The sequence below is a fragment of the Salminus brasiliensis genome, chromosome 1 (assembly GCF_030463535.1).
Source record: "Salminus brasiliensis chromosome 1, fSalBra1.hap2, whole genome shotgun sequence".
NCBI classification, from domain to species: Eukaryota; Metazoa; Chordata; class Actinopteri; order Characiformes; family Bryconidae; genus Salminus; species Salminus brasiliensis.
Window position 1 is genome coordinate 80,555,102 of NC_132878.1, and position 144,179 is coordinate 80,699,280.

The window sequence follows — 144,179 nt, forward strand, 5'->3', positions numbered from 1 at the left end:
TCTTAAGGACTGTAGATGCTTCACTGAGAAACATGTAGGCCATTTTCACATTATCTTTCAAGCACATTCTCTTGGGACTGCAACCACAAGGCCAGTCACCAAACACACTACAGGGACTCTTTCATTATAGGTACTCTTACAACATGTAGACTTAGTGGTTGAAACAAAGCAGAGAGCACCATAAGGGCTCTGATTTTTACATCTAAACAAAGAACAGCATTATAGGAAAACTGTTAAATCATGGGACTTGTAGTTCTGGTTTCAGTATCAACGTATTACACATTCTGTCAAATGTTTTCATTTTTTCAAAAGTATGTGGTAAAGTCCACAGTTAAAAGATTCATACGTAAACAAGGTAATTCGGGGTGGTTTGGTGTGAAATGGTCCGTTCTAAAGAAATGTACCTAAATGTTCACAGCGGTGTCGAATGGAAGCCAGATGTCTGAAGAGATTGATGCCTTCATCACAAAAAGTTAATACATTAAGTGGTTATAAATGCACTGCTTGATGCCTGAGAGTGTTAGTATATACCATATGTAAAGTGATTTTTGCATGATCACCACCTATGATGGACAAAAGCAGAGTGCCATGACTTTTGACAGGCTGTGTTGTGTGTATTTGGCAAAACCGGAGAACTGGAGTTCCGCTACTCCACAGTTCAATGCTGGAGATTGCTCCAGCCCACACCCGGCATTAGGTTCATGTTTATCTGCTCCAGAGAGTCCTATCCTATTGACAATACTTCTCTACAGGGACAAGACAAACTGTTTGTGTGTGTGCAATTGCACATGTGTCAGCAATGGGTGTAGGTGTAACATTAAGTAGCTGAAAGCATTCATTGCATCTAGCTTAGTATAGCATAGTATTGGACTTCACAGAATAGAGATTTTGCATTGAAATGAAATCAGTCCTATTTGCTTAATCCCCATCTGGGAAACCAAACCTAAGTGTATATATTTTTAAACCTATTTATGGTGAAGAGGTACACACAGGGTGTTATAGGCTAAGGCAAATTAACAAATTATTCTTATAGATTTACCACCTTTTTCCATAATCTTATTAAAATTTGAAAGGTTAACTGGTTTAAAATAAGTATGTATGGGTTGTTTTAGACAGGTGTAGAATGGTGGTTTTAGACAGGCGTAGAAAGGTGGTTTTAGACAGGTGTAGAAAGGTGGTGTTGGATAGTAAATAAACTGACTAAACTTTCTTAAAGTGATTGTTACTTTGGAACAAAGTATTTCACAACAAACAACTCTGAATGACATTTCAACCACTGAATTATGCAGTAAACGTGAATACTCGGACATATTCTTCTGAAAAAAGAAACGTTTAATTGGCCTAGAACTGTAAAAGGTTCTCACACTCTCACATCTCATTTACAAAAAAGGGTTCCTCAAAGAAGTGTTCACTGAAATGTTCTTTTGGAAACCAAAAATATTTCCTCTCTGACATTGCTTCAAAGAACTCTTTCTGGAATCTTTATGTTTTAAGAGTGTGTAGAGGAAAGGTCTAAAGACATACCATGTGTTTTAAGGGCTGCTGTACCTCTGGCTGATGGAACGACTAGCTCAGTTCTCATAAACCTGCATAAAACCTCCTACTACCTCCAGCACTTTTACTGCTTACTGCAGTTTTCCCTCCATGGTTTGCCAGCAGTGTTGTGAATTATCATTCCAAATATTAAGACCCAGTCCAAAAAACCAAGCACAGAGGAGGATAAAGACTTCTTGGAAACTGTCATGAGAGTCAGTTAAACGTAATTAGGCTATGGCAACCCATCCAGCTGTATTTTCCTTTCTTAAGTGCTCTTATTATGCCAAGGGGCCTCTGCTTGGCAAGACACATCTCCCTTTCCTCACCATATTAACACATCTGTATTCACACACAGCACAAGAGCACTGCTCTTTTTTACACTGCTCTTTTTTATGATATAGAACATGAATGATTCTAAAACACTGATCCTGTGCAACCCCACAGCTTTCAAAAGACTCAGTAGAAAGCTGAGATGCTGCATAATATTTCAGTATTGATGCACAGAGCAGTGAAGGTTTCTGAAATGAATCCATACCCTAATCTTTACCCTGAACTTACCCAAAACCTAAACTTACTCTAACTTATACCCTGACCTTAACCAACACCTAAATGTACTCCAACCCTTACCCCTAACCTTTACCTAAACTTACTCTAACTTATACCCTGACCTTCACCTAAACCTAAACTTACTCTAACTCTTACTCCTAACCTTTACCTAAACCTAAACTTAATCTAATCTACACCCTGACCTTCACCTAAACCTAAACTTATTCTAACCCTTACCCTGACCTTTATCTAAACCTAAACTTACTCTAACCCTTACCCTGAGCTTTACCAAAACCTAAACTTAGTCTAACCCTTACCCTGACCTTTATCTAAACCTAAACTTAATCTAATCTACACCCTAACCTTCACCTAAACCTAAACCTAAACTTATTCTAACCCTTACCCTGACTTTCACCTAAACCTAAACTTACTCTAACCCTTACCCTGACTTTCACCTAAACCTAAACTTACTCTAACTTATACCCTGACCTTCACCTAAACCTAAACTTACTCTAACTCTTACTCCTAACCTTTACCTAAACCTAAACTTAATCTAATCTACACCCTGACCTTCACCTAAACCTAAACTTATTCTAACCCTTACCCTGACCTTTATCTAAACCTAAACTTACTCTAACCCTTACCCTGAGCTTTACCAAAACCTAAACTTAGTCTAACCCTTACCCTGACCTTTATCTAAACCTAAACTTAATCTAATCTACACCCTAACCTTCACCTAAACCTAAACCTAAACTTATTCTAACCCTTACCCTGACTTTCACCTAAACCTAAACTTACTCTAACCCTTACCCTGACTTTCACCTAAACCTAAACTTACTCTAACTTATACCCTGACCTTCACCTAAACCTAAACCTAGTATAATCCTTACCCTGAGTTTTACCAAAACCTAAACTTACTCTAACCCTTACCCTGACTTTCACCTAAACCTAAACTTACTCTAACCCTTACTCCTAACCTTTACCTAAACCTAAACTTACTCTAACCCTTACCCTGAGCTTTACCTAAACCTAAACTTACTCTAACCCTTACTCCTAACCTTTACCTAAACCTAAACTTACTCTAACCCTTACCCTGAGCTTTACCTAAACCTAAACTTACTCTAACCCTTACCCTGACCTTTATCTAAACCTAAACTTAATCTAATCTACACCCTAACCTTCACCTAAACCTAAACTTACTCTAACCCTTACCCTGACTTTCACCCGAACCTAAACTTATTCTAACCCTTACCTCTAACCTTTACCAAATCTGAGACATACTCTAACCCATACCCTTATCCTTACCCTGATCTTTACTAAAACCTAAACTAACCCTTCCCCTTCCCCCTAACCTTTACCTAAACCTAAACGTACTCTAACCCTAACTATAATAGAATGTAAAATCCTTGCTGTTTCTGCAGGGGGTTCCATATGAGCAGCTTTTGTAGAAGCTCAATAACAGAGCTTCCTGGGGCTCTGACATGCTTGGTTGTGTGTATTTGGCAAAACAGAGCTGCTAGAGGATGGGAGCTCCTTGTGAATCGTAAAATATGTACAAATATGTTGGGGTGTACTTTACTAGTGTAAGTACTACATCTCTTAGCTGATATTACAGTATAAGTGCTTTCCAGTGATGTTGTGTTATCAGCAGTTTTAAAATATGCAGCAGTGCTTTACATGTGAGAGCAAGTATGTGTTCCCAGCATTGGTGGCATCAAGTAAATGGGGGAGTTCTACCTAGTTCTATCTAGTGTGTGTGAACTGGAAATAACTCAATTGAAGGGAAATGGAGTTAAAAAGGTTGTTGACATGACAGTGATGTATACGTTTGACTGAACTGAGGAGAAAAGGGTACAAATATGTGACATGCAACATGGTAGAAGTTATTATTTTATAATAAATAACAAAAAAGATTCATATGACAAGACATCCAAAGTAAGCAGTAATGTATGGCAGCACGTCCTACATGTTCATTGGAGCGGGATTCGGCCTACGGCAACTCTTTTCACTCGCCTTATTATACCCGAACTATGAGCACCAAGCAGTGGGGAGGCTTTGGCTTGAAGGTTGCCAAGTATTTGTCAGCCTTGTTATGGCTGTCGGAGGCTGGCTGCCTCCTTAATGAGGGCAGCGCTCTGGAGCAGCTCGCTTTTGCCCTGCCGCTGCATTCATCATGGCATGCATGCAGATGCCATGTCCTCACAGTGCTGATTAATAAACTGAGGCAATGGCAATGGTAGGTTGCCAAGCAGTGCAGTAAGATAGGTGACATGTGAGCAGGCTTGGAGCAGTGGCTTCAGCAGTCAGGTAGCCAGGCCTGCTGGAGCATACAGTGGAATGAGGGTTAAGCAAGTCATTTAAAAATGCAAAAGGCACCAGAAGCATGCGCAGAGAGACCAGAGAAGAACTCACTGACACCCAATGTACATTTAATAAGAACGTAACACACACACACACGCACAAACACGATCACACACACACACACACACACACACACACACACACACTCACAGAGACAGGCTGCAAGCATTTCCTTCATGGCTGTGTTTAAGTCAAGCGCACGCTCTTTATCCAGCATGGAAATGCAGCTTTTTATGGTTCATTAACTCTTATTGAAATCACCCGCACTTCCACAGAGTGGGCTGGCGTGCCCCCTCACCCTCGCCTTCTGTCCTGTCTGTTACTGAGAGAGAGTGCAAGAGAGAGGGGGTGAATGAAACAGAGAAAACGAGAGAGAGAGAGAGAGAGAGAGAGAGAGAGAGAGAGAGAGAAAGAGAGAGAGAGAGAGGGAGTGAAAGACACTCGAACAAAGTGAATGATAGCATGAACAAGAGTGAGCGCGAGAGTGAGAAAGAGAATAAGAGTGAATGTGATTAAGGGACGAAAGAAAAGAGAGCAGAAAGGAGCCTTCTACAAAGTTCTTGATAGTGGTGAAGGGACTAAAACATATGGCATTATTACACCTATGTCCATACACATTAAATGTGGTATAAAGATTGGCAACAATTGGACCTTAGATTAGAATTGAATAGTAGATGCATCCACTTCATGGCATAATTTCAGCCAACATAAATGCTCACTCATCAGCAGAGAAAGCAGTAGCTGAGGGTATACTGCTATACCCAGAATGTATGTTAACACATTGGATATGGTAGTCATGGGGGAACGATTACATGCGGATGGTGAATGAAGGGTGAAGACATGCCCAGTATGCAAATAGATGGTGTCATGAGCCAATAGGAAAAATGTAAAAGTTTTACTCATTCAAGGTTGCACTGCCCACACATAAGACACATGCTAAAGATCATCATATTTAATAGAAACAAATCAGTTCACATCAGTAAATAAAAATCAATTGAATGAATTGAGCTCAAAATACATACAAAAATCTTACACAGATTAACTGAGTGTGTAACTTTTCATTTGTGAGGGGCTTTCCCTTCATTCTCTTTAAACATATTATTATTATTATTATTATTATTATTAGATTAAAAATGACTTCTTATTAATCTCTCATCTCATGTTCCTAATGTCCATTTTTGTTTACTTTAGACAGACAGATAGACAGACAGACAGAGAGAAGGAGAGAAAGAGAGAGGGGGGGGGGGTGTTAGAGAAAAACAATGCATTCATTTTTCAGCTATTCAGTGTTGCTCAAGCTATCATAAACATCCTCCTCCCCACTCACACACACACACACACTTACACACCCCTGGGCAGTGCGTCTGATAGTCTGTCAGGCATTGTTGGAGTGTTGGAGGGGATTATACAGTAGAGACATCTCATTCCAACACCCCTCCACTGCGCTCTGACACGTGATGTGATTTTTCCGGGTAGTTTTATTCAGTGACAGGGGCTTATAAGGGCCCCCGCGTGGGAGGGATTGGATTGGAGGGGCAGCAGAAACAAATAGTGTTTTTTTTTCTGAATCAGGAGCAGTAGGGTATTGATTCGACCTTCATCTTGAAATACCAGAGGACAGGGTCGGGGTAATGGGCGCTCGTTGTGTTCATTTGGGCTGTCTCCTCGCGCCTGAGAGATGACTTCCTACTCATGGCACGGCGATGGCCACGGCATGAGCAGTGAAAGTGACTTGAACCTGAAAGTGCTGTCTGAGGGTGTATCTGAATATGTGCGACACATGCGCTACACTGTGCACTGCTATGGGTGTCCAGGGATGTGTTTCAAATGTTTGACTCGAGATTCTTGTCTCTCACCATTGCAAACACTATGTTACAACCAACAGGACAGCATGTCCATTTTTTAGAGGGTCCTATGCTTACCCACTTGTCAATGTCTTAACCAAACCCCTAAGAGCTGCATACTACACAAGATACGATGACATACACCTCATTCAGATGCTCCCTTATGCTCTGGGATTCAGGAATTTGGATATAGAAACATTTGATAAAACATGATCAATATGATTCTGGCTACAGTACCTGCCCTACAGCCTGTACATTGCATGAATTCCCAAAGCAAGTTTAAACCTAACACCTTTGAAAACTTGGCCAAATACCACAGGGCTTACAGTGCCCCAGTTAGCAGACCAAGTATAGCCCAGTTAAGGCACTTGCGGGTCAGTTTTGGCAATGGCAAGTGTATTGTGGGCCAATCTTGTGAAATGTTTGTACAGCATTTCTATTCTGGGCCAAAACTGGCCCAACTATGTTTAAGGTCCCAGATCTGGTATTGGCATCATTTCATGGCTGAAAAGTGAGCTGGAGGAAAGTTGTAACGGTGGGCCAGAACTGATCCATGACTTGTTTGCTATCTTGGTGCCATTCAAAACTGACTATCCTGCATGGTGTTCACTGTCAATGCCTGATCTGAAACCACTGTTTCAGAGAGACGAGTGAACCCAAATGACATGAGTGTATTAAATCATTTTCTTTGGCAATGTAAGGAACAGTGGTCAGGGGACCACTTTCAACCCACCGCAAGTTAACTGTGCATAAGAAATCGCTCTTGACAACAGGTGACGTAATGCTTAACCATTGGTGGTGCGGAAACACTGTGCATTATTTATACAAGCAAATTGAATGGAGAGGCAGAAGGTTCAGCGATCCTACACTGTAAAAAAAAAGGATACCTCAAAGGGTTCATCAAGAGATGCCAAGGAACCATTTTTGCTGGAGAGCTGTGTGAGTGTGAAAAAACCTGTAAATGGGCAAAGAACCTTTACATTGTACCTTTACATTCATTAAACCTTTAAAAGGTTCTTCACAAACATACAGTATGTCTTTCACAAACATCCTTCAATATGGAACAATTAGGGAAATGTGGTGTTTGGATCACTGTTGACATGAATATGACATAGACTGGATGAAGGTCACTTTCTAGCAACTTTCCTAGACAGTGACATTCAATAAGAAGATGTATCTTCTGTATGTCATATGATGCCCCAATCCAAGCATAGTGTAAGTAATAATTAATGATAATCATAATAAATAGCATTCAATGTTTTACCACATAAAAGAAGACTAATTACACAACTACAAATATCTAAGCTGTTGGAGCACAGACTTTCGGGCAACATTAATAAAATGATGTTGTTGTTGTTGTGGTCTATGAGTTACTCAGTAAAAAAACTGGGTCTTTTTCCATGTTTGAGTTATGTGTACTTGTACTTTGTTATACTAATTTTAGTATATACTAATATTAGTGCATACTCAGTCAATATTGTGTCAGTGCAATACCCATATTTAAGAGTATATTTACTGAGAATTTAATATCTTCTAGTGTGCTGTGCTTTTGCATGTTTGAAATGGGACTGCCTGAAATTACATAAATGTGAGTTAGAAATAATAATTCTTCTGTAAACCTAAATAGTATATTTCATCAATCTGAGGAAGTGTTTTAGCAGTCAAAATGAGTTGTTCAGGTGTAGATTTGGCCTATCTCACATTGATGTTTAGCAAAAATGACTTGAACTGCCAGCAAAACAATGAGATATGCCACAATGCTCATCAAGTGATGGAGTGGGTTTGAGGAGTGAGGACTTTCAGGTGATGAACAACACAATCACCAGACATAAACAATATTGCAATATAACTTGTGGAACTGTATTAGGAAAGCTGTGGAGAGGAAAGAATACAGAAGGCGTGTAAAAAGCAATGAAAACACACAGCTGATTTAGATCAGTTAAAGAAAACGTTGACAGAGCAGTTTTAGACAGTCTTCAAGGAGGTTCAAAATACTTTTAGACACTCGTAGAGATCATGTTTGATCATTACATTTTAGATGACGGACAAAAAAGTATATTTTAAATGTGATTAAATCTGATAATAATAAGATCAGCAATTTTTATTTATTTATTTACATTATTTTTTATTATTTTTTTCTTTTCCTCTGCGCACCTCTGCTAATAAATGAGACCTTTTTTTTTCCTTTTACACACGCAAGCGCGCGCACGCGGCCTCGCTCTGATTGACAGCGCGCGTTCTCGTTGGATCCTCCTTCCATCCCTTCCTGCGCGCTCCCGCTCGCTCAGAAGCCAAGTTTTATGCACAGGGATGCGGGCGCGGAGCAGCCTGGAAAAATGGCTCTCTGTTGGATTTACTCGCCGCTCCGGCTCTATCTCCTTCTTCTTCACACTCTGATATTTTGTAAAGCCTTGAGAAATTACCCGGATAATGAAGGTAAGATTTATAACCGCGGTGTTTTTTTTTTTCGGGCGGTTTATCTGTTCTGTGAGCTGAGGGAAACCTCGCTGATTTCACTTCACTTTTGAAGGAGTCTCTCTCTCTCTCTCTCTCTCTCTCTCTCTCTCTCTCTCTCTGTCGCGCACCCTCTCTCCTCAGGATGCGGTGTTCAGTCAGATATAGCCTGTGGTTATTCAGCATGGGATCTGTGTTAACATGTTAACATGTTGAAGCGGTTAAACCCGGGAGAGACGCGCTGTAGGAGAGCAGTGTCAGTCAGTCAGAGAGACTGAATCTCCTGTACTGTTAAACAAGCGAGGAGGACCACCGCCGTTCAGTACGGTGCTCCAAATCAGTCGCCTCACACTAGCTACTATAACAGCGTTAAATGATAAAAACAGACCCATGTGCGCACTATTACAAGCTAAAAGCTCAGCAACTTGTTAAATGTAGCATTTTTGGTCAGGATCTGAACCTCTACACGGAACACGTCCTGATTATTAGGCTTTTTCCAAGACTGATTTCCCCTACTTTCCCCATTTCTTCACACAGCCGTTCATTCTTGGAGACTCTGTGCGTTTTAAACGCTTTTACAATATAAACGAAGTGGCAGCCTTTTTTAACTGACTGTGTTTCTGAACCGTGAACGTCGAAACTAGCTAGGGTCAGGGTTAGGGTTTGAGTCCGTAGCCCGTTGGAAAGAGAGGAGCGCACGATTATCTCCATCTTTATGGAGATAAACCATCAGTTTCTCTTAAAAGTTTCTTCCTCGCCTGTGCTTGTAGCTGCTGGTTGTGTTCAAATATATGGGGACACTGGCACAGAGTCCCCACATATTTATTTCACCTATAAATCTCTTTTATTAGTATTTTATCAGTGTTCTCATTTTTCTCCACTGTTTAAAGCATCTGATGTTTCACTGTAAAGCAGCACGTGGCTTTTATTCGACAGCAGTCGTGATGTGTGCTGTGTTTTTAAGCGTGTTTCTGTCTTTCTCGCTCTCCACATGCTGTTTGCAGAAGGCGTTACGCATCCATTCATACATATTCATCAGCCTTGACTGTGATTGGCTAACAGAGTTCGGGGCGGTGCGCGGAAGCCACGCCTCTCTCGCGTAGACTCAGGTGGCCAGTTTGGGCTGATTCTACAGGGGAAATTAGCTCGTCTTTCTGACATTTAAGGTACAAAACAGGTTAGAGACGAACCCGAAAGGATTTATTTGAGAACCCTGAAATGGAGTTCTCAAATAAACAGCTGTTAGGCGTGTTTTGATGGATTGGAGAGAGCTTGGAAATAAAGGAAATAAGTAAATGACAGATAAATAGCAAAGCTGAAGATACAAGAATGTGATCTCTCTGTACAAATTCTGCATCAGATGAATAAGATCATTATAAATGAGGTTTCATCAACCACTTGACAGTTTATTGGACAAATCATATATACTGTAGACTAGCCCAAATAATAATAAACCCTGCTTATGCACACCTAGAGACATTAAAAAAGTAAACACTGGCTTTGGTTTCTTTGTTTGCTGCTTTGTCTAACAGCCCTTTCTAATAGTTGTCTCTGTTATTGTGGCAGTATGTGATGCTGATCATGCTGGTTCTGTTAAAGTGTGCTCATTGTAAAATCAGCATCGGTTGAGGAGCTTGCAATCCTTGTAACAAACAGCAGGTGGTACCCCTGAGGCCTAGTGTCTGTGTGCATGTGTACGTGTGTATGTTTATAGCAGATAGTAGCAGATAAAGCCATAAGCCAGTTCCTCTGGGGTGTTCTTATGTGTCAATGTTTTTTTTTTTTTTTTGCATGAATGGAGGTTAGTGGACATCAGAAAACATATGTCTAGTTTTTTCTCCACTTAAGGCGTCACATATCATAGGCTGATGAAATCAGCACAAATGCAAATGCAAAGCCTCATATCTCTTCAGTATGCCAAACCCTCAAGGAACCGCTGAGGTTTGTAAAGAGACGACAGCATCACAGGTGTGACACCGACACCCATCTGGATGTGCACGTTTCTACAAAGAGGAGAAAGAACGTGTGATCTCTCCTTTCTCTCCGCGAGAGAGCATTAGCTCCATTTGTATTCCATATAGCCTATATATGTATGCATGAAAGGCCTGGATGGTAACAAAAGATTCATTTCATTATGCTGGATACTATCAATAAAATGAATGCAAGCCTTATCTGTATTAAATTATACATTCACAGGAAACGTGCACAGGTACCCTGTTTAAACGACACCTTCATTCATCCTTGCAGGCATTGTCCGTCCATCTCCTCGTCTTGGCGAGATCCTTCAGGTGGCCCCTTATTCTGCTGCCCGCGAGCCGCTCGCTCTCATTAGCTCTCTTTTTGTGAGCATTCCTACTGTGTTTGGAGAGGCTTTCTTTGCCGCCTTTGTTTTCCATACTTGGCGCAGTGGCAGAGAAATTAGCATGATAAAAAGCCCTCTTTCATGCCGTGTTCAGCCGGGCTTGGAGGCCACGGTGAAGGCCTGAGTCTCTCTCTCACTCTCTCGCCTTCTCTTTCTCTCTGTCTCCTGCTCTGGTTCTGTTTTCATCTATGGGCCGTGAGGACCATGAACCAGTCGCTTTTGTTTTGAGAGTGGTAATGAAGTCCCTTGATTGGCCTAATCTGTAGCCTCGGTCTTGCTCTCTCGCACAACCATTTACTCGGCCCAACAGATTGAGAAAATAGGGCCCGGATACGAACACTTTGAGTGGCTGTTGGTCTGTTATTCTTCTTGTGCCTCCTTTTTAGCATTGTGATGGATTTGGCAAACATCCTGCACCACTGTAGCACTGTTGTTGAGAATGACTGCGCTCACTGACAGGCTTCACTGGACTTGTTTAACTTGTACGTCATAAATGTTATGATTAAATATTTTTGCATAAACTAACGTCATAAATGTTGTACTGAGAGCATTTGGCCAAATTACATTACTGACCAAGTTATTTCCCATTGTGGTTTTACAAGGTGTAGTAAGCTCGGCTTGTAGGACATGTCATACTTTGACATGAATTTGAGCTTGCGTCCGTCTTATGGCCCTTACTCAGTCTAGAAAAATATGCAGTAAAGCAGTTTTCCTGGTGAAAAGCAGAATTGAACCCTTTAGAACCTAAAAACCTAAACCTAAAAGTGTCTGACTGGGTATATCTTCATAGTATATCTTTATACCTCTGTCATTGATCTTGCTCTTTCCCTTTTTCAATTTTTGACATAATATAAATCTGGTAGTTGTTGTGTATTGTCAAAATTGGACCAATAGAATATCAACTATTTTACATTGCTGTCTATTGAAAGTTAGGGAGAGTTTATTCTTCTCCAAAGTTTCCCTTTTGGCAAGTTTTTGTGGGACAGTGACAGGATTGTATTATGTGGTCTGCATTGTCTGATTAAGCACAAACTCAAACCTTTCAGTCAAACAAGTTTTTAATCCAAATTGTCAGATTTTAAGAATGTAAACCAGATTTCTCTGGTTTCTCAGTCTAAAAAGTCACTGGATGTCAGTTTGTGCAGATCTGTCGCCAGTGTTCTCAGTGGCCAGCATGGTCAGTATCTGACTGGTGTTGTGTATTGCTGTCTATTAGCTTATGTATTTTTCCACATCCCACTCCTCACACTGCTTAGCTGTGTCTGGCCTCATGCTGAATTCATTTGATAAGTATTTGTCATATTTCAGCACATATATTTTAAAAAATCTTATAAATAAAATATTTTAAAATGTGACATTTGGCATTTAGCAGACGTGAAACAAGACCACAGTGCTGTTGTAGGGTCTTGAAAGCTTAATCCCTGCTGTGATTGCATCCACTCTGAATAGCTCGAAATGGCTAACAAAAAGCAATAGTCTTGGGATTTGACAGGTTGACGGAGTGTATACGTCACACATGCGCACACATACGGCACAGTGTTGGAAAGCTTTGACTCTTTGGCTCGCCTGCATCTGCCACATTGTAGTTTTGATTACCCTGGATAATAATTTAGACATGCTTTCTTCATTACTGCAAACAAACGGAAAACCATTGGACATTAGCTGGATTGCATTTTCTATCATGAGTGACCCCAATCAAAATGATTGTCTTGTAGAACCCAGACATGTCCTGCAGATGCAGCATTGAGAGCTTAGTTTGAAATGCTGGAATATTCCTTTAAAAAGATAATGAAGAAAGTACACTGAACAACCTGCCCTCCATGTGAACCAGACGCTCAAGAGCAGAGATCTTTAAACAGCTTCGATTCCTGCTCCTGGAGGAGGCTCAAAATCACTGACTAACCTTGCATTCGAGAGCTGTATTTGCGTGAGAGGATTAATGGGATGTGTGGAGAGAGGCTGATTTGATTCAGCTGCGCATCCGTCCACGCTCTCCCGTGACTCTCCAAGCTGATTTTTATCAAAAGCCAGGGCCCTCAGCAAGAGCATGAGCTCCTGTAGCCTCCACAGCCCTCGAACTCCTCTCCAAACACTGTACTTTAAGCCTTATCACTCTCAGCCTTATCCAAACGCTCCCCGATCAAACGGCTCTTTCAGCAGGGCAGGACGTGGCGGCCTGTGGTGCTTCAAAGAGGAGCAAGAGTGCTGAGTTCCAGGGCAGTGGAGCTGCTTGAAATCTCTTGAGGTTATGAACCTTGACGGCATATCAAATGAAAAGCGATGACGTCTAGTTACACTGAAAGCTGAGCAGCGAGTTTATGCTGATCAGCCGTAATATTAAAATCATTGATGTGAAATTAAGTAAATTACATTGATTAGCTCTTTACAGTGGCACCTCTCAAAGAGATGGGGTATATTAGACAGCTAGTGAACAGTAAGTTCTTGAAGTAGATAAAAATGAGTAAGCGTAAAGAACTAAACAACTTTGTTAAGAGCCAGATTATGATGGCTACATGACTAGGTTAGAACATATCCAAAACATTAGATCTTCTGGGGTGTTCCCAATTTGCAGTGGTCAGTACCTACCAAAGTGATCCAAGGAAGGACAACTAGTGAATCTCTGACAAGGTCATGGGTGCACAAGGCTCACTGATTTGCCTGGGGACTGAAGGCCAGCCTATCTGGTCTGATCCCACAGAACAACTACTGTTGCACAAATGGAAAAGATGGAAAAGTAAGGCATGCTCATAACTGGACTCTTCAAATCACAGAAACACTTGTGGACACCAAGTTTACCTTGATGAATACATTCATAATCAGGTGATAACCTTCGCCATTCAGTGTTATTCAATCTGCACACCACTAAACCTCCCACTTGGTCATTTGTTACATCCAGATAAGAGACAAGCAGCCCAGCTAAGCCATACATATGTAACATATAATATTTTTGAGCACATCTTATTGGCTAATCTTATACACATATTTTACTAAGGGTGGTTCTGTGTGGTTTGGGATGCAGCATTAGTGACCAAGAAGGAAATCTCGGCCTTTCAGCTTTCAGTAGTAATCACTACAGCAGTTAACCAAATCATATACATAATTGCAGTAAAATCAAATGTGTTTATTGAGACACTTTAAACACTTGTTTAAACCTGAGATTCCTGCAGTGTGTGAGTTTTGAAAAGTGTGCTTCGAGGTGCGACATGTGGCCCCAGTGAGCAATTCTCAATGTCTCATTTTAGGGGTCTACAGTGTGTGCAAAAATGTGAGGCACAGAATTATTTGCCAGTGAGAGTGGCCAATAATTAGAGAGATAGGGCCTCAAAGATTAATAGTATATAGTCTCAGGTCTTGGTCTCCAAAGTGCCCTATCCCATAGATATTACATGGTTGTGTACACACACACATTTTAACACTTGGCACCCTTAAAGTGATTAAATTAATAATTAAAGTGGCATCTGGGTGCTTTTAGACATATAGTGAGTTTTGCTGTTCTTAGGACAAAGGGAAGACTTTAGTCATGGGGCTTGAAATGAAAGGGAAATGAAGGTTTGTCATTGATAAGGGAAGGAAAATGCTCTGTCTTTTTGCATTGGAACAGGGAGGGAAATAAGCACTGCTATCTCCGTCAGAATCCTGAAATGATTTCTCTTGTGCAGCCCCAGGCACTGTAATACACACGCGCAATCTCCTTCCCACATTTGTTTCCACCCTGATATTACACCCAGACTACCCTTGCCCTTGACAGACAGACATTATGAAGTCATTTTAACTCCCCTGATAGATAATGGCGCTGCATATTGGCAGAAACAGGTTTTACCTCAGGCAGAGTAATCATACGTGATTAAAACAGATCCGTGCTGTTTTGTACATAAGACCTTTCAGCTCGCGGCAGCTTTGATCCCTCTTTCCAGCCTGGTCTTTTAGCTTCATTAGGACGCGCCGACAGGGGCCGGTCTAATGTGCTACGGAAATGCTTTCTAATGACAGAAGCGGTGAGGACAGCACTGTGGACTATTCATTAAGTGCAGTACTTTTATCACTGATTGTCGGCGCTCCTGCTAGGTTCGAGACAAGAATGGTAGTGGATGTCTTATTTAATTGGAGCACTTGAGCATTGTTTCTGAAGAAGCAAAGCTCCAAAGAGAAACTGTCAGTGTTCGATTGTGGTTGCTTTTTTACTATCTTAGTGCAGAGCCATGTGACAAATGCTTTTCTTGTTTGTGTAAGGACTTGACTTTTCGATATTCCACCCACAAATTCATGCGTTTGTAGCAGCTGTTGTGAGGATGGTGAGGTTTCACAACCTTCAGAGAATTTAATGACGTTAAAATGAAGTGTACACCACAGACTATGCTGGACTGGTGCTGGGCTGTATTGTTAATCAAATTACTCAGGTTGGTGATGGTGGTTTGTGGCCTTCACAGAATTGAAGATGTACTGATGTTCTGATCTAAGACTTAAGACACAAAGTAAAATGTTATCCCTAAGCTAACACTCTAGCCACAATCTATAATGCTAGCCGCAGTCCAATACAATACAACACGCCACAGAACAGCGCAATACAATTCAACACAATATAATACGGTACGTATTAGAACTGGGCATTGTGACAATATTTTATTGTGTCATGATCAATTTTGCTATCATGGTACACAATATGATTTTTTAAGCCTATCTAGGATACTGTTAGTGTTTAATAAACACTGATCAGCTGCATGTTTCATTACAAACAGTGTAAACCAGAGTGGTTTATTTAGATGAAGGAGGGTACAGGAGAGTATCTGAATAGATAGATTTGAATAATCTGTCGCTACTGATGTATTTAGTCTGTGATTACATGTATCGTGATGATTATCGTGTATCATCAAAAATGTCTTTACATTTTGTGTATATAACAATTTTTAACCTTTTCGTCCAGCCGTAGTACGCATTGCAAGTTAAGGTACTGATATTTAGTGTCCGACTCTTAATTCTTTTACCATCAAATTAGGCAGTGGCTGACTTTTGTGGAGTTTTTCAACCTCACCTAAAGCTCACACTGTGTGGGCTAAATAAATGCATGAAACACATAAGCAAGTTTTGAATACTTTCTTTAAGTGACTGCTAAATAAAAAAGATAATTTGCTCAAATGGGCAAACTATTTAAATAGCATGAAATCAATTTAAGGGCTCTATTGAATGTAACAGCTTCCAAAATCGGAATAATAAATGGATCGATTGATAAACTTGGAAATATAATTTTTTGTAAATCCCTAATCGTTGATTAGAGTGGGCAAATTTATGATATTTTATTGTTATAATGATCAATTCTGTCACAAAATGCTTGTCTAGGTGAAGTAGGGACACACCGATCTGATACTAGGATCGGATATCGGTCCCGATACTAACAAAATGAGCTGGATCGAGTATTGGATAATTAGTCTGATCCAAAGCTGATCTATTCACGGAACACGATTCTCGGACTGCCAGTATTCTAGGCTTCATAACCCAGGATCGGCTTAATGCATGTCTAGGTGCGTTGTGGATGTCATCGGCACTGACCAACTGCATGTTTCATTGCAAACACAGTATAATTAGTGAAAATGTTTTGTGAAAATGTCTGCAAGCATTGTGATATTATATTTTTACTATTTTCCCTCACCCCCAATTACTACATTATTGTAATTTGCATATTTGACAAAAAGCAATAGTAAGGATATTTATTCACCACTTTTTAAAACTTGTCCAAACTGTATCTATGAAAACCCACATTCCTGACTGTAGTGTGGATAGGTCAGTTGCCTGTAGAGCATTATTTAAATGCTTTATTTAAAAGGTGAAAAGCAGGCGAATAAACAACTGCTAAAAACCCAAGAGGCTGAGCGTCTGAGAGGCCTCCTGAGAGCTGTAATGTCTTTTAAAAGCTGCATTGTTTATAATGGCTCGATATGAGTTCAGATACGGATGGCAATGATGATGTCATCGTGAGTGTGTGGCCCCAGTCTGAGCTTTTTAATTTGGCCTCAGGTTGGTTTGCAGTTTCAACCTGTCTGGCATGTCTCTGGGGTGGGGGGTTGGTTGGTCTGATAGGAATTGGCTACCCAGGGCATGTCTCGTAGTAGTGAAAACCCACCCCAACACACACACACACACACAAATGCGGCAGGTGTAGGGCAAGCCATGTGTGCTGTTCTAATGAGACGTCCCAAGAGTGTGCTGTGTCTAACTAACCCACACAGACCACCATCTCACGCTACATCTAACACAGGCTTATTTGTACCACTCATGCTGCTACATGCTGCTTGCTGGAGCCTGTCAGTGTTGTGTGACACACATTATACACATTATTAACTTGGGAAATGGTCCCCGCTGTTGCTTCTGCTGCTGCTGCTGCTTATACGTCCCTGAATCACTAGCTTAAGTGCTTCCTGTTTAAAGAAAGTCTGGCTGCTGAAAGAAACATGTTTCACGTTGAACTTTGACTAACTCTGGTTTTCTCTTTGCCAGGCTTGGACAAGCTGACCTTCCTATGAGCCTCTATTTACATTATGTGTACTCGTTATGTGACCAGCCTTGTCCCGTTAACACTGGCTTGTACCACTTGGATATTTTAAGTGAAGCTACATCCATCAGCTTCTGCCGATGAGCGCTTCCTGTGTTTGTTCCAACCTTTCTTCATGGTTCTCGGTTGGACGGCTGAAGCACGTTTTATCAGAGCGAATGTCTGGTCGCTGTTTATCTCTTACCATGGAGGCCTGGTGGTCTTTCTCAAAGATAGTGTTGATATGCTGTTGCCTTCTATCTCTGCTGATATGTCCGTATCTTTGGGGCAGGACTGCTCGGTATCTGGAGCCCAGCATGGGTTTCTGTGGTTTAGCACTGCAGATGCTCCTTTGCTATGATAGACTACTGTGGATCATGACTTCCTGTAAACAAGCAGTTTAATATTGGACAAATTTTGGCTTCTAATGTGTAATGATTTTAATTGGTTTTGCCACCAGCTGACAGTAGTTGTTAGTATCCTGGCAACGTCATGACATATGGCTTCCTTTGAAGTAGGGATGCACCAGTCTGATACTAGGATCAGATATCATCCCGATACTAACAAAATGAGCTGGATCGGGTATTGAATAATTAGTCTGATCCAAAGGGCTGATCTATTCACGGAACACGATTCTCGCACTGCCAGTATTCTAGGCTTCATAACCCAGGATCGGCTTAACATACAGACATCATATACATATCATAGCAAACAGCAAGACTCTACCTAACCAGCATGCCCTCATGCCCTCGACCTGCCATCAACTTTCAGAGAGTAAGCCAGCTTGTCTTCCATATAATGAAAACCAAAAAGGGAGGAGCTGCTAGCTCCTCTTTAGTCTCACAGAGTTCAAATGTCAAAATAAAAGTCCTGTGCCAGGCAGCACTGTGCAGAGGTTTAGTTAGTAATTTTAGTGACCAGTAAACAGAAATTTGATACATTTATGCCTGTGTTTATTTGTTATAGTTTTACAAAGTTAGTAAAGATGATACCCATATGGTCAGGTATCTGGTTTGTTACTTCAACAATGGTATCGGATCGATATCGGGGTATCAACCGATACGCAAAGTTCATGCATCGGTATCTGTATCGGAATAGAAAATGGCAGATCGGTGCATCCTTACTTTGAAGTGCCTCTCAAACAATGACTTACGAGACAGCATGGCATTGAGGCAGCTGCCTCCATTTAACATTTTCCATTGGATCCTCTAAATTTTGAGATCGTTGATGAGTGAAAATGTGAAATACATGCAAGCATAACTCTAAAGACTGACAACCTCAAAAAAAGCCAAACAACCAAATAAAACACTAAAATGTGTCAAAAGACTTTCTGTTAAGTTTGTTTGACAGTAGTTCAGTTTATGTAGCTAGCCTTGTTCTACGACCATGTTAAAGATTATGTATGTGACTTTTGTGTGGCCTCATTTCATTGTTTGTTAGGCTGCTTTTAGCATGGGTACAGCAATATTCATATTTGACTCGTTAGCAAACACGTGAAATAATTAGCAAATAAACTGAAGTTCAGAGTTGTAAAGTGAATAAAATTAGCAGGTGAATCTTGCATGGGGATGAGTTTAACTGTGGTGAACCACATTAATTTGCATATTTAACCAGAAGTAATGTGCTTTTGCCATGTTGACCTCAGAAGGGCCATGGCAGAATGGCAGGGCAGAATAGTTTGCAGACAGTTTTTATAGCAACTGCTTGTTTTAGTAGTGATGGTTGCTGAAAGAACTAGCTTGATAACTAAGCACACCAGTTGTCTTGTTCTTTTTTGATACAACTCTGTGTTTAGCACTTTCATCTCAGGTGTATTTTATAATTATCTGATATACTTTTGTTCAGTTTTACTTTTCTTTGTATTGTTATTGTTTATGGTTGCTTATGGTATAATTTTCTGGTCCAGCTTTGATTATACCTATTTTACAAAGCATTGCAAACCTCCACAGCAAGAAGTGAAGTGATTCTGTCTTTGTAAATGATAGAATACGTGTGTTTAGGGAATATGTTCTTTTTTTGGGAGCAGGTTTTCTTTGAATTTATCTTCTGCACAGATAATATCACTGCTGTCATTCCAGAAGTGCTTTTCTTTTCCTGCCCCTTCATAGTAGACTTTTTTTATCGATAGTAAAAGTAAAGAGCTCGGCTGACAGCCTGACCGTAGCCGGCTGACGGGTGTTTGGGGACTCCAACAGCTTTGGCTGACCAGACTAGCACAGGCTGGACATCCCTGGTGGATCTCATCAGACAGTTCAGTCAGGATGGACACTCTCTTTAGCCCCACTGTGAGCTCTGCTCTCCCTATAGACTGCAGCACTCAGTCCGCAGCAGCTGACTGACAGGAGCTGCTGACTTCCTCTTACTCTAATGTATATCACATTTCTGCCCGGAGATAGAGAGATAGCAAAATGTCACTTTATATGTATAAAAGAATCACCATAGCCGTTCGGGTCTGGTTTCACAGGGTATTATATCTGTTGCGAATCTGTAGGAGTATCTGGGGTTTTCTACAGTGTTAAATAAATAATACTTAAACTAATACAATTGTCAAATAGGGGTGGACAATATGGCAAATCTGCATCACAATAGTTATTAGGAATGCACCACTTTTTTCTTTCCTATACCGATACCCATACCATATTTTCGAGTATCTGCCGATACCGAGTACCAATACTCAATATATGGCTAGAAATCCTGATACTACCTAAAAAGAACAGCATGTACTGATTGAGTAACTGCACATTTGAAAAGCTTCAGAGCGTTGAAACAATTTCATTATAAGTACACATCTCTATGTAAAAAGATACTAAACTTCAGTGTGTGGCCTTAAAACAAGCTGCTTAAACGCAACTTTTGGTTTTAGAACCAAAAACACCATCTGGAAAGAAAAAGTCCCAAAAGTTCCATTAAATGTCTGTTGAATGGTAATAACTATTTATGACTGCTGTTTACTGGTTGTTTGGGTTTATAAAGTATGCAAACTAAAATGTCCTATATAATACATGTTCTAAAAAAAAAAGATAAGCTTCATGGTATTTAAGGTGATCTCTATTGCTGATACCGATACTGTGTGTAAGTGCCAGTATCGGCGCCGATACAGTATCGGTATCGGTGCAACACTTATACATAATATGTGTCATGTTTTTTTGACACACAAACAAGCTATGGCAGATTAAAAAAACTCCTACAGTAGTACAGTGATTTAATTCAAAATGTGCTGCATTATATCAAATAAACCACTTCAAATGCTATGTTACACTATAAGATCTATTTTTCCATAACAACAATGACTAAAATGCAAATAAGCTGATTTATTCTTAGGTTATAGAAGTGCTTAATAAACATTTGGATCAACTGGTGGCTTCTGGGATTGTCAGTGTGTTAAACAGGACTAACTATGCTCTTTATAATGACACATACAGTTTGTCAGTGTTCTTTAAGCACTGATTCAGAAAAGCATATCGTTCATCATCACAATAACACAATTTGTAAAGACCATAAAATATCATAATGTCCACATAAATTGTCAAAACTCAACCACTGTGCTCATATATAAACTATATACTTAGGCTACGTTCAGACAGCAGGTAAAGGTGTCACAGATATGTTAGTTGTGTGGCAGATCAGAATTCATGCAACTTTTGCTAAATTAGAAGGCAAACATCGCGACCACAAGTAGAGCCGTGCAATATGGCGATATTTTGTTGTATTGTGATAGATATTGTTATAGTGATAGACAATATTGCTTTTCTAAGCATATCGAGGATATTGTTAGTTTTTAGTAAACACCGAACAGCCACAAGTTTCATTACAGACAATGTAATTAGACTGGTTTAATTAGATAAATCTGTTGCTGCTGATGTATTTAGTCTGTGATTACATGTATTGTGATACATATTGTGCATTGTCTTTAAATATTGTGATTTTTATCATATCACTCAGCCCTTTTATCATCCTTTTCAAAGGACAATAAAAAGAGTAAAGTTTAAAGAAAACAAGGGTGCAAACCAAAGGCCAGATAAGCATGAACATATTCTCAGTGATAACCCCAGTTGTCCTGTGTCCAGCTCCTGTGACTTCACATGAAGCATTGCTTTTTTTTGTGCATGTGCCTCCATTTAGGAGTGTGAACTGTTCAGACAAATGTCACTTAGAGGTGAAATTAAAAAAGAACAGCCTAAAAAAAAACGATTTGGTGAAAAAAATGTCTACATTCACCTTAGGCTGCGTTCACACAGCAGGTAAAAGTGGCATATGTTGCGTGTGAGTTACCACACCATGTGGGAGACTGGGGTTCGATTCCCGGTCTGGGTGACTGTGCTGCGCTACACTAATAAGAGTCCTTAGGCAAGACTCCTAACACTACATTGGCCCACATCTGTAATACAAGTTACCTTGTAAGTCGCTCTGGATAAGAGCATCAGCTAAATGTAAATGTGTTATCTGTTTGGCAGTGTGAACGGCAAAAACCACATTTCGGTATAGCCTTAAAAAAAAAGCAGATTTGGGCCTCTTTATCTGCTCTGTGGATGTAGCCTTAATGGCCACAGAGATGGTGTTTGCATTCCATTTAGACGGATTTTAGTGGCATCTGATGTCTCAACTCACAAGTCCTTCTCATTTTCCACTGACAGTCCACCTCTCCTGTTTTTTCCCTTTCACTTTTTACCGGCTCTGTGGTTACTGTTTGTGCTGAAAGTGCTTGCTGATGGCTGCAGTTTGCTGGCGCAAATGGTTAAATCTGATCCCCAGCCCCGAGGTGATCTTTCTACCCCTCGGGGGGGATTCTAGCCCAGCACACGAGTGCAGCAGTTTAATGATGAAGAAGAGGTTCTGTCTTCCACACTCCACCTCCTCTTTTAAAATAATGGCATCCTGAAAATAATGGCACTCAGTTAGTTTTTTTCTTTTTTCATGGCTATGTAATCTTATTGTGATCTTATTTGAAGTAAGTAAGCATGTAACAAAACAATAAACAGTGTGTTGTCCTGTATTGTTGTATTGCAACTAGCGTGTTGGCTCGTAGATAGAGTGTTAGATTGGGACACTACAAAGCGCACGGCCAGTGTCCAGTTTGTATTTTACCCTGAAAATAGAGCCTATATTGTATAAGAGCATCATACATACTATGTGGCCAAAAGTTTGTGGACACCTGCTCAGCCAATATTTTTTTCTAAATTCAAGAGAAACAATTAACAAACAATTTGTTCACCTGTTGCTGCAGTAACTCTACTTTCCACTAGATCCAATTGCTGTGATGATTGTTTGCATTTAGCCACAAGAGAATTGTTAAGGTCAGTTACTGATGTTGGATAATACGTTCTGGCACTTCAACTCATCCCAGAGGTAGGACTGGGTGATATAGGTAAAAAAAATCTTTAATCTCAAAATATTTAAAGACATTTTCACGACACACTATATTCATAGTGTAAAAACTACCATCCAAACGCTCTCCCATATTAAGTAAAGTGATTTTTATTCAAAATTTGCTGCACTAATTACATTGTTTGTAATGAAACATGCAGTAGGTCAGTGTTCTTTAAGCACTGACCATATCCTCAATATGCTAGGAAAGCAAATTGTGTACCACAATAAAAAATTATTGTCATGTTTTCCACCTCTACCCAGCAGTGTTGGATGAAAGAAAATGCACAGGCTAATGTTGGGGGGCTTTAAACCCCTCTAACCGACATTTGGCATTGGGTAGTGTCCTATTCTATTGATTAGTGCTTTATTATGAAGATTACACAAGCTGTATGTGTAGAACTGTCCATGGTGTCATCATTTAGTTCACCTTAAACCAGCTGAATTCACTTACAAGAAGGGCTGTCCACAAACATCTGGACATATAGTAGAGCTGTGAGACTGTTGAGGACTCTGTCCTCCTCTCTCTCTCTTTCGCTCTTGCTCTGTCCCCTTTTCCTCCTAGTCTTGTTTCCTCTGCTCCTAAATGTTTTGTTGCGGGTTTGTGGCCTTTTGGCAGGTAGATTAAAGACCTGCTTTGTCCCTGGGAAGGATGGGGGATTAGGACCAGAGAATTGCAGGATTCTCTGCTTATTCTCTCGGAGAATAGAGGCCAATGAAAGAGAGGCTCCCTCCTCTTTGCCCCTGTTGAGCCTCTTGTGTGTGTGTGTGTGTGTAGGTGTGTGTGTGTGAGAGAGAGTGCGAGAGTGTTTTTTTGGTGTCAGGTCCCTAGGGGTTGGATCAGGAAAGGAGAAGCTTTCTGCTGCTGTTAAGGCCAGCACTTAAAGGGTATGTCTCAGGCAGAGGAAATGGCATTTCACCGCAAGTTAAATATTTTCTATGAAACAGAGGGGTAAATGAATAGGTTTGTTGATGTTTGTTTGTTAAATTATTCTTAGATATTGGACTGCCTGATGGTATATTTCGTAGCCTTCGTCTGGCTCTTGAAATTAAAAAGCACTAAACCACATCTGTCTTACTGGGCTGGAATCAGGTGCAATAAAAAGTGAGTAAGTGGCTCAGTGGTCTAATGCGCTTCTGCTATGGCCCAGGCTTCACCAGTTCAAATCCCAAGCCATGCTCCTTTGCCATCAGTGACCGGAGTCCGAGAGAGCACAATTGGCAATGCTCTCTCCGGGTGGGTAGATGGTGTTCTCTGTCCTCATCCTCTGACAGTGTTGGCTCAGTGTTGGTCAGTTTGAAAAGAGGTGGTGGCTGTCTTCGTGTGTATCGGAGGAGACGTGTTAAGATCTTTCCCTACTAGTGTTAAAAGCATTGCTAGTGCTAGGGGGAGCTACAGGGAGGAAAGGTAATTGGCAGTACCACATTGGAAAAAAAGGGGGAAAATGTTTAAACATTCTTGCCTACATGCTCCTTGCTCTATTTTGTAAAAACACAAAAAAAGGGATTTGTCCAGCAATGACAAGTTTTTGGTATATAACAGTGTTTTGACTGTGCCAACCCTGGCTAATGCACCCACAGGTGGTTGGAAATTCAGTTTTTCTGTAACTCTGCCTCTTTTTGCAGAATTCCAGCTTAGCCGACCAGAGTCACAAACCTACCACCCTATGATCAGTGTCCCAGCTCTCTAACCATTGAGCCACCACTGCCCCTCTCAGCTTTTTGTAAATATGCTTATTATTGGTGAATCAGAATTTTCATGGTAGGATTTTGAACAAAAAAAAGGACACTAACCCTAATCCAAACCCAACCATGGTCCAATAAACAAGTAAAGGGTGAACCTTTATATCCCTCTTAGTAGCACATACACCAGTCCCTCATGATGTCGAAATTTGTACTCAGTAAAGACAAATGTGTCCAACGCTGACTGCAGATGAAGACTGCCTGGTCCAAATACTGATGTGTTTCAGTAGTATTAAGCAGATGTTAAGTATGTCTATTTTGCTCCTCTCTAATAGTGTGTCCCTTCTCTCAGAATACGGCCAGTAATGATGGATATCCATTTGAACCATTAAATGTTTGTGTGTCATCCAGCGTACCCACTCTGAACATTTGGTTTTAATTAGGCTTTGGATACAGTTGTGCTTTTTTGTGTTTCTCTCATTTTGTTTTTTTTAATTTAACTCCAAAGGGTATGTGTTAGCAACAGGAGAGGGAGAAGTTGATATGCAGCGTGAAAAGGGAGGAACATCTGAGGTTTGAATGTGATTAAAAATTAATCACCCCGCTTGCCAGGGCTGTAATTGGTTTGGGATGGAGCTCAAAGTGGGAAGTTCATGGCTGAGGCTACAGGGAAACGGCCTGACCGATATAAATAACAGAGGAGCTGCTATTTTAACCTCTGAAAATGTTGTTTCAAGAATGGATTTCACGAGGCAGTATAATGAGGTCCTGCATGTTTTTCTTAGTGGGGTTTTATTGGTTTTCAAACATGCTGGCTCTACTGTTTGGTGCTGTAACTACTAATGGACATTAGCGCTAACAGCGATAATAAAAAGAAATGCTGGCGTGATGACGTTTAGCTTCCCATTTACATCTTGTGACTGAAAGAGGGAAAGTAGAATTAAAAGAGAATGCAGTGCATAGCTGTGCCTGAGCCATATAGTCCATATATATGTGGCTTTAACATCACTTCAGAAGATTTGCTATAAGAAAACGAGTGCGGTTTGGTAACATGACTGTCTGGTGTGAGCTTCCGGAGCAGAAAAATGATGAAACCTCAGCAGGCTGAGTAACAGCTAAACCTGCTGCAGCTTTACAAACTGTAGTAAAGCAGTAAAATTTGCACATCAATATCATATGTGGTTGTTTAAGAAATACAATAATCCCTGTTGGCTGAAGGGATGAGTTGCATTTTGGTCTAAACTGCGCAACTAAAGTCTGCTTACTGGCTGCTAATGCTGACAGGTTTGCTTGCCCAAGCGGATATGGATATAGATGTAGATACTTACTGAAAATGATTTTTCCACAAATTTCCGACCTCACAAAACATTTAACAGAGCAGCTCTCGAGAGTGGAGACATTTAAAATCTCTGTGGACGAGTATTTTTGAAAAAGCTGCTGCTTAAGGACTCGTGTCGGACGTGGATAATTACAGACTGTTTCTGTGTTTAATAAGGTCAGCTTTCATTATGTGACCACACAACTGCTTAATTCATCTGTGTCATCATTGGAGGTGAAATACTTTAAATAAAAAAGTAGAGAACTTCATCAGTCGACCTCCAGAAGAGTACTTAATCCTGCACTTTTCACATTGGGTAAAGCAGCATTTTCTTTAGCAGTGCAAACATGTGACTATGCCCTTGACTGAGGTCTCATGTTTGGCTGCTCTGTTTGAAAGAGCATAATGTAAAAGAACTATAACTGCTATGTTCATGTTCTATATTTCTCCTGTGCTTCCCCTACAGTCGCAAAGTGTAATTTATGCTTAGAGCCATAACGGAAGGACATGTTCTTCTAGACGAGCTGAGAGAGGCAAACTCACTTTTTGGCAGTAAAGTAATATTACCAGATTTATCCAAATATAACTTAAGCGCACATTTTGCCCCCTTCTCCAAAGTTACATACTGCAGTTAGCAGTGTGCTGAGCCTTAAGTAGCAACAACATGATTCTATTCTCCCTGTTTCAGGTCAGTGGAGCATTACAATGATTTAAAAGCTGTTATTTTAATCATATTGTAATCAATCCATTTTTCAGTTATGGATTATGTTATGAATAGTCATTTGTGGCAGCCCTAGTACTGTGTATCACAATAAGTGTTTTTATCAGAATTTCTGCTTGACTATGCAAGGTTGTCTTTTCTCTTTATGCCTTGAGGTGGAAGATGACCATCTGTGTTGTGTCTAGAGGTCTGTCACAGTCATATGGACAAATTAAACAAACATAGACTTTGATGAGAATCAGTTTGGTCTCAGAAGTTGGGTCAAAACTCTGTCAAAACTCTGACATGTGAGAAACCAGAAGCAGCTGCATTACCAGTACTCTTTTTTTTGCTCTCTTTCTTACAGTTACCCTGCTGGATTCCATGTCGGCACCAGGAGATCTAGGCTGGGAGGCCTACCCAGCAGAAGGAGTGAGTAGAGTCTTCTGAACTTGACTCATGCATCTCAGCTAAACTGCTCACATAGTTTTTTAATGTAGTGAAGCTTAAAGGAGTTACTGTTCAATAAGAGAACAAATGAGGGAAACACAACCTGCATCATCCATGGGGAGTTCCTGCTCATCCACCCCATCTAACACCCCCAGAGCCCCTCATGGACAGCCAGGTGGTGTTGCAATCACCCTTCTGACTTTAAGGGTGGGCTCTCACCCGTCCATGACACTGACCTCTCCATGGCTCCCTCAGCTGGTGTCCTGTCCAGACCGCCTGCTGGGCACTGGAGCAGAGGAGCTCACTTTCAGCTCACCTGCAGAGCGAAGATCCTCCTGCCATCACAGCAGGGAATCATCCATCATCACTAGCTTTTGCTGCACGCAAGCAAATACCCCTGTTCTAATGATGGATCGCCGTTGCCTCAGGATAAAAAAACCCACATGCAGATTCACAGCACGTTTAGGAACATTTGCCCCCTGGGATTACAGCCCTGGTCAGGGATTGCTGTAATTCAAAGGGCTGGGTTTTTAGAAATGGTCTGAGATGAACCTGTGTTTGTGCGCCACTACACAGTTTAGCTTTTCTATATGCCACGTTCCTCCAGGTGTGTGTTTAAAGGTGAATAGAATTTAGAAAGAAAGGTTTTAATTGACAGTTTGGATAGCCCTTCTCCATTTCAGCTGTCACATTTTTCAATCAACATAAAGGCATAAATGCATATTTTATGTGCAACCGTTTTTTTCACCTCTGTTGAATAAAACATAATGCAGCAATGCCAAGGGAAGTCCTCAAGGTTGTCTGTCTGTAAAAATGCAGAGGTTGATTGACAGGTGGATCACTTTTGAAAGAGAAGATGTAAAGTGTTCTACTTTAACTGATTGCTTTTGTTATGGATGGCAGTGACAGTTCAGTCCTCATAATGCACTCATCATGCTTCTGTCAAAACCTGCAAATTTTGTCAAGGTGCTCAGCGCACCGCTTTGTAGATTAATCAGGAATACGAGCAATCAAGTGAAGATGATTGATCGGGCCTCTTTATTCTTCTCAGTAGTGGTCCACCTGTCACTAACCCAGGGCAGGTTGTTCGTTATAAAGAAGCTGTGTTTTATATAGCGTACAACAACAGTCAAATTTGGACATACTTATCTGAAGGCATGTTTTTCTGATCTTAGAAGCATTTTGATAAGTTTGTTAGAGTTTCAGACTAGTCTGAGAATATTAATTGTTACCATGGCTGGTGAATGGCTTAACACTCTCACGCAGTCAACACTCTCAGAGGAAAGTGCCGGGTCCACAGCTCCACCAGTTAACTAATGCCAACATTGCTTAAAAGTAATGAGAGCACCCAAAAAGCACTCAAAAATCATTCAATTCAAACTCTTGCCCACTTGGCCATAGACTGCTCGGACACATTAGACTGCTAAGCCACTCAAAGCCCTCGAAGTTTTATGATGGCTCTAAATTCATATCATTTCTATTTCAATGTTATGTCCACTGTTATTTATAAAATGTAGTTTTGAAAAAAGCAGCTCCTAACTTCTTTATTTTGACAATGTATCTCACTCTGTATGTGCAGTGGGAGGAGATCAGCGTTATGGACGAGAGGAACACGCCCATGCGGACGTACCAGGTGTGCAATGTGATGGAGGCCAACCAGAACAACTGGCTGCGGACAGGCCTGATCCAGCGCGAGGGCGCCCAGCGTGTCTATGTGGAGATCAAGTTTACACTGCGGGACTGTAACAGCCTGCCAGGAGTGCCTGGAACCTGCAAGGAGACGTTTAACGTCTACTACCACGAATCCAACAGTGCCACACCCCCGCCCCTAAGACACATCCGCGAGAGCCAATACGTCAAGATTGATACAATAGCGGCTGACGAGAGCTTCACACAGACGGACGTTGGTGACCGTGTCATGAAGCTCAACACAGAGGTGCGGGACATCAGTGGCCTAAACAAGCGGGGCATCTACCTGGCCTTTCAGGACCTCGGTGCCTGTATTGCTCTGGTGTCCGTGCGGGTCTTCTACAAGCGCTGCCCATTGGCTGTGCTCAACCTAGCCCGTTTCAGCGACACAGTAACTGGTGGAGACTCAGCACTGGTGGAGGTGCGAGGGTCCTGTGTAGAAGATGCAGAGGAGCTGGAGGCTCCCCGCATGTTCTGCAGTGCCGATGGAGGCTGGCTGGTGCCTATCGGACGCTGCGTGTGCAAGCCGGGCTTTGAGGAGGTGGACGGCCGCTGCCAGCGTGAGTAGCTCATTGTTTAGATTTTTAAGCAGAAATGAGTGTTAGAAGATTTGTTTTGATGTGGACACATTCGAGTGCATTTCCTCTAGGTTTGTGATTCCCAACTTAGGTCCTGGGGTGCTCTTGCACTGCATATTTTAGTGTTTACCCTGCTTTTACAAACCCACGACAACTCAGAGAAGCCTTAGTAATTAGCCCATTAGTATGATCAGATGTGATAAAATACTTAAGGATAATGTCTGGAAGCCACTGCTTCTAATTGCAGAGATAAATTGCAAAATGTAACATATTTTTAATGATTTATTTAATGCTAAATTGTAGTTATAATGCTGTACAAAATATGTAATAATAATAATAATAATAATGATATTTATTAATCCTGCTCCTGGCAACCAACAGCATTGCACAATTTCATTATACCCTTGCCCAAGACACCTGAGCATAGTAGAAGTGTTACAATACTGTGTTTCTTATCCTCTTCTTATAACAAAAAGACCCTGCTATATCATATCAAATCAAATTCTGAATTTAGAAGTCATTACATGCCCTGATAATAAGTTAACAAGCTGAATTATGTGTGTTGAGTCATGAAATACCTGAAACTACACCGGGGGTGGCCAGTCTGATCCGCAAAAGGCTGTCAAGGCTTCATGTTTTCATGCCAGACAAGCTGAAACGCACCTGATTCCGCTTGTTTAATCAGTCCCAGTCTTCAAACAACTGGTGACCACATGTTCTCCTGCTTGGTCGGAATGAAAATCTGCAGCCACTCTGGCCCTTTGCGGATTGGATTGTACACCCCTGAATTATGCAGTGCTTTGGGATGCCTCGAGCAAAATAAATACACCTGCCATTAACATGTGTTTTGCACCCGGATAGTATCGGGATCTACTTTGACTGCATTCTGTTTACACTTGTCATTAAAATATGTCCCCAGTGTGACCAGATAAGATCCGATTTTACTGTCCTGTGTGAAAAGCTCACGAATGTGTACATAATTTTTGTTGTAGTTCCTCTAAACAACGGTTTCTCATTAGAACTGTCCTGCCTTGGAAGACGGTGGGGCTTCTGCAACGGTGTGAAACAGTAGATGGTTCTCGCAATCCTGTAACGTCTAATTTGATGGGAATGAGTGATATTGTTGTGAACTGAATTGTGTTGTGTGGTTTCAGGACATCTATGTTGAAATAACCACAGTGAATCTTCTGGTTGTCTAGTTTCAGAAGGTTCCGTGTCACAGTTTTTGCATGCCAACTAAACCTGGAGAACTAACTACAGTTTGTCATCAGATATTTAATGTTTAATCAGATCACCAAATTGTGCTCATCAGAACCGGAACTGAACACCCCATTCCTATGAAGAGTAATGACATGCAGCAACATTGTGGAACAGTGTTTCTTTGCCTTTCTCTGAGTACTTTGCCCTCTAAATAACAATGTCTTGGACTCCTTGGCTATTTTAAAAGAATCAGATCTTTTATGTCTCTTATCTGTAAATTAACATTGCAGACTGTAGCTCTCTCCTTTTTTTTTTACACTTCCCTTGCCCTGCTATGTTACCATACCCTCCTCCCAAACAAAACAGGCTAATCTCTTTCCTCGATCCATACTGCAAACTCATTTTAGCCCTTCCTCGCATCTCTTTTTAGTGAAATCCGGCAATCGTTGACCATCAGGGCAAAAGGCGATGCTGTTAGCAAGCTAAGCCATCTGGCTATCTCACAAGATAGAAAGGATGCATTTGCTGCATAGCCAGCTGCATTAGTTCTCAGTCATGGAAGAATGGTGAGATTGCTGGGGGTGGCAGTGGGGTTATCTGGAATAGTTTAAAAAAAATACAGCCGTTGTCCCGCTACTCTGCCTAGTTTACGATTAAGGTCAGATTAATTTGTTTTGAAATGGCCTAAATAATCAACGCGTCACCTGAAGAGGGTGAACATTGTAATTGTTTAGATCTTCTACATGTGCTTCTGCTTCATCAACATGTCTGTTTTCCACTATGATTAAATACATCATGCACAACAGTTGTGCTGGAAATTGATTTAGCGCTGTGTTCCACCGTTCCATGCAAAGTCTCTGTGGCTCAGGAGCTTGTGATGATTCAGTCCTCAGCAGAATAACAGTCATTGTGTGTGGCGGAGTGGAGTGATGTTTGGAAGACTGAGCTGGAGGTAGGAGATTATTGAGATGTGACAGGGTATGGCAGACTTTCTCTCCGCTTTGTAATCCTCTGTCTGTAACAGAATAAGAAATAATAAAGCCAGCCATCTCTTGGCTGCCTACTGGAGTGTTGTAGGGGAAGAGGGGCGTGCAAGCATTATCTTTCATACAGAGAGATCTTGTTAACGATAGTTAACAGCTGTTGTCTGCTGTCAGGTTTTTTGATATGTAGACATGATTAGGTCTGTTTATTGAGTTTTGGATGGCGCTGTGTAATCACTGAATGCAGTAACTTGTTTCATTTCAGGATTTGCACTGCTGTTCAGATGATTTATCAGATTTATTTTTCTATGGGTTGTAAATGAACTCTTTACAGTGTTCATTTGTGTCAAGCTGGACTTGACTGAATGGTAAAGACAATACTCTAGGTGTTTATTCAGTCCTGTAGGTGTTAATTTAGCACTGTGGGATTTGCTCATGCTGACATTTTAAATGAGTGGATTGAAGGCTGCATTCTGGATAAAGTGATTAGATAGGGATTATCATCCTGCAACTTAACTAGGATCAGCTTTCAGTTAAAATAATCAAATATTGAATATCTGAAAATCTGACTGACTGAAAGCCCACTTATAAACATTTAGACGAGAATGACTCTAATCGAGCGGCTACCATTGTATGGACTGAAAGCTGAATTTAAATTTCTTCGCATGGTTTTGGATCTGTAGTCCCTTTGATAAGATACAGCTACAGATCCACCAAGTATCAGACAGCTCAGTGCAGCTGTTGTTTACTAACTGTTGAGCCACCAACATAAGTAGCTCCGCATCAAATCTTGATAAAAAAAAAAAAAAAGAATTAAATCCTCACAAAGTCAAGCGAACGATAAAACAGGTTCTGCTATGTTTGGACTGGTAACCAGCTATTATCTAACCAGCGTTATCTAGACTTACATAAGTTAGCAAGTAGGCTAAACACCACAGCGCAGAGCTTGTTCCAGCTAACTGAGGCTCAGATCACACACGTTTAGAGGATAAAGCCTCATACCCGAGAGCAAAAAGTTACTTGATAAAGTGTCTTAGAAGTGTTTTTCACTGTTTTCTGGTACATTTAGTCGACTGGTTCATCCAGGTTTGCATGCTCTCCTTTTTAACCGAACTCACGCATGCCGCTATAACACGCAAGTACAGTGGGCTTCTGGAATACTGACACATGCTAACTTTCATATTGTCCAGAAACGGCCATATTGGCCAAGAAATCAGCAAACAAATAAAATAAAAGCTGCATGCTTGCATTTCACCTGTCCATATCTAGAGGTAAATATGCTTCTTCAGACTTCTTCAGCTGAAACACTGAACTAAATAGCTCTACACTGCAGACTCCTGAGCTAATTGCTTACTTTCTGGAATACACCTGAAATACACCTCATTGCTTTTAGAATTTGATTAATGTGGGTTAATAGTGCCTCTACTACAGGGCCACAGGGGAAAAAACAAGCCGACAGCCGATACTCATTACTTTAAAATATGCTTGGATCAGCCCTGATCCCTATCTACTACATCAGATCTGAACATGCCTGGTGGAAAGAGCTGAGAATTGGAACGAGGTGTCACATTGATGCAAACTCGCATCAAAATAATAAATAACTTGTGGTCATATTTAAAATTGGGCACATTTAATTATCACAGAAACTGACTTAACTAGAGGAAGAATGTGATCAACATGTTATCGGCCTTATTGTTTGTTTGATAATCCCTTGAATAGAGTTGACATTCTTCCACCTCCCGTCAGCAGTGAGCCTCCTAATCACTTCTTTTTTTTAAAATGGGGGAGACTAAGGGATCTTTTTTCAGAACTGCAGTTCCCAGAAAGAGAGAGAGAGTGAGAGAGAGAGAGAGAGAGAGAGACAAAACCAGGCCTTTAAAAAAGGAGCTGACAAAAGCAGGCATTGCAGCCTTTGGGAAAAAGGTAAACAGCTCATCCAGTGCCTTCTGGGTAGTCTTGCATATGGTGATGGGCTTAAACGCTGGTCTTTTTGCTCTCCTGTCTGCCTCACACAGCGAGTTGCTAATGGATTCATTAATGGCTTCTGCTTTTGGCCTGAGACCAGAGCCGTTCTGTAATTACATCGTCATTATTGTTGCTTTCTTTGCTCGTGTCTGTGATTTTTCTTACCTCTAGCCTGCCTTCTCCCTGTCCAGTGTGAGATGGACTCTGCCCTGTGAGCCTGCCACCCTGAGACCTATGTGCTGAGGATGCTTGCGCTTTTTAAATATTCATACACCCTTCCTGGACTGCTGCCTCGTGGGTGGATGAGAGTGTGGAGAGAAGGCAGGGAGTGGGAAGGGGAGAGGGACGACTAGAAATGAGGTCTGTGAGGGTCTGTGAGGTTGATTTTAGCAACAGAACCGGTGCAGAAATTGATGATGTGAGTTTAAGTGGGGGAAAAAGACAGGGAGAAAGAAAGACGCTGGCATTATAATTAGTTAGCACCTCATTTGCTGCCTTGTCACTACTCTTCATTTTGCTTCAAGCCTGGTAGAGGAAATCTGGATTCGTTAACAGGCTGTTAAAGATAACCTCACCACTGACTACAGTGTGCTATTGTGGGTGTGCAAGTGTGTGTGTGATTTGTGGATCTCCTGAATGTAAATTTACCTTGAATTGCCAGTTCATTAGGCACACCTTCCTTAATGCATTGGCTATTAATTAAGTGCACCTCGTTGGTTTATGAGTACTGTCTGTAGTCCCTTTGCGACAGTTACCTCGCTATCTATTTGATAATGGAAAGAGAACATCATAGGAGTATGGCTGGCATGGTATTACTTGGGTGGTGGACTGCTTATCAGCAGTGACACTGATATAAATACACGTGTATCAACTTTAGTCATGTAATTAGTAACAAGTGTATCTCAAAATCTATAACAGCACACTCTCTAATGTGGTTATAAATGTGTAATAAGATTAGAACAATTGTAGTTGATATGAACTGCCGCTTTTCATTTTACTGTACACTATATGTAATTGCATGAGTCAAAACTGAAGTTAATACACGTGTAATTAGATTAGCTGTACTTGCGGATTAATCATTTGTAACAACAAGTATGTCACCAGTACTTACGCTGTTATTGCATGATTATGGATGTTCGACTACACAGTCATTAAAGACATCTACTATACAGCGGGTTTCATTGAATGTTTATTTAGAAGGCTTTCCAAATCGGTCATGGCTATTTGACAGAATAACCCCCCCCAATAATTCACACCCCTTACTGTTTAATTAACAGTAAATTACCAGGTAAACATGAATGGGGGACTGGAACATGAGAGTCTGAATAAAATAGCTACTTGGTCATGGCACGCATAATCTCAAGCCTCTGGCGTAATCAAGAATGGACATCTCCGGAGCCTCAATAAGTGATTGCACTATTCAAACCACATGTCACCAGTAGAGCGAGCTTACACTGCAGATCAAAGACAACCTCCCACTGAAGGATTTACATGTGTTGGGCTAATTCACAAGAGTGCATTTCTGCCCGGCCAGCTGAAGAAAACAATCATTTGCGTCTGGTTCCAGCATGCCCTTTAGAAGCACGGTGTTGCCATGACAAATGAGTCCAAAATATAAGGTGCCATGGCTTGTGTGCTGTTCTTGCCCCTGTGTTTTTGCAGCGAGTTCTGGAAGCTCTGGAAGGGTGCTGCAGCCTTTCTCCCTGGCTGTGCTGAAATCCGATGTATTCACTGAAGAATAACATGATTAGGAGTGTCAGCGGAATTATGTAAGCAGTTAAATTTAGGCCAGTCTTAAACGCCCCCCACCCCCCCACCTCCTCCTGACACTGCCTGTCTCCTGTGTCATGCCCTTCTCCTTGTCTGACTGTTCTTCCCCGGGTTTTGTTTCTCTGAGAAAGCTCGATATTCCTTCAATATTCCGCTTCTCTGTTTCTGTCAATCTCTTCACCTCCCTCATCCCCTCCATTCTTTTCTTTTTTTTCTCTATCTCTCTCTCTCTCTCTCTTCTCTCTGTCTCACTCTCTTCGTCTGAGAGGTCAGACCCCACAGGGCTGCAGTGTTTCATGCAGGCTGTCGTTCTCTGTCACTCTCCATTACTGATAGTACAGCAAAGGGAGGGGGGTGGAGATAGAGGCAAATGCTGCATAGATGCCCATCTACTCGCCCTATCTGAGTTCAATGACCTCTCTTTTTCTGTCTCTGTCTCTCTTTCTCTTGCCCACTCAGTGTTGAAACGATTCACAATACTTGTGGTATAGTACAGTATGGAAGTGTCTCATCTTCTGTTTTTTCTCATCTTCACCTCTTTTCAAACTATTACCAACACAATGCCACTGGACAGCTGAACACGTTTGCAGAAGAACAGTGATACTAGCACTGTTACCTGTTACGTCAGTTAACAAATGCTTACGTTGGCTAGCATTACCCTGAATGATGGAGTGAGAGGAAGGGCCATCCTACTTACCCGGATACAGCTAAACCAATTATGCTCTTTTAGGCTACTGGCAGTGGATAACGGCAGCAGTGCTAGAGATTGGACACATCTTCTGACAATAGCGTAAATGCTTATGCCAATGCAGTTGCGCTACTTGGAAGCCTCAACATATGGTTTTAATACAAAAAATAAGAAGTACTTTAGTTCACTAATTTTCAAGTTTTCAGTATGGGTTTTGAAATTGACATTGTCGATTATTATGTATATTCTTTTTTTTGTAGTACTTTGTAGTCTAGTACCTGCTATGTGTATTTATGTTATGTCCCCTTAAACAACATAATAATGATCGTCATATGACTATGTCCTATCCAGCCTGCAACATGGAGAACTCAAACACTGAGACAAGTGAGCAGCTCGAGTAGTTTATCTAATTGTTCATTAGTCATAATTAAGGCAAAATGTTCAGTTAGTCGTGATGTTTATATGAGGTCATATTGCCCAGAAGTGTCCATACCATTGTTTAAACCCACCCCCAAAAAAACAAAATAAGCAAAATAAACATTTTCTGCTGATATTGTCCCAATGTGATACCTGGTATATGAACAATGGTGCCCTGTTCAACATTATACTACTGTATACTATACACTATACTACTGCTGAGTATTGTTTTTGAAGCTTGGCATGGACTTGAGTTGAACTGTTTCCTCGCTCTTTCTGTTTCCCTTTGTCTCTCACTTTTTGTCTTGTCTTAGCTGTGGCATTAGCTTCCCCTCATTTCCCATCTCACCTTTCTTCACCCCATTTGCTCTCTCCCAGTCGCCTTTTTTCTCTCTGCTACCCCTGCACTGAATGTTTGTGAAATGCTCTTTTCAATACGAAGCCACTTGTGTGAAGACCTCTCTCGAAGGGTCTGCACGTTCTCACCCTCATTCCTCCCTTCAGAGAGCTCAGATGAATCGCAGTGCTTTTGTGGGTTGGGAACGCCACTCGAGAGCCCTGCCTAAGTGTAGCGTACATTCAGCCACAGGCTGGCATCAGACATGACCCAATGGCCTCCCGCAGTGACACAAGCATCTGCTGATGGGCTCATCGTTCTAAAAGAGCTTAAAGGGATAGTTCAGCAAAAAGACAGTTTCCTCTTTACTCCAAATGAAGCCTACCATCTAAGACAAGTGTGCTTCTTTCGTTTTGCACTGGAACTACAAGGCTAATGTGGCTGACAAGGAATGAGGAGCTTATACATAAATTCCCAGTTAACATTGTGAAAAGTCTGCAGATCTAAATCATCACACGCCTTAAATAAAGCTGGGCAGTATGATGGTATATATTGTTATTGTGATAAATAATAGTTTGTATATTTAGTATATTTCTGCATATTTAGTGTATTGATAACCTGAGCCTCATCACAAGCATTTATATGCATGAATGTCCTGACATGTTGTGCAAATGGTAAAGAAAGTATCCTGGTAAATGGAAGAAGTATCCTGACATAGTACTTTATCATCCACCTCAACCCTTAAACCAAATGTCGGTATGTATCTCAAATAGACTTGTTCATGTAGTTTTTAATACTGTATAGTCTTTAAGTCTAGACCTGGAATCCAGTTCCCAGTCCTGGAGTTTGTAATCAGTGGTAGGTATGGCACTAAGGTGACTAATGAGTTTAGCTTTCAGTTAACCAATTGTAATTTCAACACCCAGGACTGAAAACTGGTTTCTGGAGTTTTTGTAATAATAAATGTCTATAATAAATTACAGACTTCAGGGTGGCAGTTGCTACTGTTTTTTTTTTACAATGTAACATGTTTTTGTCCACTGTGATTGATAACAGCATGTCCCACAGTGTCAGAAACCTCTTACTCTACTTGAAGTACATAAGCTTTCATTACTCATTAGCTGCTTGAGGTGTTTCAGTGTAAAACTAAAGAAGCAAACTTCACCAAACATCGCCAAACATATCTTGGCTCATCAACTCCATTTGGGTTTTTTCCCGTCAAACTACTGCTTTGAACATGCAACTGAGGCTCAACCGTGGGCTGGAGGCTGGAGCGGCCGAGTCGAGCTCTTTGTGACAGTAATCTCACCGCAAGGAGCATCTTTCTCTCCCAGCGCTGAAACTGGGTCATGGGATTGTGAGCGCCCCTGACAGAGCGCCACAGCAGGAGGCTCCGAGCAGCAGAAGCTGGGCTGAATTCTTACATTAACCAGGGCTGCGCAGTGTGGACTACATGTCATACAATCCTGTTAGCTGAATGTCGTGCCAAATAAAAACCCAAATTTGGTTAAAGACAAAAGGGTGAAAAGTTGAGTTACTGATGTTATTCATTATTTCTATTGTTATTTATGTTGGATTTATGTTAATTGGTCGATATGCTCACAGCACAGTGAACAATTTTGAGATTGGTTGAAGGGTTCATTGGCATGTTCCAGGCATATTGCACAGGTCCTTTTTGCGATAGCAATTAACAAACAACACACTATATTACACAGCCCTAAAGCTAACCAAGCCGACTGGTCCTCAGAGTGCGTTTTTGCTTTGTGGAGCAGATTTACAAAATCCGACACAAAGGAAAGCTCATAATGTTGTAGTGCATGTGTGTGCTGATATGCTGTTACAGAGAGAGAGAGTGAGGGGGAGGGGTGTGTGTACAAATGTGTGTGTGTGTGTGTTGCATGTTTGTCCGTGTGTCTCCGGTTTCCGAATGTTAGTTGGTAAGGGTCAGAAGGGGTTAACCCATCTGGTAGTCATCAGCTTTATGCACACTAGTGCTGTTGTCCATGGAATCGAGGCTCCTGTAATCGCCTCCTTTAGACTGGCTCGGTTCAAATGGGCCTTAAGTTTTGTTTCCACATCTGTAATCCTCAGCATGCCATGGCACCATGCTGGGGGCCAGCAGGATTCTGCCACTGGAGCAGCTGATATTTTTGCCAGAGATTTGGGTAAAAAATAATTCCACAGACACTAAATCGCCACTCTCCAGCCTGCTGCCAGAGAAATGTATTATTTATTTATTTGTGGTTGGATTATGTGTGTTTTTTAGGAAATTGGAAATGTAGCTTTATTATTGGAATGGACACTATTGTTCTGTGTTGTTGCACAGAACATTGTATGAGAATGTTGTGGCTGATAACAACTTTAAGGGTCTGAAAATGATGGTAACCAATGACATTGGCCGATATCATTATTTTTAACTCAAACTTAGACTTTATACTCCAGTAGTTGTCAACAATGTTTAACAGGCCGATGAGATTGTCAGCTTTTGTATATGAATTGTTAAATATGACGTATAGATTGTTACCATTTTTAACTTCAATTTAACAGCACAACCACCTCATTCTTAACAAAGATATTGATTGACTTTTTTCTCATTTTCAGTTGTCTTTATAGAAAACATATTGTTTGTGTTATTGTCATGCTATAGAGGGGTTAGCCGCCACATTCTGGGCTTCCAATACATGCGACTATTAGTCCAATCTAAAATGTTGCTAATTTTTGCTGTGTTGGTCACTATGTCTGCTCCAAAACTAATAACATCTTGGATTATCAATAATGGCTGATATTGTCAGTCAACCAATAAACTGGTTGAGCACTAGTGAGATTTGCATTTTCTGTGTGGGGCCATAGCACTTCAGTGTTTTGAATGTTTTGTAGTTTTGACATATGGCTAGATGTTCTTTTTGCATGACTCAAAGTGTTCTTCACCTTCACTTGAGGTCCACTTGAGGTCCACCTACCTTGGACTACATAGATGTACAGAGTAGCTCAAATATTGTTGATCAAATAGTACTTGGGTGATGTAGCATTCTTAGCAGAGCAGTACCCTAGTAGAGCCACTTTTGCTTTATGTGGGTATGAAGAACCTTGTGAAGGTATGAAGTGAAGAATCTTTAAATTCTTAAGAGGTCTCTTCACACATCTGTTATATAAATATGTTCTTTATGGAACCAAAAGTGATTCTTCTATGCCATTGCTCACAGAACCCTTTGTAGCAATTGTATTTTGCACTGGAATGAGTGTAACTGGAATAGTGATGTTATCACACTGGTTCAGCGTGGTCTGCCATCCACAAATATCCAACCAGGGGCCAGTCTGTGGTTAGAGAACTGACCATTAATGAGATCTGTAAGGTGGAGCAGCAATATAGTGGCCAGTTAGTGCATATAATGGAAATATATGGTGAATCCGACACACTAGGACCTTTCTCCAATCTAAAAAAAAGTTAGTCTAAAAAATGCATTTCAGGTTTCAGCATTTCAAGTCCAACTGCGACCTCGTCAGCATTATATGACTTTCTAACGACTGTCATTTCTCCCAGAGCCAGACGCTTTCAATTATCCACAGCATTGGGTGTCGTCCAGTGGACTGAGATTGAGGCTTCCTAAGCCATATTATTGTTCGAGTCCTTATATGAAAGGCGTAATGCCATCTGTGCCGCTGTCGCCGTGAATGCTGAATCACTTAAGCTCTGCCGGTACCTGTTGAAATGTTTCAGAGCTTGGGGAGAGTGTGTTCAGCCCTCAGCCTCTCAGTAAATGGCTCAGAGTTTTAGTCTAATGCGTTATGGATCCCCTCAGTCTTTTATCAGTGAGCTGCTTTCTCTGCCAATTTGAAAGCACAGAGTTCTGTGTGAGCGTGAGGGCTGCTTTCAGCTAGGCCGCTTTTTATTGGCCGCAGCGGGGAATTCTAAAGCGCAAGACATCTGCAATGCCCATTTGTGCCTTTTTTTCATTTACCCTTGATAGTCATGTCGTTTTTTCTGGAATAGGTTTGACTGTGGAAAAAAGATACTTACTTCACATGTTGTCACGATTATTCCAGAGCAAGAGGTATGGCTTGAGGGTTTCAGGTCAAAGCAGACCCGGCATTAAATTCACGTTCATTCTGAATGTCCTTTTTTCTTGTTTTGTTTCAGTGTTTTGGATTGGTGTTTTGTTTTTGTTTATTTAATGCAATAACAGAGTTAATCATAGACATTCTCAGGCAGACCATTTACCCCATGTTGTCAGTCCATTTGCAGGGGTTTAGCTGTTGTTCAGATCAATAGCAATTCAGTTCCCAGTGTGAGTAGCAAATAACATGAAATTACATGCCAGTAGATGTCAAAATGCCAGTTTACAGTTTGCACGTATTGTTCAGCCAACAAAGCGGCGAGGACATTCCTTTCTTATTTACACTGAAAGAAACGAAACAGCGCCCATGAATGAAATGGTCCTTAAACATCTCCTTGAAGATTAGTCTGCTTATTCAGCTTCAGTCTCAAGAGGCTAACGCACGTCATTGCTTTGGCAAATATGTCACAACAGGTCAATAAAATGCTGCTGCCTTGCTTGTGTTGGAAAGGGAAGCAAGCACCTCAGTGGAGACTTGTGCCCTTGCTTTTTAGGCATCTTATGGATGCAGTCAAGATCCATTTGTGCTACTAAAACAACTAGGCATTGAAATGACTACAAACCACTCTGAGCAAATAGGGTTCTGTATAGAAGCTAAAAAGTTTCTTGACTCAGAACAATAGTGGAACACTTTTTGGCGCTGTATGAAAAAGGGTATTAAAAAAATATTCAAAAGATACTTTTTTGAAGGTTCTTTGGGTTGTCATGGTTCTCTGCTGAAATACTGCTTTTAAAGTGTGTCCATTGTAGCCCTCAGTGGGTGAACTGATATGCTGTATTAATACCAAATTTATTGTAACTGGCTCTTATTGTAACATGCTCTCATGGCTGCTGAGCTGCTCTGGTTATTGTTACTTTGTTTAATATCTGTCACAACCCGACACATACTTAAAATCACTTTTCAGTAGTGAGTGCTGTGTTGGCGTTGTGCTGTCCTGTCTGTTTACTGTGTCTAAGGCCTGTCATATTTATTGTATTGTATTTGTTGTAGCTCTAACATCGTCCCTGTGCTTGCTCCTTTGTCTGCTTTAGAGATAGCTTGCAGGTTTGCACAATTATGTTTGCGCTTTATGTATCAATACTGGATTGTTTCTGTTCCATGTTGCACTATGGTCCTGGAGGAACGGCATTTCGCTCCACTGTGTACTTGTACTCAGATGGAATGACAATAAAAGCCTCCTGACTTGACTTGGTTGAATGCGGGAGTGATGGGTAGATATCATGCCTGTAAATGGGAAAGCTGTCTAAATGATACTGTGCACATTTTAGCACATTCTTAGACCAGAGTGTCAGGTTTCAAACATTAAACTGCACACTTTATTGTCTCCAGAAGAACACAAGTAAAATCTATAAAATATTCAGGTCCAGTTTTAGATACATAACCCATTAAATCTATTGGATCGGATTGGGACATGCCTAGTAAAATCAAGTCTCGGATCTGGTGCATCGGGGAAAGATTAATTACTCAGGTCTTATGGTCAAATGGAAGATAACAGTATGCTACAACTTTAAATTAAGCTTGAGCTCAAACATCATCACTGTGCTTGCTCATGTGTCTGCTTGAGGTAGTACTAGTAATGGTAGTAGAAGTAATAGTAGTAGTAGTGTCTGTGTGTTGCAGCTGTTGCTCTGTAATTTATAGATGATCCCTACTCTGCCGAGGATGTTGGAATAAATGCAGCTTTATCATTGTCAAATACAAGGTAAAGCAAAGGTACAAATGCCCTCATCCTCCCGACTGAACCTGCTTTACTTGTTTACCACTGTTATTGTCCACACAGTTTTTAGAATAAGAGGTTACTGCATCAGGCCAACTGGATTCAAGCATGTGCATCTTTGTACATTTCCAAATGAATCGAATGAATAAACACAATGTCATCTTTCTGTTTACTTACTTTGGCAGCAATTGTGCTTATGTAATCCATTTCATTCATATGGAAATGATGTGCACATCTGAATGAAGCAAATTCAGTGCTTCCTCTCTTTCGCTGTACAACTCCTTTTATTGAATCTCTATTAATACGCTCACAAAGCTAAGTCGGGATGACTGTGGTGCTGTTTTGGGACACTGAACAAAGAGTAATGAAATGTAGACTAGCTGTAGACTCCACTGGACCCTCTGTGATGGCTTCCACATGTGTGCAGATGGCTGGGCAGCTTTGTTCCTGCCTTCCAGGTCTTTAGGGTCGACCTCCGTAAAGAAGAACAGTACAGATCAGTAACTGCTGCAGCAAAGGCAGCCAGAGCCATCCATTATAGAGTGAGCTGACAGCTAACATAACTTTCTAATTCCGATCTTGTGAGGTTAGCACATCGTTCGCTTCTTTTAGCGCTCCTCTCTTGTCCACGCTCTGAAAAGATGCTGTGTTTGCTCGTGCTCAGTGGATGCTGTGTTTCTCAGGCCATGAAACCACCTTTTTTTACAGCAAATTCTTTTTTTCACTAAGTGGGAAAAGAGTCGAGGAAATTATATACACCCCCCCCACACACACACTACGCCTGCCGTCTCTCACTCACCCTCCGTTCACTCTTTCCCTTTCTCTCAGGGTTTACAAGCCACGAGGGACACATTATCCCACAAAGCCCTGATTAAGCCAAAACCGAGCAGAAAAGATTAACCACGGGCTTTTATAGCGCTGTTATTATTACACTAATTATATAATATTTGAGAGTTTATTACAGGTGTGAGGTCTGGGTCAAAAGAACCACTGTGCGATGTATTTCATGTTTAATAACATTAGGATTCCTGTGTTTCTGGCACATTGTTAAATACCGGAGGACAGAAATCAAAATATAGGCTAGATGTTGAGACATCTCTGCTAAATATAGGCCTAAGTGTAAAATATTATAGACTATCATTTATATATTATACTTATATGAATAAAAATATATAAACAAATAAGTAAATAAATAAGTAAATAAAAAATATCCAATATTTTTCATGTACCTCCACCAAAGCTGATGGCAATTACAATCCATTTACATTTAATACAAATACATTTAGAAACTGGGACAGCATGTAGTATTAGCATAAGAGAAACAGACATAGACAAATAGTAGACAAACACAACTCCAGCTGTTCTGGAGTTTAAGAAATACATCATCAGGTATCATTTTGAAATATGTGTAGAGTCTAAGCATCTTTCTAGTGTCAATATTTATTTGATTAATTATCAGCAGACACCGATATAGGGCAGATATCATCGTGCATTCCTAGAGCTTGCAGTATATTTATAAATAATTTGTAGGTGTAATGTGTAGCAGTACAAGCAAAAATAAAAAAAAATTCTCTCAATTTTGTGCTGTCAATTAACCTACCTGCCCATAGCTCATCCTAGCACTAGCAATGCTCCAGACACTAGGAGGGTAAGGATTTAACACGTCTTCTCCAATACATGCAAAGCCAGCCACTGGGCAGCCACACTTGGAGGAAAGTGTTGGGTCTCCAACTCCGCCACACCAGCTAACAGATGCCTGTGTCAGTAAACATTGCTTAAGAGTGATGAGGGGAGAGAGGGCACCATCTACCCACCTAGCCAATTGTGCTCTCTTGGACTTCAGCCGCTAATGACAAAGTGGCATGGCTCAGGATTCAGACTTGTGACCCCCAGGTCATAGTGGTAGCGCATTAGACTACTGAGCATCTCTGACTCGCTCAGCCACTGATTAATTCTGATGCCATACCCACAACTATCCAACTTTGTCTAAACACGTTTTTGTCATATCTCAAAGCTAAAAAATCAAATACATTATGAAGGATCCTAACCATTCTTGGTACTGCAGAGCTTGGTGGTGAGAATCCATAGCTTGGTGCTAACACGGGCTTCAGTATGTGTGACTCTTATTGGCCTATTATCATTTGCATCCCTTCTATGACAAAAAAAACATTTTTAGCAGTTGTCTGCTAAGTGTATGTGTGTGTGTGTTCCAGAGAAAGTCGGCACGTGCTGGCTTCACCACGTGTGTTGCCCCGCCGTCGTCTTGCTTTTTATTTTCAGTTCCTTCTCAATAATTCATCCACTGGACTGCAGGATCTGCGCAGGCCTTGTGACCGGAGAAGGCAGCCCACTCGTGGGCAAGGGCTCTCTTCAGCATTCCCTTAAAGGCACAAACATCCGCCCTGTCCAGAGTGGACAGAAGGTGGGCAGTGCTGTCACTCTGGAGCACTTCTCTTCTTAGGCTGTTTCTACTGCACTTTATTCTCACTGTCAGTGACCTGTAGACGGTCCACACACTGGATTCACAGCAGATGTGAGTGACCGGTTCTTTTTGCGCATATCTATCTAGAAATAGAGGTCCAACCTTAACAGCAAAAGCACCACAGATTGATTGCAGTGAGAAGTAGGAGCCATATCCATGCTGAACTTGTTCATATACTGTCATTCTTTTCCTGTTGTGTTTGATAGACAATCATAAAATTCACACACACATACACACACACACACACACAAAAGATGAACAAACGAGCAGACCACTGAGAGAGTTGATTGAGTGTGAGGAGAGTTCATCTTATTGCTACTTTTCTCACACGCTGTGATAATCCCTTCTTAATAGAGCCTTGCATGCACCTCCACCCTGTAATTGTGGCCAAAGACTGCTCCCCACTCCCACCCATCCCTCAGCCCACTGAAATAACAACAGCAGCCGCCAAACACACCTGCTTCTTATTCCAGCTCTGTGCAGGAGCACTGAAATTCCCTGAGCGCTCTTCCTGTGCAGCCGACGCCACTCAAATGACAAACCCTGGTTTATTACGTGTATAAAGATCTTAACAAGTGCCATCTTTCTCAAGTGACGCAAGTGTTTGCACAACAGTGTAAATGTAGACAAATGAAAATCACATGAAGAGATCATAAAAATGAAGTTACGGAGTACGAAGTACAGAGTTACATAGCCTTACTCTATAGCTCACATTTTCTTTGACTGTAATACAGGAACTATGATTGCTGAGTACTATTACTGCTAATTACCAATGGTAGCTGTATTCTGCACAGCCAGCATGTAACACTGTTAAGATCCAGTGGTTCTTCAAGTTTGCTTGGTTGGAAACCAACACTTTGTCAAAGTAGCTCATTGGCATCCTTCTTCATGACAAGCTCATCCATTTTACTTTACTGGAGAGCAGATTTCATGTTCTTTGCGTATCGGTCGATATCTAATAGTGATCTGATACCATTGCTGAATAATTCATTAATAATTTAGTAATTTGCAAAACAACCTAAAACAAAGAACACAGATAGAATAGAATCAAATTGTTGTTTATTTGTCATGGCAATTAATCATTTTATTCTGAAATTCAATGTTTATGAGACCAAAAAGGAGCTAGCTCCTACCTTCTCAGCTCTATGGAAGACCAGCCACGGCTGTAATGTCATGTCTGAACAGTTCAGCTCTAGTCTTTCCATTTCACTGAAAACACCACAAACAACAACACTGTCTCTTTTCAAAACGGCGATGGGGGATTTAAATCTGATATATAATGTGTCTGCCTGTGTGTGTGAGAGATCCCTTGCTCGTCCTCCTGCCTACCCTGCTCTTGAGTAAACAGAGCAGGCTGCTGAGGCTGATGTGTGTGGATTTTAGTTGGTTTTTCAGAGCTGGATTACACTGCTTAGGCAAGTCTTGCTGTTTGCTGTGTATCATGTCGGTATGTTATTCTGACCCTGAGTCCGATACCTGATACAGATCATTTTGTCAGTCCCTAATAAAAATAATAACACACATGTACATTAATGGGCAAAAAGGTACCAAACATAACCTAAACAAAAGAATAATTTGTAAAGAAGATTACAATAGATGAAGAAAGGCAATTTCACAATCTGGGTGCATTCCAGTGAGTATGTTTAATTGTGCAAAAAGGGTAAAAAGAGTAGTTTCTCGCAGAAAATAAGTAGACATTATTAACTTATATTCCTTACACATATAAAATATATACAACAACATAGAAGTAAACAAGCCACATTTTTGTATCCGACTTAAATCTATTTTTTCATTCATCTTGCTGAATTGCGTTAGTTATTAGACTATCATCCTGTCTACACTGCAAAGTGAAATGCATTCTAGTGTTTTCTATCACTGTGTGAAAGAAGCCCCATGCTGCCTTTATTGCTGGAAGCACTGAGATAGTTTAAGGAATGCCAAGGACTTATTATGACTCTGTCTCATCAGGGTACCAATCATAGGCAACTGAAGTGTTTGCTATCATGTCTGATTGTTCAGAATGGTACTTTGTTTCCAGCTTTGTTAGATCAGAATAAATACGACAGTGGGTAAAGTTGCATTGTTATAGAAGAACACAGCACTAATGGCCTTTGCAAAAAAAAGTTGGACTGCCATGATTTTAATTGCCATTATTACCGATAAACCATCAGACCATCGGGCCACTGGACATGCAGCCTCAGGTCCTTGTAAACAGAAAAGTGAACAGCATTGTATTCAGTCAGTTATTCAGTTCAGCACATTATTTGGTGGGCCTTCTTCACTCTGCATTCTTGCTGTACTTAAGGTCATTTTTACCAAGAAATTTATGCCATTTTTGTTATATATGAACAGGCAGGCATGTACTGCACCTCATCTCCTACGGACGGGAGGCATTTCTGTTGACCTTTACTAATGCAGTCATTGTGTGGGTGTCTGCCTGTGTGTGGGGGATAAAGAGTTCATCTGTGTGTTGATGTTCATGCATGCATTCTGGGATTGTGAGACATTGTCGATGACCTTTGACGAACTGTCGGACTGCGTATTTCGTCCTCTTGCTGCTCAGAGCATATGAACGATAGTGGCCTATTTCCCAATACTGACAGAAGAGCCTCAGATTTTTAATGCATGTGTACCTTGAAAGACAAATTTGAGGTAGTTGTTAAGGCAGTGCTGTTTATGTGTAGTGTTCAAAAACAGGCCACTCACATTTATGAAAGCAGTTGTAGTGTGATCCTGATACGCTACAGAAATTGTGGGCATGTCCAGAGTGATCGGCAGGACTGGAGATGATTGTGAAAAGTGTCAGAAGGCTTTACAGCATAGAGAATTAAATTATAATAAAACAAATCTAAAGAATGTATGCTATTTTAAAAGGAGCTCGGCTTGACCTGCCATCCTTTAAGATCCACGGAAGACATCCAGACTTTTTTCTGTCCTGGCACTGAAGTGGTGGAACAAACTTCCCTTAGGTGTCTGAATACCAGAATTTCTGGCTGTCTTCAAACGCAGACTCAAGACCCTCCTCTTCCAAGAGTTCTTAGGGAAAGTGTAGTGCATGTGGAGTACTGTAGGATCCATACTGACTTACTGACTGTATTTAGTAGTATCTAAGCTTACAGGTATATTTTGATCCTAGTCTAGACAAACTAGCCAAGGATATGAACAGTGATAGAAACAGAACAATGTAAATGTAAATGTAATTGTGTGCTGGAATACTACAATATTAAACAAGCCCCGTAATGTTAATGTGAACACTTTAAAATCTTCAAACACTCCAAACATCATTTTGTTTTGAACACCATTTCTTTCACAAGCTCCCACTACACTGTGATTGTCTGAGTAAAAATCTCTAATCTGTAAACTTCAACATACAGAGTAAAATGCACTTAAATGTCTGTTGCAAGCTTTCACAAGTAGGCTAACAAAGTAAAGAGTAGCTTTTTAACATTTTGTTTAATGACCGCATTAATGTACATACTGTAAATGTATAACCACATTAACATTTTCACAATTTACAGTATATGCATCACCATATTTTGAATTACAGACAAAAAGCAGTAGTAGGGCCAGATTTGAAACATTGCTGTCAAAAACTAGTAGATTGATGTTTACATGATTTTGCTGCACTACATCTAATGTACAGGACTAATTATGCTCTTTGCAGTGAAATATGTTTTTGGTCAGTACTCTTTAAACACTAACCATATCCACAATATACTCATAAACATTAGATTAAATAGATTGTTTACAGAAATAACAGAATTTATCTAGGTAACAATATAATATTGTCCACTTCTAATTCAGAATATTAGCTTTAAACAAGCAGTATTGTGAAAATAGGGCTGGAAAATGAATGGAATATTAATAGAAACCGACATTCAGAGCAGAAGGTAATTATCACCATGTTCATTATTTGTTTTTTAATTGTTTTTCTGTGTGTGTTCTTTTACTGTCCCCTTAAAAACATACTACCATTTTTTAATCATGTGACTCTGTCCTGTCCAGTCTGGACTAATCGAGTTAATCGAGGTCACATCGCCCCCAGAACTATTGTGAACTGTAATAAATGGTTAAACAAAGTCAAAATTGTGATATCGGCAAACCCAGATATAGACAAATTGACAAGAAAGTGTTGTTTTGAACATGTGAACTGTGTTGTATTTTATTCATGTGAAAGTGCAGTAAGTTTCATGGTCCGTAAGTTTCATTTAAAAAAAAAAAGAGAAAGCTCCAGAAGTGAAAGCTCCGTGGGGAAGAATAGAAAGTCAGCGATAAACGCTTCATCACAGGAGCTGCGATTGAGCTGTCTGCTTAGTTTCCGGTAACGTGTGCTGATGTCCAGGTGGACATTTTGTGTCCAGCGCGAGGAGACGTCCATTATGGCTGTGAGTGGGTTTATGGAGCAGCCCAGTGAGGCGCGTAGCGGAGCCGGTGAGATTGGCGCTGTCACCCTGTGCGTGATGGATGGTGAGTGGCGAGGGAATGGCACTCCAGGGAAACTCAGAGCAGATTGAGACTGAGCACAGAAATCCCACCCAAGCTACAGGTTTAAACCCTCCAGCCCAGTTCTTCTCCTTCCTGCAGCCACCGTAATTGGACAGGCTCTTTGGAGGTGTCAAGCTGCAAGAGGTGTTGTGTGTATGTGTGCATGTGTGTGTATGTGTGTGTGCGAATGCTTGGGCGTTTCTGTATGTGTGTTGTGAAGATGTATCCATAGCCTTGGGAGAATGAGACGGATTTGACCTCGGGTTTAGAGGCTTACAAGATTTGTCGTCCCCACAAAGACCCCAAAAATTGCTTTCGTGATTAACTGGAAGGATAGTGCGCCCTTGGTATAAGTGGGCTTAGAGGAGAGATAGTGGATATGAAGTTTTCAAGGATAGAGGTAGATATAGAAAACTTACGAGTAAAAAGACACAATGCTATTGTGTGCCTGAGCTGGAATCTTGGAGCTGTGAGTGGGCATGTGAGTGAGCAAGTGTGTTCGGGTCTTCAGGGAAAAAAAAAAAAAAGTTTCCTGACTTGATAGACCCGCCCAACCTACAGTGACTAATTTGGTAAAGTGCTTTTTCTCTTTTCAGTGTTTTTTCTCTGAGAGATTTCAGTGCCATTTCAGTGTTTTTTCACTGAAATGGCAAATGGCTCTAATGGAGGCCATACATAGTGTATCAACCACTTTCAGTAGTGTGCGTACATTGGATAATGAAACAAGATGTAATCTGCTGTTAATAGTAATAATAATAATAATTTGATGTGCCAGAATCACTGAGAAAGTGTGTAACACTATGCGGTACAAGGGGAGGAACCATTAAAAAGCTGCAGTTTGAATTTTCACGTCGTCTTTGTCCTTAATTAGCTGTATTAGTGTGCAGTGTCATTTATGTGTGGCTTTACGTTTGGCTTTTGGAATCCTAACATAAGCATTTGAAAATAATTGTAACTGGCAAAACTTAACTAACTGCTAACCCAAGCGTGACTCGGTAATGGCATCACTGTCTATTTAGCTAATGCTTGTATTGTATAGTATTGGGAACAGATCTTTTAAGCATTAAATGAAATGATGTTTTTCATTCGGTCCCATTGCCACAGGTTTATTCAATCAAACACCCAACCTTACAGACTGCCTTTACAAACATTAGTGAAAGAATGGGTCGTTTTAAAGAGCTCACTGAATTTCAGCATCAGCATTGCAACAAGTTGTTCAGTTGGTTAAGTTTCATCCCTCCTAGATATTCCACCATCAACTGTGAGTGGTACTATTAAACACTGGAAGTATTTAGGAACCACAGCAACTCAGACCACATAAAGTTACGGAGCATACAGTAGAAGGAAAAAAAACATACATTTCAATTGAAGTCAATGGACGTGTTTGTAGGACAGTGACAATATAAATAATGCAGTTGTAATTACAGTTGTACAGTTACATATAAACAGTGCAATTAATATGCAAGGTAGTCTTATTACATACTGTATGTGCAGTAGCATATAAACAGTGTAATCAATATGCAAGGTAGTATTATTACATACTGAATGTGCAGTAGCATATAAACAGTGTAATCAATATGCAAGGTAGTATTATTACTTACTGAATGTGCAGTAGCATATAAACAGTGTAATCAATATGCAAGGTAGTATTATTACATACTGAATGTGCAGTAGCATATAAACAATGTAATCAATATGCAAGGTAGTATTATTACATACTGAATGTGCAGTAGCATATAAACAGTGTAATCAATATGCAAGGTAGTATTATTACATACTGAATGTGCAGTAGCATATAAACAATGTAATCAATATGCAAGGTAGTATTATTACTTACTGAATGTGCAGTAGCATATAAACAGTGTAATCAATATGCAAGGTAGTATTATTACATACTGAATGTGCAGTAGCATATAAACAGTGTAATCAATATGCAAGGTAGTATTATTACATACTGAATGTGCAGTAGCATATAAACAATGTAATCAATATGGGACCCCATATGTGTATGACCCCATGTTCTGACATTTTATAAGTGTATTTAAGTGTTGTGTGCACATGTTTGTGTGTCTGTATGTGGATGCCCCTCTAGCCACACTCCCTTAGTGCTTTCCCAAAAGAAAAAAGCTAGCTCTGTTGCCTCCCAGCCTATTCTCTTAGTGGCTTGCCTGCGTACAATGTTTATTTTCTTCCTTAAAAATCAATGCCTCGCTGCCTAATGGCTGGGTGTCCTCTGAACAGCTGAATGCTAGATCAATGTAGTGCTGTAATCACCAGAATACCTCCAGCCCTGCAGGTGAGATAAAGTTTCCCTAATGCGCCGCTCCACACTTATTCGTATGTGCAGGTCAGAGAGCTTAGCAGGCCGCTATTTACACATGAGCCAGCAGAATAGAAAACGTGTGTTCGCGGGCGTATGTGGTACCACACCCATCGGACTGTTTGTTAGGCTGGATGATATAGATTTGTAGACCAAGGCAGTATGCCCAGGCTAAATTTCAGTCTGAGTAAATATCAAGCCTATGCTAAAGATGGATTTCAGTACGGTTTCACCAGAGGCTGGTTGAGGAGCGTAAAGTCATACTCAGGTAAAAGTTTGGTTACTTTAGTAATACCTTGAGACGGCCTGAAGCAAAACAAACAACAGGAGTGGATCTGAAAAAGTGAAGTGTTCCTTATAGGACTGTAGAAGACACATCCAGACATTGTGAAACCTCTATACATTCACAAAGTTGTTACCTGTGTTCTGTGAGCATCCTGAGTGTTCACAGTTCCAGGTGTGTTTCTGTGGGTGAATCAAGGTATTGATGTAAACCAAACAAAAGTAAATAATCTTGGTCAAAGTAATGCAGGTCAGTCTGTAAACACTTCATGTTATTAGGTGACAAGGCCAATCCCTGTTGCACTATGAAGCAAAGATTGCTGGAATTGTCCATGTCAGGCAGCCCTACTGCAAGAGTTGACCTTAGTTTCATTACTATTCTCCACAGACAGAATAATGGTGAAACTTTAGACTGTTGTTCCACTGAAGAACTAATGAGAAACAAGAAGTAATTAACAGAGACCAAAATGGCAACTGTACCTTCCACTAGTTATTGCATTTAAGGCTGTGAGTCTCTGTTGTTTTAATGGAACAATTGAAAACAAGACATTAATTGGAAATGGAAAAAACTTTACTTTTTCAGTAAAGACGGTGTTTACTTGAAATTTATAATAATAATAATAATGTTTAGCCTCTTAAAAACAGTATTGAGGGCTCCTGAGTGAAGCATTGTCTCTTGCTTCCTCTAGTTGGGTGGAATTTCACTCCAACTCCCATCACTCAACGCAGTGCTAGCCAGTGCGGGGTAGTGCCCTTTTCCAAACGTGTTCAGTAGTAGCAGCAGTTTGAGAAGATGCAGTGCTGGGCTTAATGTGACTCAGTTGAAGTTTGTGCACTGGTAGCATCATGTAATGGGGATAGAATTGAGATAAAATAAAACATAATTGATATGAGCTACAACATTTTTCAATAAGTCAATCCCTGATCTGAATGCATTGATTATCTAACAATGATTAGCATTTCTTTGGCGTCAGCCTTCACTCGTAGCAAATTCGTACATAGAAACTTGACTAGTGTGAGGTTTCTGTGCATTGATTAGCAGATTTCTGCTGCCAGAAGCGTCTTAAATTCAGCGAATTAAACCTCAAAAAGAATTTATATGTGAGCATTTCCATTTCTGGAAAGCGCAATCTTGGAGCGTTTGAAGTGGTCGCAACTCTTGAAACAGAGTTCAGTAGGCACAAAAGGAGCAAAAGGAAAGGGAAGGAAGAGAGAGAGTTTGGCAAAAGAGCTTGAGTTGAAAGGACTGATGTAGAGATGAATGGAGCCGAGATGGAACAGTGCCAGATCGATCAAACTTAGGCAGGAGAAATGAAAAGGAAAAAAAAATGAACATGGCATTTGTAGATGCAAATTTACTGTGCAGTTGTTGCCATTGATGAATTTGGGATTCTGTTTTCACTGTTTACTAGTTTAATTATAAATTCACTTTCTTCACATTAAAAAAAATAACATTCTTAAAAATAAAGGTGCCAGATGCAAACAAAAACAGGTTCTTTGCAACAATGCTATAGTATAAGCCTTTTTGGGACATGAAGAACGTTTTAGCAGGCAGTAAATAACCATTTTAATAAATAAGTGTGTAATGTTTAGCAAACCTTTACATTATGAAAAGTTTTCTGACAAGCTTTATCAATGCTAATTCCCACCGCTAGGTAGGACTTCTAGGCCTAGCTAGGACACGAGGCTGCCAGTCCAACATGTCATTGGACAGCTGATCATGCTGTTTAGCTAACTGCCAAGTCTTCCACATCAGCTAATAGATGAGAGTGGGTCCAAATTTACTCTCTAGGACTCTCGTTCATGGATTGCTGTGACATCTTTTTGTGTGGTGTGGTTTTTGTGACTGTGTGGTTAAGGCACAATATGCCACCTTTATTTGAGTAAGAGTATGCACATCTGTCTTGGCTGGAAACTATGTTTATGCATTTTCTGATCAACAATTACGTAACTGAGCGACATAAATGAGTTGCGTATGTAGTTTACATACCGTATATTGTGTGTAGCCCTGTACACAGCTCTATGGACCCTATGAGGCCGCCGTGATTTTACTTCGAATTCCCTAAAGAATGCGCCCAGATTCGCATCCAACAAAGAGGGTGCATTTTGGAATTATGTTGCCATGGACACAATTACATAAGCCTCTTTCAGGGGGGAAGGAGAGCAGCCTGCTTTGGTGGGGCCAGAGCCCGCCATTCCAAACCCGCTGCCCTCTCCACCTTAGCCCTCTCCAGTCCATTTTGAATTAGCTTGTGATGTTGTAAAATTGAAGCGCGTGAATCACTAAAAGCACAGCCGTCGCTGCTCTCTCGCTCTCCCCCCTCTCCCTCTGGAGAGGACACTGTCTTTCTCATGTGGTGAGAATGCCCCTTTATCCTCTCTGCAGCAAAAGAGCACACATAATAAGGGACTGCACATTACCTGTCTAGGCGGCCTTTTTAATTCCCATTGTATATGGAGGTCTTATTTTCTTCCATTGCACTGAAGGAAAGACCTGATCAATATGAATATTTTATTAAGAATATTGATTTTAAGGATACTCAATTCAGATAACTGATAATATCAGCTGATACTTCAATAGTTTCATGTAAATAGAGCTTTACTGGATGATAGGATACAGATTCTCAGTTGTCATTGACACTGTCTAACTTAACATTTCTTAAACGGTAGTTATACTTACTGTGGCATCAACAAGCCTGTGAGATGTGTGAATACGCATAGAGGAGTCAGTATTCAGCACCATACCTATTACCTAGAAGGGCTCTCCATACATTCAGCTACACAGTGAGGTTTTGCTCATTTTTATAGTTCACAGTAAGTCATACAGTGCCCTAAACCACATTAACGAGTCGGCAATACCGTAATGAAGACCCAGATTTGGTTTAATTGGGTTGAGAGAAGAGTGTAAGCATTTATTTACAAAAACAATTTGATTGACTCTTGACTTCTAGAGTTGGTTAGCAGTAATAGAATTTTTGTATTGATTTCTGTTGATTAGCACATTCTTTTCAACCTCTTTTGTATTGTAAATTGTATTCCATACGCTTCAAGTTAGGCCAGTATCACATCGGTTGGGCATCAGGGCGTATGGTCAATTTGTAGCTTTATGACGGGGAATCCTCTCTGCTGACTAGCAGTCAAGGTGGCAGGTTGATGTCTATTGATCTGCCTCATTCATTATGGACTAGAGGCCGCGGACTGAATGAGAATTACACCCGCAGCCATTCATCCCAACGGAGCAGGCATTAAACTCACTCACTCGCTTCAGTGTCTTTCTTCATTACCCACAAATACAAACTCTCTCTCTTTCCATTCCCAAGCCAGGTTTGCAATCTCCTCCACCTCAGATATCATACGTTAAAAATCTATTGATTACATCGATCAAAGAGGCACCAACCACAGGCATCTAAATATTTGATAAGTAAGCCATCTCACATCTAGTCAAGACGTGTTCCTTTTATTGTTCCCTCATTGGCCTGATTGAAACTTGGCTCTCAGGTCGATGCAGCACTCTCGAGGATAGGAGGTCAGAAAAGGATGATGTTGTCTATTGCTGTCTATTGATTTCTATGCTATATTCTGAAAAAGCTATATGCTATGTTCTAAAAGCTCTTAAATGGTTCTTTGGTTCTATGAAAAATGCTTAATTGGTAAAGAACCATTATATTATATGAAAGGTCTTTAAACTTACCAACAATCCATTCAGAGGCTCATTCACAGTGTAGCTGGAATTGGTAAGCTTAGAATTATTTGATTAATCAGAGTAATGATAATGCATTAATGATTTGTGACATATTCCTATTAATATATATTCTTGTTCAGAATGATAATTTAAGATTCAAACTAAATAAAAATCTAAAAAACTGTGAAGTCACTTTGTTTTGCATCTGCCTTAAGGTTAAGAATCCACTGGTTATAACAATTGATTGCAGATCCAAAAGTGATTCATCTGTGTTATCACTCCAAAGAGTCCTTTCTAGCAGTCTTATTTTTAACAGAATAGGTGTATTCCCATCATAATTAGCACTGACTTTTTGCCACTTGGCAAGATGAATGTGGCACCCACAACCCTGCATTCTTGCTTTGTGCGATGAGGACCTCAACTCGTCCAAACTCAACAAGGTGCTCTTGGAATAGCTGAAAAAAAAGGGCTTAAATCCTCTCTAGGAAAATGTGAAGCAGCCCCCTGTCATAGCCTCTCTTTTTAGACCATTTCTGTTTTTGTAGACCTTCCGTGATTGCCACACTTAGAAAATGCTGCCTAAGTATGAAGGCATTTCTTTACACTCAGCTCAGGGTCAGGCCGATTCTCCAGGACCCTTTTTTCATGCCGCTGTTTTCTTTTCTTCCCTTGTTCTATAGTTAGCAGCTAACGGGAGCGTATAGAGCTGGCCTTGTTGCCGAGGCGCCGGCTTTGGCACGTCAGACTGGTGGGGTTCCACGAGAGGCCAAGCTTTCTAAAGTCTGTCAGATTTGGCAGCGAGAAGCGAGGAGTTGGAAAACCGCAACACGCACATACACACACACACACACACACACACACACACTCACACTTGTTTTTATACAGTGTCAGGACACACACACACACACACACTCACACACACACACACACACACACACATATATATATATATATATATATATATATATATATATATATATATATATATATATATATGTATATATATATATATAAGTGCATGCCCAATAGAATTATAGGCTATATATCAAGAAGATATAAGAAATAAGATATATGCAAAGTCAGCCCATGTAGCTCCTGATATTATTGGTTGGCCTTGGTTTGGCTTTGCTACAAAGTTAGAAGATTTTTGTCCTGTTAAAAGACTAAAACATCTAAACAGACCCACACAGCTCCTACGATTTGGCTCCAGCTCGACACTAACACTTGTGTCATCCTTCATCACACACTTTGACCACCATGGTTCACTGGTACAGATGCCATAATGAACTACACTAGCTAATGTAGCATTGATTGCTAACCAAGGCCTGTGAGCTAGTGTTTTAATCCTTGCTTTCTTTATGTTACCGCTGGGAGAACTACGACTTAGCATAACTTTACATTGCTGCCTGGAGAGCTAGGTACTGGCTTGAAACTATTTAGGTCAGCAAGCATTCACGTTCTCATATTGCGGATTTATGTTACAGTAAGACTGTTAGCAGAAAGTTTTTGCAAAAGCATCAGTATAGGCACGAGGGATAAAAATGTGTGTGTGTGTGAGTGTGTGTGTGTGTGTGTGTGTAAATGTGCTAAGTAGGAGAAAGATAACTATGTCTTGTACAGAAAAAGTGTGTTTACAATTACAAAAAAAATATTCATTGAAAGAGACAGGAGATTTAGCTGGTAAATGTAGCTGACAATTCCACCACTTTGAATGGTTTTTACTACCCAAATTACTGGAGAATACTCAGGGCTGGAAAAAATCCAGTCAGTGCTGAGCACATGTTTTGCATTGCTGAGTGATGAACTGTGTAATATCACAGTACCAGACAATAAAACAGAGCCGTTTGCTCAGTAAATGTGGTGTCATTTGTAGTGGTCTTTGCTACCTCAGACCAGATTACAGCATAAAAAATGAATAGTTTTTAATCTTTAATAAAGTCCTCATGCTAAAGTACTATGAAATATGTTTGTTTTCTTAATAGTGCATAGATAGCTAGAGACAAGGCTAAGACTGGCCTTATGGAGTCACCAACTCAAGACCAAAATCTTGTAGTTCAGACTGTCACGCAGCATTGAGGTCACACACATAACCACATATCTAAAATCATTCGCTACCTTGTCGAATTATGTTCTCTATAATAGTGCTCTGTGGTTGTGAATAGGGCACAGTTTAAACGCAGCTCAAGACCTGTAGTATTTGAGTGTAGTAGTATTTGAGTTACGAGCAAGACCAAAACTTTGTAGTATTGTAATTAAAAACAAGACCAAAACGCTGTTGCATTTGAGTTAAAAGAAAGACCAAGACTTTGTAGTATTTAAGTTAAAAGTAAGACCAAGACTTTGTAGTATTTGAGTTAAAAGAAAGATCAAGACTTTGTAGTATTTGAGTTAAAAAAAGACCAAGACTGTAATTTTTGAGTTAAAAGTAAGACCAAGACTTTGTAATATCTGAGTTAAAAGTAAGACCAAGACTTTGTATTATTTAAGTTAAAAGTAAGACCAAGACTTTGTATTATTTCAGTTAAAAGTAAGACCAAGACTTTGTATTATTTAAGTTAAAAGTAAGACCAAGACTTTGTATTATTTCAGTTAAAAGTAAGGCCAATACTTTGTAGTATTTGAGTTAAAAGAAAGACCAAGACTTTGTAGAATCTAAGTTTGAATCAAGACCAAGACTTTGTAATATTTAAGTCTGAATCAGGACCAAGACTTTATAGTATTTGAGTGAAGACCAAGATAAGGTAGTATTTGAGTTTGAGTCAATATGTGCACTGTAGTATTTGAGTCTGAATCAAGACCAAGACTTTGTAGTATTTGATGGCTGTTTGTTTATAGCTAAGACCAGGCCTAAGTAAGCATAGTCATAACACATGTGTTTCAGTGCTGTCACCATAAACCTTAAAGTAGTTCAGGCTTGCTGTTCATGCTTGTTTATCCTGCTTTTAGGCCTGGGATCATCACATAGTGACTGGGATCATCAAGCATCTCTGGCCCAAGCCCATTCTCCAGACCTTTTTTCAGTTCAATTAAAATGATGTGGATCTATTTTATCTCTAGAAATGCAATCTTATCGTATTGTGATTAATTTTGTTATTGTGAAAACAATATGCATATTGAGGATATTGTTAGTTCTTAATAAATACTGATCTGCTGCAGGTTTCATTACGAACAGTGTGATTAGAAGTTCAGCAGACTGTTAGAAGTTCAGCAGATGTTGAATAAAAATCACTGTATTTAGTACAGGAGAGTCTCTGAATAGTAGTTTAAAAGAATCGGCTTTACTGATGTTTTACATGTACCATGATAAATATTGTGTATTATGAAAAATGTCTTTAAATGTTGTGATATTTATAGTATTTTTACCATTTCGCCCAGCCCTACTTAGGACCCTCCCTAAATTGTATTTGCTCTGTGAGAATTTGGACAAATCTATTTGATGACCCCTTTATATTTTGGCAGCCTATCGAGGTTAAGTAGTGCCAAAGGAAAAATTCTTTGTGTCTTGCTGTTGCCGTGGCTACACATCACTCTGTTCACTGAAGGAAAGATTGTCTGGATAAATGGACAGATTAATATAACTTATGGATGTGGTAGGAGAAACACAGGACAATAAATGAGGGCCAGGACATCAATGAAGGCACTTTAACACATTTCAGAAGTTGAAGAACATTAAGAGCTTGTCATGGTAAAGCAATCCAAGCTAAAGGTCAGCAAAGGCAAGAACAGACTCGAATCATTCTGGACACACAACTGTAAATAAGAGAATCAATTCAATCTGTCTTTCCAACCTTATTAAGGTCAAACATGTATTTCTGAGTTCAGGCCATGACTTCAACATGTAGCTGTAGAAAGATGAGAACTATGAGAACTTTTGCTTTGAGCTAGAAGGCCAGACCCCCACTTGATGGGCAATGGTAGGAAGAGATTGCCCCTACTCAAATATCCTTGTAGTATGTAGTATATCCTCAAGTATGCTTGACCTTTCTCGAATTTTTCCGATAATCATTGACTAATGTAATAGTAATACAGGGATCCGGCTAAGCCCATTAACCCCTTCAGATCATTAAGATCATAAAGATAGCGTTATCATTACCTTGTATCATTCCGAATTTCATATTGCATATCTGGTGTCTACTGAGAGCCAGCAGCAAGGCTGCTTAGGCCGTAGTAAGACCTTGGTAAGTTTACTTATGATAAAGGTTTTGTATGTGTGGTTGTTAGTGTGGTGACATTTCACCTTAACCACAGCACAAGCTTGAGGACAGTGTTGTGTATATGAGGTTAAGAAACGTGGAGAATCTCGCCAGTGGGCCAAGGTGACCCAACCGAGCTGTGGAGTGAAGGGAGCGCCGAATGCGTCACCACTCGCCTGTCCATTAGAGGTGCCGGCAGAACAGTGCCTGGCCCCTGGAAAAAGGGAGGCAGCTACAGTGGAAGCAGCATGCTGTGCTTGATGAGAAGTGACATGTTTGAGACGTGTTTGCAAAAATAAAGGGTTTGCTTTTAGTTTTGCGGGCAATATGGGAGTCTGGCGTGCCGTCCCGGAGGTGCTGCGCTCTAATGCACAGACACACACACACACACACAATCTCATGCTACACACTCTCTCACTCACTCACACACACACACACACATAGGCCAATCAGTGAGGACACACTTAACCCAAGCCCACCTCACATAAACACGGGCACTCTATCGGCACGTGCCTGCCTCCATCTCGTCCCGTAGCCGACCGTTAGCTATGCCTCGCTGCACAACTAGATGAGAACTGAGCGGAGAGCCTCCCTCACATTAGATCTGAGCAACGTTTGGGTCTCTGCAGTCCCTATTTAGGCCTGGCTAGCTTTCTTTCTTTACAGTTCATTGCAGTTCATCCCGATCCGAAGCACTCTGCATCATCAGTCAGTATGTGTTTGTGTGGACTTTGTTGTGTGTGTGTGTGTGTGTGTGTGTGTGTGTTTTTTCCTGCAGTTAAAATTGTGTAAGTGCCCACATTGCTGACGGACAACTCTTTGTTTTCCGTTTCCTCGCAGCCTGTCGTTCTGGCTTCTACAAGGCCTCCGCCATGGATGCCTACTGTGTGAAGTGTCCCCCACACAGTTACTCTCATCAGGACAAGGCCTCCGAGTGTGTGTGTGTGAGAGGGGCTTCTACAGAGCTGAGACTGACCCTCGCTCCATGGCCTGCACAAGTAAGTTAACTCACGTCAGGCTTGTTTTGGTGTTTCTCCTGAGTGCTCAGGGCCTGCTGTTTGTTTTTCAGTAAGCAGTCGAATTCACACTGGTTCAGACACAAACATGGGAAGAAATTAAGGCTGTAACAGTGCAGCAGGCTGACAGTTAGTCAGTCAATTAGTTAAGCAGTTATTTAGTTAGCTAGTTATTGAGTCAATCAGTTGGTAGTTAAGCATGTAGTCAGCCAATGAGTTATTTATTTAGTTTGCCCATCAGTCGGTTGGTTATCTGTTATTTTGTTTGCCCGTCATTCTGTTAGTTAATTGGTTACTTAGTTAGTTTGTTAATATATTATTGTGTCAGTCACTCACTTAATTTGTTTGTTAATCAGTTAGTTTGCTAGTCACTCAGTGCATTCCTTAGTAATCAGTTAGCCTCTTAGTCTGTCAGTTAATCAAGTTATTTCGTTTGTTTATCAGCCAGTCAGGTCACTCAGTTAGTCTCAGCTTCACATATCAGGAATGCAATTCTATGCATTTCTATGCATGCCATTATTTTCAGATCTATGCAGTCATTTCAGGTCTGATATTTTCAATGTATGTTTTTATTGAGGTTGAGTTCTGTGCCAAGTGTATTTGGAAAGTGTTTTGAACTGTATGACATTGAACTTGTGTTGAATGTGAGCTCTTAGCCGCACGCAAAAGTGTCAAAGATTTGACAACATTCCTGCAACAGAAGCATGCACAACATGCACCAAGTAAGGAGTAGATTTTATACAGCCAAAAGAATAGCAATAGTTATAGAAAGAAAGCTGAAAAGACACTGAAGGCACTTTTAGTGTATTGGGAAATAGCAGTGCACAACCTTGTTCTACTAAAATGTTTTAGCTTGAATTTCTTAAAAAAAAAGTTTTTACTTTAAGGATGATTATAATTATATTTTCCCCATCGAAAATATACAAATGGGATGTAAAACTTTCTCTTTCCTCTGTCAAAAAGCATGAACAAAGGCAGCCATTTGAGCAGCAAAAACAGGACAAGCTTCTCCCATTCATTAAAGTCAGTGTTAATAAGCCTTAGTAAATCCAGTCTATGTGTCAGTAACTTACATGGAATAAGGCAAATGCACTACATAGCAGACACATTTCATCTTATGGATGCTAGGTCACAACAGTCGCTTCTTAAAGTCCACTTGAGATTACATAATGGGATAACCTGAACATTCAGTAAACAAGCAAGCCGGTTGTTAAATTAGCGTAGTGCCACTGTCATAATGCTAACTGGTGGCTATTGACATTGTTAGCAACATTACCATTATTAGACCTTTAGATAGATAGATCACTTTATTTATCCCATGGGGAAAGTCAGTTTTTACAGCAGCAAAATCAAACAAGAGAGCAGCATAATAAAGGCACTTAAAATAGTAATAAGAAGTGGCAAATATAACCCAATTATATAAACAAGAAGTACTAGAAAAAGTGATTGCAGTGCAGTAATTGCATTAATATAATGTAATATACAGAATGAATTATGTGTAATAACTCTGTTGAAGGCAAAATAGAGATGGCATGCAGTTTGCTCAGTTCTAATTGCTGTGCTCTAAGCTTCCACTACTTGTTAGCTACATTGTTAGCTAGCCTTGTGTCTTTAGTGCAAAAGTAAGAAAGCAAACGTTGTACAGCATGTATGTCTTTGCTGACTGACTACATTCCAGATGTTGATTAGATTTTTGTCTCACAATGACATTGCTTGTTCACTTGTAATTTAGAGTGTTTATCTGTGTATATCAGGACCTCCATCCGCACCAGGCAACCCCATCTCCACGGTGAACGAGACTGCGGTGACCTTGGAGTGGAGCCCGCCACGGGACAGTGGTGGGAGAGGGGATGTCACCTATAGTGTCCACTGCAGGAAGTGCTCAGGCGAGGCGGCCTCTGGAGCCAGCGGGGCAGGAGAGAGGTGCGTACCCTGTGGGAGCGGACCCCACTTTAACCCCCGGCAGTTTGGCCTGGCGCACCCCAGAGTTCTGGTGACAGAGCTCCAGCCTCGGACCAACTACACCTTCAGCATTGAGGCCCTGAATGGAGTATCTGACCTCAGCCCCAGCCCACGCCACCTAGTTTCCGTTAACGTCACCACCAGCCAGACAGGTGAGTCATCCACACAAACACTTTCCTCTGCTTATACTATATAAGCCTACATTCCTATATTATGGTGTAGTCATGGTAGGTTTTTGTTGTTGTTTGTTTGAGGTGTTTTTATTTTTTTACATCACACTTCACTTCTCCTGTGCATTTCACAGTTGTCATCTAGTCTAGTATTGACAGTGTTTCAGCAGCGACTAAAAATAAAATTTGCACATGCGGGTGCTTTCAGAACAGAGGTTTGTTCATACTTACAAATAAGGGTGTGAATTTTCAAGTAGTGGTTGGAAAAAGTATAATATCAAGCAAAACAGTGATGTTATACTCTCAGAAAAAGGTACACTGTATGGACAAAAATATTGGGACATCATATTCTAAACCTGAAAGGTAAAAACTGTAAAGCTACTCAAGTTTACAGTGAGCTGCATCCCACTAGAAGCTGAATAAAATACTCCTACAGTGTTTGTCGCTCTTTTTCTGCTTTGCTGCCTCGGCCTTTGGTATAAAACAAGCTTATTTTAAAATATGTCAGTACAAAGATCTCATGACTGCATCCACTGATTTAATCAATTTTACTTTCTTAGACCCAAAGCATAAAATCTTCTGACAACAGAGAGACAGCTGTAGAGCACTGGCTAAAACTGAAAACTAAATCAGTCTTCTGTGCCTGGTCGAGTGTTCTTTATGTACCAGCTTTTAAGTTGCCTGTGTCAGTTTTGAAGGCAGTTCTTCCCAGAAAGTCTTATTTCCCTTTCCAAATGCTAAAATGAGGCAATTATATGGATATGTATATGGATATCTATATGTAGCAATTATTATTAATAACAGTCTATCACAAACTGTCATAAACCTTGCCACTGTGGTTACTTGACAGAAGAAGGACATAACCTTCTCAGCTCTCAATGGAGGTCAAAGTAAAATGATTGTATTTTTGTAATTTTGGAGCGTTTCTATTGGTCCATTTATAATTACAATATTATATATTGTAATAAACAACTTAAAGATTCTCATTATGGCTCACCTGTACCATCAAAGATGTAAGGCAGTCGAAGAGCGAATCATCAGAATTGAGCAATCAGGCTTGTAAATGTGAATGTAGCCTCATATGAACATTCACATATGCTAGCATGAGGGTAGGGAAGTATGCATTAGCAAGCCATAAACCTCACTGTCGGAGACTTTACAAGGACATATTTATTGAATAGAGAAAATATTTTTTTAGCTCTGTCATGATGATTTATCCATAAGAGGGTCAGAAATGTGAAGTGGGTGTGTGCTTTCAGTGCGTTAGAGGGCTTGCGGTTATGTGCAGTGAGCAGATGTGAGTCAGCCTCCTCTCTCTTTCTGATTGCAGCCTCACTCTTCAGCTGCAGGGAGGGTTTCAGTCAAGGCTAATCCTCCACTTCAGCTCGTACTGTGCTTAAAGGGGGCTCTCGTAGCCCTCTCATGACCTCCCCGCCCAGGCCCAGTGGGCTTTAGGGGCTACTGGGGTGCGGAGGAGGGATAAGGGCTGCCCTCGCCTGCGGGAACATTTGATTTAGCCAGAGCTACGTATGATCGACGTCTATTGTTTTGTTGCAATTCAGAATGATTCAAGACAATACACAGAATACAGACATGGGACTGGATAAGCTAGTGTAGTGTAGTAGTAGTGGACTATAGACAATAAAGACTGTGCTTAATAATAGCACAGGAATTGTGGGTTAGTCACTATTACATATACACTATATGTCCAAATGTTTGTGGAAACCCCTTTTAATGAATGCACCCATTGCTGACACGGATGTGCAAATGCACACACACAGCTTGTCCACTTGCCCCTGTAAAGAAGTGTTGCCAATAGAATAGGACTCTCTGGAGCACATAAACATTGACATATTAGCACCATGCCTAATGTTAGACGTGGGCTGGAGGGGTATAAAGCCCCCAGCAGAGGGGAGCTGTGGGGCAGTGGAACTGTGGAATGATGATGCAATTCTTTTGGGATGAGTTAGGGATGCTCTTGTCACCAAATGCAATTCAATCTTTGCTGCAGTGCAGACTACAAAATTGGACTGGATCGACAGTTCATCTTTCAGCACAACAATGATTGACCCGAAGTACATCCAATATAGCACTGGACTGGCTTTGAGGCAGGTGTCTAAATGTACATGAGTGGCCGAGCTAAAATCAAGACTTAAATCCTATCAAACATCTGTATATAGATCAGGAGATAGCAGTTTACAGACAGCTCGCCCTCCTATCTGATGGTGTTTGAGAGGATCTTCCATGAAGAATGGAATAAACTGGCCAAAGCTTGTATAGATGTATCTAAGAAGACTTGTAATTGCTGTTATAATTGCTGCCAATGGAGTTTCTACAAAGTATTGAATAAAGGGTCTGAATGCTTTTGTTAATCAGAGATTTCTAATTCATTTTCAAGACCCTGTTGAAGTTGATTTATACAGCACTATAAAGATTTACACTATTGTTACGAGTCAAAGAAATCTTTTTTAGTACTGTATTGGACTGGCTTGACAGGGAGTTGTCATGGAGACTAAAGAGATAGGACAAGCGTTTAAATATTTCTGTAATGTGGCCCCTAGACTTCAATAAATACATCATTAAATATCAGCATAAAATATTAATCAGATCTAAACATCTATCCAATGCTGATCACCTTTTTTTTAACTAATTAGCACGATTCCATTATATAATTATGCATCCCTAGTAGGTAAGTGATTAATATAACAGCTCATTATAACTTTCATATAACTGATTCATGCATTAGTGTATTAGTGTGGGAGGATGCAGTGCAAAAATGATGTGTCCAGTGCCTAGTAGTGCACAAATTATGTATCCCAGAAGGCATGTACTACCCATACTTTGTCACATGTGTCCGAAAGTGACCGCTGTTGCAAAGTGTTGAGCAGAGTGTGACATTAATTCAAGAAATTGTTTAATTGAATCACAAATGCTGTCCCTTACAATGGTGCTGCATTTGCTGCTGGCAAAAGGAACCATTTCCAAGGAAAAAGAAAGAATGAAAGTGTGAAGGAGAAAGAAGAAGAGAGAAGGAGAAAGAAGAAGTGAGAGTGCGAGAAAGACGTTGTACAAGTGAAAGCCTGTTTGTGTGAGTGTGTGAGTGAGAGAGAGAAAAACAAGGAGAGAGGGAAAGTGTCAGGAAGTAGAAAAGAAAGTGAGAAAGAGAGAGGGAGGGCGAGAGAGTGAGAGAGAGAGATGGAGGCACAATGAGGGTCCGGAGAGAGAGCGCACTGGACCAGGACACTCACATCAACAGCCTCTCGCGTTTATGAGAGCCGACACTGCCGTTACCGTGGAAACGCCACCGGAGGCGTGGATGGAGGGAGGAATGAGCGATGGCGGCCGTGCCGGCGCTCCGAGTGTACGGCCTCTCGTGTGTACCGTTAAAATATTCAGCAGACAGCTCCGAGAGCAGCCAAGCGTGTGTTTGTTTTCGGTATATGTATCTTTAATCACCCAAGGACACGATCGAAATAAGATCCATTACTTAAAGCACATAAAGCTGTGAAAATGATCCTGCAAAAAGCAAGCATCACATATACATACACATAAATCTATTCATACGCATATTCATATGTGTGTATATACAGCATATAGCTGCTGTCCAATGAAAAACATGCATCTCCATTTTTGTCCATGTTTAGTTTTCTCCAGGGTTATGAACCCTGTAGATGCTTTGCACACTGTACCAATAATATAGGATGAACAGACCAATAGAAATGCTCTAAATTATTTGGAATAAACTTGTATTTTACAGTGACTTCCATTCAAAGTTAAGCACAGTTTTGGCTTCTCCTGTAAAGTCACCATTTCAGAGATACATGTTTTTTTTTATTGGACAGTGACAATATAATAAAAATAGTTCTGAAAGCAGAAGAGTTCAGTGGGGAAGGGGCAGACTGGTCTGAACTAACAGAAAGGCTACAGTAACTCAGATGACCACTCTCTACAGTTGTGATGAGCAGAAAAGCATCTCACAGTAAAACACTTTAGGCTACACTTCTGTCAGCCAAGAACACAAAGCTGAGGCTGCAATGTGCTCACCAAAACAGGACAGCTGAAGACTGGAAAAACCTTGCTTGGTCTGATGAATCTTGATTTCTGCTGAGGCTCACAGATGATAGGGTCAGAATTTGGCACCAACAGCTTGAATTCATGAAACCAGCCTGTCTTGTATGAACAGTCCAGGCTGGTGGAGGTGGTGTAATGGTGTGAGGAATGTTTCTAAATAACAAAAAATTTAGTTCATTTCATTACTTCATTACTACACGCTATATAGCTGCTCCTCTCCCCTCTCCTACTTGTGACAAAATTTGCACCCCTGCTCCTCCCGATGGTACAATTTTATCCATCCTCTGTCCGGCATGGGGGGTCTGGCTTCAGGTCCCATCAGCTCAAAGCCCCTTTCTTTCTGAGTTCTCCTCCTTGCCTCAGTCAATCGTGGTCTGCACTTCGCAAAGTCATAGTTGCTGACCATGTGCATCCCTTCATGACCGCAGTTAATCCTAACACAGTTAACACAGTTAAGGGCTTTCATGGCCATTTATTTAGATGTTCCTAATAAATTGCTTGGTAATATACCGTTTACATTAATGTACAATGTGGCAATGTGGCAAGTTAGTGGTAAGAGAGGAAAGCCAGCATCTAGAATGTAGTGGGTTCAAGGCCCAGGACTGACTGTCCAGTCTTGGTTGTGCCCCAGATGATGACAGTTTTTTTCCTCCCAGATCAGCGACAGCAAACTGACCAGATTGCCTTGTATGATTTTCTATATAACATTTAATACTATATCATGAAGTGCTCACCCAATAAAGGACAGCAGGCTTTATGTATCTAAATAAATGAAAAAAGGGTCAGCTGTATTTATGGACGTACAGTATGGTAGACTCCAGCGCTGTGTTTATGCCCCGCTCTTTCTCAGCACTCACACTATGCAGGCATTCTCTGGTTTACTCTGTGTTCATTAGATTTGACAATGCTGGAAGCTTTTTGTGTTTCGGTTTCTGCCCCAGATGTTTAAACCCTCAGCGCCTGTGCCCTTCTCTAGCAAAGACCGGGCTCTTGCAAAATTAATGTGTACTTGTCCATCTGTGAGTGTGTGTTGGTGTAAGAGTGGAGCTGTGTGGTTATTTGTTTACCTGGGTATGTAATTGCTTGTGTGGTGTGACAGTAGGGGGTTTAGACAAGGGCAACATGTCTGCAGCATCAGAGCAAGGTTTACAGAACTGTAGAACCTCTCTCTCTCTCTCCCTCGCCCTCTCTCTCTCAGTCAGGCTCATTAAGGATAGAACGTCAGTGGCTCTGTTCATCACTCTGTGTGCGGGCCCAAAACAGGAGGGCCTCGTTTGTACCAGTCCTCACTCGCTGACACCTTCATTAACACTTCACCCTGCGTGTGTGTGTGTGTGTGTGTGTGTGTGTCTCCGTCAGTGGATCGGTCCTTTTTTCGCTCTCTCCTTTTCTCTAACCCTCATCTAACCTCTCTTCTTTCTCCTTCACACTTGCACTCTCACATGCACTCTCTCTATCCTTCCCCTTTGCCCCTTCTCTTCCCCTTCTTTCATGCCCATTCTCCTTCTTTTCCTTTTCCACTCTATGGTTCTCTCTTCCTCTCGCTTTAAATCCCATTCCCTCGCCTCTCTCTCATTCTCCTTTCCCCCTGTTTCTTTTATTATCTCTCTCTGTCTCTCTCTCTGTTATTCTCTCTTCTTCCTCTCTCTCATTCCCCCTCTCTCCCATTCTCCTTCTTTTCCTCTCTCTATTTTATTCTCTCTCTCTCTCTCTCTCTCTCTCTCTCTCTCTCTCTCTCTCTCTCTCTCTCTTTCTCTTTCTCTCTTTCTCTGTCAGGGCTGTGGTATTGCCCTTGTGTTGCTGCTGTGTTCTGAAGGCTGCTGACACACTCTGCCATGCTGTCAGCAGTGTAGAGTGTGTGTGTATGTGTGTGTGTGTGTGTGTGTGTGTGTAGATCCACTGTTTGGTGTGCTGACGTCCCTGCACCATCACTTACTACACACACTGCATAATTCATCACCTCCAAAACCTCCTCCCTCACACAGCCCTTCATGCTCTTTAATTAGAAGCACAATTAATCCTCTTCCTCTACGATGCAGATCAATCTCAATCCATCTCTCTTTTCCTCCCTCTCATCTCTCTCTTTCTCTCTCTCTCTCTCTAATACTGAGTTTGATTTTAATAGTTTTTTTCTTGTTTTTCTTTTTCCTTCAAATTACTTAATGCATGTATATTTAAAGTTTTTTGATCGTTAATTTGACTGTTAAATCTCTCTTTCTCTCTCTCTCTGTGTCTTTCTCTCTGTCTCTCTCTCAGTGAATGTGATAGTTAAGGAGAGGAGGAGCCGGGACAGCATCACATTGGCCTGGCAGGCTCCGGAGCCTTCCGATGGGACGGTGGTGGAGTACGAAGTCACCTATTATGAAAAGGTTAGTCCCGTTGGTGTCATGCCAAACCAGGCTAACTGCCTAATCTCCAGACTGACCTTACTGGCCCTGTCTAAGCCTGGTCTGATTAGACATATGGTAACTGCTGAGCCATAGCTTTTTATTACACCCTGGGGAGCCACTGAGATGTCAGCACTCAGATAGATTCTTTTCCGACCCAATTAGCATCCCTGGAAGACTGGCTGACCCTAAACACATCAAGTCATCTTTCAGTGACACTGTTCTGGATCATTTGTAAACGTGGCGACGAAGGACATTTTTGACACTTTAGCCTTGTACAAACATTCATTGAGCCTTGTACAAACATTCATTGAGTGCCCAGGTGACTTAAACAGTAGTTTGATAAAAAAAAATGTACACAATTTTTCCTTTATCCCAAATGTGGTCAGTTAGACCGGGCATGTTAGTGTTTCAGTGTTTGCTCTTTTGGTTTTGCACTGAAGCTTCATGGCTAATGTAGCTAAGAAGTAATGAGGTTAATACTGCACCAGTTTTTGCAAACTGTAGAATTGCAGAATTCAAGTGAACCGCAGGGATTCAAACTGTGCTGTTAATCTGTGATAATGGAATACAATATTAATGAAGACAACCTACTGGGTGGAAACAATATTTTCATTATCACAAACTGCACGCCTAAATCATCACACATTAACTTCAAATCATGTTGAGTTGTTAAAGGGACCATATCATGGACCATATAATTTTCCTCACAAAGAACAATATATAAACTACTAATTCCATATACAGACCAGCTCATATTTTTTTATTTTTTTTTGATGTCTCAAAATTTAGCAGAATTAGGTTAGATAATTAGATTTTCTACTATTCTAACTACAGCCGTTTGGCTCCACCCATTCACAAGCTACAGTATAAAGAGTGTTTCAGCCCATACTGCCTTTTGAATGAGGCACAATACAAGGAACCCAATCAGAACTGTGCTCATTTACAAAAATCTGTATAATGTCTAAATAAGCAACAGAACTATGCAAAAAAAATGGGCATGTTCTACAGCTTTACACATTAGATGTGAATTCTTGAGTAATTTTGCCTAAAAAAATCACTTTAACAACAGAAAATGACAGAGCCTACGATAAAACACAGCTTTGATCGGTTAATTCACTACAATACCCAAAATGCAATGCTCTTAAATCTTTTCACTTCATATTTCCCTTCACTCACGCAGGTCCCTCATGCAAGGTTGAAAGCTTCAATTACTTAATTACATTCTCATACACATTATCCGGAGTTGCCCTTTTACACATGTAGCACAAAGCCCGAGATTTTCTGTGTCAGATGTGTTCTCAGTACATAAAAATGTCCTGCATGATTTAGGTAAGGGGTGGTAGGTAAGGGGCAGCGCCTGTATAGCACAACATGACCCACTGTGAATTCTCTGGGAAATTACCTGCTCTGTTCACACATGGGCTCACTTTGACATTACCTGCTTTTTGCACCAGGGGGTTGGCAGGGTAAAGTCTGGCTAAGGTCCGGTAGAACTGATCCGTACATTTGCATTCTCATACATACAGTTCCTCTGGGTAAAGTCTGGAAAGGTTCTGGTTTACACTGCATGTCTAAAAGGGGCTTATAATAGTCTTGTTGGTACTTTATAAAACTACAAACATTTTTCCACCAGTGTGAAGAAACCTTTAACCAGGCAAAAAGCATTTAAGCATTCAAATGTTTCTGGGTTTGAGGTGTAATGGTTCTGTAGTAGCACTACCTCTGCATCGAACCTTTGAATTCCCCTTGTTTATGTAGCTTCAAAGAAATAAACATATAGCAAACATGTCTCAGTTGATCTGCTCCCTTTAGGAAAAGGGGAAAATTGTGGAACATTTTTGATTTGTGGCTTTAAGAAGGTGATGCGGCGCTTAGCCAACAACCTGTACTTCCCTTGGCTCTCCTGCGGGAGGGAGCGGGAAGAAGCAGGATGATTATTATGATTTATGCAGGTGATTATGGGCTATACGGGTTTGAGATGAAGATCACAGATGGGCAGGCTTGGCAGCTGCTGGTAAGCACGCTCCGTTTGATGTCGGCCATTTGGCCCACCCTGGCTTCGGCCTACGCTCTGTAAACTCGCCCATTTTTCACTCTTAGAGCACGCAGACCTCGAACGGAGGGAGCGGCCCTCCTGAATGAGACGCCACACGCCGCTGGCTGAAGCTGACATGAAGCAAGATGAATGGATATCAATAAGCTGTGAAATATTAATGCGGACACCAGGGTGGTTAATTCTCTTTAGGACAAGACAATAGGATGATAAAGCGGCTGTCTGACGCCTTCCCAGGGATCAATGCAGTCTGATCATTTGTTTCAATGAGCGCTGGTCGCTACGCTTCGGGAAACCACCGACCCTACAAAATGCACTGATTCGTGTTTTTCTTTCGCTTGCACAAGTGGAGAAAAAGCACTGTTTGCAATCGGCAAGGCGCTTGACATGAAAGAGGACCAAATTTAGGCCGAACTAATTGCTAATTGACAATTGACTGATCTGAATCCAATCTGCACACTTTGTTCCCTTTTAAACATCTGTGCAATTCATTGATGACTGGAGATCCAGCAAGTGCACATAGTGCAGTTTCAAACAGCAACAGAAAGAGAGGATTTCCGCTATGTGAAAGCGTGTTGAAGACATGCTGAAGAAGTATAAAGTAAAGAAGCAGTTGCTTACAGTTCAATACTGCAGTCGTCCGGAGCATTTTGACATCATCCATCACTGTCAGCTATGGCAGCACTGACTGTAACAGGAGGCTCAACAGATTGTGAGAAGCCGGATGTCATCTCTGCAGTCCCCCTGCAGACCAGGTTTACAAGAAACAGGCTTCAACAATCACCTTTGAACTCTCCCACCTAACACACCTTCAGCCCCTTTCCATCTGGAAACGAAACCTACAGAACAGCCTGTACTGAATTTAGTGGGGTTTTGTATGTTTTTGTGATGTAACGCCCGATATCAATCTATTCAGCCTGCAGCGGTTTTAGCTCTACCCATTCACACTGAAGTTAGAAGGGTGTGTTTAATGAGGCACGGTAAAGGACATCAAATCAGAGCAAGCTATAATACTTTTCACTACTGTCCATAGAAAAACATGTATCTCATATATCATCTGTTTTTAGTTTTCTATGGTTTGAACTCTGTAGCTGCTCTTTACACTATAAATACTATGATTAATTCTGGATGGGTAGACCAATAAAAATGCTCTAAATTATTTGGAATACATTTGGAATAAACTTTTACTTTAACTTTGATTCAAAGTTAAGAACACTTTGTCTCCTTCTGCAAAGTCATCATTTTGGAGATCCATTGGTCAGCGACAATTTGCACTATATGGACAAATGTAATTGGACACCCGTTTCTTCCCAAATCAATGGTATTAAAAAATAATTTTCCCAGGTAAGGCTTTCTACTGGAATTTGGAGCATTGTTGTGAGGATTTCATTGCATTCAACCTCAGAGACTAGACAAGCTGTGTGTGTGTGCATTTGCACATCTTTGTCAGCAACTTAAAGGTGCAACTTAAAGTGGCTTAATGCATTCATTAGAAGGAGTGTCCACAAACAGGTGGTATTTAAAGGCAAAGTACCAGAAACAAAAGTTTAAAATGTAAGAAATAGAGGTTGAAAATGGTTCTGCTAAAAATATAACTGTAATATAACTGTACATAAATATTAATATACATTAACACAAATTGTAATATAAGAAAAACAAAAAATATTGACTTAAGTTTCTTGAAGGATTAATTACATAAACTAAGTACTGGATTGTACCTGTAAATACTGCTCTTTCTTACAGAGAGGTTTGGGAGTATTTAAGCCAATTCAATCATGGTTTATCTACTAATGAATTAGTATGCTTTGATGCTTACTGCTCAGATAAGTGTTCTTATATAGGATTTACTTAGATGCCCAATATTTACGTAAAGTATTAAATGGCTATGAGACATATGTTCTAATGTAAGTGATAAAGTGTCGAATTTTCTGCTCCACTTTAGAACCAGAGGGATCAGAACTACACTGTGCTGAAGACCAAGTCCAACAGCATGACAGTTGAGGGGCTGAAGCCAGGCACTACCTACGTGTTCCGGGTCAGAGCTCGCACTGACGGGGGCTACGGCAACTACGGAGGAGAGATTGAGCTGGAGACAAGCCATGAAGGTGAGACCAAAGTCACAGCCACAAAAACACACCCACACACCTCCTACTTTTTTCTTTCTGTTACAGTATCGGTCAAAAGTTTGGAGACACTTGCTTTTATGCATATTTCATGTATTTTAAAATGCCTTTTTAAGCCTTTTTTGGATGGGGGGTATTCTAAAATCCATTAAAGGTACCTTTAAGCTCAACTAAAAAGGGTGCAGCTGACCACATGGCCAGTATAGCAAAATTTTATGGTAAGATGTTCGAAGGAGTAAAGATGAGACATCCAACCCCAAGAACGCAGTATCCACTGTTAGGCATGATGGTGGTAGCAGGGTGGAATAGTGAATACGGTGGAATAATGGAATTATGCTGAACTACCTCAGAACTGTTCAACATAAATTCAGACTACCAGCTTGATGGGAGAATCTTGGACTCAATTCGGTATTTCTACAGGACAGTGACCTCAAACACACATTAAAGGTAGTCATTGAATGGATAAAGCAGGAATTTCAGAAAACTCTCATTCAGAAAAAAAAACATTTTTTATTAAAGATACTTATTATAACAGTTCAGAGAAATCATTAAAACCCCAATACTGCCATGACATTCATGTCCACGATCAGTGTATTTAAACTTCTGACCACAGCTGTATCTTCAAGATGGGAGCTATTACATCTGCATGGGGGGATTTTGGGGGGTGAGGAGTATCAGTACTAATACCTACCTTGTACGCTTTACCATTCTCCAGGTAGCAGGATTTTTTTTTTCAGAAGACACTTACTATACAGCTTCCACAAATCTACTCCAAATCAACTGTAGTATTTCAAAGGTTTTTTGTGACATCCTAAGCTATGACATCACACAAAAGTACAAGTTATTTTCAGCCTCTGACAAGCTCTCAGTATACTGTATGTGGAGCTTCAGGCCTGTTGGAACAGCATCCCAGGTGACTCCTCATGAGGCTGCTTTAGAAAATCTTAAGAGTGTGTAAAGCTGCATGAAGAGATTGTTTTGAAAAATCACTTTGCTGGTCACTACATGACCGAATGTTTGTTATTTCAAAATTTTGATTATATTACTATTATTCTAAACTGTAAACTACCTTAAACATAAGAAAAATCCTTGTTTGAGTAGATGTGTCCAAACTTTTGAATACTACTACATTTTTCCCTTTAAGCTCCTTCATCTTTCCGCTCTCGCTCATACTCTCTCTCCCTTCAGTAGGGGTTTTAGGTGTCCTTTGTTGTCTCTATCCTCCCTCTCGCCGTCTTCTCGCTCTGTGAAGTCTGCCGTGCTGCTGTTTCCCCAAAACGCTGCTGTGTCTCAGAGCACCTACAGCTGAGAGCTGGGCCAGAGACATCATTAAAACCCCTGAGAGAGCTCACGACCGTTGACTGACTGCAGATTTAAAAGATTCTCAGCACCCCTGACTCCTCATTTCTTTGCCCAGCAGTGCAAGTTAAGTAGAGAGGTGTGTGTAGAACAATTTCTACACCCAGTGTGGGCAGAGGGCCGCCTTACTTAGCATTTATCTATTTACTGCACAGTGCTTGAACTGCTGATTTTGATCTTTAGTTGTTGTGAAATAATTATGTTGACATGCTGTATCTCGTGGGTGAGCTGAATTAGTCCCTAGACGTGTTGTGCACAAACACACAAACACGCTGTCACTCATTCCAGTTCTTCCCTATCCTTCTGTATTGTGGGAAACTGAGTTTTTACGTATTCATATTAACATGCCAATTATAGATCTAATCTTAATTCCCAGATAAGATTTATAACAATAATCTCTGGTTTTCAGTGAGCATGTCTGTGTAGCATTAGGCTTATGTCTGTTTCTTTATTCATTCTTTGTTACTGTGTATCCATTAGTTGTTTCTTGATTTCATGCTTTGTAGGTTCAGGCCATGCCATCAGCATATGATAATAGGGGAGTGGGAGGACACTCTGAGAGGGGGGAGAACACTGGGACTGGGGTTGGAGTTCGGATGGCTTCTGTTTTGTGGCTAAAGGCCAGACACCCTCAGATAAGTGGAGCTAGTAATGAGAGACATGGCAGAGTTAAAAGGGAGGCGACGAGGTGGAGGTGGGTTGCAAAAACCTTAATCATGAACACATGGACAATTAGGTAATGGAATTCATAGAGCATTAGATTGGGAGAGGGAGGGGCTTCAGGTTTGTTCCTCCTCCCAAAATTCTGATATTTCATTATATTGTTCTGCTACTCAGTGCCTACCAGAGGAGCATGGCTTTTGCATTTGAGTATTAGTCCTTCTCAAGGTTTCTTCCTTATGATCTGAGGAAGTGTTTCCTTGCCACCATTGCCATTTCTTGCTCACTTGGGTCAACATTGTGACAGTGACTGTTGTTTAAAGTCTTATATAAATAAATAAAAACATGAGGGAATAAAAAAGATAGGACATCTTAGAAGATTTCATTTAAAGTAATATAACCATAATTTAGTTATATTGTCTTTGAACTTGGGCCGAACTAAATGGTTTAATGCAGTTAATAATAAAGAATTTGCCATCAAGAACAGGCCTCCATAAAGAGTATCATGAGATAATGTTGTTATTTATAGTTATTATAGCTTTACCTTCAAGTAAAGTATGACCCACATTTTTATTTAAGCACTGCTCCCCCTGCTTTTTCCATATATTTCTGTAATCGTGTTTCTTCTCATAAATCCTGATGAATATTTGGCTCCTCCACCGAGACAACCCATTGTGGGGGTGTTGCACCTTGTGAAGTGCCGCCGAGCTGTCAAACGGCATCCTTCAGGATTCCTCTACGTGTTGCCTCATGGGGCACAGCAGGCTCAGTGGAGAACTCTTGACATTTCTGATGTTATGCAGTCTTGTTGTTTGCATGCTGTATGTAATTGGAGGATTGTTACAGTCAAGATGCAAGTATAGGAGATTATGTTGATGAAGCATCCATGCAGTTTATGAGTGCTCGATTAGAGCTTCTCTCGGGGCCTAATAAAAACAGATCGCTAAACAGTTCACTCAAAGACACCTACTGTCTGGAAAAAGATTTTTTAAATGATCTTACCTTGTGAATAACCCCCAAACCCAAAGTATACCTTGTAGTCATTGGTGTAGTCTAGACCTAATCCTGGTGATCTACCAATCTGCAGACTTTAGCTCCAACACTAACCTTAGCCCAAAACTAACACCTGAAATGGGCAGTAAAAAAAGTCCTTCAGGGCTATCTGAATATTAGAACCACAGCTGTGTCAGGTCTACTTGATCCAGGCAAATCCCCAGTCTGCCATGTGAAGAGCATTCTCCACACCAGGAAAGACCAATCCTGCCTTTAGGAGCCTTCCTAAAGGTGTAGGTGTATAACGGGAGATTCACAGCATGAAATTGCACCTGAAAGATCTGCAGGAATTGCCTGACTCAGTCTTGTCAACATGGATCAGAATCTCAAAGGATTGTTTCCAACATCTTGTGGAATCCATGCCACGATGGATTGAGGCTGTTTTGAGAGAAGAGAGGCCTTAACCAGTACTGCTATAGTGTTCCTGGTAAGGTGCTCAGTGAGTGTATATGTGGGGTGCAGTGCTGTGCAAAGCAGAATTATCACAAATATCATTACAAATATTTACATGTTTACATATTTTGGCACTGGACAGTTTCTGAGCACTGGTATCTCTTATTCAGTTGGCACTGAAACAGGAAGCACTTCTAAATGTGTGTGCTAATGTTTTCTTTACAGATATGTTAGCAGTGGGAGACCCAAACCAGCAGACCATACTGGCTGTGTCAATAGCAGGAGGAGTGGTGTTACTCATTCTTCTGGTGGCCTGCTTCGTGGTCAGTGGCAGGTAAGGAATTGTGGCCTTCCTTGAGAGCAACAGTAGCTGTGCTAGTTTAACAACTCTCTTATGGCTTAAGGTATTTATCAACACCTTTAACAGCTCAACTTAATTCTTCACTCCTAAATAAGCTTTTATATTGTTACTGAATAAGTCGCAAAATGTGTGTACTGCTACATAAGCCGATATTTGTGTCAAATCAGGTAATAACTTTGGTACCTTACTTTCAGTAATGGTTCTGTATCTCTAAACTCGTCCATAAAAAAAGTGTCCTTTAGCAGTGGCTCAAAGAGTATTACACAGAATTACACCTTCTGGTAGCCCAAGAGAAAGAAACGCCCTTTTCCATAGTGTTGCCTTAATGCATTGTTATTGCCTACTGGAATTTCACTGAAATGCAGTAACAAACATACCCTCAATCCTGGTTCATTCAGAAGCTATCATTGTTATTTTAAAGGTGGTTTAAGACTGAGAATTCAGGGTTTTGGAAAGACATATTTTCCATTTTTACCATGTTATTTATCAAGAGGATTAAAAGCAAAGACTGTTAATATATCTTGAGCAAGGTCTCACTATTAGCATTTGAAATAGATTAACAGCAGACTCAACCTCCTGAAATGAACTCACCAATAAAACGGCAAAAACAGAAACTTAAACAAACTATTGTGTGCGTCTGTGAATTTGTATTTGCTTGTATTGGCTCTTGTTTTTACTGTGGCACTGACCAACACAAGACTGTAGATCTAAAAGTAAAAAGACAAATATTCACCCCCTTTCTTTCTCTTTCCATCTCTTTATATCTGTGTGTTTACGAAATATATGAAAAGACACTCCAAAAAATTGGAAAGGCCCCTGATTGCAGATAGTAACCCATGGAGATGAAAGCAAACACTCAAGAAGCCAATTGAAAGAGCAAGAGAGACAGAGAGAGAGAGGGGAGTGAATGGATAGAGCGAGGCGAGTGGAATGTTGCTATAGGGCCAGCAATGATGGAGGCCATTAAATGGAAATGAATGAAAAAGATGGGTCAGAGGACAGGAGAGGAGAAACAGAGAGTGGGAGAGAGAGGCAAGGCAAGAATGAATGCTGTTAAGATAACACATAGGAGAATCAGCTTTTTGAAGTATTCTTTTTGACTGATCAAAGAGCAAAACATGTTACTTTACTTTTATTCTGCCCTCTGTCTCTATCAGATATCGTGGTCTAGCTGTACAAAGACATATGTTGGGCTGTTTTTTTTTTCTTCTATTCTTAATATCTTTTCTGTTAGACAAAAAGCATTTAACAATGTGAAATGAACATTGAACATGAAAGTTGAACATTCGTTTATTGTGTGCAGTAGCATAACACCTTGTCCTAACAGCATATGAACGTTCAAATGAAGTATTATGTTCTATTGCAAAGCCTTAATATATATCTGCACTAGAAAAGACAAGAACATTGAAAATGTAAACAAACTACATCAGTTTCAAAATGTGTACTCATTTCAAATAGGGCTGTCCGATCTATGTCGGGGCCAATCCACACGTTTTAATGGATCAGGTATCGGCTATTTTAAGCCCTATCCTTTGTTTTTAACACTGTTTGCAGGTGTTGTTTTTGCCCACGCCACCAAAACCCTGTGGGGAAGTATACTCCCCTTATGTCTTTTCTCTTGATCTATGGCTGGTTAGAAACAAACCTCATGGAAACACTATGTTAGGTTTTCAACCAGCAAGTACAAAACCAAGATGATCAGGCTAATACATTAACGAAATCATAGTGCTTTCACCAAACTATAAAATAGTTATAAAAAACTATAAAAAAAACTATAAAAAAACAACAACACAGATATCAGTTCTGTAGCATGAATTGATCTGACTGCAGTGTTCTAAAGTAAGGGAGCTGAATGATCAGAGATGTTATAAGATATTAATAAAATAGTCATTTTTCAAATGTTTTGTTGGCTTTTAATACATTTGCAACCTGAATGGACAAAACGCATTAGCAAAACAGTAGTGCCCTCACTTCCTGTAAGCTAATGTTTAGGGGTGTGAGAGTAAATATACAACAAATTCACTTGACAACAAACCTACTTTAGAGTGGATAACGCTCCCTGATGCACTTTGAGAAACATTATGCTGATAAAGTCTTATCAATTCTGGATTTTTGAGTTAGAGACTGTTAAACGTTTAGAGACAGATATATATATATATATATATATATATATATATATATATATATATATATATATATAGAGAGAGAGAGAGAGAGAGAGAGAGAGATAGAGAGGTTTTAGAGATTTCTAAAGTTTAGGACATAAATTCAAAACTTCAAAACCATTTTTTTTAAACACGAATCATGAACATTTCCCAGTGTTTAGCACTCTACGAAGCTCGTGTCTGCTAGCCGTTATCCACTCGGAAGTGTCTTGAGGCCCTCTGTTTACAAATGTACTTTCTGCCTATGTGCTTTTGAGAAGCCTGACTGCTCTTTTGGTTTATTTTGGGGAAAAAAGGGACTGGAGGGCCAGAATTGCTTGTTTCTTCTGTTTTGTCATAATTACTGTTACTCATGTGTAATAAACAGTGCACGCTGTATTGTTACACTACTACTAATTGTGTTGCTATGCAGTCTTAGGTACAGTGTTTGTTATTTACACACTGTCAGAAGACAATATGCTGTGCTAGTATAGTTTTGTTCCAAAAGGTACAACATGGTCTTATGTTCCATAACTGAAGGTACTGAAGACATACCCCTGAGAGTAACACCCCAGTGACAGTTTCCCCTCTTTCCTGAGACTGCACATTCTCTCTGATGGGTCTTTTTTGTTTTCCAAAAGTACAGAAAGTGCTGTGACTAGTTTTAAGGTTCGTCTGCTGAAATACTTGCCCACTTATATGTAGCTCTGAATTATTCTATGATGCGGATTGATTTCTAACCTAAGCACTAAATCAATCTTTTCTGACCAAATGTAAAAATTATTATTATTATATTCCTATAAAATTCCAATGATCATCATTTTGGTTGAAATTGCAGATTCTTACCAGTTGACGCAGAAGCCAGTATGCTGCCTGTATGTGTGTTCATGTGTGTGTGCAGAAAATGCCCAAGGAAAGACCCTCATGGAAGCAATAAACAAAGGCTTTGATTCCCATCCATTTGGAGCAGCAGGTTGGCAGTTGCAGCTGTGACACTAATGCAGTGTGACAGGCTCTAGAGGAACGTGCAGGCCAGTGTTTTGTAACGGAACGCAGAGCCAAATATTTAAATTGCATGCAGTACCTTGGCACTGGACTGCACACTACCATCTAGCCTTAACTGGGTATTTGATACACGCTATCTGGATCTCCTTCAGAGTGGCCCCTGGGTGCAAAATTCTAGGATTGGCAGTTTTTGGTCATTGATTCCAGGTTTCTTGCATTTGGTCACAGGAAAAGTAGGATTGTTTTGGGCATCTTGTAAACAGGACATTGTGTTTTGGAATTCTTGCACTCCAGCAGGCAGATGGTATCTTTTGAAAAGTTGAACTGTAGCAGACTTGATAGTATCTCAGATTTGAACTCAAGAACCATGACATGCAATATCAAGATATCACAGCTTCAGATCTCTGCAAGACATGCTAAATGTTTGTGGTTCTTTAGTTTTGAACCAGAACTACAAGGCTAACGCAGCTAACAGGTTATTAAAGCTCACAATAATGCTAATACGATTATCAGTTTAATTTACATAGCACCTTTCTCAAACTCAAGGAAGTTTTACATTACCAACTCACACTGAGTTCCCCAGCAGGCAGGGGGGAAAACACCTCAGACTAACATGTAAAGTGACTTAGCTGGCCCTGATAAAGCCCTCAGAGGCCTCAGAGTGGTGAAGTACAGTCACTCCTGCAGCTGGCTCCAAGCTGCGACACAGAAACGTCGCCAGCTTGATGTGGTTTGAGGCTAATACGAGTTGATTTAGGCTTACAGTTTGTGCTAATTAAATAAATTTCCTTATTTTCCAGTCAGGAGGTTGCTTACATTATTATTGAATCCCATTATCGCAGTTTAATGTTGCAGTGTGAACCCCTGTGGGTTGAATTGCTTGTATTTTAATGACATTTGAGGCAAGTCTGTCAGGATTTAAGCAAGTGCGCTAAAAAGCATGACCCTTTGAATTGACATGATTGAAATATGGTGGAAAAGTACTTTCACCATGACTTACGAGGAAGCGTATGCAGTCATATTCTGCAGCTGATTTAAGCAGGCAACTTTCTTCTTCTCTTAGGCCCAGTGCAGTAGATTATACTATTATCATTTGCAGTGTAGAGGTCTTTTGGAGTATGATGCGCAGCACAGCTTTGAAGAACAAAACATTCTTACAGTCTTCTCATATATATGTGTGTGTGTGTGTTTATAGGTATTGCACGACAGTCCCCCCCATTGGCTAGTGATAGTCTTGCCAGATGGCGCATGATCATTGTCCTGCTTTGTTCTGCTGTTTCCTGCTTTCTTACAGAAAGCAATTACAAAATGGCAGACGCCCGCCAACGATTGGGGACCGCTTTGGTTATCTCCATAGACTCTTCCGGCAGGCTTGCCAAACGTGGCCACACATCGTGCAGGTGCTTCCTAATCGTCCTGTGGACACACATCATTTGCAAGTCTAAGTTGTGCTTCTCTTAAACTAAAAAACAAAGAGGGCCAAAGAATTCAGCCTTTTGCTGACAAAAAAAAATACTCCAATAGTTTCCAAACTGCATACATTATTATTATTGGAACCCATTATCTCAGTTTAGCTGAATCCTTGCAGTTTACTTTAATTGTCATGTTAATTTATGTTTGTGAGGCCAAATGAACTCCCTTTTTTATTGAGTACTTTATTACCCCTGAGTAATGAGTTACAGTACTGGTCAAACAGTTGGACACATTCTTGAATGTGTTTTTAACTTTTTTAACAAAATTTAGAGTTGTTTATTCATTCATATCACTTTTAAATTAAAGTCATTTTGAGAGTGACAGAAGTGGGTGATGACAATTTCAGACATTCAGTTCTTTCAGCTGAACCGTCACCTTGTGGTTTTGACCTACACCAACCAGCCATAACATTAACATTGTGTACATTCTTCCTTCCCCTGTATGTCTTCCTTTCGTCAACCGAAACAGCCCTGACCTGTCAAGCCATGAACTTCACAAGACCTCTGAAAGTGACCTGTGGTGTCTGGCACCAAGACATTAGCAGCAGATTCTTAAAGTCCTGTAGGTTGCGAGTTGGGGCCTCTATAGATCGCATCAATGAGCCTTAGGCGCCCATGCCCACTTCACCTATCGGTAGTTTTAATGTTATGACTGTTCAGTATATTTTGTAAATAGACTTTTAGGTTTTGTATAGACTTACAAAAACAAACAAATATTACTTTTAATTACCTGAAAAGAGTAGTCTTAAGCTAAGTCTTTTACTAATAAAGTGACTAATTAAAGCTACACTGTTTGAACAAAACAATCTATACTCAATAGTCAAACTAACGATAGCGGGACCCTTTTGGGTGCTATATAGATCCATCTACATCTGCGTTGCCTTGTATTCACCTTATTCCACCACACCCACTTTCAAAGGTATATTTCTTTCACGTTTGTGTTAGAATTTTTGATCATTTCAAATCATGGTTTATGGTCTTATTGTATTCACAGTGAACACAGTCTGAAGTACACTGATCATGAAGTAGCTAGCTATGCTAACCCAACATTCCAAAAGACTATTTGACATTATTTAGAGCTATTTAGAGCAATGCTTATTATCTGATACGAAAAGATCAAAGACACAAACATTTGAAAGCATGAAATAATCATTTGTGCTTTCAAATAGTTAATTGAGTTGTCATAGTTCTAGATAGAGAACCCTTGAAGCCCTCTGGGCTGTGCTGAGGGTGTACTAACTACTAATTATTCAATGATTGCTTTGACACAAGGAAGCTCTGGGAATTGAAGTATGGGCCCACACAATTAGTCATTTAGGGTATAAAGGGTTAAGTTACTTGCTTTACACCCTTAAGCCACAGCAGACCTAATATTAGACACAACTCCTAAAACTTCGATCTAATTACTCTCTGTGCAGGTAATGTAATTTGTCATTTTCCCTTCAGTCATTATGATGTTTTGTGCTGGTGTAGTAAACAATACAAGCCTTGGTGCGTCCTGCAGGCATTGGTAGCAAAGTAATAACCCACATGTTTTCATCACTATGCTGGGGGAAAAAACTGAAAATGCTTTAGTGCGTGAGAGTGTTACATGTTGGCATCCGTAAAGAAATGTGGAACCAAAGTCGATAAACAAAGGCAGGCATCTGGGTCAGCACAGCCTGTTTCTGCGTATTTCATTGACATTGCCTCCATACACACAGCGTAACTGTGAATGGAAGGCTGTGAAGTTATAATAGAGGTAAATGGCATTGGCGCATTCGTTCTGTGAGTGAGTGGAGGCAACGAATGTGCTTTGTGATTGTATGCACAGTATTAGAGCTGTGGATCTGGCGTGTAGGCACTTTGGCACTTGATGTAGTGCAGGTATTACTTGTAATTTCCTCAGGGGTTAGCCACCGTACCACACTAACTCACTCACACTATACCATCACTTCATACACGTGTGCAGTAATAAGGAAATATTTCAATGCAGACGCACACATGCAATCACACACAGAAAGACAGAGCGGCCTGTCGCGCTCCCAGAGGATGTAAACATAATGGAAGGCAGACGTTGGATGAATATTATGGCTACTAGAGCCTATATTTTTTCCAAACACATCCATCTGGCCATTATGCCTGAGCTTAATCCACCTTCTATTTAATTTAGCATGTTTTTTCTCTCTCGCTCACTGGACAGCCTTCAATTGACTTAAATAGAACTAGAAGTGCTAGCAAAGGCATGCTGTGTTAACCCTATCAAACCTCTCACTTGTGATACAACCATAGACTCTGGATTTTTTTCCCCTTCATTTAACTCATTTAACTCTGTCCTCAGAGCAGTTGGAACATATGCATGTCTGAGTTGTTTGTAGTAAAAGGGTAGTGGTTAGCGAGCTGGGTTATTGATCAAAGGGTTGTAGGTCTAAGTTGCTGCTGTTGAGTCTTGTGCAAGGCTTTTAATTCTCTCCGCTCCATGGGTGCCACACTGATCCTGTTTTTCTGGGAAGTTTAGAACTGTACAGGTATCAATGACAATAAAGGCACATTAAAGTGTATTAGCGTACATAATCAGGGTGTTCTGTATGCTGTTCCGTGTTTATCACTACATAAAAGAAGCATGGTGTTGTCTTTGGTGTTGGATGCACTGAAATAGATTCTGAGCAAAAATGCACACACACATTGACAACACAAGGGCTTGTTAGTGATTTGTTCATTCAATAAGTAACAATACGTGTGTGAGGGGCATTTCTGTTTATATATTTGCTTGCTCAAAAAGGTAGCATTTAGATATGACTTTAGATGAATATTTCATTAAAGGGCACTCATTAAAAAAATGAGATGTACATTACACTTTTGGTTCCAACCAACTGTAGTTTCTGAGATATTTGATGAAGTAGTATTTAAAGAATATATGCAATATAAAACAAATGTACTCAACATGCATCAGTGAGACTTGGGCACTCATTACCCTATCGCTGTTTCACTGGACCACTTTTGGAAAGTACTGACCTCTGCATACCGGGAATACTTCACAAGACCTGCTCTTTTGGAGAGGCTATAACTCACTTATCTAGCCATCATGTTTAGATTCTTATGCTTTCCCATTTTTCTGGTTTCCAACATATCAACTTCCAACACTAACTGTTCAGTTTTAGCCTAGCATATCCTTGATAGGTCTTGACAGGTGCCATTATAACAAGATAATCAGTAAGAGCCTAAATTAGCAGTGCACACAAATTATAAAGTATATTGAAAATGAATAGAATTCATTGTGTAACTTGACTATTAACTATGTAAAGAATAATGGAATTACATTTGAGTAGTACTGCCAAATGACAATACCTAAAGTTTAATCTTCATCACGTATCTACTTGATCAAACTCAGACAGGTTCACATGTAAAGTCATCAGTGTGCGTTCCTATGCTGGGAACTAGAGCTGAAGTGCAGTAATTACCAGTGGTAAGGCCATGGCCTATGCGCTCTTCATTTTTCTTTAGCATTTCAATTAGCGTAATGAAGGCTGCCTGACCGCTGGCCTCAGTGTTTCTGAACACCTCTCTGAGGAGCTCAGGATTTATGAGCGTGTGGATACACTCCAAAGACATCATCATTTCCTCCTTTCTTTATGAGCCAGGCGGCCGGAAATCAATTTCTCATTGCCTAGACAGGCTGAAGGGGTTAAAGACTCATCTCCAGAAGGCTAGGCTTTTTTCTCCCGAGTGACAAAGTCTGGTGGATGTCTTTGTAATATGCTTATATTTATAGAAGCTTTCCTAAAACTGCGTATACTTTGACAACATTGACGAAAGTCTTTATTGCTGATTGATGATTCTGTCTCCATGCAGCCTTTTTTATTTACCTCCTGTTGATCGTGGCTGTTGTTTTATGATATCATTTACATCTATGAGATCATTTTTAATGCATAACGCACCCTTTTATTGTCATTTTAGAAACACTGTTTTACGTGATTGGCATCGGAAAGCTTTAATCCCTCTTGGCCGTGGCTGTAAATATATCATTATTGCCTCTACAGTTTTACTACTGCTTTCCGATGTCAAGTGAGTTTTTGCCTTTTTTAGTGCGTGACAGTAATAGATAATTGGATGTTGTTTACTTTGGCTTTGGGCATGAATGGTATTTCAGGATGATCAGTTATAAAAAATTGTCCCGCATTTGTTTTTAACTCTTTTTGCGCTAATATTTTTAGTAGGCAGTGTTAGTGTTTCAGCCTTATCGTTGTCCGTATTGACAATACAAGCTATGTGTACTGTATGCTGGTCAGTCATTTTTGCATATATTTTCAAAGGACATACTGTAGGTTGGGATTACACCAACATGACCAATGTAGTACATCACCATTGCCCTTCATAAACAATGAAATGTCCACAAGCAAGGACAATCAAGTTTGTCCCGGAAGCAATGCTGGATGCAGGGAGCCATGCTGAAAGCTTGGTTTGCTCTTGTAAACATGCATGGCTGCTGCTTATACTGCATGTGGATCAGGTCCTTTGGGCCTCCTGAAAGCTACACAACCTCATTAGCTCAATGAAAATTCGGGCATCATGGCACAAGCTGGCCTGAGAGCCAAAACGAAGCTTCTCTGAGCTTGGACAACTTCATGCCTAGTGTGAGTTATACCACGAAAAGACAATAGCATGGACATGGAGCATAGAGTCTTTGCTCAGGCATGCTATCGAACCCTAGTCTAGTAATTAAGTATTCAAATATGTTTCGAGTATTTTCAATGAAATAACTATGCTATTCTCTCTCTCTCTCTCTCTCTCTCTCTCTTTCTCTCTCTCTCTCTCTCTCTCTCTCTATATATATATATATATATATATATATATATATATATATATATATATATGGAGAAGTCATAAAGAAACCTTGCCGTTCACATGCAACAGCATAAATTAATATGACATTTCAAAGTTACAGACATGACAGGAAAAATATCAGCCTGTGGGCCACCATAAGCCACCACAACATCTTTAGTGCACCTTGGTTTAGGTTCCTCATAAAATGAAAGGTTCCCTCATTTGTTGCTCTCTCTAACACATCGGTCGCAGTCCCCCAATCGATGTTCAGTTTAGTTGAAATCAGGTGACGGTGAAGCCATAGTATGAACATTCCATATTTTTTATACTCACTTGTGGATGTGGGCATTGTGATCTGGGAGGAGACCACACCATCAGAAATGCTTCATCATAGGATAAAGGTGAAAAGGTCAGAATATGGGTATCTTTGTATGGGATTGCAGTGACACTTCCTTCTATGAGGAAGTGGACTCAAAACTCAAATGCCAGCAACATGCTTCATAACTAAGCCACCAGACCCAACTGCTTTAGGGATTGATTTACATCACACATGCATTCACATTCACTTGTGGTGAGAGAGTGTATCAGAGGACGGGTCACTCTTTTGTCAGGGTTTAACATTCTATTCACACCTAAGTTTCTGATTATAAAATTTAAGAAATGCATATATTAATGAGCAATAATTATCAATATTGAATATGGACATTTAGATTGTGATACCATTTTTGAACATATCGGCTGTACAGCCCAGGATTGGTAGTATACACAAATGCAGAGCTTTGGCTAATCATTTTTTGTTTTTTTGGTTCAGATGACGTATTGCTGAAGGATGAGGGAAAATAGTTGAAAGAAGACCTCTGTGTTTCTGTCTGTCTGTCTGTCTGTCTGTCTGTCTCTCTCTCTCTCTCTCTCTCTCTCTCTCTGATGAACAATTGAGGGACAACTGAAACACATGTGTCAGCAATTCCACACCTCCACTCCTGTGCAATTGTCACCTGCAGATAGACACACAGAGACTAAGACAAAAGAAAAGCTGAACAAGACAAAGAAAGTGGGTCATAGACAAAAGGCTATTCAGCAATCAGTGTGATGCATGATGTCTTCATTGCCAAACAAAGGAGATTTATAAAGCAGATAGCAGACAGAGGATGTGTTAATCACAGACTCTGAGGCATTGTTATTTTTCCTTAGAAATATGTCAATAACCGCATATTTTTCAGTTAAAATTCAAATCAGCCCCTTCACTAGAGCGAGCTGAGAGAAGAAGTAATACTCGTTTACACCCTGGAGCGGGACCTCACAAACCCCCGACTGTGACGGGGGGAAGTGTTTCATCAGCGTTTCAGTGTTTGAAAAGCAGGGTGCGGCAGGTGCAGGGGGAGGGTGTGTGTGGCACCTCAGGGGTGTGTGTGGGGGGAGTGGAGGGTTGGTAGGAGGGTCGATTCACTCTCTCTGATTACCACATGCTTCAGTCAAACACACACCACCCCCCACAACCCTGCACCCCGCCTGCACCCCGCCTCGACTGTACTCTCAAATCCGGCAGCGGAGCTCTGCACTCAGTACAGATACACTGCCTGTCAGACAGTCATTTAGGGACACATTGAATTTAACAAAGTTACTTTTCAACCTGTTCAAAATTGCACATTTACATGATTTATTGAAGAGGTTTTGTTACATTTGATTTACAATCTGTATAGTGCCTGCTTTTTAATTTGATTGATTTCTTTTAATGGCAAAAAGAAACACATGGCAAAAATAATGAAAGCAGCTCTCTATTCGCAACACTAGCATTCAGAACATATTCAGAACATATTTTAGAGCATAATTTCTGTTTGCTGAATTGAACATATTGGGGAAAATATTGGTTTATAACCTCTGCAAACCCCTGCACATGGCATATTTGACATTTTTCTATATTTCCTTATTTATTACTCATACGCAAACAAGCAGTATTTGTGCAGTTCATTGTGCAGAAAGGTTTTCTGTAGGGCAAGATAACTGTTCCATTAATTAATAGACTACTGTACAATGATGGCACCTTTGCTATTGAAGACATTTTGAACACGAGCGTATGTGTGCATGTGTGCTGATCGCAGATGCACGTCGAGCCTCAGGCGCGTAAGGGGAGGCGGGGCAGTTGCTAAACAGGTGTGGTCTCTCTAGAGACTCAGCCGCCACCCTTCCCTTCATTAAAAGCAATGAAGAGGAACGCACACACAAGTACCCCCAAGACCCCCAGCAGACTGGTCCCCTGTTCATACTGAAAGAGACACCCCCAGACCCCCAGCTGTGCGGGGAGAAGCAACAGGCAGATTAAGGGGTAGATGAATGGGAGATTTGCCCAGCCCAGCAGTCTCCTCATTATGTAATAGACCCCCAGGCTGGGAGAGAGTGCTCCAGCCTGAGGCTCTAACGCTGAGCCTGGCCTGTCGAAGCACAGCTGAGACACTTACTGATCAGCTGTGTCAACAGTGGGCACGAAGGAAGTCAATATCCAGACCAAATATAATTAAACCTCACTCCGCAGACTGAACGGTTATGCCGCTGGACCTTGGAGTCGTCAGTTATTACTGGATGGAATTCAAGCAGTGGGCTCATGTGCGCTACTTTAAGTCGAATGTGTTGAGAAGCATTACACACAGGTCTACACAGGTTTTTTTTTTTGTTTTTTTTTACAATGATTTCATGTGTTTATGTATTACGGAAAGTGTACCATTGCGATTTTTCAAATATGTTGCTTCAGAACATACACTATATGTCCATATGTTTGTGGACATTCCTTCTAATTAATTAATTCAGCTACTTTACGTTGCACCCATTGCTGATTCAAATGTGTACATGCACACACACAGCTTGTCTAGTCCTAGAGTTGAAGTGTTACCAATAGAATAGTACTCTCAGAAGCAGATAAACATTGGCACCATGCATAATGCCAGTGGAACTGTGTTCTCTGGAATGATGGTGCTCCATCCAATACTTTTGGGATGAGTCACGTAGTTGGGGATGAGGTGGGGTGGTAATCATCCAACACCCTGACTTTACTAACACTCTTGTCACTGAATGCAGTCAGATCCCTACAGCAATGCTCCAAAAAGGTTTAAAGCCTTCCCTAGACAGTAGAGACAGTTCATTCATGCTCAAACTCTGCAGTAAAATATGAACCTTAACTAAATTATAATTACTGACCTACAGAGAGGAAAGAATGCAACATTTGGGTAGTTTCAGTCAGTAAGCCTGGGTGTTATTGATGACTTTTGTGATGGATAAGAATAAATAAGTATCCCAGAACAGCAGAATGTGTTGTATTTTTCATAAGGTAGTCTATATTTTCAGTAAGACAGTAGTTTTGACTGCTTCCTCTGTCATGATTGTAAGAAAGCCTGTGTATATCTGAAGTGGTAAGTTTATACCAGAAGGAAGAAGCATCTTATGACCTTGTTCTACAGTCCCCCTAGTGGCCATCCTGCTAGCTTAGTGGAATTCAACTGGTTATTTATTTATTTATTTATTGCTAGTTTGAATATGCGGTTTGAATAGAGTTTCTATTGTTGTATAAGAGATGTACTACTGTCTTTGTTTTTGTTTTTCCGCTTTGTTAGATCATTTTCATTACTGCAGCAACATCCGTGAGCGGGCCAGTCATGGGCTTGTTGAAAGATGTTTGTGTACATTAATGTAACAAGCTTACACTAATGGTCACTGCACTGCATATAATGGCCACTCCACTGTTCCATATGATTTTTTATAGTCGTTTTTGAAATGCTCCAAAATGATAAGTAAAACTCTTCTCTGAGTAGATGCGCCAATAGCAGTTTTAGCAGCTACTGATGTGATTTATTCTTTACAACATTACTTTGCTTCACGGCACAAACCACCTAAACCACCAAACTGAAAACAAGCAGCAAACAAGCCTCTGCTCTTTTAGAAATGCCATAGACTGCAGGTCTCGTTTTGGCGATCAGCTGTGTAGCTTCTATCGTTGGCATTAATATTCAACGGTAAACGTCCACTGTGCATGGAGCAGTATTGAGCTGCGCTCCTGTGGGAGTAGCTTTAGAGCCCTTCTTTCCTCCAGCTGGTGCCCAACAGAAGGCTGAGGCTCAGTGCTGCTCTGCAGAAGTTCAGCTGCTGTCCTCCAAATGGGCCCCTCTGCTCCACGCTCAGACCATCCAGGCTCTGAGCACCCCTTTTCCACCGTGTAATTATTATGCTCGGTCAGGCTCTCTAATCACATCTTTGCCAGTGAGCTCAGTCAGAGATATGACATGAAAAGAAAGAAAGAGAAGCAGACAGTCTTAAGAAGGATTAAACGAATAATTAACACAATTATCAGTTTGAAATCCTGCACACTTCCTCCCCTGTGCATTCACATATTCATTATCGAAGGTACTATTTATTTCATGACCTTTGGGAAAGAGGAGGGCTACTCTGAAAGAAAAGGTCTGAGGTGAGGGAATTTCAATGCAGCCATAGCTGTAATAACTGGGCCAGGAGACAGGGAAGGTTAAGCAGTGAATGAAAGGAGGACATGATACTAAAAGACTGAGTCTCAGTCTGGGTTCTCTGTAGCCCTTGACATCTAGTTGTTGCAGTATTTGCTATACATTCAGTGGGCATTGCATACTTATTTAATTGGTTGAATGTAGAGCCTGTATATGTCACATGGGTTATAAGTTAGAAACAGTTATTATTAAATAACAACATGATTTTGTTATTATAATCATTGACTGTAACTTCTAAAATCAAATAGCATACTGGTAAATGACTGATTCTCAAGGGATTTTACATTAAGCAAAGTAGCTACAAACATACTTTTTTACTGACTTTAAACATGTTATATGTTGCATATGATTGTCATTGTCAACAGGCAACATCGCTGGCTTTGCATAACAGCAACCAAGATGACTGGACAGTTGCGTCCCAACACCCAAAACATTTTGACAGATGTTAAGCTGTTTATTTTTATTTTTTTAACTTCATCACACATGAGGCCAAAAGCATACATTTTCAGCTCCTCAGTAGGTAAAACACAGTTTACTTTATACTATATAATTTGCCAATTTTGTCAGTAGATGGCCATCTGCCCATTTGTTTATTTCTTTCATTGCGTGAAGAAACAGCACTATTCCAAAAAATCTGGTGTGTTTAGCTTTGGTGCAAAAACCCAAAACATCTGTCAACTCATTGGCCCTGTGTTCTGGAGATCGCTAGTTTGATCCCCGGTGATGCCAGTCTCATCCGTAGCTAGGAGTCTCACCAAGCACAGTTGGCCTTGCTCTTTGGGTGTCAGTGCGATGCTAGTCAGTGTGTGTGTGTGTGTGTTTGTTGGCTGATGTAACAGAACTGGCAGTTAATGTTTTCCTCCAAGAGTGTTTGGCTGTACAATGACTTTGCGTTAGTAGCTGTTCAGAATGATGCAGTGACTAAAATCTATATTAGCGTGCATCATAGCATCATGTAATAGGGGAAATCCTAGTCCTAGGGAATTGGACTAAATGACTAAAATTATTCATGGGATTGTTGAATTACATGTTTTGGATTTCGTGGGTTTATAAGGACCTGTAATTTGTACAATTAAGGTGATAAAGTGGTTGATATGTGTTGATATGTGCAACTTAATACATCTGATCCAAAACCAACCTGCCATAAAATAGACATAGAAACACAGACATATAAATCTTAGATCAGCACAAAATATATTGCTGCTTGATAAATTGCTTTGGCTTGATCCATGTTTGTGTTTTGCTTTAGGCATTGTGGCTACATCAAAGCTAAGCAGGACCCAGAGGAGGAAAAGATGCAATTCCAGCACGGACGAGGTGAGAGAACAACCCAATAAACCAGAATGTACATTTTAAATCCACAAAACATGAACTCCAGACTGAGAATCGGGGTAAAAAGCATGCACAGTATCCCCTGCTTTAGCCACTGAGGAATGCTTTGCTTTAAAGTCTTGAGGGAGATCGACCACCTTGACATCTCTCAACTCACTACATGTCCTCATAGCATTACAAATTCAAGTTCCAGAGAACATTTTGGGGTTATTTGTGCTAGTTAGAACAGACACTCTGCAATCGCACACTTGGGTTTGCACTTTCGAAAACAGGCAGAACATGTTGCTCTCGCAAGCTGTGCCATTTGTCAGTAAGTGAAAGCACTGTGTGCCGAGGCTCCCTCTGTTGCATCCACTGATAAATGATGGCACAGATCACTTCAGTTCCCTAATGTGTGTTTTCTCTAATGACACTTTTCCTGCCTGCAAAAGACAATGCTTAATGAAGTTGTAAATGTGGCGCGCCCCTCCTTTAGGGAAATGGATGGTTTTGCTAATGAACGAGCAAAAAACGACTTCAGAGGCCGTGCCATTAACCTCACTCACTCCTGCTGCTTTTGCTCCTGTCTTACAGTCCAGCTTCCTGGCAGCAGGACGTACATCCATCCTCACACGTACGAGGACCCCAACCAGGCAGTGAGGGATTTCGCCAAGGAGATCGAAGTCTCCAACATCCGCATAGAGAGAGTGATCGGCGCTGGTAAGTCTGGACCATCAAGAACTGCAGTTGACGTTTGACAGCTGTCAGTTATGCAAGAACATTACAAACCAGCAGTACGGAAGCAGGCAGTGATTTGCTATTTAACCACACAATACAGCATGTTTATTGACGTCTAGTGTAGTGAATAAAGCTACACTACACTGGTCTCTAACAAATTTCTACTTTTAACATCAGTTTACCACTAAACATCTTTGTATGCCTACACTGTAAGGCTAAATGTAAAAGTAGAGTTAATATAAAATTATGAGCATGAGAAATCCACTGGAAGATTTGTAGTGTAGTCTTTAATTTTTTGTCCTACAATGTGGATGGCAGCAAACTGAGCTGTGGGCTAATGTATACTGATTGATAAATTACTTTCTCACTCTAGGTGAGTTTGGGGAGGTGTGCAGTGGGCGTTTGCGTCTGCCCAGTAAGAGGGAGATCCACGTGGCCATTAAGAGTCTGAAAGCAGGGTACACAGAACAGCAGAGGCGGGATTTCCTCAGCGAGGCCAGCATTATGGGCCAATTTGACCACCCAAACATCATCAGACTGGAGGGAGTCGTGACCAGATGTGAGTTCCAGTTCTTTACACACGTTTGCAGTATGAGTACATTATTTGGAATGAACAGCTAATACAGTTACAATAATGAGTACAGTTACAGAGAGGTAGAAACAATTCAAATTTATTTTTACCTGAGGAGGTTGATTTAGCCATATCATAAGAAATGCATGCCTATGTATACTTATTAGTTTACCTTTCTAAACACAGACCAGACCAGAGTTCTGTACAAACTGGACTGAAATCTGTACCTCTCTGTAAAAGCTCACCATGCTATAGTGATGCCCTAATCCAGTAAATCAGCAGTTTGGTGATGTATTGAGAATTGGCTACTGGCTATCCATGTGCGAGCCTCTGTTTTACTGCTGTTCCACTGCACTTTTACTTGATTGTGTTTGCAAATGACTAAAATGTGTTACATTAACTAGTTTAAGCAGCTGTCTTATATATATATATATATATATATATATATATATATATATATATATATATATATATATATATATATATATATATGCTTCAAAATAACTCGGATGAAAATATTTTCACATTCACTTTAATTAAAAGTTAAGAAGGTTTTTCCCCTTGTGATTTTGAGTTAGTGTTATATACTGTCTATACAAACACAAAATCGTATCAGATGACAATCAGCTCATACTCTGCATTAAAGTCAGTTTAGATCAGATCCAGGAGCAAAAAAACTGGATCAGGACATCCCTTCCATTTAATACCAATAAGAGCTCTTTTGGGAGGGCGTCTAACACCATGTTCCCCTACGTCTGTAACATGATTAAATTGTAAGTGGCCTCGGATGAGAGTGTGTGCCAAATGTCATAAATGTAAATGTGTATAAAACAGCAGTCTTTCATGCATTAACCTGTCTTCTTGAAACAAATGAATTAACAATGTCTAATTTATGGACTTAATGTACAAAAAACTTGGCTTAGTTGCCTGCTCAATCAGGCAGAGTGAAATTTATTGACAGTATGATTTCAGTGTGATTTTGACAGTTAATATTTTCTCTCTATAATGCTTTCCCAGAATGTATGCTGTGCATAGAGCACCACACGTCTGTACAGGTGGAGATACAGATATTTTCAGAGCAAAATAGATACAGATAAAGATGATGGGCTGATGTAACCACACTCACACATATACAGATACAGATACAACTGCTTTTGAGTGTCACCCCTTCTGAATTGCAGCACATATGTAGGATGTGTAAAGGTGCAAGAGATTTCCTCTGTTCCTCTGCCGTCCCTGGCCTTGCCTTATCTTTAGGAATAAACAGCATGTGCGGAACATGAATATTTCATGGCTATGAATATGTATTATGTGAGCATTGCTATATCGGTAATACACTGCCCTACTTAATGAGACTATGCATGATATTGGAGAAGCTGCCTGGGAGTACACTCTTAAAAATGAAGGTGCTACAAATGGTTCTTTGAGCGATGCTATAGAAGAACCACATTTTTAGATCCATAAAGAACCATGTTTCAACCTTTTAAAAGCCTAAAGAACCTTCGATAGATAGAGACGTTCTTCACACTCTCCACACACATCTCTATTACAAACATGGTTCTTCTTTATGGTTCCAAAAGTGGTTCTTTTATGACATCGCTCTAAGAACCATCTGATGCACTTTAATTTTTAAGAGTGTAGCTGATCATTGTAGCTGTAACCCAAGATAAGAGTGAACAGTGTGTAACAAAAGCTCCGCTCGATCCGTAGACAAAGAGATGGAGAACAGCAATGTTTAAATCAATTCTTCGGAGTCGTGCTGTTTCCTCCATGCCTTGATTTGCATTACAATGTGACAGATGAGGAACTTAGCGCTAATGAACAGCACACCCAGAGACGCAAAAATTGGAGCCTATTAGTCAGTTAGGATAATGGTAGTGATAATGATGGCCACCATCATAATGCATCCATTGAACCTCGCCATGCGTGTCGCAGTATAGTAAGAGCGGTGTTGCCATGTTACGTGCTTCAAGGCTCTTGCAGAGTGTGTTGTGAAAGAGGTATGTTGCGCAACAACATTTGGAGGTCACTATTCAGCTATTATAGCTGTTGTTGATTGCTGCTTTGGGTTGCTGTTTTTTCTTTCTTCCTTTTTCACCTCATCTGATTACCACGAAAGCCTCTTTAACAACAAAGCCATCCATACCCCATGCCCCGCTGTTTAAATGGTGATAGTAAAAACATGTAATTGGATGTGGGTTTTTGGGAAGAAAATGAATATTCAATCAGCCGCACGTATTAACAAAGCATTAATCCATCCAGCATTTCTCTGCCAGTTCCTCTGACTAACGTGACTAATGCAAATCATGGTCTCTTACTTTGCATTTATCCCAACGCTTTATGTGAATGTGGCACCGGAAATCAGATCCTCTTTCCTCTCTCCACCACAGAAAGGCAAGGGAAATCACAATTTCTCCACTCACATTATGCAGTGCTACACTAAACTGCATTAGGCTTTTACTCCTTTAGTAAAAGGATGGGCTAGTCCCCTCCAAAGCCAGACAATTTGAAAGTTAACATAGAGGAGTGAATTGCTGATAATGCACCTCCACCTCAGGCTCATAGAATGACAGTCACTTCTGTTAGATAGCTATCTGGGATAGCTGTTATTTCCACCAGTAACATTAGAGTTAATTGCAGTGATTTTGAAGCTGGCTTATTGCCTCTGTGTCTCTATATTTGCAGGTCTGGCATTACTATTGCTGTCTGCGGCCTTCAGAAGGTTGTAGATTCATATGAGTCTGGAAGGAGATTTAAAAAGATATTTTATAAACAATTATAAATCAACCATTCTGCTATCTGCAAAGTAATTTACAAACAGAGAACTTTTTTACCCAATTTTTTTTCTCAGTTTTCCTTCCCAATTTTAAATTAAGCCAATTACCCATCCCACTCGTTAATACTCTTCACTATCACTTGTAATGCTCCTGACACTGGTAGAGAAAAGATTGACACATGCTTCCTCAGACATGTACAACCAGCCACTGCCTCTTTTTGAACTGCCACTAGCAGCATCACACTGAAGTGATGTGAGGAGAGAGTCCAGTTGTGCTCTCTCAGGTTCCGGCATCTTATGGCAGGCAGTGTGACCCAGGATTGAGATTATTGATCCTCGGGTCATAGTGGCAGCACCATTGTCATGGGATGTGCAAATATAAAATGTTTAAAAACATTTAAGCTATCTTAGCAAGTTGTCCCCAGAGGAGACCGCAAGCTGCGTAAAAAACATCATCATGGGATCTACAGGTAGCTCTTGCCACAGTTAATATCAAAGTACTGCATCTACCATCAGAAAGAGACTACACACGTTTGGGTGGTGTGCAAGGACAAAACCCTTGCTTTAAAAAAAAAGACATCAGGGCAAGATTCATCTGTCTAAAGCACGCGGTTCCAGAAGTCCTGGTTTGTTTCTAGGTGTTCTCTGGCAAACTTCAGTCTTGCCCTGATGTTGTTTTAGTTAAATGACTGTACCTCAAGCTATTAACTAGGGAAGTACAGTGATGCTAGACGTATAACACCTGCTGACTCTAAACTTAAAAAAAACATGATCTCCTTCAGACAGTTGTTCAGATTTGGCCTACATTTCAAACCCAAATTTGATGGGCTACTATGCTGAAGTATCTGCATTTTGTTCATTGTGTAACCCTACAGAATTAAATATAATGCTAATCCAAGGAGATTTATTCCCAATTTTGTCTATTTATCAATGCTTATGTACACTGGCATGAACTGTATATTTATGACAAATGTTGGATATTGGTACATCCCTACTAATCTCATAAATTATTTACATACTTGCATTGCCTTTAGATTCATAAAGCTACAAGAAAAACACTCTTAAAAAGGTGCTATGGAAAGCACCTAACCCCCAATTGCTCCCTCTGTGCCAAGGTGGCTGCAAACCGTTCAGGGCGCGTTCTTATGATCACAAATTCACTAGTGTGAGAGGCGTATGAATGGGGCTGGAATTCTGCTGCGCTGTTCTGCCATGGCAATAACATGTGCTTTTCTAGTTTTCCCTTTCTTTGATCAGTAGCTTAGAAGTACCACTTTTGGTTCTCTAAAGATCCACAATTGCAATAGATGTGTGAGTGTGAAAAACATTTCAATTGGTAGAGAACCTTTTCATCAAGTGTAGGTTCTTTAAACCTTTTTAAATGTTCCTCACACTCACACATCTATTACAAACAAATGTGTTTCTTCTGTGGCATCACTCAACAAACCATTTAAAGTAAAGTTAGTTGTAAATGTACATAAGCCTGATGGAACAAACCTCTATAAATGTTTACATATGTGACTCATTATGAAAGGCTTATGTAGCGTAATGAACGCTGCCCTTCAGTGAAGTGTTAATGGTTTCCTTGTTTTTACAAATGAAGACTGTACACAAACCAGTTACTTTTGCTCCATTTACAATGACAAATGTTGTATAGGTCAAAGGTTTACAACTCACACTTTCACACTTGCGCTGCTTGTTTCAATCAGCTGAACTGGAAATAATTAAACCAAACGTAAGAAGTTAGAGGTGTTCTGAGGCCTTTACACTATCAGGGCACCTATAAGGGTTAAAGTGTGTCCTTGTTTGCCTCCATGTTGATTGGGTGCGATGTGAAAGATAGAATCTTGTGCTGAGTGTCAGAGTAATTTCACAGGTCATGGAGCAGCCTGATGATGCTGTGTAGAAGGGGACTAGAGGTCAGTGACCCCAGCACGCTACGTTATAGAGCCAGCTGCCAATCCAGTGCCTCTCCACAGCATAATGACTCCCGCCGCCAGGCGGAGATGCATTAAAAGAGGAAGAGAAGTTTGAAGAAAGACAAGGCCGGTTTGTATGTATACCGGCTGACAGCAGGAGAAAGACAGAGAGTCTGAGTGTAATTGTGTTGGAGTATGAAATGCGGCTGTCACATTACACAGGGCTTAAAGAGCCGGTGTATCATTATCGCCTCCGACAGAAAAATTAGACCATGATTGAGCTTATTGTAATGCAAATGAAGCACCAGCTGAAAGAATAGAGCCAGAATAGACCTTTATCCTTCAGCCCATCTTAACAAAAACACTGAGCTGTCATCGTCTCCATTATAAAACCATTGTGCTGTTAACCGCCAGAATAGTAGGCTATCTCCAATCTGATAACATGCATCGGCTGTCTGCCTCTACTGAATTTGAAGCTAATACGGTTTTAGGTGTTTTTCCTGATGGGTCCTGGCTAAGTGGCTGTGATTGCAGTGTGGGCAGGGGATAGGCAGAAGAGGAAACATGATGGGTTTATTTTTGACCTCGAGCATCCCTTTTGGCTGGTCATCCGGACATGCGCTGAGCCGAGACTTTAGAGTGAATTACACTGGCAGAAAGGATTGGTTATAGAAAATCCTTAATAGTCTGGGATAAGGCTTAATCTGTGTCCATAAAGGCAGCACACATGTATGCGTCATCAAAAAAGCATAGTCGTAAATTGATAAGATTCATGATGAGATTTCTGATGGGAGGCTTTATTGGAATATCAGTCATTTAAACAATGAAAAAAATGAAAACATGTAAAAAAAAAAAAGGCAAATAAGTGCCTGTTCATCCAATGTAGAACATAATTCTAAAATTTCCTGGATATCCTGTTGAGGTAGTCGTTTGCAGCAGATTCACGATGGTGTCCAATCTGGTCATTGCCCTGTTTTAATCATACTCCTTTTAGCATTAGGCGAGACAGTGTAATTATATAGCACACCTAAAAGCGCTGGCCGCTTCATTGTAGGACATCAATCACGTGCCATAACCAGCAGCCATGGATGAAAAGCTCATGACTAATTTCCATAATGAACTGATCACAGAGCCTTCCGCCACTTCTTAAGAAATGAGCTCTCCCTTTGTAGCTCTAAAATAGAAAATCGCTTTTGGCTTCTTCATCTGAAGGTGCTAAAAGAGGTGTGAAGGGGAGCCATGTGCATGTATGTTTGCACCCCTTGTTCTGCTGGCCGTCTGGATATGTATAAGTAGAAGAGGGCAGGTCAGGGTTTAGATGCGAGCCTGGCTTACTGTCAGAGCGATTCGTCCCACGTCGCTTCGTTAACACCCAATTTGTTTTGATGACTCTCTGACCTCGCCACACTCGCCATGCGATTTACTGTCTGATGAGCGTGACGGGCCCAGTGGTGATTTACTGAAAGTGACAGCTTGGGGGGATGCAGGCCAAGCTTCATTCAGCTGAACACCACACCCATAGGCGCACACCAAAGCAACAGGAGTAGACCCTATAAATAGATCGATTTGAGTGGGGTTTTATTGGGTTAAATTGGTTTGCATTTCTTTGTTCCTCTGGCACTAAAGGGGGACAATAATGCAGTGAGGCAGTTAACGCAGCTATGCCTTTAACCTTAGCCGTAACCGCCTCCTCTAGATTGCGTTCAGAAATTGAAAGCTCTATGTGTGTGAAACCCGTGTCCTCGAAGGCCTCAACACAATTTCTTTTTGACCTTAAAGTGTTTGCACTGCTACAGGAGCTGAGAGTAGGCAGCAAGGCCAGAACCAACATGTTTAACCCCTCAATGTTTAACTCCTTTATATATATATACCTTTAAAGTTTAAATTAATTTGAACCCTTAAATGACTTATATTTTCCCTGTGTCCTATGTATCTCTACATAAATTATGCATATTATTTAGTATTTATCGAATAAATCATAGTACTAAATAATGCGCATGAACATTATTGCTGAATACTAAGTCTTCAGTTTAAGGAGTTGTCAGACAGTTCTTAGACTTGCAAATGGTGTTCCTCAAGGCTCAATGCTAGGTCCTGTGCTGATTCGTGATAATGACAGGAGGTGTACCCGAGGCTCGAAGGGCACGCGCAGGGAGGGTTTCCCATCAGGCCTGTCCGATTATTAGGGTGGATTAGCCCCCGCTGTTGGTCCTGTCTGAGCCTTTCAGCACAGGTGGGGGGGCCCAGGCTGTTGCTGAACTGATTGACATTTTGTTATTGCAGCAGAATCAGGGGAGCATTTTTAATCAGTTTGTGACACGCAGGTGTGAACCTCTCTCTTTTTCCCCTTCCTCCGCCCCCCCCACACACCCTGGCCCCATATGTGTCGCTGGCAGCTGCCAGTGCCGAACGCCAGCGAGGTGAACACTTTTCCCATTAGCAGATTTTTGAACCCCTTCCCTCCTGCTCTCGCACCCCTCCTCTTCTTCCTCGGCCAATTCATCACCGCATCCCCCCCAGGAGCCCCCTCCCTCCTTCTCTCTCTCTTTCTCCCCCTCCATCTCCATCCCACCATAGGAACTCATTACCATTCATGGTATTTCTGGACAAAGATATTCTCTGAGGACAGCTCACTCTAATTATCTGCCTGACTGTTATTGAGAGCTTTGATTAGGGGCTGTCACTATGAGTAACAGGCAGCAGGTAGAGAGGAGAGGAAGAGAGGCTGGGGGTCCATGAGAGGGGAGGGGGGCTCCCACCGCTAACCCACCTCCCCCCACCCCTCACCAGTTTTTCTCTGTCGGTTCAGAAATGAATTAAATATGGGACGTAAAGAGATAGCCTTTTTTTTGTCTCCCTGCGATGTCTTTTTCGTCTCCTCCTTTAGAGAAATGATTACAAAAACTCTTTCTTTTTTTGTTTCCCTGTACCCTCTTACTCTCCCTCCCTCCCTTTCTGTCTTTCTCTATCTCTCTCCACCTGCTTCTTCTTCCATCTCAATAGGTAAGCCTGTGATGATAATAACAGAGTACATGGAGAACGGATCGTTGGACACATTCTTGAAGGTGAGCCTTTCTTGTTCTCTCTCCTGAACATGGTCATTTTGCATCCAAAAAGGAAACAATGTGAAATAAAACAAAAGCACCCTGCCAGTCACAAACAGAATTGGGCGTACATTCTGATCTCACATATTCTATTTAGCTCCCCGTCTCTCTGCTTGTTTCCCTTTTTAACCAGTCAGCCATAACTTGTGAGGGATGGAAAAAATAAGCAGGGGGAAAGCTATCAAGAAATAAATAAAGAAAAAAAAAGACACGATGATGTCCATGTCAGTGCGTTTTATTTTCCCATGATTTATTTCCACTGCTCACATAAAAAAAAGCAATAGGATTATGACAGTCACTGTAGCTAATATCTTATGAATAAGAATAATAGCTTATGAATTAAGAATTGCTCACCAGTAAATAAGACAAAAACCCTCCCTCTGGATGATACTTTCTACCACTGAGGCAAGATACCCGATAGGAAATGAGCCACAAATCACAGAGACGAGCACACAAGGACAATACTGGCAGCAGTTAGACTGAAGTCACAATCAAGGATTTTCAGCTCAACAAAGGGAAAGCCCTCAGTGTGAATTTTTTAAATCACTAAAGGAGGGGATTGGAAGGCTGTGAATGGAAGAAGCAGCAGCCATGGACACAAAGACATATTTAAAAGCTCAAACTCTTGGTTTTCAGGAGCACTTTTCATGAACAGTGGAAACAGTGTTCTCTGTTGTGGTTCACAGTAGAGATTGGGATGTCAGATCATCTCAAATGTGTCGTCGTGGACGATCAGTGGGTGTATAACCATGCCAATTTTAATAATCAAAAATATTTCACTAATTCTCATTTAGGCCTTTGCTACTGTTGCGTTTGGTATTTGATCTTTTAGAACTTCATATGGGAAGGTTTTATGGGGTTATTTATGCCTGTGGTTGATAAACATTCATAAATGTGTGCAGAAACACGACGGGCAGTTCACAGTGATTCAGCTGGTGGGAATGCTGCGAGGCATTGCTGCTGGGATGCAGTATCTCTCAGAGATGAACTATGTGCACCGAGATCTGGCGGCACGGAATATACTGGTGAACAGCAACCTGGTGTGTAAAGTATCCGACTTTGGACTTTCCCGCGTGTTGGAGGACGACCCAGAAGCAGCGTACACCACCAGGGTGAGAGGTCATATTCATATATGAAAAAGAACAGATATGAGACAAAGAGGCCTTATTGAGGCCTTCTTATCCTGTTTTATCTTCTCGATAAACTCCTCCGTTTCTACAGCTTACGTCCCTGTCTTCTATTTCACGTTGTGGTGAAACTCACTCCTCTGATATCCAGTGATGTTGCCGAAGTCTGTCGAAGGACAGACTTATTTTAGAATTCTAATTATCTCTTTACTCTGTTCCCCCCAGCGTAAACGAAATGAAACTAGAATGAAACACAAATGGAAATCCAGCTCCATCCATTTGTAGAGCAAGAATTGGGTCAGTAGTGGCTGTTTGTTGAGAGCCTTCCAGGATGACTGTGGAGGTGATGGACAGCTAAGCCTACTCTCAGCAGGGAAATACAGCCTGTTCTGCAAAATCGCTACTGTAGGGCCCTACATTTTCACTTTACTGTCTACAGCAACTAGACTGTATATGGTGGTGGTGGTCGGGGGTGCCTGTGTATAAGAGAATTGAATGTAGTTTCTGTGGACCATTCTAGGATGTAATTATGATTATGATTTATGTTTTTTTTACATAACAGAATAGATATGGTAGAGCCACTACCTTCAGAATATATTTTTACCCCATAGTCAGAATCCATTTTTTCTTCAGAACTGTATCGCTTCTGCCCCTGAGGCCCGGTTTAAAAGGCTAGGACAGGCACCCCCCTGGCTGAACATGGCAGCATGGCACTGGGACATGCACTCAGATGCGCCGTAGCAACAGGGAGCTGTGATTACCGTGGAAACCACCAGCTGGGCAGCACAGCCGATAACAGTAGATGCTTCCTCCCAACGATCTGTGAGGCACCAACAGGTGGAATTACAGCTTTATGCCCCATCAGACTCCCATCACCAATCAACCTGCCTGGCCCTGCAAACACAGTCCTCTGAGAGAAACGGTGTGTGAGAGAAAGAGAAGCATAGATTGAGACGGATGAAAGAGTCTCCCCGCAGGGTTTAAGTCATTTATCCTGGGCCTCCGATCCCTAACCCACCGCTTGTGCCAAAGAATCACAGGACAAACAGAACCTCATTGAGCAGAACTCTCTCTTACTGTGATGTACAACATCAGCTAAAGTATGCAATTTTACACCAACTAGGTGTATAGTCCAAGCAGAGCGATACGTTCAGAGCTCGTACAATAGGTTCCAATGTTATTTATGCTTTAGTTAACTGCAATTGCTAAAGGTTGTGGCGTAGTAGTAATTATTAGCTCAGTAAAAAGGTTTGCTTAACTGAGATGAACCTGCAACCTGTTCAGGGGGTGTTCCTGTACTGCGCCCAGTGATGTTGGGTAGGCTCCATACTCCCTTTCTGACCAGGAAGAAGTGGATACAAAGATGAATGAATAAAGAAAATAATGATTAACTAAATATTATGAATAACCTAATTTGTGGGAAGGAAATTATTTTTTATTTTTATGCTTTTTTGAAACCAGTGGGAAAAAATGACATAAGGGCTGAAACAGAATGTAAATGTGATTCATAATGTAACTTTAATAAATAAATAAATGCAAAACAACTAAATTAGCACTTAGTCTAATTTAAGGTGGCTTAGACCTTGACAGAATGTAGAAGTCACTGATGTGTTTTTTGGTCTCTCACAGGGAGGTAAAATCCCCATCCGGTGGACCGCCCCCGAGGCCATAGCCTACAGGAAGTTCACCTCAGCCAGTGACATGTGGAGTTATGGCATCGTCATGTGGGAGGTGATATCGTACGGGGAGCGGCCATACTGGGAAATGTCCAATCAAGACGTGAGTCCGCTCAGACTTTACATACATTCAGTTCGAACAGCCGAGGATGTGGTTATAGCTCCCTATCTACAGTCTGTAGCACAGATATGATGTATAGAAGATAAATCATCCAAAGGAAGCACTGTAGCAGAACCTCCATAAGCTAAAATGATAGATTGTTTGCCCTTGGCCTGTTGCCCTCCTGTCATGGTCTTCTGCTTTCTTATACATACTCACAAGTACACACACTTGTTGTTTCACAATATCAGGATGTGAAGTCATACATATATGGCCCATATGTATTATGTATGTTAAAGCTGTGATATTAAAACCTCTCCACTGTTTGTACTTGTTAGCTGGGCTTTGTGTGAACATTTAATGATGGATAAAACAGTAGAAATTGTCCTAAACTCTTGTTAAATTGATTACATTAACAACATGAATTTTCAATGGAATTTTATTCCAAGCCATTTTGGGTCAGTTCCATTGGCCAATTCATCATGAAATATTGACACAATCTAAAGAGCAACTACCATAATTTACATTACACTAAATTGACAGAAGTATTGGGACACCTGCTCATTTGTTTCCTCCAAAATCTAGAATATTAAAAAAAGATTTTAATATTTTGTTGGAGTAACCCCCTCCTGTCCAGGGAAGGCTTTCTGCTAGATTTTGGAGCATTGCTGTGACGAAGTTGATGGCATTCAGTGACAAGAGCATTAGTGAGGTCAGAATGTTGGGAGGGAGCACCATCATTCCAACAGTACCACTGCTCCACAGCTCAATTCTGCTTTCTACCCTTCTAGCTCACACCTGGCATTAGGTTGTGTTGCTAATAGGTCCATGTTTATCTGCTCAAAAGAATATATTTGACAACTCTTCTTCACAGGGACTAAACATGCTGCATGTGTACATTTGCACATCTGTGTCTGCAGTAGGTAGAACTTAAAGTAGCTGAATGCATTCTTTAGAAGGGGTGTCTTTAAACATTTGAACATATAGTGTATGTTAAAACAGATTTTCTAAGCCTAAGTTAGTACAGTACAAATGTAACGTGTGTTTTCCTCAGGTTTTTCAACACTTTCTAAGCCTGAAAATGTACAGAAACAAGTCCACAAACATGCATACACATAGTGCGATGATTGCATTGCCAGACCTCCCAACGATCTCTCCATGCACTTTGATAGAAACATCAGGAGATTTTGAAAGCCGCGAGCTGTGCCAGGTAGCCGCTCTCTCTTTCATTTTGGCCCTACATCATGTGCGGCTCTGCAGATTACCATCAGGCCACAGCGGAAGAGTTCTTTTCCGCCAAAGCACTTTAATTCCCCTGTACCGCAGATCCCCTAAAGAGTGCGATTTTGCAAAGGTAAAAGAATAAATGCAGCTGGTGTAGGGGGAACATTTCCAGGTTTCTTTTCGCAGGGTGCTTTTTTTCCCCAAAAATCCATCTCGGCTAGCTTTCGGCAAGTGTCTTCACATCAGAAACATTTTCATTTATTCATTTCCACCTTGGGAAGCATGCTGTGCCAGGAGGTTGGTGCATAGTTAAAGGACTGAGATTGGGAAACAATACAAGACACCAAACTAGCATCTTTAATATCGGACCAGGGGAACACACATGCCTGTTAAAGCAGAACACTTTTTACTGGGGCTGGGGACCAGAATTTTGGAAGTCCTGTTTACAGCTTAAAACACAAACCCATCTGTTCCTCTTCCACTTACCATGGCAACAGCATCCATGGATCTCCAGAGCTCTAGTCCTGCAGGCAAAGTTGGGCTAATTGCTAGCTTTGCATCCAACTTGTTTATTTTCTCCCTCATGCTCAAGGCGATTTTGTGTCTTGAAAGCAAAGAAGTTAGCCAGCGTTCCTTTGGGCTCCTTTGATTTACAGCTGACAAAGACATTCGGCTTGGAAATTATGCTTATATATAACATATAACATAAATGAAATGATTTCGTTACTAGTTGCACCCATAAACTCAGCTCAGTGTTACCAAATATGCATCAGCTAATTCATATAGCAGACTGTTTAAATTTGTATTCTGTATTCATTTGGATTCAGGTTTGTAAAAACACAGTATAACATTAGTGTTAATGTAATATTACAGCATATTAAAACATTAATGTTTTTTTAAGTCCTAATGTATATATTTTGAGCTAGACAGAAGTTCTAGATTTCTTCCCAAAGCAATCAACCATTGAATATACAAATCCACAAACAGCAGCACCTGAAACCATAGTCTTGTTATTCTGTCAGACTGATAGTATGTTAACATTATGTGTGTATTTTATGCTGAGGAAACAAAGGCTGTACAGGAGCTTGAGTGATTGCACTGTATGTGATTGTGGTGTACTTCCTCAGGTAATAAAGGCTATAGATGAAGGCTACAGACTCCCTGCGCCGATGGACTGCCCCGTAGTGCTACACCAACTGATGTTGGACTGCTGGGAGAAGAGCCGCAGCGAGAGGCCCAAGTTCGGCCAGATCGTCAACAGCCTGGACCGGCTCATCCGCAACCCCGGCAGCCTTAAGCAGCTGACCAACGGCGCGATCTGGTAAGAAAGGGAATATGCTTCATCTTGTTCAGTTCAGCTCCAAGTCATTCACTCTATTTAACATGATAGACAACAGAAATGACAGATGTAAACTTAAGGTTCCTTTACCTGTCTGTCAAGCTCATGTGTCCATATGTGATTATATTTGTAGTATGGAACATGTGCTTTACAGACATTTGAAGACACCTACACTCTTAAAAATAATGATGCTTCATATGGTTGTTTGAGCGATATAGAACCATGTGGTAAAAGAGATTTTGAAAAACCTTGGGATTGTGAAAAATATTGTGTAAAATTAGCCAAAAAACATTCATTCTTAAAACCATTTTAAAAAGACTTTATGCAAGCATTGTACTGTATGTTAGGCCTGATGCCAGATCAGTCAGATGATAAAATTAGCGGTTCTATTTTGTATAAAGCAGTTTTTTCAAAAGAGATTGCACAGATAGCTTGGTGTAAACTGGAACCAGGCGGATGACTGTATCAAACGAGTGATCTCCTCTTTGCTCCCCACGCCTGGTTCCCTTCTGGCTGGTGCAGAACGACAGGGCTGATTGCCTGTCTGCTGGGTTCTGAGGGGCGCCAGGAAGCAAAGTAGATGAGGACCGGTTTGTTTAGCTGGGCACTAACCACCATCAAAGCGAAACGTGTCTGCTTTTTCTCTCAGCCCGCCACTTATGCCCGGTCGAGCGCAGGTCGAGGTCTGAAATGGTGTGTCTGCATGATTGTGTGTGTGTGTGTTTGTGTGTGCATGTGTTAGGGACAGGGATTGCGTTGTAATCAGGCATCCTGGAGGATCTGGCAAGGCTGATGTCAGCTGTCCGGCTTCTGGCTGCTGATTACCTCTGACAAGGCCTTTCAGTGCTCTCTGTGAGAGCTGCCCCTGACAGCCATGCGCATACACACGTGTGTACGTTTGCACCCCCAACCCCCCCAGAGGAAGCTGTCTCTAATTCCCCTATTCATGTGAAGCCTTTGTTGGTTTCCTCTTGAAAATTACACATGTGGCTGCGTCACGTTAAAATAAAGGAAACGGCACCTCAGAACGAGTTCTAGTTTTTTTTTCTAATCTTAAATGATAATTATCTAGACTTTATCATGATTTTATCACAATATTATAACACATGCAGTGTTTTCAGTTTTTAATAGCAGTAATGGATTGATGGCTTTACATTTCTGCCTTTGACAATAGCGTTCATGATGGCTCTTTGCATAGCAGCGCAGCAGTCTTCATCCATTACTGGAATTGTCTCTGTGACAGTCTCAACAGACATCACATCTTCGCTTTCACATAGATTTCTTTGGTTCAATCGTAGATATTTGGGGTTTTTTTGCAGCCAGGGGATTGCTCCTATGTGAAACAAAATTCCATTGACCCCCCCCATTCACCTATTGTATAAACACAAAAAACATTAGTTGTTAGACACATTAGGCAAATACCATTGTGTTTATCTGATGGGAGCACAAGGTCCTCTCCAGTGATGTGTGGCTTTTAGCTTTAAATTTTTTTGAAGATTGTTCTTCTTCCTGTGCTTGAAACATTTTTACTGTCTCTGCTGTTATCAAGAGGTTTGCCAGCAGATTCCTATCCACATTTGCTAGAACCTTGAAATCTTGAAATTACATTTGGATCTACTGTCACTGTTCTTATAATAACGGACTTGACATTGTCATCATTGTATTTGAGAATTGGTTGATTTTAGTTGATTTACAGAATGATAAGTGCAGTGATGTTGTGACACATCTCATCTCTCATGCTTCTTTTGGCTCATATCAAAGCCCCTTGACCATATGTGGACTGTCTGGGGGTCCCTGTGGACTGGTTTAGGAACCACTGGTCTTGATTAAATATTATAAGTAAAACAAATATAAATAATATAAAGGAGAAAATGCTTAATAAAATGAGTACATTTTATTTGTTTAACATCACCATTGAAGGATTCATATTATTTTCATACTCGGTTAATGTCATTGTAAAATTTTAACCCAGAGGTGATAGTCTTTATCGTGGACATAAAAAAAAAAATTACACAACTTGTCTGTGTGATTATGTGAGTAACTATATTTCTGACTCCTTTCTCAGGGAAGACCCAGTGACCCCAGACCCAGCGGTCAGCACAGTGGAGGACTGGCTAGATTCCATTAAAATGGGCCAGTACAAAGAGCACTTCTCCAGTGCTGGTTACGTCACCCTGGACTCTGTTCTCTATGTCAGCGTCAGGTTAGTGTCAGAAACATGATTCTGCATGAGCAAATGTACTAAACTACTTCTAGATATTTGCAACACCTGATGATTTGAAGACTGAACGAGAATTCTGTTGGCATGTTGCAGTGCATTAGCACATATTCAGGGTGGCAGGATGGCTTAATAACATAATACTCACAGTTATAGAGTAATCTGAGATAGACTATGAAGTTACTAGAGTAAAGTAAAGTACAGGTGTATTTACATTGACTAAAAAGAGCTTGCTTGATTTCTGGCACTGTTCGACATGTTATTTATAAAAATGGTGCATAGTAAAAAAAATATTACTAGCCTCTTATATGTTGACCTTTTGTCAGTTTTACAAATAACAGTATGTCATAAAGAATCACATATGCAAGATCTTTACAACTCACAGCTCCAGTACAAAACTAAAGATGCAAACTCTGTTTTGCTTTAAGGTACCTTAAATTCTCAACGCTTCCACATCTCTCATTTTCACTTTCATTTTCTTTGTTTTTTTTTCCCTATTTGTGTTGCCAGTGAGCTGGGAAAGATGGGTGTGGCATTGACGGGCCATCAGAAGAAGATTCTTTCCAGCATTCAGAGCCTGCAGACGCAGCAGGGGACGCATGTGCAGGTATAACCCCCAGCCAGACAGGTCAGATTGCCCACCACTCCAGAAGCCCATCCCCTCCTCCAGCACTGAAGAACAGCCTCTCCCAGGGATCCACCGCCAGGGGCCAGCCAAGACACCAAATCACTCATCGGTGATCCAGTACTGAGGCTCAAAAACTTCATGCCACAGTGTGGAAGCAACTCAGTGTGGAGGAGGCTCCATGCAGATGTGAGGAGATGCACCACTGAACTTACTGGGCACTGGGAACCCTCACTGCATTCTCCTACTCAGCATAGACAGCCAAGGTGGAAGAAAGGATGAGCACGTCTTGTGAAAAACTCAACACAGCATTTCATAGTAGTGGTGTCGTGACCCATTGACTCAACACTGTTAGTTTTGGCATAGCTGGTGTTCGGATAAGGACCACAAGCGGACGGACAACTGATGGGACTTCAGCTACACAGTCAATTGTGAACTTGTATTCATGGTAGTAATTTAGTATTCTTCAACTGGTGACAGCTTCTCACTCCAAAATTGAAGCACTACCCCCACACACACATGCCAAAACATACAGACGGCCACTGTATGTTTACTTTATATATGGAACTGACCTTTCTCTTACCCTATGTGCCGACCAGGCAGTCTCTTGTTGTGCGTGTGTGTGGCCCAGAACGTAGGGCCTACAGCTTCTCTCAGCAGAGTTTGCCTGCTTCAGTTGGCCACTAATAGGCTAAGGGCAACCTGCTACTTCTAAACCGTGATGACCAATGTGGACATGGATTGAAATGTAATGACCTTCACGTTGGTCATGATTTTACGTGCTCCTCTTTTTCTACGATATACTGACATACTGATCCCTGAGGCCAGCTTTTCTCACTATTTTGTGGAATATCAATGCAGGAGCTGCCATGCGCCTCCCTCCCCCCATATCACTCTTTTGCATCTTTGACTTTGAGTGTGTTGACCATGTGCAGTACTTTAGCTGCTGAAGCACAGGCTGTATGTGAATGCTTGGCAGTAAGGAGCCAAGAACATTCCCCCCATTGGCTTCTGGATGTGCCGGAGCCTCACTATGTAGAATGTATCAGTGTTTTGAGCCTAGTGTAGCAGTACGCAGGTTACTTAAGTGGTTGGTACCAGTTCATCCGTTCAGTGTAACCTCATGGTGGTGGGAAGGGTTGATCGTCGTGGGAAAACATGGTTTCTATAAGTGTAGAAGTCCATCATAATATCCTGGCTCACCAAGGTGGACGTTTGTTTTGTTTTAATTTTGCTCCGCCCTTAAGCCACAGCAGGTCTTGTAGAAGTCATGTAACACTTCAGTCATTGTTTGAAGACCATGGACATTTAAAGACTGGATTTTTGTTCCATATTTTTCCAAACTATCATGTACATATCGCTGTGTAGAGTTTATTAAGTTTATCAAAGATAGTATGTAAAAGATATTGGCACTTCAAAGCAAATGCATTCCTCGCTTTCTGGTTCAGAACAGAACAGAGCAACAGAGGTCAGTAATTGCACTCAGAAATTTCAAACATTTACAGAGGTATGAAAGAGAAAGACTGGGAAAAGATTGTAATATGGTATAAACTGTACAGAGTTGGTCAGTGGGTGTTTGTACTGTTGTGGATTTTGTTGGGTTTTGGTTAGTTGTACATTAGGGCTGCACGATGTTTCAAATTTTATTGCAATTTCTGATAAGCTGAGCTGTGACAGGTCTTGAATTCAACTGTCACACTGATCTCTTCGGCAAGTTTTAGCTGCTCAGAGAGCAACCAGTCAAATAAACCAAACGATACTCAGCTTTATCAATTTTAACTGATTTTAAATGATAGAAAGTTCATAGTGAATACTCATGTCAATCTGAATAATGCAAAAAAATCTGCAGTTGCTCTGCACCTGATGTATGCCGCAATACTTCCCCTCGGCTTCCCTCTGGTTGGCCCTTCTCCGATCAGTCTAACTTTAGCTTTTGGCCTTTTTAGTCTTGCTTCCATATATACCGAAGTAGTCGTTGTGTTTAGCCACGATAGGCTTTTATTAATGGGCTGGTTGAAAAAATTACATGAATGATTGACTTCACAACTCATCACAGTCTGAAATAGAGGTATCTTACAAATGAAAAATAGCGTTTGTAAGAGTTCATTTAACCAAACCGCAGTCAGAATGGATTTCTGCAGGCCAACGTACAACTATTACTATCCATTAATATGAGATATGAGATGTATATAGAACCATGACACCTCAAAGGACTATTTAGATGCTTAAATGCTTGATGAAGGGGACTGGAGGCAAACCGTTTGTAGATGGTTCTATATGGAACCTTTAAAAAGGTTTCTGTATTGCACCAGAAGAACCTAAGAGTGTCAAACATTTAAAAGGCTTGGCTGAAGTGAAAGCTGAGTGAGTGCTGCTAGGCCAAGAGCCAATAAAACACATTCATATCTAACAGTTTTATCACACATCGTTTGTCCATATCGTGTAGCCCTGGTGTACATTGAGGCAAAGCAGCCAGATTGCTTGTTTAACCTTTGATGCTAGCTTTGGACAGAAGAGGATTGTGAAGTGATGGAATGTAAAGGATGTATTAGCTTTATGACGGGTCTGGAAAGCTAAACTCTTTCTCAGGATGTCTTTTTTTTCTCATTTCAATAAGACAGCCATGACAACCAAGCAGACCATCTGGACAACTTTGCATCATCCTTATAGTAGCGACCACTCCTTTGGTCAGCACACCATTAATACATTCAGATGTCTTTTCCTTCACCACTTCATTTCTACCAAGCACCTCGGTTAGTGGTTAGTTTTTTGCATTCAGTAAAATAAAGCAGTGTTAATAACCGTACTGAAGTGTGCCAAACTGAAGTGTTTGCTGGAGAAATACATGGATAGTGCTTGTTGGGGAAAAAGCAGGCTGCAAATGAATTTCCTGCTCACCTGGTCCCTCTATGATACCTTGGGAAAATATTAATTTGCTGTCGAGATAGCAGTAATTGAATGGCAGACATTATTATTTATTTATTCATGTTCTTAAGTGAGGCAGAAAAAAGCCTGTTTGCTTCAGTAATGTGTTTGTTTGTTTTTCCCCCCCAAAATATTTGTTGAATAAAGAGTTGCCATCTGAATACCTGGCACGTCTGTGCCCGTCGCCTGCTAATATAATGTGAGCTTTCCTTAATTGCCAAATTACTGGAGCATATGTGCCTATTCAGACTCATCATTTCTCAAGCAGAAACAGCAACAGGGAATAATTCAATGGGGAGATGCAAAAAGCATTTTAGCTCAGCGTTCGGTCGTCAGGGGGAAAGCCATGAAGAGTCGATTTCAGATTACTGCAAAGCCAAGTTCAGAAAAGAGTTCATTCAGTAAAGTCATTTAAGAGCTAGCAGGCTATCATCAACATGCCAACACACAGTACATCTGTAACACTAAAACTACGCTGTGCACCATGACTCAGTGTTTGATTGTTGCTTTACAACTCCTGTGAAGAAAAATGATAAAACACCATGATATGATAAAACGACTATAAATGTGTCATGTCGTAATGTTGCAGTGTTTGATAAGCTTTACTGAATGTTAGCAAAAATTCCCTTTACACATTGTTAGGAAAGATTTTTTCAAGGGTGGAAAATAAATTCATTCTATTTGCATTTAAACCATTAAAGAACAAAGTAAATCCCAAAACTTAATTTAATTTTTGAAACAAGAACTTTTCTACTTGTGCTACAGTATAATTTTGGCTCCACGCTTACACTATTAATTGAGTAATATTAAGACCCATTACCATGTACAATTTCTGTGCACCTTCCCCACCCCTGTTATGTTTTTTTTTTTTGGTCATGTAATTGAGCTATTAGCAATAGCATGGTGGCAATTTGTCACTGTGATTTCAAGTCGACCTAATCGTTAGAGTCCTGCTCAGAAGCGTAGCCTTTTGAACGTGAAATGTGATGCTATGTAGCAACTAAAGAAATTCAGTAGGAACATGTGAATAGTTTACCACATTTGACAAAAACTTTGGTGTGCTACAAATTTATAACGTCTGCTTCCAGCATTCGGTAAAGCTTTTCCAGCCTTGCATCTGTAGTAGTTATGAAAGTATGTATTTGTGTGCTGAGCAGACAGGCCAATTACGAGCTTTGCTATTCATTATCAATGGCACATTACAGGTTTGCTCAATAGGTAGGCATCCATTTGTCAGAGATGTAACCATCAAAGCAGTGCATATATCCGCTGTTTAAGTAACATTCTCCAGCAGAACAAATCAATTTCTCACACACAAAAGATATTTGATTCATAGGTCTGAATGTCAGTCTATATCATTTCAGAGTACATTTATCTGTTCTAAATGTCAGGCCTGCAGTGCACTGGCTCAAGAGGACACCATGTACAGTTTCAACAAGACAAACAGTATGAACTATTTAACACAGCGCCTCTTCTGAACACTCTGTCAGCCAAACTGCTCTCCAGTCTTTCAGCCTTTGACTGATAAGGTCAGATTTTTTTTCATTTACATGCAAAATATTGCCAGTGATTGAGCTGTGTATGAATGCATCAGTGCTAAATCAGTGGTTTGCACAAGCCAAGGCCTCAGTTAGGATCATCTGTAGCTATATTTTTTTCTGTTCCATTCGCTTGAGTTTTGTACATTGTGGTCATTTGTTTACCTGTCATTATTCCATTCATGGAGTTACATTAAATTGGCTAATGTTGCTTGCAGTGAATGAAAGTGAGTACACTCAAATTAGCATGGTGAAAAAACTAGCATTATGCATCATGCTAATTCCTGGATACTAGCTTCTATTCATTGTTTGCCTTGTTAGCATGTTCGCTTGAGGTGTTTCCTTGAGCTCTTGTTGAACTGTTGAACATTTTGTCCAATAAATATGTTGATATTTTTAATTAACTGTCATCTGATTTGGACTCCTGGATTGTATTGAAGCTATTCATGAATTGGTTACTTTCTATAGAATGTTTGTACAACGTCAGTCATAACATTAGCATCACTGACAGGTGAAGTGCAAAACATTGATTATGTTCCTCGACAGTGGCATCTGTTAATGGGTGGATATTTTAGGCATCATCATTTAGCATGTGTTAAAAGCAGGAAAGGAAACAGCATAGGAATCTGAGACACTTTGAAAAGAGCCAAATTATAATTGCTAGACGACTGGGTCAGAACATCCCCAAAACATCAGGCAGGTCTTGTAAGGGTTTTCTTTTGGTATGGACAACCGGTGAACCAGTGACAGAATCATGGGTTTCTAAAGCTCATTGACACAATCCATGGTGGTCGCACCTCACAACTTACAGGACTTAATAGATCTGTTCCTAACGTCTTGATGGCAGATATCGCAGGACACCTTCAGAGGTCTTGTGAAGTCCATGCCTCAAATGTTCTGTATTGTGGTGGTACAAGGAGGACCTACTCAGTAGGAGGAAGGTGATATTAATATTATGGCAGATCGCTGCATATTGCTTTTTCTCTTGCCTAGATGGTGTAAAGTATTTCTTTTTTACCTGAATTACCTGAAATTCAACTGACTTTCCATTGACATTTTCTTTATTGATTTCTAAAGCTACAATATACAGTTTGGCAGTATTTCAAACTGGATTACAAAGGAATAGTTCAATGATAAATCAAATGAACATGATGTATCACTTCTAGCTGATGCATTCGATCATGTTTGATATCTGAAGTTTGCTTCTTTAGCTTAGAACAAGAGATACTAGGCTAATGTTGCTAACAAATACAGGACTTAAGACTGTCATCAATCTCATACTGATGGCAAATAAATATAGTTTAGAACATGGTATGACTTACTTTACTGTCCCGCATCACTGACTAAACAGAACCACTTTTACCTCAGCACGATATGTGGTACTGTCCAGTTTGAAAATGGAATAGTACTGCAAAGCAGAACATTATGACAGTGTTCTAACTTTAGATTAAATGTTTAAATGATATATTTTTTTATGCATAGCCTGTTTATGTTAAGCATTTAGTGTAGATTCTAGCATGCATTTAGTGGGATGAGATGGTGTGGCGCAACAGATAACACCACTACCGGCCAGTAAGCTACCACATCATGTGGGAGACTGGGGTTTGAGTCCTAGTCTGGGTGACTAAGCTGCGCTACACCAATAAGAGTCCCTGGGCAAGACTCCTAACACTACATTAGCCCACCTCTGTAATATGAGTAACCTTGCTCTGGATAAGAGCGTCAGCTAAATGCAGATAATGTAAATGTAAATGAGATTGATGACAGTGTAGGTACAGTGTTTGCCAAGCATCTTTAAACTTAAGAAGCAGACTAAAGATACCAAACATGTCTTCACTGATTAACTGCATCTGGTGCAGTCAAGTTATAAATCATGTTAATGTGATTTTGTTTTGCCAAATTATTCCTTTAAACTCATCAAATGCTGACTTGCAGGAAATTCCTAGACTAAATCATAAATGTGTTTCTATGATTTATGTTAGGTCTATTGTCACATCTTGAACTGCATATGTCTGTATGAACATTGGTAGATTATAATTAATAATAATATTAATCATCATCATAATAATAATGAATATATGAATCTAGTATTCTGAAACCAGTATCTACTGTAAAATGTCCCATACAAAAAGACAAATTGCTCAAGACTGCATAGAACCGTTACACACGCCAACTGAACACATATGAGCAAACACCTACATGCACACACATAGGCACTCCCTTGTCCCTCTTCCAGGAGATGCTTGTGAGATCCATATTAACAGCAGCCCAACAGCGCTGAAGTCTTTACTATTCCCATCATGCTCTGCTAAGACGCAGGGCCACCATCTGGAGGAGCTGAAGCGAACGGCTGCGAGTTATTTCCCAACTCTCCCAGCACAGCTCCCGGAGTGAGGCTTCCAGCAGCTGCCTCATCACTCACCATTAAATCAGCCCTCCGTCACCATCGGCAACCAGCAGCCATCTTTACTAGAGGACAAGAAACAGAGATAGAGTAGAGCCTGAAAATATTTGCATGACATTACTGTGACTATTCATATTGACTTCAGATTTCATTTCTCAAATATTTATCTTGAGAGTTGATTCGCATTTAAATATTATGTTATTGATATGGATTTTGACATGCACATACTCCTGTTTTACTTTTCCTCCATTCAAGTCAAGTCAAGTGGGTTTTTATTGTCATTTCAACTACATACAGAGTACACAGTGAAACGAAACAACGTTCCTCCAGGACCATGGTGCAACATGGACACAGTGCATACAGATATATAATAATATATCTGTGTATTCTTATAATCTTCTTCAGCTACTTGTATTGAGGCGGTCCACAGAGCCCTTCAAAACAGCTAAAAACAAAACATTAGTCTATGTTGCCAAAACTATCCAGTTTACAAATAAATTAAGATGATGGATACATGTATTGTAGGACTAAACTTTCATTAGGATGCAGCTGGAGTACAGTCAGGTTCAGACAGAATTTTGTCAGGTTACAGTTAATTCACACTGAATGTTGTCAGACTGCAGTTGAGGCTAGACAGAATCCAGTCAGACTACTGTCGAGTTCAGACACTTTTGTCAGACTACAATTGAGTACAAATGATCTAAGATGGTGCTGAGCATGGCTGCCGTGTTGTGAGCCATTCAGCCATGTCACTCCACTGCTGCGTTCCTTTCACTGGCTTCCTGTAGCTGCCTGCATCAGATTCAAAACCCTGACACTGGCCTACAAAGCCAAGAACAGACCAGCCCCTCCATACTTGATGGCAATGGTCAAAAGCTGATCCACACCAAGAGCCCTTCCAGCTTCAAGTACAAAAAAATCCACGGAAGACAAGCGTCCAGGCTTTTTTCTGTCCTGGCACCAAAGTGGAACGAACTTCCACTGGGTGTCCGAACAGCAGAGTCGCTCGCTGTCTTCAAACACAGACTGAAGACCCACCTCTTCAGAGAGTACTTGGACGAATAGCAGAGTTCTATGGTCACCTTATTGACTTGTGTTTAGTAATGTCTAAAGCTTAGAGGTTTCTTTGAACTATTAGTCTATTCTAACTAGCTGAGGTTTTTCTTGGGTAAATAGCAAAGCACTTTTGTAAGTCGCTCTGGATAAGAGCGTCTGCTAAATGCTGTAAATGTAAATGTAATGTAAATGTGAGCCCCCTCTCTAGCCTTGGTAGTTTTTTGTTAATATGTGTCTATATGTCACTGCTATTGTATTGAATATTGCTAGCACCTTCAGATCAACAACCACCTACCACCTACCACAAACCGGACTTTTACTGAGTTTTAAAATGCAGATCCGTAGTTTGCAAACACAGAAGGAACACCATTCATCTGGGCCACCAGGCCGGAAACACAGGAGAGCCGGAATCCTCGTCAGGCTCAGACAACAGGCAGAACAGATCCACTGATGATGCTATTGCACTCTCCCACCTGGACAAAAAGAGCATGTATGACCGCTGTTTGTGGACTACAGTTCAGCATTCAACACAATTGTTCCCCCATGGCTTACGTACCAAGGGTACGACAGCAGGTGGTAAGGATGGGCAGCATCAAGTCCTCCTCAGTAACCCATAACACCGAAGCCCCCCAGGCCAGCGTGCTCAGCCCCCTCCTGTACTCCCTCTACACCTATGACTCCACAGCCAGACACAGCTCCAATGTCATCATTAAATTCACTGATCACACCTCAAAATCGGTCCTGATCTTCAATGACGATGAGGCAGCCAACAAAGAGGAGATTAGCTGACAGTGAACTTCAGGAAGCAGGGCAGAGTGCACAGCCATACCTTAATAAATGGGACCACTGTGGAGGGGGTCAGCAGAGAGTGTTCACATCACAGAGGAACTTACAGAACACACAACACACACCACACCTCTTCTACCTCAGACAGCTGAGGAGGTTTGGTATGAATCGTTCTATACCTGCACTGTGGAGAGCATTCTGACGGGCTGCATTACCACCTGGTACGGGAACTGTACCGCTCCTGAGTGGAAAGCTCTGCAGAGGGTGGTGCACACCACCCAGCTCATCATTGGGGTTCAGATTCTGAACCTTCTGGATTTATACACTCACAGCTACCCAGCAGCAGGAGGTGCAGAAGCATGAAGACCAGAACAAGACGGTTCTGAGACAGCTTCTAACCCCAGGCCATTAGGCTGCTGAACAGCCAGTAGTACAGTGCATCAGTCCAGTGGTCTTATCACACCTCCACCTCATACAAACACACTCTTCACCCTGCACTTACTTACTGGAACTGTGGCCAAAACCTGCCTAAACCTGTACATTTTAATCAGTGCAGTAATGTGTGTGTATTATGTATGTATAACATATATATATATATATATATATATATATATATATATATATATATATATTGTATATTGTACATATCCATACATATACATATGTATATGTATATGTATATTTTCCGGAAACTGGGTCGCAGGGCAGCATGATAATGACCCCAAACACACCTCTAAGATGACCACTGCTTTATTGAAGAGGCTGAGGGTAAAGGTAATGGACTGGCCAAGCATGTCTCCAGACCTAAATCCAATAGAACATCTTTGGGGCATCCTAAAGCGGAAGGTGGAGGAGCGCACAATCTCCAATATCCGCCAGCTCTGTGATGTCAACATGGAGGAGTGGAAAAGCTTTCCAGTGGCAACCTGTGAAGCTCTGGTAAACTCCATGCCCAGGAGAGTTAAGGCAGTTCTGGAAAATAATGGTGGCCACACAAAATATTGACACTTCCGGAACTTTCACTAAGGGGTGTACTCACTTTCTTTGCTGGTGGTTTAGAAATTAATGGCTGTATATTGAGTTATTTTGAGGGAAGAATAAATATACACTGTTATATAAGCTGCACACAGACTTTTCATTGTGTCAAAGTGTCATTTTGTCAGTGTTGTCCCATGAAAAGATATACTTAAATATCTGCAGAAATGTGAGGGTGCACTTTTGTGATACACTGTATGTATATATATATATATATATATATATATACATTTGTTTATTTGTGTTTTTACTACTGTAAGGGACTATGTGTCTACGTTTCTAACTCACCTTTACACCTGTGTTAACGTAATGTGGCAATAAATGTTATATAATTTAAGTTCATCTGATTTGAGTACAGACAGAATTTTGTCGGCCTACAGTCGGATTTAGACAGTGTTTTTAATCTATAGCTGGTTTGGATAGGATTATGTTAGACTACAGTTGGGTTCAGATCATTTTTGATGGTTTGGATTCAAAACGTGGTGCAATAGGTCAGGTTGGACTGAAGCAAAATGTTCTTAGGCTACGGTTCAAAATTTCAGGCCTGATTAAAGCCCTGGTTGAGAGTCTCTTGTTGAGCAAGCTGTGACCGTCCTGAGTTTGTGCCTTTGCATATTGTGATTCAAGTCTGAGAGCTGCTGATTGAAGCTTGTGTGTCGAAGCTTGTGTGCATTAAAGGAGAGTGTGTCAGTGTGTGTATGTGTGTTCGTGCATGTGTTGTGTAAGAGATTTCAAGCATGAAGCAAGTTAATCAAAAGATTTATGAGTTCGGCAGAAAGGCAGTCCTTCAAGAGTCAGAGACGAATCAGACTCTGAAAAGCAATTAAGAACGTGCAGCATTCTTTCTGCAGAATAGAAAACACTGTGTTATTTTTCCCCATGGCTGACCCTTAAAAAAACACCCCATCTCTCTCCTGCTGATTATTATCTAATTATCCAAACATCTGGCTCCTGCTGGCTTTCAATTGAACTGAATTAATGTTTTTTTTTCTTTCTTTTCCACGAGATGCTTCGAAGCCTGCACAATTATGAAGTCTACCCGATAGTGATTCGCTATATTGGCACCGGGCCTCGATCTTTCTCCTCTTATTGTTTTAATTAAAGCAGAGAGGCTAATTAAAATCTATCTGTTTTACTGCCAAATGAAACAGAACACAGCCCAAAATGAGATGTAAAGTGTGGAGCTTTGTGCGCTGACTGGAGAACTTTGGATCTCATCGATGATAAAAATCTATCCAGCAAGCAATTTTTATTGGCCCTCTCCCAAACATAGCTGTTAGCTTCTTCTCACAATCCAGCAAGAGGAGTGGCCCTGACTGAGCCTGAGAGATAGCAAGATTGCTAATATGACATTTAGATCTTTTGTGGTCACAAGTACTTTCTACCTTTATGGTTTTAGGAGTAATTATAAGACTACTAAGGATGTAGTTTTGGCTCAGGAGGGGGTGAACTGACGTCTGAAGTTAGATGTGCAGCTATGGGAGCTAGATTACTATTGGGGTGACAAAATCATGTTGTGTAATGCAATAGCAATACCAGCTAACCCCATTTCACTGCAAAAAGAGTTCTATAGTACTAAAAAGTTTTTTTTGACTCAACAGTGGAACCCTTTTCAGTGACATATAGAACTTCTTTAGCTTCTATAAAGAACCACATTGCCTTGTATATGACGAATCAGAACGATCCATGTATTCACTTGGTATATTGAGTTGCCATAGCTCCATGAAGAACCATTGGATTTATTAACAAACCCTTTGTTGGCTACATTGTGAAAGACTTCTGGGTCAGAACATCTTCAAAACATCAGGCAGGTCTTGTGGTGTTTATCTGGTATGCAGTGGTCAGTACCTACCAAAAGTGGATGCCAGTTCAGTGGGCAACAGAGTCATAGACACTTAAGGCTCATTGGTCATGATTGATATGATCCATGGAGGCCTCACAACTTACAGGACTTAATTAGCTGCTAACATCTTGGTGCCAGGTTCCAAAGGATGCCTTCAGAGGTCTTTTGGAGTCCATGCCTCGAATGGTTGTATCTGTTGTGGTGGCACAAGGCAAACCTTCTCAATAGTAGGTAGTAAAGGTTATAGTTGATGGTGTTTCACCATCTGCAAAAGGTTTTCCACCAATCAGTGAAGAACTTTCTTACCAGGCTTTTACAAAATCAATAAAATCCCCTTTTGTAAGAGTGTACCACAAACACAGAACATATGGAACATATAAACATTATTAATTATGTAACACTATTAATTATGAACACACTGAATGAAAAAGATCATATTTTAACATTTTTTAAGCCACATATGCTGCATTTTCTGGGTCTCCAGGGTGGCTGAAGTCTTCTGAAATGCACGTTCCAGTTGGAATATCCACACATATTGTAGGCTGGCTGCTTCTCTCTCTCTCTCTCTCTCTCTCTCTCTCTCTCTCGCTCTCTCTCTCTCTCTCTCTCTCTCTCTCTCTCACACACACACACACACACACACACACAGCTCCAAAATGCCTCAATAATCACACCTTCACCTCACTCAGAACCAGCCATGATTGTTCACACCTGCATCGAACAGCACCCTTCCATTTCCAGACTGTGCCATTCACAGCCACTGAGCCTGTATTCTGTTTCAGTGTTGAGGCCAAGCCAAGTGTCAGAAACCAACCGGGCCACTGATTGCTGCAATTTGGCGATTAAGATGTAATTGCAAATAAAGTTGACACATCTGTTTGTCTGTGGTGGAGAAAACCTTCACAGAGTGAAACATGTGTGGCAAATGATTACACATGCATTACCACCAGACTCTGCAAAGGTCTGAGATGTACCAGAGCAGCGTGTCTCCATGCCCGAGCTATAATGAATCCTCCATGCATCAGTAAGAAAGGAAATAGACACTGACTGAACTGAACTTTGGTGGACCAGTGATGCCACTGACTCGTCCTTGTTGGATCAAAATAAGCTGCAATTTCAGAAGTTTGGGCGCACTTGCTTTTCAAAATGCTTTCAATACAAGAAAAATGAACTCTTGTTAGTTTACAACCAAACATATTAAAGATCATCAAATATCATCTATATCAAATATGTGACAATATTAGAGACAATGGCATTCTTCAATTGGTCTAGGAACTGAAATTCAAAAATTCAACTAGACAGCGAAAACAACAAACCTGGGACTGGGAGGAGCTGGGAGCGACAGGGGATGAGCAGGATACAACAGAGAGGTAAACTAAGGAAGGGGACAAAGAAAAATCACAAGCCTTGGAGTATGCCGTGACTGCCTTGTGAACTGGGGTCGCCAAGGAGCATGCGCAGGAAGTGATGCAACATGCTTGCCTCTAGAACCAGACATATATTTCTTGAATCAGTTTAGAACACTAGCCAACATGAACACACCACTGAAGCGTGGAGAATCAATTTACAGCACAGAGAAGCCGTTAGCCAGCTCCATAAATACTCCCAGTCCCAGGTGCAACATGAGCATGAATCAAACACAAATTAACAGGAAACAAAGGCGGGCCTGTGGGCGGTAACCCTGTAATATCCCCGGGGGAGGGGCGCGATAACGAGGGCCATTAGAATGTATTATAATTTTAAGTTATCAATATATATATATATTATTTCTAGGTATGAGTGTTTTAAGAATAGAGTTAGAGGACCTAGAGTTACCCTTATTGTCTAGAAAACTGTCTAGAATATCATATCATATCATATCATATTAGAAATATCAACTAGATGATTTTACCTGTGGCAAGATAGTTTAGCAGTATTTTAAGTCTCAAGTGTCAGTGAGCCAATTAGTGTTTGGCAGTTTAAATTACATACCACAAGCATGTTATTAATGTCACCACTTCAGAAGTAATGTGCAGTTCTCATCTTTAAGCACAGCTGTCCCAATGACTTTCAATTCAGTGTTTCTCAGATTTTAAAGAAGGTACTAAAACAGCAGCATTCAGGAATCCAGGCTTCTGTATCGGTATCAGTATTACAACATTTTGAGCAATGCTCAGCTCATCATCAGCGCTCATATCTTTCAGATGTCACCTTTCGGTTCAGCTAGTAAAATCTTGAATAATACAAAAACAGCTGTTTGATGTTAAAAAGATTTTATCACACACATCTGGCAGCAATGCATAATCCTCAAAAAAAAAATCTGAACCAAGTTGTACTCTGGTCAAAATGATCTCATAGGATTTATGTGTGTCATGTTATGTGTCATCTACCCTGTGATATTCAAAATCAATAAGTCACAAGATAAACATCATGAAAACATTTCAGTCACAGGAGCTTGGCATTGAGCACATACACAACAGTGAAGATGACAGCCCTCATCGGCCCTGACAACACCATGATGGCTGGGAATTCCTTCAACTTGCGAAACACAGTCATCAGGGACCTGAAGTGGGACACCAACACTAACTCCATCACAAAGAAAGTTCAGCAGAGGATGCTCTTCCTGCACCAGCAGAAAATGTTCAATCTGCCGTGGATGCGTCTGATTCAGTCTGTAATCACAGACAATCTCCATCACAGTCTTTTGCAGCTCTACCACCAGCTCTCCTTGTCTGAGGAGAAATAAAGCAGATGTTAACATTGTTTCATTGCTTTAGGAAATCTTTCTCCAAAACCTCCCCTTGTGAGAAAAGAGGAGATCAACATCAGTGCTTAACTGGAAGAGGTTCTGGACGCAATTAAGAAAAGCATGAGATCTCCTTCTGCTCTGGTAGAATGCTGAAAGATCTCAGAGATGTAGAAGAGAGCTTTAGAAGAAGAAGAGATCTTACACACTTTTCAACTGAGACAGAGGCGAGATCAGTCGGACCAAAAAGGGACCAACGCAAGGATTGTTTCTCAGAAACATGAGAAAATTGCTCACATTTAACCATGTCTATGAGACATAATGAGGCTAGAGGAGATCTTAATAGTTCTTTCCTCTGGGAAAGCCTCTCACTGTAAGACCTACTGTGGGGACATCTCATCACCAGCTGAGATACGGGTCTATGTTTAGTCTAGGCACCTTTTTGACTGCAACTGTATTCTCAACTCAACTTCTGATTCAACTCAATGTCTTTTCTGTTACATGCACACTCTCTCTCTCTCTCTCCAACCATTTACCCCAGATAAAATGGGAAGCATTTTTTGCACAAAGCATTTGCACTAATAACCTTACTACCTCACTGGACTCAATATTTATTACACACTGCATAATTTGCACACTACCGTGCATTATTTATTATTCTCTGGTCTGTACTGTGTTGTGTTGTCAGTCCGCACTTACTGTGTTGCACTTGTATTTTGTATGCACTGTCTATGTTGCACCATGATCCTGGAGGAACGTTGTTTCGTTTCACTGTGTACTCTGTATGTAGCTGAAATGAAAATAAAACCCACTTGACTTCACTTGACTTGAGGTGAGAAACCTTGAAATTAAGAAACCCTTTGACAGGTGGTGTGTACAGTACACAGACACTACATAGCGCACCATATGGAAAATCTGTGTCTACTCTACTGCTGAAATCTTGCACTTTCAGGCTTGTGCTCTGAAGACTGAGGAAGCGGTGACAATATGCCACAAGTCTTTGACAGCACAGCTTAGGCCCAGATGTTGAGCAGCGCAAACATGCGTAAAAAAGCAACTGGCGAAGTGAACAGCAGCGTTTGGGCTGACAACACCTCTGACGCTGTCTACCAGTTGAGAGCAAGAAGTTAAACAGCGCAGGTGACGCTCTGGATGCATGTGTTACTATGGTTACGACAAAGAACATGAGTCTTTCGCTCAGGAATCCGTAAAATCCCACAATCCCCTGCATGGTGGAGCGCTCTGACTAAATCCAGTCCCACTCTGCTGATGCACATATGCAAGTGCACACTTCAGTGCAGTCTGAGGGTGGTGGTGGGGGGGGGGATTTTGTAGTTATTTGTAGTGGTAAACTTGAGTTAGTCAGTCGCAACATCTAGGGACATCTGGAAATCAGGCTTTAACAAGATAGTTGAGCGAAATATTTAATTTCAGGTTTCTGTTGATGGTTAACACATGCAAGTTTGGTGTCTGAAGCTTGCTTTAGTTTTGCACTGGATTTAGGAGGCTAATGTGTGGCTGATGGAAGTTTAATGGGGTCCTAGAATGGAAAATTGTATTAACCTGAGCATAGTTGATTAATGAGAGTTTGGTACATATAAGTGGCCTATTGTGAACCCCAAACACTTGTTGTCTCCCATGAAAAAGAAAGCCTATTACAAAAAAGAGGCCAAATGTAAAATGGGCCAATTCAAAATTGTCTTGGCTGATTTTATTTACGCCACCCAACTTTACACACACCCACTAGCAAAATCCTTCTGAGGCTAAATGCAATGTCTACTTTGGATAAACATGGCAGCGATGCTAAAAAGACTAGAGACTAATGCTATTCAACTGATGCTGCTATCCAGTGCTTGAAGTATACTATACTATAGTGGCTAAAAGCTCACGCTAAACCGATCGAAGTAAACACTGATGCTGTTATACAGTGCAAGCATGCTTCTGGAGTGGCTAAAAGTTAATGCTAAGCTGACCATTGCATTTATCTGATGTAAGAAAGACTCTAACACTTAGCCGACCAATGTGGTTATTTGGTGTCTTAAAAGGCTAAAAGCTAATGCTAGGCCAATGAGCTACATTTCGTCAGCTAGCTAACAGCACCCTATGCAGACACGGAGATGGTCCAGAAAGGACAGCAACACTATACTGGTAAGCCTAGGGAATTATTACAGAAAATATGTTAGGCTAGGCTAGGTTATACCATCTTGGTGACATAAACCAGCCAATGCAAGCAGAGCTCAGTGTCACAGTTAGCAGTCTTCAGAAAGGTTGCAGCAACAGCTGGAAAACATTTGTCTTTAAATTTGTCAAGTGAGCATCTTGAATTTCTAGTTATGATTAAGGCTCAGTTACAGAGTTTCACTTTGCCTTCTTCTCTCTCAGTTCATTGGCTATTGGCTATAATTGGCTATTATCTGAATTTCTTGTTCAGTTATGTTGCTGACCATCTCACACTACAGGATTTATGAGCTTTTTGAGCCTGATCACTTCAGAGCCAGATGGGAAGCCTAAAGATCAACTCAATTCCCCTCTCACATTACCAAATCAGCCTACCAGAGCCATCAAATGCTTCTGATTAAGTTCTCGACCTGGATATTCACTTTCAAATGTGAACATTCAGAAAGATCAGGAGAGTAAAATTGGGGTTAAAATTAGGTGGAAATCTTGTGGTGTACTTCCAGCTTTTTGCCTAAATCATTTTGAACTTGTTTAAAAATGGCCCGCTGCTTTATAGATATGAACAGACAGGCATTCAGACTTATCAGCAGAACCCATCAAAATGTCCTTTTCTGCTGAGGGACGGGACATTATCCAATAAGTGAAAGCTCACTTATGTAAAGACAGCTCTCAAATGTTTTTACTGCAATGCACAACTAATATTGCTGCACTTGGTTCCAGTTTATGTTCCCACACTGTTTAAAATGTGCTAAAGCTTCAGTATTTCTTACGACCAACTTTTCAGGTAAAGACTGTGGGCTATATAAATTAGCTACATCACCACTTCATGCATGGATGAGAAAAATGGGCCTGGCCTACTTTACATTGGGCTCAATATTGCAGCAGTGGTGGTTTATTGTTTAAAGTTTTGGGTTATCGATCACAGGGTTGTGGGTTCGATACCCACATCTGCTAAACTGCCCCTGTTGAGCGCATTAATTCTCTATGCTGCAGAGGTGCAGACCCTAACTTTCCAAGCCGAGATTTGAAAAGAGAGTGATCTCAAAAGAATTTGACATACTTGACCTCAGTCATTCTACACTTCCCATAATAATGTTCTCAAATAGACCTGTTATGTGGTGGTGATGCTGTATAATGGACACATTTCAGGCTGTGTGAGAGTGTTGTTCTGCCTGCTTCTCCAAAGTTAGGTAGTGCAGTAGCCAGCATGCAGAGCCCAGAGTAGCAACAATAGAGACAATATTCTCTCTATTACAGTCAGTGGAGAACTAACATGATTTTTAAGATAAAAAATCAAGCTGATATTTTAAGGCAAAAATGCACATACTGTTGCTTTAACATGATTTCATAATGATAATTCATGAGATACAGGATTTCCATATTTTGTCTACTGTACCAAAATCAAATATGTCTTGGCTGATGAACTACAGGCAGGTTAAGAGGTAAATTGTATAACTTGCTGAACAATGATTTTATAATTCAGGATGTTATCACTCACCTTCAGAGTGTGTGTGAGCGACAGCCACCATACCCGTTCGCCTCCCGCTCAGTAAACACACAGCCTCACACACACACACACACACACACACATACATTGCATAAGCTTGCGTCAGACTGGCATACTTTTGGCAGTGATTTCCTTTTCATTGCTGTTTCATTCAGGAATAACTCAAATTCCTTAAATAAAAAAATCCTCCAGCTTTAAAGCTGATGGATGAGAGATTGTCTAAGCCTGGAGTGTAAAATGCCATTCTGTCTGTCTGTGTCTGTCACACTTGCCTGAACAAATAAACACACACACTAAGCGGTGGTCTTTTGTGGCAGGCTTTAGATGCAGCTCAGGGTTGGATTCGTAGCTGCCAGTGTGCTAGACTGTCTCTCTGTGAGTGTGTGTGTGTGGAGGGTACTGTGAAAAAGTCAAGAGAGCACCATCAGGGGTGCCAATGGGGGGTGGGGGTGTGGGGTTTAAGTCATTTCTAAGAGCCTGTGACTGACAGGGGCTCTAAACATTGTATTAATTGAGCATTTTGGTTGAACTGTTGAGAGGCCCAGCGTAATATCTTTTCAAGGGCCTAAAATTCCTGGCAGTGCATCTGCTTCTCATGATTTTATTTCCAGTCACCAACTACATAATGACACAGAATCCTCAATAACTAAATCTAATATGAGATGTTTGAGATTTTAGCGATTTCACCCGTAACCTTCATCACAGCTTCCAGTCTTTCTCTTACTATCAGTGTTTCTGCAGAAAATGCTCAATGTTTTTCAGTGGAAGCTTTTTCAACACCTCCTAAGGGAAGTGGAAGCTGCCTGAAGCCCTACGTCCTATAAATTCCATCTCTACTTTATCTACATGTTCATGACAAGTAATTGCAACCCTCCACCACCCCATCTCCCCTCTTTTAACTTTGTCGCCAGAGAGGGGGGGACTAGCTTCCTACAACAAGCAGAAGTCAACTAATTCCAACCCAAAGAGTTCTCGCCCCTCTCTCCTGTCAAATTATATCATAGTCCAAACTAACAAATTTAGTCCTAGAAGAAGAGTATGGACTATGGAGTGGTCAGTGCATTGTTCTGAGTAACATCGGCAGCTGCAGCAGTTTGATAAGTATGTCTAGATCTTCTCTGAGGTGTGTGTGTGTGTGGGGGGGTCATCATCATTCCCAATCAAATATAATATCCTAAAAATGAATAACTATAAATTAATGGCTGTTTTAATGAAATAAATGGACATTATTATGAGGGATTTCATACTGTATGTACTTATTTAACGTACATACAGACTTGACTTGACTTTGACTTGACTTGACTTGACTTGACATACAGTACTGCAGCTAGTGTTTTCTGGCTGTGCATGTGTATTTGTATGTATAATGGGGTCGTCACAATACTTGAATGTCGATTTTGTGACCATTGGGGGATATCACAATGCTCAATAATAAAGAAAAGTAAAAATATGTATTAGTAAATTCATTGACTAAATTGAATTTTCAATAGTGAAGTTGATTGGTCTGGGTTTTACCTTAATCTGGAAAACTAAGCTTAGTTTTTTTTAACATCCTAATAAAATATCATTTTTATATATATTTATATATTATTTCCTTATATCTATTTCTCTGAATGTTTGATGAACTGTAGCACTGAAAATGTATTAAACTTTGTAATACTTTGTACATGTGCACCACTAATTGATGGAAATTTTATGAAAAATGTGTAAAAATGAGGTTAAATAAAACTATATGAAAAAAGTGAAAAAGCTCTAACAATTAACTGCTAATATATTTTTTTCCTAGTCAAATTTCAGCCTCATTAAAATGCGAACGAGTTTATAATTTTCTGACATGAAAATCCCAGTCAGCCTACCTTCAGGTATTTAATAAAACACATCAATCACAGTTATCCCAATGCAATTTAGATGTGTGCAGAAGGGATATGCCTTTTCCCTCTGAGAGATCCGGGGTATTAAGAATGGAATACATTACTGCTGATCCGACTGAGGAAAACATCATGGCCTCACTCAATTAACCTTAAAGAAATGGAGAGAAAATCAGGCAATGAAGTCTCACTTAGTGTTAATGATATTTTAACAAGCGACTGAAGCTACTTAACCTCTGACCTAGCAGAAATTATATTAGGGCTAAGAGGTCAGATTTATTGATCAGTGTCTTCAACTTTCTGTTCATTAGATACTGTGACATAATAAACCTGACATGCCATAAGCTACACTACAAAAGCAATATTTTTTATTTCTAATTATGAAATTGCTGTAGGAACATTAGGTCATTTTATTTACAGAATGATGTTTCCAATTCTGTTCTTTCAAGTAATCATGCAGATACATGATATGTCCAAAAACTCACCCAAAGACACCCCCTCTGATCAGAGAATTTAGGATTCACATGTACACACACAGCCTGTATAATCTCCATAGAAAAGCACTGCCAACAGAACGGGGCATGCACATGAGCCTAAGGCTACCTTGTGCAAGTGTGAGCTAGAGGGGTATTAATTAGGCTGTGCAGTAGTGAAATTGTGTTCTCTGGAGTGGATCCATCTAATATCTCTGACCTCTCTAATGCTCTCATGGCCAAATGCAATAGAATCCTCACAGCAATGTTTTAAAATCTAATGGTAGAGTAGAAACAGTTACTGCACTCCTTTTGAATGTGCTTGATTTTGACAGAACCATTGGATGAGCAGTTGTTCACAAACTTTTATAAACTGAACACAGATCATTTAGCTTGTTTCTAAAAGTAATGCAGATCATCTGGTTTAGATTATTTCAAATGTTGCTTGTTTCTAGATTATTTTGCAGTTAGCATTTTTCAAATATTAATAAAGATAGTTAGGCTTCTTTTTAGAAATAAAGCAAATAATTTTACTTGTATCTAGAAAGAATCCAGATTTTTCTGGTTGGCTGTTCCCAGAAGCAATGAAATAATGCAGTAACTTTTAATTGTTTTTATAAATAATTTAGACCATTTTGTATTTTGTTGTCTTCTAGACATAATGCAGTCAAATTAGTTTCAAGAAATAAAGCAAATTATTGTTCTTGTTTCAAAAAGTAATGCAAAATGTTGCTTTTTCTAGAGGTAATGTGGATCATTTTGTTATAAGAAATTAATTAAAGCAAGGCAATGTTCTGCTTATAGATTAAGAATTTGAGTAGATTTGAGTAGAAATGACTAGAAACAAGTAAAATAATGCCATAACCTTCCTCCAATCTTCTTAAAATGAGAAACATTAGATCAAGATTTAACTTGCCAAAATATATTTTTTGCAGTGTGCACATGAGCCAGTATTCTAATGCTATGCTTTGGTCATTGATCACCGTCTTTACTTTTCTTCACTTTAGACAATGGCAGATTATAGGAATGACATACAGACTAGCCAATGTTAGCATGTTAGCTGTGAGAATCCAGATCATTATTCTAATCCTATCCTTTGGCTCAAATGAAATATGAAACATAATCCTGAATCTTAGCAATCTTGGTGGGAATAATTCATTGGCTGCTTCTAAAGTCATTTCAATTTCATTTCATGAAGGGACTTAAGATGGGTCAGGGTTCACAAGCTTCGGGAAAGAGATGAGCAGAAGCATAAAAGAAGAAAGGATGGAGAATGGATTTGACCGTGAGTATGGAGTGCTGCTTTGATTAGCTGGGAACAGATTCGGAGGATGAAGGCCATCTCTGAAGCTCCAGCGTAATCAATTCCGGACTGGACAGCCATTTCCATCAACAGGAGAGATTGAAACTGGAGCAGGTGTGTTTAAAACGAAGGGTTGGACACTGTGTGCGGGCATCAGACTCTGCCATCCATCTTCCTTAAGCACATATGCGCTGTAGCCGTTTGCTGGCCCTTTAAGAAATCAATCTCCATTCACGCCACTGTCGCTCCGCCTTCCCTCCTTGTGCCAGAAAAGTGATCGACTTCTGGTAAATACGACATTACTGCAAAGTTAAAGGCTAACATTTATCTTCATTTGTCCCTCTTTCACCAGGGGCATACATTATCCTGCTTAAACAAAAAACAAAGAGGCAGCAACAAAACGTCTACTTGTGATGCATGGCTGTGTCTCCACAAGTCACTTCAAGGCCTGCTTACATAAGCAGCCCAAATTCAATTTGATAGCATATCTGAATGGAATCAGATTGATTCCTTACCAAATACCACCCAGTTGAGGCACTGCCAGGTCAGTTATGGCAAACTGGCCCGGCTGTAGTAACCACATTTAAGGTGTATTATGCCATCTGAATTTTGGTCTACATGTGGCCAACATGCAATCTGCCCTGAAAATATTAGTATAGCATTTCTGTGCTGGCTCAAAACTCGCAGCATAGAACAGCCATGGCTGTGTTTGGAACTCTAGAAATGGTGATAGTCATCACCATCATTCCACAGTAGTATGTGGGGCCAAATGAAAGTATATGTGTGGGCCAGGAATGGACCATGACTGCTATGTGGGAACCTTCTAAAATCAACCTTAAAAATGCTTTGGCCACTCATGGCTGAGAGTGTAACTGGGAGAGCACAATGCTCTCCATGCTCATTAGGAGGTTAGGATCTCTCTGATTACCCAACTAGCCAATGTGGGTGTTCTCCACTGTGCACGATGCAGTAGAGCATGTGCTAGCTTTCACCCTTCTAGCTTGGTTGCATTGTATGTGTTTGGGTGTATGTAACAAGTGGATGGAAATTTGTAGAATAAAATCTATCTGAGCTGAAAATGATTTTTTTTTTGGACAAGAAACTTTTTTTGAGACACATTTTATTGCTAAACTTAAACAAACTGACATTTGCCTGATTTGAATCTACTAGCCGCAGCTACTCTTTACTCTGTGTGAATATTTCATGATGAACGGACAGACAGATATAGTCTTCTCCTGTAATGTAACCTTGTTAAAGATAAATAGAGGTAATATGTAGATTGAAGTGTGATTTAACCAGCCTCAGCCCTATATTTATTTATTGTGATTTAGAAACTGTTGTGAATTATTTGGTAACCATTTGGTAACATATTTTGGAGTAAACTGATGTTAATTATAATAGTAATGTAGTTTTGAGAATGGTGATGTGTGGGCTCACATACAGGGTCCAAGGTGAACCAGGCAAAGAACCATTGAAGCATCGATCGAGGTGTCATGATTCCTGAATAGAAACAAGTGTGTTTGTCATTACTGTTCTAACCAGGGTTCCAATAGCACTGTAAGCGTAGATACAATGCAGGTCCAACCTGCAAAAACCACATACCACAGGTTTAATTGCAGTGTTTTGTGTGCGCACACTTTTCTTTTAATTGAGAAAACATTTCCTGTCGTCGGTCCAAGAAGATCATTGTCTGGCGAAAAAAACAGCAATAAAAGATAGCAGAATGAAATGAAACGTTGTTCCCAGGGTGATTAGCACATGCTTTCTGTCCTGTTTTCATTCCTAAAAGCTCATTTCCTCCTCTTTTTGGCCTTTCTGCATTTCTCCGCACAAAGTCTCATTGAGCCATGGGCCGGCCGCATGATAAATTTCCCTACACCTCAGCAAAAATATTTGTTTAATATCTGTGACGAGGTGGAGAGTGTGGGTGGATGAGACGCGAGGGGCTTGTGTTTCTGCCTCTTCGTACCACTTTAATGAAATATGTTGGCACTCATGCTGTTCAGGAGCTGTTTTTCACGTTACAGTGGAATTAATAGATCAAATCACTGCTCAGGATTGTGGCTTATGGGTTGTGGTTCAAACCCCCAAACACTGGGACTAGGGGGGAGAGGGGGTTTTCTTTGCACCACCCCTCACGCATGACCCTCTGGGAGTTCTAGCACAGCATTAGATTTCATTCATGTTATTAAAGTCAACAGGCTAACGCAAACATGTCAAAGGGTTAGACCACTGGAGGAATCAGTGGGCCTCAGGTTCTTTAGGTCGCTTCCTGTTTGAAGAGGGGTAGGTTGGTGGAGGTAGTTTAAACATTTAATTAATATTTTAGTACTATTAATATTCATAAATAATAATCTTTATTATGACTGAAAGAGAAACTCTATTATTCAGTGTGACGTGCATTTGAATTGGGTTCAACGGGTAGGAGAATTGAACCCCAGTCTGCCACTGGGAATGTGGTGTTTTTACCCATTCCATTACACCAACAGCACTAGACTCGTCTATGTGTTCTGAAATGATAGGTGACTAACTTTTTATACTGAATTTATTTCTGTTTTGGCTCATTTCAGCCTTACAGAACACGCTGATTTACCTACTCACACCCACTAGTTGTGTTCTACTGCCTGGCTCTGTTGTTGGTGTTACTGATCAAAGACTTGAATGTGGCTTTGGTAATCCCTGTGGTCCTGTTTACACCTGGTTTACACCTGAGTCCTAATAAGATTTTAGCCACATGCTTTTACATTCGTTAATCAAACGTCCCCAATTAATCAGACTGAAATCCGATCACTGTGTGGAACAGAATATGCAAATTTGCTCATTGCACAGCAATTATTACTGGTGTTTCAGTTGTACTGGGAGGAGTTTGGATTGTTGATTGTGTCTTGAGAGACGAAAGATGTATTTACACTGCTATAACATGTGGCTCAAATGCATCTCAGATCACCTCCAGGTGTAAATGGGTTCTAAAACTCTGGAGAGAACTTACTGCATTATTAAGTGCATTAATCCAATTTGTTCTAATGCCATGGTCTCGCTATATAATCAAGTTGTTTCCACATTTTCAATAATTATGATCCTTTAGATACAAGGGTAGTTCCAGCAGTGTTTTCCTTCCCATGGTTCTCTCCTGAGCTTTACGAAATGCTGGCTGACTTTTTTATATATAACAGAACTGGTCTTTCCATCCACACCTAACTTTACTGTGAGCACATGCTTAAATATTGGGATGCAGACGCTACCTGCTGAGCATTAATGGTAGTAGTTCTACCCCTAGAACCATATCTAGTAATACTGTTTACTCAAATCCCCTTTACTAAATCTTCATAGAGATGCGATGTCATGTTAACACTTCTTACACTTCTTCAGTAATAAAGTCTGTAGAATTTAGCAATATTTTCCATCTGCTCCACAAACCCTCCTTTCTCTAGTCCTGCAGTTCCTCATAATAAGTTTCACAAGCACATTAATACTAATTTTGTCTCTGAACTCATTACCTACCCTGCCTCCATTTTCAAGGTCTTGTGTGTATTCCAGCTCAATTTCAGTTGTAATATATACAAGTCCTCTGGTACTGTACCTGTTGCCCTTAGAATTGTAGAACTGTTAGTCCATTTTTGAAGAAACCTGACCTTGATTCAACCTCTCTCACTATCTATAGGCCTGCATCTAACTCCCAGCTAAAGCTATAAAAGTAGTGGTAGTCAGACAGCTTAAATGTTTTCCTATGAAAAATCTTCAATTTGGATTTCTCACTTATTACAGTAATGAAGCTGCTCTTTGGACAGTTGTCAATGGCCTTCTACTTTCTGCTGATGATGGTCATCCAAACATTCTTCTTCTCATTAAGCTTTAATACTGTTATATCACAATATTTGTGAGACTTGTTCAGATCATATCTTTCTAATGGAACACCTTGTCACCTTAGGAAATCATAAAACATCCACTGCTCCTGTTCCTGCTAAGGGTTCCCCCTAGGATCAGTACACAGCCCCCTTCTGTTTGTTATTACCATGTCACCCATTGGACAATCATCCATAGCCATGGTCTTTGTTTTGTTATGTAGCTGACTGTCGGTTATACCTGTGCCAATTCCCCAGCTCTTTTTATTAATACTCTTCAAGTGTTGACAGCATGTATCTCTGATCTCAAAAGCTGGATAAAAGGTTATTTTCTTAAATTCAATACAGAAAATGTGACATTTTGCTTGTCCAAAATGCCAAATCTCTGGAATGTCCAGTTTTTCTGTTGTCACTCATGGTGTGATTATGAAAGCCACTCTGACTGCCCGCGGGCCGTTTGTTTGAAACCTTTGCATATATCTTTAATCTGCACTTTCTCTCAAAATGCATATTTAATCTCTCATCTGCTGTTCTCATATCCGCAACATTGCCCGCCCTCGCTCTCTCCTGAATAATAATGCTAAAACTCTAGTTCATGCCTTCATCAGCTCCCATATCGATTATGGCAATGGTCTGTTTATCCAGTCTTCTTGCCAAATATCTGAACACACTTCAATACATTCAAAACTCTGCTGCCAGGCTTCTAACACACTAAGTGATCTGATGGCAGATGTCACTCTGATTCTTCATCAGGTACACTGGCTGCCTGTCTCTTCCTGGATCAAATACAACATTCCTAATTTCATGTTCAAAGTCCTTCATGGTCTCACGCCATCTTTTCTTTCAGAACTTCCCCATCTCATCATCCCCTCTCAGTCTCTCACATCCTCTGGCAGTAATCTACTCACTGTACGGAACACTAGGCTCTCATTTATGGGTGGCAGGGCATTCAGTGCTGTGGCATCAAAACTCTGGAATGAACATCTGCAATCTGTGTTCAGTTATTGCTTTCAAATGCCAACTAAAGACTAACCTGTTCACTCAGTGCCTGTAGTGTGGGAGATCAATATTGCAATTTAGTGGTTGAGTGAGGAACTATTTACATACATACTAATACATCACTGTTTCAGCTATGTACTGACCATATATATCCGATACAATCATTTATCAGCTGTTTTACGTGTATGTAAATGGTTCCTCATTCAACCACTACATGGCAATATGGACCTTGTGGATGGCTGCAGACATCCATTGAAGCCAGTGTTGAATTCTGATCATAGAGAGGATAGAATGTTGCCAGTCTGGTGGGTATTCTACCTTATCTGACTTAAACTCAAATATTTATATACATGGCCTGTACATAGCTGACTGACCCTAACATCTTTCGTCTTAATAATATTCCAAATCTAAATTAACACATAATTTGTGCAAATGACTAAATGATCTAATATAAATGATCATATAATGCGTAATAAACTATGTTTTGCTTTTAATGTGTTATGTCATGATATGTTACTGTTATTTAACTTAATGCTTCTTGAATTCTCACTGGTAAGAAAGACATCTGTCAATTCTGGAACCAGCAGCCAATCTTTTTACTGGCTGGGAGGAGCTGGAAACAAGTAAAGTATTTTTAAGCCTAAGCAGTTTGTCAGATGTTGGCTCTTATTGGCTGGACAGATGAATGGCTAAGCTGCTATAGGTCAAACTGACAGGCAGCCATGTTCAATTTTATATCCATGGCCTTAATGCCTTGACCATGGCCCAAAAACGACTTAACTCCTTCAACAGCCTATGGTCCATCAGCTGGCCGAAAGTGTTATTACAAACTTTGATTATGAAAGAATAGACCCAGCAATTTTTACAGAAGTTTAGTTACTGGTAATACTACATATAGTAGATACTACTACTCTGTTACACCTTAGTGTGTAATAAGCCTTGGAGTGTTAAGGGGTTAAAGTTAAAATGATAAAAATTTGCTATTTATTAGAGTTTTGGCAATATTACTGCATTTCATGTCACCAATTGTAAGGATTTCAAGCGAAGAGTTTGTTGAAGGCAGAATGCACTTTCTCAGATTTTCTCAGAGTAATTCGAATGTACTCATGCTGGTTCTATTACTACGGTAAACATGCATTATGAAACTAAATGAATATACTTGCTATAACAGTTAAATCATAAAGTAATGTACATGGATAGAAAGTTGAGTTGTAACCCTTTTGGATGGCATGCTGAGGATGACCACAATTTGGTACTGGTTTTGGTTTAGTCATGTACTTTAGAGATTTAGGTTGATTCTACCTTCTTATTCACGTGTTTTGATGTTCAACTGTAAAAAAAAAAAAAAAAAAAAAAAAGTTGTGAATAAGGAGACGGGCTGGAATGTAAAGGAGGATATGGTTGAGGAGTGAACAGGGCAGATTGGTTTCTCTGCTGGATGACGAAGGCTCCTGACCTTACTGATGGAGAGCAGACAAATTAGCATGAGCAGCAGGAGATTAGAGCAGCAGGTGCCTCAGCCAAGCCTCCTCACCCATCAAGCAGAGCTATGTTCCATATCCATACCCCTATAGGTGTCTAGGCAGGAGTGTTAACCCTGAGATGTCTTAGAGTTATTGCTGTCCTTTTGCTGTAATATAAAGAAGTACATATACATTTACAGAATTTATGTATGTATGTATTTTAATAATAATAATTTTAATAACCATGTAGTTTTTTTTACATAATAGATTATATTACATTTACATTCTGTTTGATGAACATGTTGAAATCTGCACTTCAGTTTTTTTCCTCTTTGTTTAAATGGCAAACATTAGCAAACATTGGGAAGGTTTACTTTGAATCTCAAACACTGTTTTGAATCTTCGTCAATTCCAAATTCCGCAAACTGTTACGTAATAGTCTTTATGCCCCCAAATGTTACATACACCCAACCCACTAGCGAAAGTATTTTAATGGTTAAAGCTGCAGAAACAGGCCTCATGACCAAAGCTTTTCATAAAATATCACATAATCTACAAAGTAGGGGTGTCAAAGTTAACAAGTTATTCTTCATACTAATTAACCCTTCATACGACCCATATTAAGTGTGTTCTGATTTAAATGTCTAGACATAAATGAAAGCATCCATGTGGAGCTCCAGATCCAGTTCTCATTAGCCTCCACTGTAACAAGAATCCACAAACTGTGTGAACAACAGCTAAAGGTTACAATGGCTCATTGCCTGGTTAATGGGGGTCTTCACATTGTTGGAAATCCTTTTGTAGATGGCTCTATACTACTCTACAATACTTTTTCACCTGGGCAAAAAGGATCAGATTTAAGACAATAAATAAATTCAGTTAACTACACACAATAACACAAATAATGTGACAAATAAGGCATTTCAAGTATTTGACAGTCATACTGGTTCTCAGTTTTTTGAGTGGAGGAGATGCAGTTTATTTAAGTAAAAGTAGAGAATTTTGGGCCAGTTTGTAAAATATCCTTCACTAATTAAACACCTCATCGAATTGTTAGAAGAAAACAGCTTGTTCTGGTGTCTGTACCATTGATCTACTCTCATTTTGATCAGTTTGAACCCACCATTTGTGCTGGTGACCTAAAGGGAGATCAAAAGTGGCAACAGGTCCATGGAAAACACAAACAGAAAAGAGAGTTTTTCCTTGTTTCATTAAAAAAACACCATCAAGCAACATCATTTTATATTGGTACTAATGACTGGTGTTAAAAGTGCACTGGGAAAGTTTGCCCTAGAAGAATCCTCCTTGCTGAATCCTCTGCGCCCCAGAGAACCGCTCACCCGGATCGAACTCTCCTCGGACGTCCCGCACTCTACGAGTCCTCTGAGACTGCTACGCTCTGTCCTGCCCTAAATCGCATCTCTCCTCCAGCTAGCCTGCCATAAAGCAGCGGGGAAGCTTATCTTTAAAAATAGAAAGACTATTCACAAGCTCCACAAGGGCGCAGACCTGTGTCGCCCCGCAGCTCTGCACGCAGTCAATCACCTGCAGCGCCGGTGAAAGCTCTCTTTATTATGTGCATATCTTTCATATCCCGGGGAGCTTGTTATAGGCCCGGCCCGACCCCATGTAATGGCATGCATGACAAGCACCTCCATGACAGCTTAAAGAGCCCATATGAAGCGCCCCATTTTCATACACTCCTCTCCACGCCTCTCCGAGACTGACAGTTGACCTTATCAGCGCCCAGCAGAGGAAATTTACAGCGCCATCCTTTTGAAGTGTACCTTTAAATGCCTCCTTCCACGCTCCGCTGGGGTAAGATCAGGCCTCTACTTCAGAGATACAGCGGACCCTGTCCCACCGGTGGACTGAGGACATATCAAAGTAGACAGCAAGCTCGCAGCAAATACGACGATGTTTTCATGAAATGTGACATGGAACTTGTGAAAATATCAAACCTGTTTACATCTCTCTTCAGCATGCATTCTACAGGTTGTAGATGACACACATAGCAGCAAAGGCACACCCGCACACTGACAGATGACATCTGGGCTGTAAGAATCGGCAGGTAGCTCTTGCAGTATAATCATATGACACCCTATTGAAATGTATTCCTATTATCTTCATTCATGGACCCTAAGCGTTGGCTCTATTATTTAGAGATCTGTCACTCCCGGAGAGCATAATTGGCCTGGCTCTGTCTGGGTGGGTTGGATGGCCTTCCATCTCCCCTCCATCACCCAGAACGATGCTAGCCAACATGAGCTAGCCAACTGTTAGCTGATGTAACAGAACCAGCAGTTTGTGTTCTTCTTCAAGCATGCTGAGCTGTCGATTGATGCCCAATGCTAGCTTTCATCCTCTCAGGTGACATCTAGTGTTGATACGAGTCCTAGTTTTTAATATTCAACAAAAATACAAGTTTACAAAATCTGGATAGGCTTAAAAAAGGACCTTTGAACAAATCAGAGCAACAATTTATTTCTTGAAGAAGTGAAGTTCTGACTCAAATCTCATTAATTCTTTGCCAAATTCCTCTGCCAACATATCAGAGTCCTCCTTTTTCTACCATGCCTATATCGTCCATATCTACACTTAGGAGTATGGATCAAACACAAAAGAACTAGCAAAGTATTGAGCATGATTAAATCCTATTTCAAGCCTGACCACCTCTGAATGAAACTACCAGTACTTCTCTGGACAGGGACACGTTTTTAAAGCTACTTTCCTAATTTTTTTTTTACTTTTTAGTTTAAGTATGCAAGAGGTTCAGCTTTTTTCACAGGTAGGTTTCTTCATTTGAATCACTTAGATTTTAGCTGTTGTGTTAGCATATGGCTACTTTGGGCTGTGGTGCGGAGAGGAGTGGTGTGTCCACTGGGAGAAGACGGAAGCGCGCGAAAAGCCTTTGACTGACAGCTCGTGTGAAAAGCCATTATCTGTCCCAGTTGGAGGGTGGTGAGATCTTCCCCAGCCCTGCCTGTCGCTCCTGCTACTCCTGCAGATGCAGGGTAAAGACAACCTCCCCAGTGAATTCAAAAAGAGAAGTTTTTCCTTTTACTTTTTCTCTTTTTTGAGCAGAGGGTGTTTTCCTATGAGACTCTGCCATTAGTAGAATCTAGGAGAATAAAAGAGACTCTTCATGGTGATATTGTGACACTGTCTATTTCTACGTATCAGTGTATAACAATGTTCTTTATTAATGATACCTCAGAATACCTGTTTCTCCTCATCAGGCTACAGTACCTTGTTTAGATTTAGATTTTATCTAATTAACCTACACAAAACAGTCTTTTAAAAAATAAAAAACTGTGAGACCTAGATTGTACCTATTCCTATTCAATTTCCTTCAAAAGTCACATAATTAGTGTTTGCAATCTAGGTGTCACATAATTTCAGTATTAAGTTTATAAACCTGTTCTAAATGGCCCCACAACTAAACAAGCAGCATGAAGACCAAGGAGTACTTCAAACAGGTTCAGGGACAAAGTTGTGGAGAAGTACAGGTTGGCTGGGGTTGTAGAAAAATATCCCAAACTCATCTTTACAAAACGGGAAGATTATGCCACCACAACAAAAATCTCAGATCAGACAAGGAGGGCATTAATCAGAGAGGCAAGAAAGAGACCAAAGATAACTCTGAAGGAGTTGGAAAGCTCCACAGCGGAGATTGAAGTATCTATCCATAGGACAGATTACCACTTGCACTTCAGCTGTACACTCCACAGAGCTGGGCTTTATGGAAGAGTGTCCAGAAAAAAAACACTGTCTAAAGATAAAAAAATAAGAAAACACATTTGAAGAGGGAGACTCCCCAAACATATGGAAGAAGGCATTCTGGTCAGATGAAACTAATGTAACTCTTTTGGTAATCTAAGAAAAAGCCATACGCAAACCCAATGCCCCTTAACACCCTGAGCACACCACCCCCGCAGTGAAGCATGGTGGTGGCAGCATCATGCTGTGGGGATGTTATCATTATCAGGGACTGGGAAACTGGTCAAAATTGAAGGAACGATGGCTAAGTACAAGAAAATTCAGTACTAAATACAGGAGAGAATTCAGTCTTCCAGAGATTTGAGGCTGGGGCAGAGGTTCATCTTCCAGCAAGACAATGACCCTAGGCATACAGCTAAAGCAACATTTGAGTGATTTAAGGGGAACATTTAAATGTCATACCCCAACAGACTTGCAACTGTAATTGCTGCAAAAGGTGGCTCTACAAAGTTTTGCCTTTAGGGGGTGAACAGTTATGCACGTTCAAGTTTCTTATTTCTTGTTTGTTTCACAATACAAATATTTTAATATTATAATATATCTTTAAAGTGCCTAGCATGTTGTGTAAATCAAATGATATAATCCCCCCAAAGAATCCATTTAAATTCCAAGTTGTAAGGCAAGAAAATAAGAAGAATTCTAAGGGGGGTGAATTCATTAGAAACACCTACCATATACAGTAGATGCACTTACAGTATACAGTATCTGGTTGTAGCCCATCTGTTGCTGCACAATATAGCTCCTTTCTACTCTGTCCATTAAGGAAAGGCCTTCCAGTGCAGCTTGCTTTCATGTGAACATTCAGTGGTTTAGCTTGGTTTTGTTTTGTATAAGATTTAAGTGCTGCCTGCCCCTCTGCACAGTGGCAAAGCACTTTACTACCCCAGTGCTGAAGGAGTCAAACCAGTGGGATTTTTTAAATCAGAGAGATTTAAACCAATTCTTCAAACTGCATTTACATTCAGTAAATACTGAAACACGTTTCTGATATTGTACAGTGACAAGTTAGCAAACATATTGTCTACTGTCATTAGCTGCATACCTGAAGCTGTAAATGGCCTTTTGCCTCCATAGTGGGAAGATCCTTTTTTTAAATTAAAATCAAGATGCAAATGCGCATCAGCAGGTAGATGGGCTTCAAGCAGTATCTCTAAACCTATAAACTATACCTATATGGCAGGTGTTTCTGGTAAAATGGTAAAATGACCTCATTGTATGCCCATTCGGCGAGAGTGAGGCTCAAACTAAAGTGGGGTAAAATGTACGTGCTGTGAAGCAGCAGAATGGAACTGTGTACTGTGGAAATATCTAATATATATATAAAATTTTGGGATTGGTTGGGAAGTTGACGATGAGATGGGCAGTGATTATTCAACATTACTGACCTCACCAACACTCTTGTCACTGAATACAATCAAATCCTCACAGCAATGCTGCAAAATCTAGTAAAAAAGCCTTCCTTGGGCAGTAGAGGCAGTTTCTCACAAAAAGCTTCATACAAATGCCATTGATTTCAGACAAAACAATGAATAGGTGTCTCATCCTTTTGTCCATATAGTATATTTGCAAAAATCTGCAGAAACCTGTGTCACCTGGTTGTTTGAGGCACACAATAACAAAGAGAGCAATATGGAAGCCATCTCTTCTCTTATGACAGCAATGCTGAAATGTCATAATCTTATGAGTCTCAACAGTGACTTGCAAAATGTTTGTGGAGATATGAATGTAGATTTGCATTAGTTTGTGTTTGTGGTTGTATTAAATGTTTATTGAATTCATTGTACTGAGCGAATGCTTTCTTTCTAATAAAAGTCCAATCTAGCTTCCAGTCTCGCTCTGACAGATGTCTTGTGAGGAGATAAAGTTATAATATGAAGGTTGTAATAGGACAGAGTTGTTTGTAGGAGGACAGACTCCAGCAGATGTAATACCATCAACAAAACAATCATGAACCCTTTTTATCTGCTTTGCTTGGATCACATGTTTGCAGTGCGAATACAATGGAAGACCACTGATAAGTGAGACACATACATAATGTAGTTTACTCTTATTGGTGTAGTAATGCTTTCCTTTACTGCATATTACATTTTTAAATGAATGGTAATTACACCTTCCTCGATGTAGCCAGAAATGAAAAGGTT

General features: G+C 40.5%; 1 protein-coding gene across 1 annotated transcript; it reads left to right on the plus strand.

Annotated features, from left to right (window-relative positions):
• Positions 1 to 8,588: 8,588 nt before the first annotated feature.
• Positions 8,589 to 115,176, plus strand: ek1 (eph-like kinase 1). The gene is given in 18 exon segments (XM_072690749.1): positions 8,589 to 8,723; positions 27,059 to 27,123; positions 28,721 to 29,390; positions 60,886 to 60,980; positions 60,983 to 61,043; positions 62,816 to 63,175; positions 69,521 to 69,633; positions 73,650 to 73,812; positions 77,521 to 77,629; positions 92,835 to 92,902; positions 93,491 to 93,616; positions 94,008 to 94,193; positions 101,904 to 101,965; positions 102,907 to 103,116; positions 104,761 to 104,910; positions 107,259 to 107,452; positions 109,536 to 109,673; positions 110,199 to 115,176. Coding segments are annotated over 18 exon segments (2,973 nt in total). The 5' UTR covers positions 8,589 to 8,623; the 3' UTR covers positions 110,302 to 115,176.
• The last annotated feature ends 29,003 nt before the right edge of the window (positions 115,177 to 144,179 follow it).